The sequence below is a fragment of the Aphelocoma coerulescens genome, chromosome 3 (genome assembly GCF_041296385.1).
Source record: "Aphelocoma coerulescens isolate FSJ_1873_10779 chromosome 3, UR_Acoe_1.0, whole genome shotgun sequence".
In the NCBI taxonomy this organism is placed as follows: domain Eukaryota; kingdom Metazoa; phylum Chordata; class Aves; order Passeriformes; family Corvidae; genus Aphelocoma; species Aphelocoma coerulescens.
In genome coordinates this window covers 19,112,688-19,256,866 of record NC_091016.1, presented here as the reverse complement: position 1 = coordinate 19,256,866, position 144,179 = coordinate 19,112,688, and the positions used below count along the sequence as shown (strand labels likewise).

Here is a 144,179-nt window from a genome sequence, read left to right as displayed (position 1 = left end):
GGCTTGGATCTGCTGAGATAACACCATGGAAGTACAAAGGGCTGGCACACACTAAGAGGGTAGTTGGGGTGTCTTTATGCACCCACTGATTCATATCCCAGCAAATGAAATGATGGCATCAGGTGCTAATTTCCCCCAAACTGACAGTACACTCACTGAAAATAAAGATTGAAGGGAGGCTTTGTGCCATAACTTTCTCTGAATCAGAGTATATTGGAAGGACTGCACTGTTCTCTCTCCTTGTGAAGCCATAATTAAGCAGTTACATCAATATTTGTTCTGAGATCATGGCCTCTGCAATTACAGGACTGTGTCATCTTGAAACGTGTGGACCATGACTATGGGGAATACTAAGCAGTCCTAGATGACATGAGGTTTTAATCAAAGCCCACTGAAGTTTTTGGGACTCTTTATACTGACTTGGATGGGTTTTAGATGGAGCTCTTGAAATTTAGCAAGTTTAGGTAAATAGGCGTGAGTAACAAAATGTTTCTCAAAAGCTCGTTTTGTCATCAACAGAAAAAACACACTGCAGATGCTCAAGATGCACAATTCCAGCAATTAAAGTAGTTGTTGTTTTCTTTCTTTTAAACAGAGAAATTTTTCTTGACATTACTGAAACTTTGAGGGTTCTATCTCTAACTGCAAGCAAAGCTGTCCCCACTTCCCCATCCCTCTTCTGACTGAAAACTATTTCTTTTGTTACTATTTAAGGTGAAACGAGATACACTGTTAGCACAGTTCATGAAGACTTACTCCAAAGGGGATAAAAACCTGAATGTATGGGTTAGACTGGAAGCCAGCATGTCACTGGCGAGCAAGCAGCCTGCTCCTCTAGTGTGGGCTCAAAGTTATCCTGTGCGGTTGGACTTTTATGCTTATTTTTTTTTAAACATCTCCTCAAACAACACTGACGGGCTTGAGAGGAGCCAAAATATCCTGCCTGAACACCTGCAAACTTTGGATCTGGAAGCACACGGGGGAGTTGGTGCCAGCTCTCTGCTGGAGTGATGGATGGGACCGCAGCCGCGGCTGCCCGGTTTTCAGGGCTCGGGGCCGGGCCTGGCGCTGAACTTTGCCTTTTAGGAAAGGTCAGCTCCTTCCTGCCATCCCACCACGCGCCAAGTGGTGGGATGAGCCAGGCGACGGGGACAAAGCGTCACACAGCACAATGAAGAGTGTTAATATGAGTAATTATTGCACTATGTCACTGCACTATTTTAAGGCTGCTCGCTGCATGCCAAAGAGTGCTCTGGGCAGGGTTTTCATTACAAAATCCTGCCAAAACACTTCCTGAGGGGATCGTGATAAATATAGATAGCAGAGAGCCAGTCTGAATCCACTGCAGCGAATAGCAAGAGTGCACATGCCTTAGGGTCCTCAAGGCTCATAAAGCAGAAGATACTTGAGTTGGCTGAGGTCCCTGAATAATTCAGCTGACTCCAGTGAGGGATTTTCAGGTAGCCTTTTGATATGGTATATTAGACATGCTCAGAAATCGGCTCCCAGCTCCCCCTACCAGTGCAGTGGGGGTCACTTTTATTTCTGGCCCTTGATTAATCATGATGGATCCCAGTCAGATGTTTTAGGACAACCGCTTTTCTCTTTTGTTACACAGCTTCATTGTTGACCATCTGTAGAACATTGCTCTTTGCCTCGTGTCATGGCAGAAACAAACAAAGAACAAAGGAAAAATGTCTGGCTGTTTTTAAACTCTCCCTTTATAGCACGACCATTCCCAATTGCACACGCATGCAAGCAGCACTGCTGCTGGTTTTGCAGGCAGCTTTATGTTCTCCCCACTGTCCCCAGGGCTGCCAGAGGTGCTGTATCTATAGTGCTGTCTGAGGACTACTGAGTGACCCTGATTTTCATCTCCCAAGGCTGCCCGACCTTGAATTTCTACTCAGGCAGTGCAAAGCAGTGACTGCATTAAAGCACCTACACACAGGGGTCTGAGCAGGGTCACCTCGCCTGGACCAGCTGGCCCAGGAGCCCCAATGCTGCTGCAGTAGGGACCACTGCAAACCAGTGACCCCATGCAGACAGCAAAGACTGTGATGGCTTTGGCTTCTCTGAGAACAGTGCTAGCATTCTGAAGCAAAATGGCACACTTCGTGGGATGGCCATGCACTTCCTAAAGGCTGATTTTCACCAGCAATCCTGCTGGACAACAGCCAAGGCTGCCAGGCCAGGAGGTGGTTTGTGTCTCAGTGGGTAGCAGGGTTGGGGCACAGAGTGTCCCCACAGTGATGTGGGATTGAAGACATGATGGACTGTACTGCTTCTGCTTGGAAGTCTGTAATCCTTCCTTCAGGCTCTGTCTCTTGGGGACTGGTGTAACTTGTTTCCCATGCTGTTGTTGGCTGGGGGCTGTTGCCAGAGTGTGAGATCGGTGTTCTAGGTGCTTGTCCTGGACTTCTGCTCCTGTTTGGCAGCAGCGTAGCCTCTGCTGGCCCCTCTCCTGCTCCAGACTCACTGACCAAGGCTGTCATGGAGTGTAACTTTTGGAGGTCTTCTGCGCTTCATATGTTGCATATTGATTCGCTTTGAAACTTTCTCATCTCTGTGTCTGACAGGCTACTCCACGGAATGTTACTCTAAGAGAGACCTGTGAGTCCTCTCCTCAGCCTGGCCTCATAAGTTCCTGCAGTTCTTCTCCCAGCAGAAACCAAGGAATTTGCTCAGCTGAGGAAGTCATGAGGAGCAGTGGGGAAAGCTAACAAAGGGGCCCCGTTCCTCCCACCATCCAAAAGCCTGGTCCATTCAGGGACAGCAAAAAGCCCCTTCTGTAGTAATTCCCTGCTGCATTTTCCCTTCTCACCTAATTTTCTCCCATGTCCTGGCTCCTGGAACCACCTGAGAGAGCCCCCGGGCAGGCCATGTGGGCTTCTTTCTGCCATTCACCTTTTCCTATTCCCCTGTTCTGACCAGGCACGTGCACAGAGCTCTTCCTGGAGTACACATAGGGAACAGCAACATCGCAGCAAGTTATTCCCACAGCTTCCAGTGAGTGTGGCCTGTTTCATATGCTTTTCCAGAAAATACCTCTGAGCTTTGAAACTAATTCTGCCATGATGGCTCTAAATGCTTGAGGAGAAGTAAATTCCAGTCAGCCCACTGAGAGGAGTGATGGTTCATAAGCAGTAAATGAACTTTGGTGTCTGTGTCTAATAGACCCCATAGCTCTGAGGGCTGCAGAAAGACAGAAACCTTTTTTTTCTTTTAAGGTGTAAGGCTATCATAAATTCAAAATTGTCTGTTTTAGATAAGGGGCGTATGTGTGTTATGTGGTTACTGATATTTATTTTTTGTTATTCATGACAAGCAATCTGTATCAAAGTCAAAACCCTTTCTCTTATCTCCTGTATAATTACATCTGTAAAACAAACCCCAGACTGCTTTGTTGAAGTATGAGATGCTGATTTGCTTCTCAGTTTGTTTGTTACAGGGCAATGCAGACAAGGCATTCACAATAACTCTGAACATGCAGGAAAGGGTGTTCTAGTAAGGTGATGTCTCTTTGCAGCATCTGCACTGCTTTGGTTGTAAAGCATAACAAGTGACTATACAATAGGGAAAATGTCTACTCCAGCAGTTTTGCTCCTCACAGAGAACTCCCTCTACCTGCTGGGACAGCTGGATCAGTTGACTGCTACCTGCTCTATTTAATAATCTATTTTTGTGAGTTCCAAGAGCTGGAAAACAGGAATAACAACATGTTTAGAGGTCTGATCCTTTCTCACGACCCACAAGGACTGTTTCCACCGCTCATTCCAAAGGGATGGTTGCAGGTAGTGGAAGTGGAAAAAGTTATGAGGAAAGATAGCTGTGAAGGTTTGATTTGGACATGTTGATTTGAGCTAAAAACAACAATTATTTCCACTTCCCACCCTCCCTGTCCCACTCTCATTTTTCCCACCCTCAGCAGACTGACCTGTGGCAGCCTGTGAAGACACACTTTTGACATACTTCTCTGTAATAAGACAAGTCATGTGAGAAGGGAAGATCTGGGATTCCCACCTTTTCTCCACTCTAACCCTCTTCTCTTGGCTCTCTTCTCCTCTGCTCTGTGCTTCAAAGGAGCTGTTTAAAAATTGGTGAGTTATTCCAAGCCCCAGAAGGTACCACCACAGCAATAAAAACAACACCAACTATGGCAGAGAACGTGCACCAAATAAAGTGCTGCCAGAGCAGCTCCCAGGACCTGTCATAACAGTGTCATTTCTACTCCATTTCCATTTTACCCCTTGGTTTCACACAACCAGATTAATGCAGGGGTGGACCAGGTCTCTGGCACAGTGAAATGATTTTGGTAAGAAACCCTGATTGTCACCAAAGGATGGTGGTGACCTTCAGATTTGTGTAGCTGCTCAGGCTGTGGCCATCTGAGACTGAGAAGAAAATCTTCTTGAATAGAAAATTCCAATCATTGACCTCATCAGTACAAAATTCATATTTTGTGGGGGGAAAAAAAAGCCCAACAGTAAAGAGCTGCAATCGGAAAGCACAACCTTGAACTGTGACCAAATGGGAATTGGAAAAACCTGGAAGTTACAAATGAATGTCACATTTTTCCCTTATGCAAAATTTAGTGTTGTCCCTAGAGACTAGTGATTTGTCTTTACTTCACAAAGCTTACAGCAGCAGACCTCAGCGCTGCATTCTTGAGCATTTTGATTTGTGGGGCCTACAGATTTCCCAGCAGCGCCACTCTCATAGTTAATCCAATCCTCCTGCCAGCACACCCAGTTCTCCCTGCCTTGTGCTGCACCCCTGGAGCTCCTCCAAGGCCCTTGGGGACCTGCAAATGACAGGGCAAATGGCTCTGTCCTCCAGCTCTGAAGCAGCATGCCAGTTAAATGTTCTTTTGTAACCTGCAGAGACTGAATGGAACTTTGGATTATGTTAGAGAAGGTGGTGCTCTGCCTCCATCATCACCTGCCTAGGAGAGCAATGTATTGCTTAAGAGCAGCAAGAAGGGAAGCAGCAACTGCTGTCATGGCTCAGCATCCTGAAGACTCCCCAGGGGCAGAGAGCTCCTCCCCAAGCAGAGTACAAACTATGCTTGAAATGTTTTTTTTATTATTATTATTAGTTTTAAAATACTGTTCTGCTCTGCCTTTGCCACAGCACAGATTCCCTACAGGCTGAGGAGATTCTATCCAACTGAAACACATGTTCAACAGCAAGAACATCCCCTGCCAGTTATTTAAGCAAAATGCCTAGAGAATCTGTCTGTGCAGGAGCCGACTTGGTGCAGACAAGCCTGGAGCTCGTCTGAGAGCTCAGGGTCCATTTGCAGAGTCACTGTGACACTGGCTTGGCACAGCCACTCATTTCTCTGCACCATCCTGACACACATCCAAGCACAGCACAGGAGAGTTTCCCCAAAGCCAGGTGGCTCTTGCTGCTGGGAACAACTAGTCTGAAACCCCACACATGTCCAGCTTAACCAAGACCCTTCTTGTCTGAGAGTGCTGGTGACCCAGAACTAGGCTGAGCTCCCAGGGAAATAAAGCCAGTGACCTGCTGCAGTTCTTGGCTGAATGATGTAACTTCTCAGCAATTTGGTTTCCCCAACTGTAAAACTTAAATAAAAACATTGAGGTGTTGTCTGACAAAGAGCTGTAAGAGTCTAGGGAATTTTGACTCCCTCTGCTCCAACAGAATAACCCACTTCAGTTAACTGTATTACATTTTAAGGTTTAGTTAATATTTGTATACCTCCAGGAACGTATTAAACATTGTGTACATGCTAGGAAGTTTTACCTCAATTTTTTTCTTACTTGTGGTTCTTTAGATTTTTTTCTCCCTCTTCTCTCTTTTCTTCTCTCCCCTTTTGCACAGTAGTAAGCATAGAGAAGATACAGGAAGGGCAGAAGGGTAGCAGCAGAGCCTGTGAATAATTTTCACTCTTCATCTGCTGGGGTGATCCATGTGAAATTCACATGCAAGCATGAGTTCCCTAAACCTCAGAGAACTTGAGAGTGCAGGATCACCTAATAAGGAGGCTGGTTCAGGAATTGCTGGTCTTAGAAACATCCTCTTTGCAAGGAACTTTCAGAGCAAAGTCCGCTACTGGTGGGTAATTTTATCCCTTCCTCATCTCACTTCAGTAAATTGTTGTCAAGAGTCCTACCAACAATCAAACCCCAGGTGAACCCACAGCTCCTGCCCTGTACTGTTTGGGGTTTCACTTCTTTTGATCTCTCTGGGGAAGCAGCCTGGCTACAGTCCACGTGTTTTTCTCTACAGCAACAGAAACTGGTGAGCACTTTGTCCAGCACAGTGATAGTAAAGGGCAAAGTCTAAGCAAATCTGGCTTTGTCTGTTGTGGAAACACCAGCCAGGGGTGAGGTTCCTCACAGGGGTGGGTGGGAAGGGCTGCACAAAACAGTGTCGGATCCTGGACGGCTCTGGCAGTTCGGCCAGTGCAGCAATCAGCTCTGTGGGTACTGCAAAGGCCATGCTTCCAGACAGATGGGGATCTGCCCAGTCATTAGGTAACTAACCTTGCTGGCATCCTCTGGAGACTGGGAGAAGGACATGGCCCCATACACATACCCCAACATACACAGCATTGACAGAGCAGAGATGCTGCCAGGAAATTCCTCAGTGACACCGAGTTGCATGCCTGAAGCTAAGTGCCTGCACCTGTATTGAAGGACTGTAGTCAACCAGCAGCCTGCTCATCAGAAACACTGAGTGCCTGCTACTTTTCTTGTCTTAGGTAAGACCTGAATTTTCCTAAAATGAAGCAAAGGAAGTCAGAAAAGGGAAATGATGTAATGCACACATCCATAGAATCACAGAAGATTTGGGGTTGGAAGAGATCTTTAAAGGTCGCTTCCAACCCCCCCACAATAAGCAGGAACGTCTTCAACTAGGCAAGATTCCTCAGAGGCCTGTCCAACCTGTGCTTGAATGCTCTCAAGGATGGGGCCTTTACCACTCCTCTGGACAACCTGTTACCGTGGTTCACCACTCTCATTGTAAAATTCTTCTTCCTTATATCTAAAGGGAATGACTCCCTTTTAATTTAAAACCATTGCCCCACATTCTGATGAGACAGGCCCTGCTAAAAAGCCTGTTCCCATATTTCTTGTAGGCCCTCTTTAGGTACTGGAAGTTGCTATAAGGTCTCCATCGAGCCTTCTCTTCTCCAGGCTGAACAACCCCAGCTCTCTCAGCCTGTCTTCATAGCAGAGGTGCTCCAACCCTCTGAGCATCTTTGTGGCCTCCTCTGGACTGACTCCAACAGGGCCATGCCCTTGTTATGTTGGGGCCCCAGAGCTGGATGCAGCACACCAGGTAGGGTTTCACCAGAGTAGAGAAGACAGGGAGAATCACCCCCTTGAGCTGATGGCCATGCTGCCTCGAATGCAGCCCAGGATGCAGCTGTGACTGCACATTGCTGGTTGAAGTCCAATTTTTCATCCATCAGAAACCACAAGTCCTTCTTAAAAGGGCTGCCTTCAATCCCTTCATCCCCCAGCCTGGACTGATACCGGGCATTGCCCTGACCCAGGTGCAGGAGTTTGCACTTGTTTCAGTGGTCAGCATGCAGGGTAGCATTCCCCCTGCTCAGCCTTGTGTGCAAGCCTTGAGTGCCCCTGCAGCTCATGCAGTTGGAGTGAGGCCAAAGCTCACTGTCCGTGGATGCAAATGGTTGGGATCTCAGTCCAGCATGCTCTCACTGCACCCTGGCAGCCAGATCCAGCTGCAGACAGGTGTTGATTGTGGTGGCCAAAGGCTTTGCCTTTCCTTAAGAGGTTTTGGTAAAAAAGTCTGTGATGGTCTTTCCAGTCACAACGGGTTTTCCTGGTACACTCAACCTGTTCCACTGCCATCCTGCATAGTCACATTCATTGGTTTGAGCTTGGCCTTGAGTGCATTTCAGATTTCTTTTCTATATTTGTGTTTTTCCCTTCCACTGGTAGCTATCACATCCCTTCACCCTCTGCCATGAGCTCTGCCTTCTGCAGTCTGGCCCTTGCCTAATCAAGGGAGACAGCTTTCCTGTTGTTACTGTTGAAGCTGCAATAAATAGCATATCCATTTCTCCATTTATCTGCTTTTTGAAACCCAGCCTGTAATGCCAGCAATAATTACTCTGTTTCTATATTTAGAGATCATCAGCACCTCATGAATATCAAATTGTACTGTTATTATCTCTGTACAATATGGGCGAGTCTCCTATCAGTGTAAACATTTATAACAGTGATTATCAGTAGGACTGCTAGAGATCCCAAAATAGACAAGGCTGAACAGGAGTCTGCCATTATTTGTTTACTGGAGGAGGCAGGGAGAGAGGCAGAAGAGCCAGCTGAAGCACAGAGCCCATCTAGCACCACTGTGGGAAGGCTGGTACGTGGGGAACTGCACCTGGTGGGACCATTAGGAGCAAGTGTGGAAAGTCTGCTGAGCTCAAGCACCATCTTAAATCCTTGGAATTAGGTCGCCATCTGCACAAACATCCTGCCCCACAAGAAAATTCCTCAGAACACTTCCTTAGGGTATGTTTTTAGTATCTTCATTTGTCCAGAAGGTGATGTTTAGAGCTGTAGTCTGACTGGCTTGGTAAATCATAGAGACAATTTCCAAATTATGGATTCAACTAATTTTGCTGTCAGTATCAGCTCACCAAGGGGAAATGGTTGATGTCTCATCTTCTGTGGCAGTGAGCGGCTGCATCTGAAGGTGTCTGCACCCCCCAGGCAGTGCTGCTGTTGGCTTGAAATAAAACTGTGCTCTGAGCTCAGGCAAATGGCAGGATGCACAGACAGGAGGGTGGTGAGAAGCTGCTGGTAAATGTTAAGGGCATGGGTGAATGCCAATGGGGTTTTGCACTTGCTAACTTGTTTGGTTTTTTGTTTTGATGGACGTGCTGCATTACATTGAGAAGGGCTGATCTAAACCTCTGTCAAACAGCTGAAGCTCAGTGATCTGGCTGCCTCCTGAGAGACCTTTCCCCTGCTCTGAATCTCCAGGAGGCTTCCAAGGAACGGTCACTCACCATCATCATCTTTCAGAGCTGTCAAGATGCTTCAGCAGCTCAGCTCTTGGCATGGTTTTCCAGCCCTTGTGAGCTCTGCTGTGGCCCTGGCCATGTGTAGAATTTTCCATGCAGATCCATACCCCCACACCTCAAAGGCTTTACTACCATCAATGACTGCAGTGCTTAATACAATTACCTTTTCCTTTCCCTCGATTTTCCCAAGAGTTACTGCTCCTGAGTGTTTACTTTGCAGCTCCATGGGCCACCTGGGCATGGCTAGGCAGAGCCACCTCCTGGCAGGACAGTAAGGAAAGTTCCCTATCTGCTGGCCCAGCACTTGCCACTGCACAAACATTTGGCCACTATCAATGGCATGTCTGCAGCCTGAGAGAGCAGAGTTACAGCTCAGTACCCAGCTCTTCCTACCCATAGAGGGTATATCTGGGCTTCGTCACAGCTGTTTTCTATTTAAAGTGGGGGTGCTAAAGTGCAGGTAAGAGAAAATTACTGGCACTTGGAAGGAGTTGGGCAGGAAAGTGACTGTATGACTCAAGTCTGGGCAGGTGTGGAGCTTGGAGACAGGCTGGTGGCACTGAGGGACACCAGGAAAGTGGTAAAACTTTGTGAACGCAGTGGATGCTGTGCAACTGCAGGTCCTGCTCTCCCACACTATTTTGCCTCAAGACAACAGTATATCCACACCTAAGCACATCCTTTAGATTCTAGCTGAAAACATTTTAGTGACACTAAAACCAAGCCCTAGAATCATATTTTCTATTCTGAATAGAAAAAGTTAGTGAATAAAGCTGGATTCTTATCAATTCCTCATCCCTGAAAGTGCTGTAATACACCACTCAACAGTTTCTGTCCTAGCTAATTTCTAGAATCAGCTCTCTTTTCAGAGAAACTGCTGCCAGAAGAGGACATGACTAAGCAAGAGAGGAAACTCAACTGTAGCAAAATGTGAGTGAAACAGAAAATAATCACTGAGTAAACTAGTACTTGTCAGTTCAGCAGGGAAACAAATCTAGGTCATTCTCTGCAGCTTTGGAGAGACCTTGCTGGCTCTTGCACAGCTGGCTTGGAGAGGCAAGCAGAATAAAAAACAGGAGCTAAGGGCTCCAGGGCTGTGCACAACACCTCACACTTTCATCTCTTGCACAAGGGGACACGTCCTTCTGACAAGAGAGCTCTTGTACACGTGTTTGTGCTGCGAGAATGCTGTCTATGTTTGGTTTGGAAAAGCTATGCTTGCTTAACAAAACCTGAATTTATCCCTGTAATCCTTCCCTGCATCTCCATGGCCAGATTGGAGCAGCCTGTGGAAAAAATTCCTGTCTATTTTCAGAAATAGATAAAAGCATTCAGATTACAGAGTGCAAATCTCATCTCAAAACGGCTGGAAAAATCCATTCAGTGCCACTGTCACTGACCCTCACAGCCTCTCCAAGTAATGAATTTCAGTTGCCTGTGCCTCTCCCCCATGCTGCCTCCTTCTCCTCCTGCCGCCACTGCTGGAACTGCCTGCTCTCCCAGCATCTGCAAAATGTCAGCCTTGAGTCCCACTGTTTATCCCAGGGGAGCAGGGAGGGAAGTGTTATGTAAAAGAGCTGAGTGTGGAAATTATTATTGATCTCACTGCTTGAAACCGCTGGTGGGATCTTTTCAGTCCAGTGTCCATGCTCACAAATTTTGGCAGAGCACTCATGTGCCAAGGAAGAAGGGCTCTTTACCACAAAGGTAAAAGTGCCAGGAATCTGCCTCATTGCCCACAGTCATCCCAGGGCTCTGCTCTCTGCTGTGCCTGGAGCTGGGTACGGTGTCATTCCCTCCACCACCGGGAGATCCCAGAGCAAAAGAGCCTTTAGCATCACTTATTAGTTCATGAGATGGAAGATTCCATGGAGGAGATTACTACTCATTTAGAGGGATTGTGTGCTTTAGGTAGCCCCTGAGGCTTGATGAACTCCTGCTCATGGTGGATTAGGTGTCCTGTTAGCAATCAAAATATTAAAGACAACGGTAGCAAGCTTACATCTCGCTCATATTTTGCTTATGGATTAGGGTCTTTGTAATTAATACCAAGGAAGAAGGCACCCAGATGGACTGTGGCTTTTGGAAGATTAATCTTGATGGAATTTTTTTTTTAATTTAAAACTTTATTAGTCTTTCTGTGATGTTCAGAGCAGACCTGGGATGCTGATAGCTTTGTGCCTGGCTCATCAGTTGTCCAGCAGGAATCCTGTGGTCCTCCCTTGGGATTCACACAGCTGACAATCACCACACTTGTGTTCCCTCTGACAAAATTAGGCTGAGGTTCTGAACAAACCATTTTCACAGCTGAAGATGCTTCAAATGTCTCTCCTTCTGCTTCAGGATGATGAGCAGGATATGAAAATCTACAAAAGCAGTGTGTGGCAAAAAAGAGATGTTGGAGAGATCACCAGCTCTGATGATGAGTACATGGTTTAGGGCGACAGTGTGGGTGTTGCTCCTAGGACTGCTAACCTTTCAGGACCTGGGGGAATCAGCTCACTTCACTAGAAAATGTATAAATATATCCACTTTGCAACAGTGACAGGAGGCTTAGTTGTTGCCTATCTAGTGTGGACAGAGAGAAGCACAGAAATGAGTGTAACGTGTGAACAGGGGACAAGGTATTTAAATGACTTCAAAATACTTTGAGGTCTTTGATTGCAAGGCAGCAGGTGCAATACAAGCAAAAATTCTGCATTTACTGCATGGATGTTCACAGCTGGATTTATCTCTGTGTGCATGCACATGAATGTGTATTTGCATGCATGTCCTTTGAAGCCCAAACACGGCTCAGAAAACTGGGCAGCGTGTGTGTATCTATAGACACATACCTTGCACATGGAGTACAAGTGCCAAAACACACTGGAAAGCACAGCATGCAGTCTGCCTGAAAGTCTAATGCTAAGATCAGAATTTGTTTTATCCCACTGCCTTATTTTTAAAGCCTAGAGAAATACCCACACTAGCCAAATCAATTTGACTCTTGAGCACGCTTCGGTATTTTCCACAATTTTCAACCAGCTGTCAGGTGAAACTTTCAGCAATTGTAAATGGCTGTTGAAATTCTTAGAAATGCTCTAACTGCACCATTTTAAAGAAATGCTAAATGGCTCTTCTTTTAAGATATTATAAACACTCTCTATCATCTCAGACAAAGCTGATACTGTTTTTGAACATCATATATCTGAAGAAAAGGCTGTCACTTCATTATTTCAGATAATGGTGCAAAACAAGAATACCACAGGAAAGGTCATTATTGCCTATAAAGGTTAATGAATTTAGTACCTCTTAAAGTAGTCATGAAGAGATACATATTGATTCAAGGTTACTGGATCTATATATATGGAATACATAAGCCTGACCTATATTGATACATAAAAATGAAGGTGTTCATGAGAAAGTAGTACCAAATTGCAGGTTATAACAAATTTGTTTTAAATATCTTCAGAAAATCTGGAGGTGTTTCTGTTGTGATCATGAGTCTGAGAACTACAACAATGCCTTCTCCAAGTGAAAATCTAACCTGTTAAGAGAAAATTAATGTGGAAATCCAGTAAAAGATTCAACTCCCACCCATTTGGAAGACAAAGTAAGCCTGTGATATCCTGTTTGTTCACCAGGGAGTCATACTTATCACTGAATTTTTACAGCTACACAGAACACAGGTATTTATATATTCTGTATGATCCAAGCGCTTAAAATTGCTTTCAACTGTTGACTTCACTGGAGATGAATGAAAGACATTAATAGGACCGCTGCAATCCAGCCTCTTCCAGCATTGTGTAATGGCCCCAGGAATATCTCTTGTGTACATCATTCCCATCCGTTCCAGGAGTTCCCATGGCATTGTGCAAACCCCACAGCAGAGAGGTCACCACAGCTCCCGCTGCCAAGCTCCCCCACCAGCTGCTGCCAGCTGATGGCTGCTCTGCAGGAAAACAGCTCTATGGCACAGGCAGCTAGTGGGGCTGCTTGGATGGGTGCCTTCTGGAACAAAGAAAAAGAGGGGAGGGCAAGGAATGGAAAAAAGAAGAGAGAAAAGAAGAGATCCAAAATGAAAATGAGTTCTGTTCCTCGCCGAGGCTTTCCAGGCAGATTCTCTTACCTGTGTCCATGTCACACTATGTGTTTGGCTAGCCAAGAGCACAGCTGGATATGTTATTCAAACACCAAATAATGTTCTTCACTGCTCCATTGGGACACTGACCAGTCAACACAGCTTCCCCATGTGATGGAGGCAGAGACGAGTGAATCTGCCAGGATAACCACCCATGGACAACTCATGTTGCCTCTTTGCTTCTGCTTGGACTATTTCTATCTTTTCCATGTAAGTTTCCTCCTTTATTACCCCTGACTCCTGTTTCTTGCTCTGCATTCAAAGCTATGTATTGTTTCAATGGGGGATTTCACAAAGGAGAAAGTACCTTCCTTTTCTTCCAGGGAAGGTAGGTTTAAAGGGGATCTAAGAGGGATTATAATAATCTCAGAGGGATTATTTTAGGTCTTCTGATTATATTTCTAGGTTTAGAATGGGTGTAATGTATAAATTTGTCAGACAAAAGGTTGAAATACGCAAAACTTGGAAAGCATCCAAATCCCTCACACTTAGCACTTTCCACATACACCTTCCCAATCATTTCTATCTCCACAGCTTCAGCTCTGAGAGTAATGCTTAGTTTTGAACTTAGCTTTAGCTAAATGTGGTGAAGAATCCATCCTAGGCCTCACTGAATTGGTAGCCAGCCCATGAGTATTTCAGTAAACTCCATATTGACCCAGTAAAAGAGAATGGGGAGAGTAGTAGACTCTGTAATTAAAAAGCTGTCAGTCTCCTAAAGCAGACTAAACATGTTAAATCCTCTAGGACTTTCAGACTGAAGACCAGCATTTACAACTTCAGCCCCAAATCATTCATAAGCAGTTGCAAATGATGGCACCCATGTACCTCTCATGGTAAATACTGCCCTGGGCACAACATAGTTAGCATGAAGCAGCAGCCTCCAAACAGTTTGAAATTATAGTACTGGGCAGGGCAGCTTACACAGCCCAACAGACCAGAGAGGAGAGGTTCCCATCTCCAAACCGGCATGATGCAGCCTCCCAGTAAAGCACAGCTGAGAAGATAAAACAGTTCTGGAGACCACAGTGATTCCTTTTTAGCCATCTGAGGATCAAAAGCCTTAAGAACCCTCGTGCTCAGGGCACACTGAAATGAAAACCTGACTTTTATGATAGTGCCTTGGAGGAGGCAGCATCACAGTTGCATGGGAATGTGGTCTGTCCTTTGCATACCTGGACTGCTTTCATGACATGCCATAAAAAGGGCTGGAAGAGTGTTTCTTCCTCTGCCTCTGCCTGTAGGCTTCACAAGGAGGTAGAAGTGTGGGTACACAGCATTCCATCACCAGTTTGTTGATAACTGGAGGACACGAGTTGATGGCACTCTGCTGCCTGAACTCCTGCCTTGCAGCTCTGTGCCACTCTGTGGCCTGATTCACCCTGAGTTGCACCAGTGTGTGTTCTCACCAGGTCTTTGGGTGGTTGTGCAGGCAGCTGAGAGCTCTTCTATCCATAGCACCGGCAGCTGGGCTCCTCCATGACTCTTTGGGTAGGATTGCTCCCTGATCCTGACCCTGGCTGAGGTGCTGGAGCCATGGGGCTCTCTTTGGGGCACCTTTTCACTAAACAGGGGGAAGGGAGGTGGAGCTCTGCCAACAGATTTGAAAAAGTGGGTTCTTTTGCTCATTATCTGGATATATATTGCCATTGCTGGCTTTGCCTGGCTTTATGACTGTGCTCCCTCTTGCCCAATAAAGATCTGGGAATGCAAGTGAGTGGTGGAAATCCATCTCTTTAAGAGCTCCTGGGGAGGGTATGTTTAGTTTTCTCAGGTTTCTAAGTGGAGATTGGAATTTAGTCCTTTATCAAGAGGGGCCATGGGTATATTAAACCCAAACATTTTTCTCTGCTGTTAACCACCTGGCAGAAAGGTTACACTAATTACATCAGATGTGTTTTCTCAGATTTTCCTGCTTCTATTATAAGCATGAGGCTTATGACAGGGGAACCAGCCTGACCTCTGGGAAATGCAACCTTTCTTATTCACATCTTAGTTCCCAGATTAACCACGAGACAGCAACCCTCATGGGAGACAAGGTATGGGGACAGAAGCAGGCAGGTCATGGGAGAACAGCATGGCAGAAATGATCCAATTCTGTCACCACAGAGCTCCAGGTCGATATGTATGGGCAGGGAGTGGACAGGCACTGTGCCAGTAGAAAGTGCACAAGACTATGGTGCTTGGACCTTGGCTTGGTAGGAGCAATGAAAGCAATTTTTATGCTGTGCAAACAGTTCTTTACCTTCCTCCTAACAATCAACAGACATTTTTTTGGGTTGCCATTGTGAGAGTGGTGGGAATGGTGATGCAGATGTTGGCTTGGTCTAGAGAGGGAGAAATAGAAAGGAATGAGAGGTGGGAGAGAGGCCATGTTTATGACACTCAAGCCCTCATCCTCTCCAACAAATCTGTGCCCCTCTGGCAAATGCCACAGCATGGCCAGCCATCATCTCAAGCCCTGCAGTACCACTCATGCAAACTGGAGTGTCTGGCCTTTTATCACTTTTCCCCGTGTGGAATTTTTGCTAAGGGTGTCTCAAAACTTGGATACCTGGGCCAGGCTTTGGTGGAAACTCACGGTGCTAGGCTTTTCCTGGAAAGCAACAGTGTTAATTTTTATCTCCATCCAAAAACAAATGGCTCAGAAGTGACAGTGGTGAAAATAGTATTTAGTAGAAAAACATTGTCCTACTCAAAAAAAGAACCACACACACAAAAAAAGTCACCGTTAAAAAAGTAGAAGAGTAAAATACTACTTGACTTTGTTCTTTCAAATGAGACTCAGGCATTAAAGTGCACTGGGGGCTGAACTTCTTACATTTAGTGACAGATCTTCTGACATGCTCCCACCAGATGCTTCTGTAGATTGGAAATGAGCAACAGGGAAAAAATATGGTAGGTTTTTTTTCAAGATGCAACAAGATGTTGTACTTCCTGGCCACATGTAAAATGAATTTACAACGGAAACATGCCAGAAATGCCTGAGGGTAACACTAGCCATAGCAGAACGCTGAGTCTTTTTTTTTTCCTCCATTGAATAATGGTCCTGAATGTCATTTTTCTTAAAGCAACCCCAGCGTGGGTGACTGGTAAGTGAGATCAAGGTTCCATGCTTCATAGGGCACATCGGGAAAAAGTTATTGTGCAATCTGATCTCAATTGTACATACGTCCTCTGTCACACACACTAAGATAACTCTCAAGGTTATTTATTGCAACAGGCGCCTAAAGCGATGACATTGTGAAATTAATATTATTACTATGAATAATTGCATAATTTTCTCTGACTCTAGTCATTCTTGTTTTCTGCTAACACATGCATGTCAATGCTGTTCATTGCTGAGGTGACTGGAAACATTTCACGTGGTTTGCAGAGAACAGTTTTAACATTTTCCAAGCAAAGGGGAAAAACGCACTTTGACTCTTTTTGGCCTCAAAACTGTGCAAAAGATTTGCAAAATATTTAAGCACTGGGCTACCAGGTCTCTGTCAAGGTCACTGTAACCTTAAAAACACTCCCCCTGATTTCATTAGGTTTTTGATTACGCTGGAGTGACCGGAGCTGCCTCTTAATTCAAAGAAGAGAAAAGAGGGACAGCCAATCTCGTAATGCAGATACAACAGTAAATTACCCTGCACCAAGCCCTCAGAGGGCTGGTGGCAGCTCTGAGCTGTGGGTGATGAAGAGCCAGGGCCGTGCAGCCAGAGGGGCAGATTCAAGCGCTGGTTACAGCACTGCAAATCTCCCTTTCAAGCACAAGCAGTGCTTTACACTTCACATAGGGAACAGGAGAAAATACCACTGGGGAGTAAGTTGTGAGACCTGGAAGATCTCTATGTCTTAGTTAGGGCTCTTAGCGTTGGTGTCAGCTCTTCCACACTGATGCACATATGCTTTCCTAACCACAATGCTATCCAAAGCCTCCATCTTGGTTAGCATTTCATCGTTCACACTCCGGGAATTATCGTTTCCTCTAGACATGCTGACAAAGCTCATTGTTTATTGCTCACAGCATGTCAGAACTGCTGGTTTTGCTTTGGACTGCAAGATGTTTGGAAAGCCACATGCTTCTTCTGAAGCCGGCTCAGTCCCCTCTCTGCCAGCTTCAGCTGCTGCGTTTGCTTTTGCCCAGAATGCCGGATCCTGTCCAGATGAGCCAGAGCAGAGGAGAGCATCAGCTTCAGACTGACCAAACAGCACTGGATTTCATGTAACCATGGCCAAAATCTTCCTGGCAGCCACAGGTACAGACTTTCCAGCAGAGATGGCTGGCACTCTACTACCTTGCTCCGCTCTGGACCCACAGATAAACCTGCTGGATGAGTGAGCCAGCGAGCGTGACCTGGACATGTGCCTGTTGTGCCATTTTCCCAACCCAGGGGAGATTACAGCTCTTCCTGGCAGCAGTATTGCCCATGGAAAGACTATAAAAGGGAAGGACGCCATGCACCACCCCTTCTGGAAAAGAAAGCAATCTTCAGCCATGCTCCTGTGCTCCAGATCTCCCCAACCAGAAATGGGGGCAACACCTGGCTGCTCGCTGACCTGTTACAACACTGAAGTCATGAGCAGTTGCTAAATGTTGCAGAAATGCAGATCATTATTTATTAGTTTACTGCATTTCATATGACAGGACGTGTATTTTTCTGTAAGTTCCTGAAAGCTGAACTAACACAGAAAACACAGGACTGGTCCTACAGATCTGTACAGCATTACCTCTGGCTGCATGGCTGAGCCCTCCTCTCAGTCCAGGAGGGGTGAGAGCTGAGTTTTTGGTGAAGGCTCAATTTCTGTCCGGCAGGAAAAGTCCTGAGCCACATAATCTGACCTCCGCCGCTAAAATGTCTCCTGGAAGATCTGTCCTGCCCACTGCAGTACCACAGGCAGAAGAGAGGACATGGCACAGGATCTTCCTGTCCCAGGAGAAAGGGTGCAGCTGCACCCATGAGTGGAGGCAGAGCGGCAGGAATGGACCGAGAGCTGTAAGACCAGCAAAGCAGCAGTCAGGGGATGTCCTCAGCACACAGCAATTAACAGCCAGGGATCAGCAGGGTGATCTCAGCACTCCTTATTGCATAGGGCAGACATGTTCAAAGGCACAGAACACATCCTCTGCAGAATGGAGGTCCCTCTGCATCCAGCGATTGCTCCCGAGGTTGTTACTCCCCCCACAGTAACCCCAAAGGGACTAGTCCAGCCCAGGGAGGTAGTAAGGAGAGGCGGACAGTCTGTTGTCAGTGGGAAATCAACAAGTGGTTTGAACAGTTTTTTGGGAGAGCAGACAACTCCTAAGGGTCACTGGCATTGATGACAAGGAGCAGCTTTACCACAAAGACCCCAGGCAGATCCGTGTCCCTGGAAGCGCTGCCCTTCCTCGCCACCCACCTGCACCTCACTCTGGCTCACTCTGGTGCTTTGGCCTGACAAGCCCCTGTAGATGTGACCTGCCTCTTGGAGCTTGTTATCCCACATTTTATTTGCATCATGCTGGATCTGTCCAGGTGATTAAACAAAAGACATCTTTTCATTATTGTTGTTGTTTTTACTGCGCCATGTTTTACTGTGCTATGTCCTTTATTACAGCTTTGCTTTTCCTGTGAGGAATAATCTCTGGAAACTTGGATAGAATCCTTTGGCTCACACTAGAAAAGGTAATAAAATCCTGGGAACCCAAAACGTTTCTCTGTTGTTTTCACCAAACATCTTTTCCCATCTTGAAAAATGCATTTCTTGTTTCTGATTTGTTTCCTGATTTAGGGAAAATTTCTTCCCAACATACCAGTTTTTCTCCTGTCCAGCACACCTGGGCATTTGGAAGTCTGTGACCAAGTGCTCAGAGGTCTCCAGAGATCTTTCTCTTGCTCCCCACCACAACTCTTACTCTCCCTACAGTTACAAGGAAGCCACTAATTTCCTCATTGCTCTGCTTTCTCCATCTGCCACCTTGTGATACAATATTTACTTATCTTTTCTAAGCATTTTAAATCTCTGTAGGAATGCATTACAAAAGTGCATTAATGTTATTACTTTACTCCGTTGCGTAACTTTGAGAAATGGCTTACGTAAGGCTGCCTCCTCTATCCCCTCTCTGACCCCCATCCATTGTCCTGCTGCTGCTGCTGCCTTCTCCCATGACAGCAGTAATTAAGCTCTGGTTTCCCAGTACCCCCCTGGGCTCCTACCCAGACTTTGGGGAGTAACCATTCAGTCCCCTCTACACCAGTCCAGAGATTGGCATCTTTGGATTCAAAGGTTCTGCTGCTTCTCTCTCCACACCTCTGTTTCCTGCATTAGGGTCACAATATATATTTTCAGCGGCTCCAGAATGACTTGTATGAACTCAAAGCTTCCTTTCCTGGCATCTCAAAAGTACCCCAACAACAACATGCTTTGAAACTTCCTTATAACTCTGACATGAGTTTTACTGGGAGGACATTTGTAACCTCTGAGCCCTGTACTCCCTGAGGTTCAGCCTTCACAAACCAAGTATAGCAGGACCACAGGAGCAGTACAGCAATAACCTAAAGAAGAATGTGTTCAGATGGTATGGTGAGAGGACTGGAGCTCCTGATCAGAATGACAGCTGACTCCTGATGTGCTACTGCGACCTGCTTTTTTTCCCACAGCATTTTTCTTTCTAGTAGGTAAGTTAAATTTTTTTGTTCCTTGTATGTTCTGTCATGCCGAAACACCTATTTTCAGTGAGATAAAAGGCTGTCAAAAGAGCAGGTGCTTGAACTAACAACACTGTGTAGAAGAGCTTCCACTAAAGGGGCAGATGACAGGAGTAAGAAGAGTGCAAACCAGTGAGACTCCTCCATGCTCTTCCTCCTCTTTCTTCCTCCTTTCCTGAAGGATATTGGTCCACATCCTGACCATTTTATGTGCAACAGCTGCCAGGTTTCATGCCAGAGGTGACTGCATTTCAGAGACAAGCAAATGTGCTGCTGTACTGCTGCCAGAAACTGACCTCATGTGCATTAGCCTTGGCTTTTCAAAGGGCTCCACTGGACTTTGGTGGTGCAGCTCCAGCCTGACCCCAGCATAAAAGAGATCTGAGCCCATTCCACTAATTTTTGGCATTCAAAAAATGTAAAGTGTGTGTCCTGTAACAGTGTGTCCATACACGCTGCCACCCTCCTAACGCCCATCTCACATAGGCTCTGTCTCTCTCATAGTCAATTATTTGGACAAGAACTGGTGACTTAATAGAAGCAATTTGCAGGAAACATGCTGTTCCCAAGTGACCAGCAGCAAATTGCTAATGACTGACATTAGAATGACCATTCTCCAAAGAGGAATATTTGAAAGCCCACTGTGCACAGCACTGATCCCATTTAGCAACAAAACAACCCCTCCTGATTCTGGCATCTGCCATTTATGCTGGCTACTGCTTGCTCCCTTTCCCTGATACATCCGTACGACCACTTATACTGAAATTAAGCAACCACATATTATTTGTTGACATAAACATCAAATGTAATGAAATGTACACTTCACTAATGTGACCTTATAAACTTGATGGACAAAACATTAAAAATACAAATGCACTATAGGGAGAAATTCTGCATTTTTCGGTTGATGGATCATAGGGCTTAATAGATCATTTCCATCTCTGAAATTTCTGAGTTGTGATGAATGGAATTTCTTAGTATTTGGAGCAAGAAAGGGGCATGTTTAAACAGACTGGAGAGGACTGCAGTGTAAAATCTTTGCACTATAAAAAAGGCAGCCTTGGATTTTATTGTCCCTGTGGGGAGTCTCCTGTGAACCAAACAGCAACTAAATCAAATAAACATTTCTGAATTAACTCCATCTTCTCTTCAGCTTTGGAGAGTTTAAAAAACCCTGTGATTTATTGAATCACCTTTTATGGTTGTACCTGCAGATGTCTTTTGAATTCGATAGTAAAAACATTTAAACTCATAATGTTTCCCAAATCAGCTAAATCCATTATATCACCTGTGCCAGTTACTATATTTGTAGGGCAGTAAACAGTGGCCTTTATTGTTTGCTGTTCATGGGGCTGTGCATAAGAATGAGCTTAGTCTGTCTCCAGAGATATACACCTACCTTGCAGGCACCAGAAATATTATACCAGCTTAAATCAGTGCAAGCTTTCCATGCTGTCACTGCCTCCCCTGTTTTGATTTGGTGATGGTAATCTCTATTCACTGCTGTGCTGATACCCTTCGAGTGAAGGTCCCTTCTCTACTTTTGGTGTTTCTGGAAGAAAAATTAACAAGTGCAGCTTAGGCATGTTATGAACAGTTAGCAAATTCCCACACCTAGGAGGGTATGTGGGCTCAGATATCTGATTTTCTTTGCAAGCAGATGGAGAGGTGAAAATCCTTATGCAGACTTGTCATATCCTTATCTCAAACCCTCCTGAAAAGTAGGTAAATGGAGGCGAGACGGTGAATGATCCAGACATCAGGTAACTTAGCTCTTCTCACAGGCAGTGAAATTTGCTTAGAAAACCCAGGAGAGAGCAAAAACCCAGGTGGATGTGGAGTATGGCAGTTTCAGCAAATGAACTACATGAGGGCTGTTAGGGGAGAGCACGGGTGTGAGGGCAGAGCCATCCCAAAGCGTTCTTGGAGTAAAGGCAGTAGAGGATCACATCTGCACTGTGCTCTGGGGTGGAGGGATTTGGGGAATGCATCTCATGACCTCCCACCTCTGGCATTTAATGACCCCTTCTCATCTTTCCCTTTCTATCATGCAATCCTTCCCTCTTCCTCTTCTTCCTTGAATTTACCATTTAACACCATCTCTCCGGCTAATTTTGCAACTGTTTACATGGTACAGGACCATTAGGAAAGTATTTAACACATTCTGATGAGATTTAGGAAGTGGAAATAGCCACTAAACAGCAGATCCCTAAGTAACTTGTGAGTCTCAATTTGGAAACCATTTGATGCAAGCACAGCTCAGGCCATTTCTTGACAAGAGCTCCTAGAAAGTCTCTTTATTCAAGTGACTGAGGCTTTTCCAAGGAACAGGAGAACATGAGTTATCTTTCTGCTGTTCTGTGGCAGTTATAGAGAGGCGTGACTGGCTGCCTAATGATATTTTCCATATTGTTTATCTTTTCTTCCCTTTGAGTGCCACATGGTCTATCATTCCCTCAGCTCAGATATAGGCCCCAAGGGGACTTAGTCTACAAATAAAACACAGAGCTAAGCAATAGTGATTAAAACTCAAAACGTTTTAGGCATACTGCTGTTGTTAGTAACACTGGTTTCAAATGATTTCCCTCCTCTCTGTGTCCCCTCTTGGAGACTTGTTATGAGCTCTGTGATGCCACTTGTCATCCTGCTGAGCTATGCCAACACAAGATGAATGGAGGGGTCCCACTACAAATCACATCACCAAAAAATGTTTCGTAAAGCTAGCCCCAGCTATAATTTAAAAATTCCTTTTTCTTGTGTTCCTATGAAGATCTTAAATTCTTCATACCATATGTTTCAAAGTCCCATCAGTGGACAGACAGTAGTTTGTATCATTTTCTATTTTCACTTTCTATTTCTCAGGTGCTAACACAACTTGAAAGACTCAATCATTTTCAATTTCAACCCCTTGCAAAAAGATTTACTGTTGTGAGGTTTTTTCCCCCACTGTGGGCAACTTTTTAGTTTTTCAATCTGTTTTTTTCATTTGAACTTTGCTTATGTGGCCATGCTGCTTTTCAGTCTGGCTGCAAGTCCCTCTCCAAGAGCTTTTGAACCTTCTTGATGAATTTTGCTCAGATTTGACAGAAGGGCAGAAAGACAGAATTCTCAGAAACAATCATGCTCCTACAAGATCTGTTAATACAGACATTATGATAGAGGAGTGAGAACTAAATTCATGCCCTGACTGAGCAAACATTATTGTTTCTCTTGGCAGCTGGTACTTGCTGGCCCACCCGCACCTACTGCTTCTTGCTTTGCAGGGATGCTGTCCATGGAATGGGAAGGAGACAAAATTAATGCAGTGGGGATGGAGACAGGCTGAGTGGCACAAGGAGCTAGTCTGTTGGGAATCAGGCCTTGCTGCTTCCAGCTCTCCCCACAGGAATTGTTTTGTGGCTAAATTAAATATATATTGTTTTATTTCAAACACGTGGAAAGCCTGACTTCGGCATCAAATGGCATTATTTTGTGGACGTAAAGCCAGTACCTTAATATTATTTTAACAAAGCCTTCTGAAATGCACATACATTTCCAGTCAGCCAGATTCTTCCTTTTTGCTGAATACTGAACATTCTTTTCTTCCCCTCACTGTTGTCTTTGGCTGTAGAAATTGTACTTTCCACTTTCACAAAAACTGTAGGGGCATTATGAATGCCTGTATTTTTCTCGAACAGACTTTTTGCTTTCTAACAAAATGCCTACACTAACTCTCTCCACACAAGTTCAGCTTTCAGTGTATGTGTGTAGAGCACAAGGTGCTTATCTACTTTGCCTCTGTAGTTGCAACTGAAAATTAAATTTGCCTTTGTGTTTTCTACTTGAGTGCTATGGTGAATGCTTGAAAAGATGTCATGTTCTTCTTCAGCTGCCTGAATGCCAATGTCATAGACAAAGAGATTTATCTCCAAACAGTAAGAAATTGCTCTGGGGTTCTTAAGGAAAATAGGAACACAATTACTCATTATTGTTTGTCTTACTAATTTGTTTTCTCCACAGTTTTAAGTAAAATATCTTAACTGAAAGTTTATATAGCGAGGTGTTGGCATTGTAAGGAGTCATGTATAATGTTTCACATTTTCTAATCAAATTACAAACTTTGAGTACCATCTCCTGACAGCACTCTCAGCAAGAAGAAAATGTCATTATTCCTACTACGCTGACAGGGAAGTGAGGTGATTTATCCAGGGTCCCTCTGGAAGTGGAGAGAGGGGGCTGCAGTAAGATTCTGGCCTACATTTTGGTGACCAGAGTGCCAAAGTTCCTCACTTAGCTACTTACTTAACAAAATCTTTCTCAGTATTTTATTAACCTCTTTTAGCATGTGTTTCTTCCATGCAGAGAGCTTCAACCCAAGAGGCAATTAGCCATATGCATTTTTGCTCAGCCTATCAAACTAGTGAAAGAGTCGTGACTGCCCTACAATACAAATATCAAAAGCCACACATAGACATGACTGCAGTTTCAGCCCTCTTGCCTTCCTAGACAACAGCAGTATAATAGTTTGGGGACAGCTTTCCATTTAGCATTACAGGGTTGCACCAGGAATTTTGCAGATATTGCAGATGCCATCACTGCCCTGTTTCTATTCAAATTTTTGAGGCTGCCCAGGAGCCTGGCCACAAGTCTATGGCTGACAGCCCACGGCACATGTTACCCTTGGAGACATTCTGCTGATGTTATGTCTTTCATGCTAAGTTATTGCTACTTAAAATTCAGCAGTTTGCCTTGCTCTTGTCCTTATTTTCAGGAGGCACCAGTGAGGATTCATTTCATCTGGCTTTAACTATGTCATCAGCCAGAATGATCTCCAGGTAAGCCATTTCAGCTCCCCGTGTGCTGAGCTGTTCTAGACGTCCAGTTTGGGATGGAATGGGTCACTTCTTGGAGCTGCCTAGAGGAGGGAATCTTGGTGACTAAGTCTGACTAAATGCTTGTGCTGGTTAGCACAAGTCAGCTGAGGTGAATCACACAAAGAGCCTCCAGACACAAGAGGCAGAGTGCTCCAACGTGGAGTTGCCTTTATCTCTTCAGCTAAGGCATTTTGGAGGATTTGGGATGCTGTTGGTACTTTTACATAAGACCCGGTCCAGGCTGGGTTTGAGACTGCACGAGGTCTTTGGGAAGCCAGTTCCAGTGCTCGACTGCTCTCATTTTGAAGAATTCCTTCCTATTAACTAATTGGGATTTCTCTTGTTGCAGCGTGGGACCAATGCCTGTCATCTGTTTGCTGTGCACCTCGGAGAAGGGTCTGGCTCCACTTCCTCAATTACCTTCCACCAGTTGTAGGCAACAGCTAAAGTACCCCCTTGGCTCCTACTTCTCCAGGCTGAAGGAACAAACGAGACCCCTCAAAAAGTGATGACAGTGGAATTTCCAATGTTTTTATGACTTTTAGGACAAAATTTCCCAAAGGCTCATTCCCTATTTATTTATTTATTTTTAATTTCAAGTATTGACCAAGTTGATGTCTGATTCTCGGGTCTGCAAAGGTACTCTCTAAGGCAATAAATTCTCACTGGATCATTGCAGGCACATCAGAAGAGACAATGTTATCCTCAAAACTAGATGGAGTGGGAAAGAAGGATCCCAGAAGGAGAGTGGCTATTGGGCATGGGTATGGGATCATGTTTTGCCCTGGCATTCGTACTTTGTGGGAGTTTTGCAGAGGGACATGTTCATCTATGCACATGCAGTGGATGTGGAGTCAGCAAGAGAGCCCAAGGTTGCTTTGGTCCCAATCCAGCAGCTCCTGTCAGCCGGGCATGGGCTCACTTTGGTTTCACACAAACGTAAAACTTTATTTAAGACCTCCTGGAGTTTCCCTTCTTGGCCTGGGGATTTTACCAGGTTTGTTTACTTTGTAAAAACATACACGTGGAAAGAGTATAAAGAGGTTAACTCTACCAACAGTGAGCGGCGGCCAAGGCGATGCAATAAAAACTGAAAATATAGCCCGTTTCGGGGAAAGTTAAGAGAAACCATCTCCTCACAGCAGTGGAAATCATGCCGCGGTCTTTTTCCACTACTCTCCCACCCGACAGGCTACTTTATGACAAATTCCACAGCTAACCAGTGGTACGGTTTTCCCCTTCGCGCAGCGCTGTGGGGCCGATGAATCACTGTCCCTTTTCGGCTAATCACGGAATTAGGACGCGTGCTTTGCCTCCCGGCTGCCGCGGCCCCGCCCCGCTGTCCGCCCGCGGGAGCGACCCGGGCCCCGAGCGCGCCCCACCAGGCCCCTCCAGGCCCCTCCGAGCCCCTCTCGCGGGCGGCCCCTTTAAGGGAGGCCGGCCCGGGGCGCTGCCATGGCAACGGCGTGACCGCCGTGACCGGAAGTGAGCGGGGTCAGAGGCCGCGGGAACATGGCGGCGGCCCTGGCGCCCATGGGCGATGGCGGCGGCGCGGCGGCTCCCTGAGCTCCCCCCGCCGCGGCGCTGCCCCGTCCCAGGTGAGGGAGGGAGGGACGGACGGACGGACGGAGGGGGGGGCCGGGCCGCTGCGCTGGCGGTGGCAGCGGCGCCGGGGCTGCGCAGCTGCCTTGGCCTCGCCGGTTCGCTCCCGCCCGCCGGGCTCTCACCCGGCTCCCGTTTCTCTCCAGGCATGGTCGCCGCGCTGTAAGAGGGCCGGGAGCGGCGGCGATGGAGGAGAGCGCTTGAGCCTGTCTGCGGAGGCGTTCCTTGTGTGTGAGACGTGTACGGTACCCGAAACCTCGGTTTCAGTGCTGCTGGTTTTGTTGCACCTGGAGGAATAAATAACCGGAGGCCTGTAGTTATAGTCTCATCCTTAGTATCTTTCCTTTTGGGAAAAAACAGAGTGTCTTGTTTTGACTTGCACATACACGGAAGCCAGTCAGTTTTGTTTGCAGCTGTAGCTGGGTGGTTTTCCCTGGTTATTGTGTCTGCTGTCACTTTTCCCGTTAGTATTGGCGTGAGTGCTGCTGTCTGGGCTGGATGTGCCCTCTGGCAAAGCTAAACTTTGACCTGAATGGTCTCTTGTGCAGTAAGTGCAGGGTGAGTGCTGGAACAAGGCTCGTAGCTTTGCACGACCGGGCTGCTCAGCACATAGCTGTGGCTGCAAGAAGCTGCGGACTAAAAAATAAATCCTGGAGTTAAACTGGGCATGCAGCCTCACACTGGTGCTTGTGAGTATTCATTGCAGTACAGTTCTTGGTCACTGCACTGCTTTAATCTCCACTTTTGCTTGTGCACAGAGTGGACTACACTAATGGGTAGTAGTGTATTTTGCTTGTTGGTTGAAAGCAGCACCATGTTTGCCTTATTTCATAGCAGCTGTCTGTTCTTTTCAAAACACTACCTAGCCTCTGCTTTTGGGCCGTTGGACTTTTCAGTTGTAGGTAGCATGGTAATATTTTAACGTTCCTCAAGCGTAAGATTATTCCACTGTAAAACAGAGAGATTAACAGATGGGTCCCCCTCCATCCTGCTTCTTACTTAACAAATGGGGAAACTAGGTTAAAAAAAAACAAAGCCAAAATATGTCTTAAAATGAACACAGAAATCTAAAATTAGTTGCTTGACTTTGTAATCATGTTTTATAGTATTATCTCATAGTCTGAATGCAAAGCTGCAGTGGAAGCTGTACCTCAAGAGATCAAGGTACCATTAAACAGTGTGAATGCATAGTTTGGTCAGTGTGTGGGCTGCAGCTGAAGAGTGTGGTCTCACTGCTCTCCATCGCTGGCCATGGGTTCTTGTTACTCTCTTTGTAGTGGATTTAGTGGTTGGATGATTTCAGGGACAGTTGATCTAACACTTTTATGGGGATGGAAGTTATTCCACTGAGTGCTTGCTCTGATATGAATGAAAGCTGTTTCTCCTTCTGCACTAATGTAAACCAGCTGTGGGTTGACCATAATGTGAAACTGTACCTTGAGAAACCAAATCTCAAATTGGTCATTCAGAAAATCAGAACTCCACCTCAAACTTCTGAAAAGTTCTGATTTTAAAAAAGAAAAGTCAGCCATGTGTAGGGAATATGTGGTGAGAGCGAAGAGAGTATAAGCCTGTGAAGGAACTTCCATCTTTCCAGAGTTTTTTCTCCATTCACTGCTGGCCAAAGTGTTTCCATGCTGAAAGAGGGAAGTCACTTACAAACCTTTATTTAGACCTCGGGGGCTAGGCCACCATGTGTACTCAGTGAGGCAGAATCTTGAAGGAAAGATAATTTTGTACCCTACTGTGAAAGCTAGACTGAGGTTGTGCAGGGAGACCTTGATTCTGGTCTGGTCCAGCTCCTCAGTCTCAATGAGTTTTGCTTTTGTGGAGTTGCCTGCCCTCCCCACAAAAGCAATCTAGGAAGAAGATTGGACAGAAGTGTAATGAGGTGTTGTCTTCACACTCACGTGGGGTTTTAGGGGTGTTAGGATTTGCTGGATCAAGTAACCCTTTCTCATTCTCATGTGGGAGGCTGTCATGTGTTTTATCTGTTCCTGCAGTCTTTACTCCTTCAGCGGCTATTTTTAGTAAAGCCAGGATTTTAATTCTTAGATTCTTAATCATCTGAACTGCCTCAGGTGCAAATCCTCTTGTCCTTCTGCTGGCTTTCTACCTGATTCTGTCCAAGACTTTTCCCCATAGAATTTCCTTCTCTTAATTTTTGTTTAGACAGTCTCATGTATGTCTTTTCTTTCCTATCACTTGTCCCATCCTTCAGTGTGCTGCTAACCCTTAGTCCTCCCAACTCTGCTTTGCCAAAGCACATTTTTTTACTTTTGCTGGCTGCTTCTTCCAGCTTCTTGGGACATGCAGAGTCTTTGTCTCAATTTATGTTTTCCTCCTCCTTTTCATCATTATTTACAAATGATCAGTGTTTTCCTCTGTCCTTCTTTGATTATTTCATTCTTCGCTTCTCCACTTACGGTCTTGTTCAAGGTTGTCCCTTCCTTGTTCCCTTGTTTCTTCAGGTCACGGTGCTGGGAACACACAGACAAGAGGCACTGAGCTCCAGGGTCTGGTTAAATGTTTCATTAGCACCGGCCTGAGGAGAGCTGGCTTGTTCATGTTATGTGTATGGTGCTTGGTCAGCACTTAGGGCTAAGAGAGGGGGAGATGGAACTTTTGGAGAGCTGCATTTTTGGAATGGGTCCCTTCTGGGTGTGGGCAAAGGCTCACAGTTTGATTTTACTATTTGTTGCCTTGGCCTAACAAGTAAATTGCTCCTGAAAGACAATTCTGCATTGTGAATTGTCCGATTTTTTGCTGTAGCAGGGCACAGTGAGATGTGATAGAGCTATGTTAGCAGAATTCTTCAAACATACCCAAAATGTCTCTTCCTTTTCCTAGCTTTTTTCTCTTAGCTGAGCTAGTTTACTTGTGAACTTGAACTTGTTTGGATACAATAAATTTAATTTACCTAACTAGATTTGTTTGTATTGAGGTTTCTTATATTCTTAGGGGTTAAAAACTGCGAGAGTCTTTACTTGTCAGTGTAAAATTAGTAGCTTCACTATCTATCACACACTCTCTGTTCATGAGTTTGAGAAAATTAATTTGCCTTTAATATGTCAATAGGCTGAGGTGATTTCTGCTTGAGAACAAAACTTTTTTTTCACCTTGCTGCTTTTCAGCATGTTTTTCCAAGATTTTGCATGTGTGATACTAAACCTCCCCTGACTCTTGAGGAGCTTGTTTCGGGCATCCTTGGGTATAAAGCCTGCTGCTGATGTTATTTTAGGTACCAAGGGAGCAGGTATTGCTTTCATTCCAGTGTTTCTGAAAGGTATTGCTTAATCTCAGGTGCTTTTTCATTGAGCTTACGATGGTTTTGTTATTTTTAAGACATCCAACATCTCTTACTGTTGAGAGAAATTTACCTCTATTTGCTCTTCTCCTTTGATGGCAGCTCCAGAGGTGCCACAAAGGCTAAATGAAGACTGCCTCATGAGTCTGTATGAAGCAGTTACGTGGATCACCACACATTGCTTGTAGAAAGAGAATTAATTTTTCCTGAAGAGTTTCTCTGGCTCTTTATAAAATTACTGTTTGAATTATGGTGTGGTCATATGAACTCCTGTGTCCCTAGACATGCTCACTGTTCCTGTGTGCTTTCATATATTAATGACAGATTATTTTGTACTCCTTTCACCAAATCAGTGAAACAACAGACTGGGCTGTAGTCAGAAGAGTCAAAAGATAACTGAACACTCAGTCTTTTAAAGGCAACCAAGCAATAGAACACAACCAAGTCATTAATTTTTCTTCCTAAATCAAAGACAGTAAAAGGCAGTGCAGGTACTGACAAGTACGTGCAATCATGATTTTGAAACAAGAATTAACTTACTTTGATTTCTTGAAATCCTGTTAATTGCAGCAAACTGTTAATGATTGTTGCAGATCAAGATTTAACTTACTTTTCAAAGTAACTGGAATTTACAATGGTTATATGTGGAACAGACAAAGAGATCTGAGGTGAGCCTGTGATTTTGTTTAATTTTTGTTTCTTTTTAACTTTTGCACGGTCAGTATGATAATGATCCCATACATATATGAATGTAAATTGTGAAGTAGCAGAACATTTGTTATATGACCATTCAAATTTATTTGAAGACTTTCTCTGGTGTTTGAAGGTAGAAATGTTGCTGTCTTGCTGCACAGGAGAGCTTGGGTGAAATGCCTCCTGATGCAGTTTTAACAGGGATAAAAGTGCTGAGGATCCTCTGTTCAACTTGAGCAGCTCTAGGAGAGACAGAAGCAACAGATAAAGATTCCAAACCTTTTTTTTTTTTTCTTGAAGAAAATTCTTGAAGTAATTAATTCCACATCACTTAGTAATTCTGCTCTTAGATTTCATTATGGTTACTCTTATCTAGTGCTGGTATTGATGTTTAACATTGATTTCCTCGGTCTTCACACAAGCAGCCTGCATTTGTTCAGATCGAGTATTAGCATTATGTGTTTGAATTCAGAAGATAATTGCATATCTTGCAAATTACCCAATGGCTGTTTCATCTTGAAACATTTAGAAATCCATTTCAGTTTCTCGTAATTATAATGTTTTAGTCAGACAGCAATCTAAACTTAGGACAGCACTTTGGCAGTGATATGCTTGTTTTTCTAAAATGAGCACAGTTTTTGTGGTTAAATTTTCCTTTCATTTAAGTATAGATTTTAATCAGTGTAGGCCAAACTTTTCCAACCATCTTTAAAATTAGCTCAAGCCATAGTTTAAGAAGTGTGTTCTCCTAATGTGATTTTACTTATGTAGAAAAATGTATGCAGAAATTAATGTTTTTAAGCTGATTAATGCTTTTGAAGTGTTTTTACAATTTGGTTGTAGACGGGCTCAAATAGGATACTGGTAGTCTCTTTGTAATAAATACCTCTGAAAGCACTTCATGCTGTATTTCTGAAATTTGAAAGGTAGCTGTTCAGAAAGAAACTGTAAATCCCACTCATGGAGCTAAATTACAACATCAAAACAAAGTAAAATGCCTCTGTTTTTCCAGACTTCTCTGCAAGCTTTGTTTTGGAGATTACTGAAGTTTTCATTGGTTGTTTTGTATGTCCTTGGGCAGGGTGTAGTTCCCCATTTTCAGTTGGTGAGCTAAAGCTGTAAACAGATGTATGGCAAGTGTAAAGCCCTGGGTAGAGGATATTCAGCATTGTATATATTCCCACACACAAGTGGGAAGGAGTCTGAATTGCATCTATCAGGTGACTATTACAACTCTCTGAGTTACTGCTAGACATTTGGTAGTTTCAGTTTCCAGAAAAGTCCTAAAAAACCCCTCAAGTAAGAAGACCCCAAAAACTGTTACCAAACTTGTATCACTGTTTTTTACCCAAATGTAGAAAAAAAAGTCGTGACTATACTGAGAAAGGTTTCTGGTTGGCAGAGTGTTCAGAGATCAAGGGAGTCAATCTGTCAGCAGACGTCTCTTCAGATAGGCCTTTTCTTCTGATCACAGGCAGAGTGACTGCCTTTCCCTAAATGTGAGGACAAATGTAAGAGAATGATGAGTTCTCTGGATTACCATTATGTGTTTTTATATGAGATGTGCAGGTTAGCTTTGATAAACTGTTTCTCTAGTGAAAAGAATGTAAAAAAAAAATCTGTCTTAGTTTGGAATGGAATTGTGAGAAAGCTCACTTAGTTTTTTAGATGCTTTATTTTATTATTCAGATGCTAGAAGGACTAGATCCTTCTGGTTTTTAATACCTAATCATTCATCTGTTCAGCTGATCAATTCCCTTTGCTATCAAGATCATGTTTGTGATCTGCTTGAGTGTAAAGAGCATTGGTTTTGAAAAAGCAGATAATACTTTAGCAAGAATAAACAGTAATAAATTTGTTAATGACTGGTAAAGCTTCCCTTTTTTCTTCTAATTGCTGCAGCCTGTGCTATTACTTTTAAGAAACTTCCATGATGAAACACTTTTAATTTAACTCAATGAGTTTTTCTCATAAACTTGACTAACTCTTCCACAAAATTCTTGTGGTACAGTGGGAATTTCTTGAGCATTCTACTCGCTGAATAGCAGTTACATGTTTTGTCCTCCCTGAAAAACAACTTTTAACACTTCTGGCATGATAACCCAGGAGACAGTGGTGACCACATGCTGATCCACGGAAGATTAACTCTTCCAAGTGAGCCAGGCTGCAGATGGGCTTTCAGGCTGTGGTCAAAACTTGGAGCTTGTTTCTGGTTCTGCTGGGTAAATTTTTGAGATTGTATCAGCTGGAGCTGGTGGCCATGTGCTCCAGGGAAGTCATTGCTTGGTTCTTGACAAAGCCAAGGAGAACTGCAAAAGATTTCTCAAAGGGCAAAACAAGTAAAAGAAATACTTACCTGTTAAGTCTTTATTGGGAACCAGTCCTTTTTTTTTTTTTTTTTTTTTTTTTAAACTCTTCACTCATGGAAATCCTCTTTTCTTGAGTACAGCATTTTAGAAGGTGTAAGGTAATACACTCATGCCAAGGTTATTGAGACAACCTGTAGATTCTGGTAAGGTAAGGCTAATCGTTTCCCTTCAGCCTCCTACACACACAATAGCTTTCTTCTGATCCTCCCTCTTCAGTGTGAAAACACCACTAAATCTGTCAGCTTAACTCATGAATTCCTTCGAAAAGAAAAACAGTTTTAGCAATTTCTTTTAGGATCTCTTGCCCAGGTCAGTAGATTTGTCCTTGGGACAAGTAAAAATGATGGGCTGCCAGTGAGCTATTTATGTGTAATTCATCATCAGATAGTGGAATTCCTAGTTAATGTCCTGGGAATTGGCATGCATTTCACATTTGGAAAGGGGGTGTTTGGTTTGTTTGAATCTCTCTTAAATAATTACAGACTGTCTAGGAAGATGGAATGTAGTGTTCTGGTTGTGTTTGATCTTTCTAGACTTTGGTGATAGACTGTTTCAGAAAAGGATTGGTCTTGCTGCATTTTGTGCTGCTTCCATGAGATGGATAGATTTTGCACTAGAGTTTCCTTAAAAAAATACTCATGTGTCAATGTGATTTACACTAAATGTTTTGCAGACTCATCTATTTCTAACCATTGGAAGTGACAAAGGGTGTGTCTCTCCCAAAATTATGGCTTTGCTCAGAGAAGTATGTTCTTTTATTAGGAACATCAGATTTAAATTTTCTCTTGAATACCAAGTTTTAAATGAAATCCTTGCAGTTATCCATTACTTCCAGTGCTTGCATTGGTCTACCATTCATTACAAAATGAATACTTCATTATTTTGCCATAATTTAGTCTATCTTGAGATCCCAATTTCCAAAATATACTTGGAATAATAATTTCTATTAAAATGTATCTCACAGAATATTCTCACTTGTGTTGTAATAAAGATAGGCATTGTATGTATTGTATCTCAGTCCTACTCTGAAGAAAGAATCTTGATCTTTCCATAAATACTGAGAAGCATTTAGTTTTGCACCTCTGTTGGATACAGGGTTAGATGTTAAACAGTGTCAACTCCACTAAGCAATAAAAACCCCCACAGTTTAAGGCAATGCTTGAAGTGAACAGCACATCTCATTTAGATTATGACAGTGGGTGAAAAAGCTGCATGTTCATATTGTCTGCCACCTTAATAGTTTTTGAAAGACAAATGCCTGCGAAGTTGTCAAAGGTCAAGCAGCTATTTTTTTGTGTGTGTTCTAATTACAGCAGGCCATGAAAGGACCTTGAGAGATGACTGAGCTGCAAAATTGAGACAGTGGCTCTCTAGTTATGGAAGTATGAAAATTAAGTTTAGGCAGAAGCAAATGTAGCTGGAGTAGTCACAACAGGGATATTGCTAAAATGGTTGTTGATAGCACAGGAATACGTATTATCTGTTGTCTGAAGGGAAAAATAGCTGAAATTTTATGGGTTTTGTTGAAGTAATTGCAGTAGGCTGGTCCATTGAAGAACAAATATGATGTGTTACACAGCACCCCTGTGCAGTAGTTCTCTTGGAAAACATACTAATAGCAATTATTTTTAATTGGAGAAAGAACCTTATGAAAAGTTTAGAGGCATTAGCAAATTTCATTATTTCAGTCACATGTTAGCTGGATTTTCTGATGGTCTTCCTTCTCTCTGTGCCTTTGCAGCTTAGCAGACCTTCACCCTCCTGCAAGAGCACCCGGCCCCCAAAGTGGCTGTAGGAAATCCTTCCCCGTTGTAAAGGGAAGCTTTAAGTTTTTCCCATGTTGTCTGTGACTCCAAGTTCATTCAGCTCCTTATTCATTTTATGTGTAGTCAGTGGCAAATAGAGATGCTAAATGCAGCTGCTTTTTTTCTTTTTTAACTTTATGTAAGGCATCCATAAAAATCTTTTAGGCAAACTGGCACTGCACATCTTGTCCAAAGCTTTGTTATCACGAGCTCTGGGCATTCAGCTTGCCTTCAGAACTAAAGGTAGCATTGCTATGAGCAGAAAGCTAAAATGAGTTTGCATATTAGAAGGAAAGATTATATTTTCAATCTCCATGATCTCTCACTGGGTCTTGAAATACAAAAGTAGCTGGAAGAGGCAGATTTAGGACAGGCTTTTGCTGAAGTTTAGAAATACATCATTTTTTCATAAATATAAAATAGGCAAACCTTAACATTTAGGGAAACTGGTAGCTTTGGATTTCAGTGCAAGATATTCTCCATGTACACTGTATTAACATAGATGATAATGTTTACTAGAAGTGTCACAAAATGACATATTGGCTCAGAGATGCCCAAAAAATGGAAAATCGTAATTGCCAAATATTGCACTTATAGTTCCACAGGCTGCAGAATATGTTAGAATAAAAATTTTCAGCAGTACCGAGAATTATTTGATCTGTTAGAAAAGTAATATTTTAATGAATGTTTATAGCAGAACAAGAGGGAAAAGAAATTTCAACTGGTATTCTTTATCACTTAAGGACTACTCTTACTACTGTAGCTCTCCAGCCATTTAGCCAAAAGTTTACAACCTTTACAGGGAGTGTATATTACCAGCTGCAAATCCAATACCTTTGGCCTCAATAGCCTGCAAAGATTCCTTTTCCCCAGGATTTTTGCTTGTGGAACCTTAGTTCTTCTGCCTTCAGCCAGTACAAGTCTCCCTCTTAAGAACTTGTGTTTTGGTGTTAATGTGGGGGAGTGGCCCACCCTTAGGAGCTGCATCTACTTCTTTGCGACCTCAGTGTCTGTCCTCCTTCTGAGAAAGATTGTAGTGTGCTTTTCTACTGATTACACTGTCTTGAATGATTCTGGAGTGAAGTTGTAAGAACTTTCCTTTCTGGTTTTGGAGCTATTTGTTACAGAACTACCAGTCTGTTGCTCTTGAAAACAATCACCCAGTTAACATCTCTCTCCTAAGTTGAACCTTACTAAGATCTGTCAGATTTCCACCAGACGTGGGACTGAGCAGTAGAACATAAAAGAGAGGTTAATGTTGGAGTGGGATCTGGAGAGAAGCTGCATTGTGGGCAAGTATTTTTCCGTTTTCCAAATGTTAAGCTTCAACCACGTTAATAATATTTCTACAAAAACATTACTCGGCTAATTTAAAGCAAAACTCTAGAACTGTTATATCCCACATGGCATGAAACATTCCTGGTTGTTTTTTTTTTCTTGGTGTATTAACTTCTTACACAGAAAGGAAATGAATTTTAGAAAGAATGTTATACATAAACCATTTGAGACATTCTCTGTTAAGGAAATACCATCTGTCAAGAAAGATGCAGCCAATGTTGAGTTATATTAAAAACATTGTAAAGGAAATCTCTCTCAAGGAAAAGTGGTTTAATTAAAACATTTAACTGTTTTTGCTCTGGAAAAAGCTTAGGAAATTTCTATATAAGCATTCTAAATGCAATCATAATAAAAGCTCAGTTAATTTTTTCAGAAGGAAGTTAGCTTGGATAAGTTGTTCCTTAATGTAGAATGAAGAAATTTTCTGACTACAATGTAACTAGTAGGAAAAGAAAATACTTGGAATCATTACTTTATTACCTTCAAATTCTATAAGCCTGCTTTCATTGGTTCTTCTTGATGGACAAAATTTATTTCAAAAGGAAAATAGGTTACATTTTAGGGTTTTTATATTAATGTTTTTATTTGAAAATCGGTTATTTTATGAACATTAAATAGCACTAGAAGACATTGTTTTGCTTCTGTAGAGGAAAATAGTGAAGTACTCATAAAAAGGTAGCTAGATCAGGCATGAGAAGCATTAAATATGATAGGATTTTCTCTTTCTTTAACCCACTCTAGCCTGCTGGTTTAAGGAATTGTACACTGACTATAGAGATTTACTGTAATGGCTTGACATAAAAGCTTTTTCTTTAATTAGCACTTAGCTCTTTCACCCATTAACCTGTTGGTGCTATCAGACCTACCCTGAAATGTAGCAAACACAGAAATAGTTATGTCCAGTACCTTTTATAGATAATGCTCCAATTGTTTTGGTGGTTTTTTTTTTTTTAAATTTAGCTAAAGAATTTGAAGAGAATGCTTGGAAGTTATGGTTTTTGGCCAACTTAAATGCTGAGGTTTTCATTTTTAGGAAAGCATGCATATTATACATGGGAGTGTTGGATCTTCCTCTGTTTAAGATGTTCTGCCATGTCATTGGAGTGTTTTCCTTTCCTTTGTTCCTTGAAAGTACTAAAATGACATTTCTTAAGTTACATGATTGCTATTAGAGATGAGCAGCTGTTATTCTCCCAAATTCTCTTCACAGTAGGCTCATGATCTTAGACTTTATTAAAATACCACCAGAAAAGTAAGTGACAGGTGATATACAGGCTAACTTTTTTAATGTCACCCATATCTCCATATTTGAATTGACAGGATATATTTCCATTAACACATTCTCTTTTTTGTTCCCCTTAAAAAACTTGCTGTTTACCATGGCTTGTATTTTAGAAATGCTTTAAAGTTTTAAAGAATGTGGCCTGTAGAACCCATTTTACTTGTTGCATGTGCTTGATGTTGTATCCTGAACTGAATAAAGGATTGTAGGTGATCATCTGAAGGTTTCTGTAGTTAAATGCCACTGAAGACCTGGATTTTACTTTTTACTTAAAAAGCAAGATATGTAACATTATTAACAGTAACTACTTGTGACCCTTGTATTTGAATAGTAAGATTCCAAATTGGACATCTCTAAAATAAAGAATGCAAAGCTTTCACAGCTGCAACTGAAGCTGATAACAACTGTGAATTGTGCTTGTGATGTACTGCACAGTGACAAATATTCTGAAAAAAATGTAGTATGGAAACATTCCAGATTAAGCAGACACAATTCATATGGTGTGTGCTGTAGGCCTTGAGTTATAAAAATATAAATAGGCTCTTTTGTGAAAATAAATTACTGAAATATAACACTTTCAGATAGCAGTATAATAAACATAAGATGGAGGAAAAAGGGAAAAAAAGAGATGTTTGTCCTAGATTTTAATATCTAAAATATTGATATTATATTATTACTATTATATGAGCACTCTACTATGAGAAGGGGAAAAAGAAGTACAAACTAATTTCTCCTTGTTCACCCTGCTGTCAAGGTCTATGCCTTAGATTAGGGGGTTCCTGTGTGAAAAAAACAAACCAGCCAGGAAGCAACAGCCTTAAATCTGATGGTTTATAATTTCTCTATTTTTCATTGTGTAGCTTCAGTATCCCCAATGTTTTTTAGAGTGGTGCTAAATCCCCTGATCTCTGCTGTGAGTGTAGCAAACTGTACTTATGCTGAGGATGACCCCTTGCTAAAGGTGATGTTCTCCCTCCTGTAAATTCCAATGGTGCTGTATCTGACCAAAACACTCTCAGGCAAAAACTAACTATTGTGTGTTAGACTTCCACAGAATCTCTTTCCATCTGTGGTCTGAAATGATGATTTCCTGGCAGTCTGTTTTATTGTAGGCAAATGATAGATACCCAAGATCAATGCTGACTCCAAAAAGAGGTCACTAGGTTCAGTTCCTGAATATAGGCTCAAGAGCACCAGAAAAAGAAATCTGTCCGTATTCCAAGGTGTTTCTACAAAGCCATTTACAATCCAAATTGTTCTGCAGTTTGACTGAGTTCTGCTTTATGCCTCTCACTTAAATCTTGCTTTGGTCCAGAGTTAAATGGTTCCTTGTCTATTTACATATGCATGATTGAGCACATGGTTATTGTTCCAAGAAGTAAGAGGAAAATAGCCTGTTCTAATTTCTCAACTCACATTCTGAAATTTTCCTCACAGTAACTTGTATTGGCCATCTAGGAGCACTTCTTCCAGTTTCAGGCTGATACCTCTGCAGTCAAGATCAAGGATGTTGATCAGGATGCTTCTCTCCCAAGGAATAAATACTGAACCTCTGTGCTTTGACTTTTGCTGTCTAATTGGTGATAGACGGCTTTGCCTAATCTTTGTTGGCTTTCACAGTGACTTTCAGCCTCCTGAAAATGTACTTGAAGTTACTTGATATAAATGTACCTTAGTCTTTTATGATATTTAGAATGAGACAAAGCTGATTTAATGAACTGGTGGACATCTTTGCAGTTGATAACTTGGAGAGATGCATTTCAGATGAGGTGTGAAGCTTGGAGTTTTAGATTTATTGTAGTTTACCTTATTTGATGATCAGTTAAATCTTTTTCAGCTTTTGATGGAGGACACAGTGATCACCTTGATGGGTATATCTGATAACAAATTACAATTAATGCCTTGAATTCCCTGCTAATAGTAAAAAAAAAAAAAAAAAAAAGTATTCCTCTATGCACCAAATAAACTTTGGTGGGAAAAAGTGTTACCATTTCAAAGTGTATTTCTGTTACCTGGTCTTCATAATAGAAAGTGACTAAATTATACTATCAAAATGTGTAACAGCTTTACAGAAATTGCATGTTGGAGATGTTATTTTATAGGGTATCTTGCAGCTGGCTTGAGGTGGTTCTTAATATATAGGATAACCTACTTTCATCTTAAAAGAGTCAGTTATGATATATCTTACTGTAGTTTCCCATTTACATGCTTGATATTTCTATCTGGCAGTATAGAAGCTAGAGATAGAAAGTTATAAAGAGAAATTATTTGACTAGATAAAGTGTTATGGGAGACTTCATACTGAGTCCCTTTAGCCATGTTGTGTTGAACTGCAGCCAGACATTTTGAAATACTTTAAATCCCTAGCATTCCTGAACAACTGGAGGAGAATCCTTTTCTAATATTCCTTCTAAAAGGGATTATTATTTATTTTTGTTGTAGCTTAGTCAAAGAATTTCAGTGAAGTATCAGGAAATTATCACATTTTTCCTTAGTGACTAATGCAGTCAAACCTGATTTGAAGCTTGAAATCTGTTACTTACAAATATGCTGTTAGAGGTTTTAGATCACTTTCAATTTTTTATTTTCCATAATATACCTAAAATCCCATTTCTTGCTTGCTCTGTTGCCATTAATCTCTTTCTTCTTTGCTACAGTGTTAGTTATTAAAAATTCAGACATCCTAAGAAATGTTAATCACATAACTTGTCATTCTCTTTGTCGCTTATATCCCTTTTTCATACTGCAGATTACTGTAAATTGCTCTGGAAGCACTATGAAAGAATAATGGCTTAATATAAATAAGTGTAAAGGAACTTTCAGTTATTGCTCATGTCTTCTAGTGTGCCTAGGTATTTGGTATTGGGTCCTCTTACCAAAATGTGGAGGGAGAAAAGTTGGAAAATCAGTGAGCTTTTTTGTTTATATATATTTACTGTTTCGTAAAGTAATTTGAACTGTTTTGATAGGTCGTACTATGACACAGAGCTACTGAGACCTTATACATGTTTAAAAAAGCTTTAAAATTGGAAACAGTTTTACCTGTTTCCCTTCTCTCATTTATTTTGGGCAATGATTGGTATGAAAATGTCACCTTTATTAGCTTGATCTTCATGTTTTGTCTTAATCTCATGCAAGTTTAATTCTCAGCCCTGCAATATTTTACAACAACATTATCATCTTTATTATTTGCTTCATGAACTGTTTGAAATGAAGCTGAGGACTGATGAATTTTAAAGTGGCTTTATAGTCTCTTTAATTTTGCAGCTAGCAGGGCGATAGTTTCAGACATAATTCAGTTTCCTGAAAGTTGGCCTTAATCGTTCTGCACTGAGTTAGGACCAGGACCAAAGCTTTTATTTTAGTGGCTAAAGAGGAGACCCCCCTCATGGTGAATTTGGAGGGCAATGAACAAGAAGGTATTCTTGTAAAACCTTGTGGGGCAGCTTAGGTGAAACTTTGAACCCTTCAGGCTTAACTTCCCAGCTAATCAGGATACTCTAGATTCTTCCAGAAATTTTTAGGACTGACACCCTGCACAAACACTTACTGGACATACTGGAGAGAGTTCAGTGAAGCGCCACAAAGATGGTGAAGGGACTGAAGCATCTCTGACATGTGAGGAGAGGGTGGGAGCTGTGACTGTTCAGCCTGGAGGAGAAAAGGTTTGGGGAGGGACATGTTATCATTGTGTAGAAGTACCTGAGAGGAGGGTGCACAGAGGATGGAGCAAGGCTCTTCTCAGTGGTGCCCAGTGGCAGGACCAGGGGCAATGGACACAATCTGAGACACATCAGAGAACACCTTTTTTTTGCTGGGAGGGTCAGCACAGGTTGCCCGAGGCGGTTATGGAGTCTCCCTCAGATACTCACAAGCTCACTGGCTGCAGTTGGTTGTGCCTGAGCAGGACAATTGGACCAGAAGACCTCCCCAGGTCCCTTCCAACCTCAGCCATTGTGTGTGGATCTGTTGTCTGTAATGGTATTGTGTCGGTACTGGTTTGAGATGACTCATGGATGATGCTCTTGAAAAGAAAAAGATGCCTTATTAACTCCTTTAAAATTCTCACAGGAGATAACTACTTAGCTTTAAGTAAGCTGCAGAATAAGGGGTGTTATTTGGGAAACAAATTTCCTTTCCACTTTTAAGTCTTGGGAATCCTGTGAATTGAAAACTGAAGCTGTAGTTTTGTAGCTGCTGTTAGAGCAACTTAAATGTACATTGTAACTAAGCCACCCTAGGAAAATAATACTCTTTCCTGAGGGCTGGGGGGACAGAAGAACTTGCTGTGTAGTCTTGCTATGGGCTGTTTCTCCTCTTGTGTTAATGGTCTTTCCCTTTAAGAAGGGAAAGAAGCACTCTAAAACAGAAAAATGTGGTTATTAAGCCACAAAAAAATAAGTTTCAAGAGTGGTTTTGATACTATTCACAGTCTCTCTCATTCTTGAGTTTTGCTTTCATTTTGATAGTGACAGTTAAAGAAAATTATTTTTAAAAGTGATTTTCCTTAAAGTGATGGAAATCTGCTTTTTAAATCATTTTTGCAATGCTCCCATTTTGAAATGCTGGTTTATTTTCGCTCTAAATTCAGTGACTTCAAAACGTGCCTGTACATTTTAATTGGCCTTCTCAACACATGCTTTGTTGTTAAATGAAACATTTTTATTGGCATAAAAATATTTGCCCCACCTATTTTCATTTGCTAGTGGTGGGAATGGTAACATTAAAGGCTGTTTAAAATATATGAAGTGAGTTCTGGGGTCATTCCCCACCTGTTGTTTATTTTGGTTTATGCAAGAACAGTCAAAAGTAATCATGTTGGTGAAGCTCTCTCATCTAAGTAGTGGTTTTGGAGACTAAGAATTTACACATCAACAGGTTTGGCTTCTTCAAGCAAAACTTGAGACTTTTATGTTAGTGAACAGTGAATGCTGGCAAGAAAGGTCACAGCTTTAAAGTAACCTAGAGTACATTGTACTAAGTTATGGAACAAAAGACTGTAAATACAGAAAGTCTTTGATTAACTTCTCCTTTTCAAAGTGTCTTGACCTTTATTGAGTTCCCCTAGCTGACATTTTTAGAAGGCTTTTAGTACTCCTTTCATTATAAAGGGTTTATTTGTGTATTTGCTCCCACATATTTCATTGTCATCGTCTCTGCCATTTGATTTTTTTTTTTTAGTTACAATGGCATCTACATTTCATATGTGATGTAGAGTGGAGTGATGTAGTCCTCTTTTGTACAAAATTCTAGAAATGCATTTCTGTGGCTAGATGTTATCTTGGTATGCAAAAGAAATATAAAGCAAAATTGAGTGAAAAAGAAAAAAATTACCAAAGGTGAAAGCACCTAGGAAAACATCTGAAAGACAGCATAATATATTAATGTTAGGAGTAAATCACATAGGATTCACATCACGTATCCTTCTATTTTTAGTTTTAAAATTATTAGTTGCCATTTCTATTTAAAGATAATGACATATTTAGTCAGACTTAATGCAAGTGAATCATAGTATTGCATTATTATTGTATTAAACAGTGATTGTTGGTTGTGTTTCTTATACTCCTTATATTTTGGAGGGCAAAAATAACTTCTCAGTGCTCTGGAAGTTGCTCAGACATTTCAGACCGGGGTGGTGATGAATAAATTATACTCTAAATGAGGCAGGCAACAGGAATTCATATTTTTGTTTTCTTAGACTAGACATCTCCAGCTGGCACCTTTCCTTCTCTTTACCCCCGGTGGTTTTAGCCATATAGGCTGTATAAGATTACAAATACTTGTTTTACAAGGAGTCACTGCAGTCTTGGTCTTTTTACATGACTGCTTGTGCTGGTTCTGCTGTCTCAGCTGGTCGCTCCCAGTTGTTCTTCAAAGGGCATTCCAGGGGTGCCTTTTAGTATGGCTGTGTCCTTCCTTTGCCCAGTTCCCCCCCTGGGGTTGCTGCAGGAGGATGGGACCTTCCTCCAACAGTTAAAGGCTGATTAAATCTTAGTAGCTGGCACCTTGGACAGCTGACCAGCCCAGCCAGACCTCCCTAGCATGGAGAGACAGCTTCTCAAGAGCATCCCTTGCTCTGTAATAACTGAACAAATCCCAGATGTCAGATTTAATCTTCTCTTTACTACTTTCTTCCTCTTTAATACGGTGCTCCCTGAAGCCTTTAAGCTGTTTTACAGACTCTGAGCCACCATCCACAGCTAACAATGCCTTCTAATAAGATATTCCATAAAATGGGAACTTTTCCTTACAACAAGATACAGCATTTAGACTTGAAAATAAAGTTACAGGATTTAAAGTATGGGGCTTCTGACTGATTACCTGCTCCTGGTAGCTGAGTGAACCCGAGGGTGTGATTTGTACCTTTGTTGCTTGAATGGGCAGGTTGTCTGTCTGCTGTCAGTCCTTTTCCTTTATGAATTTGGGTAGTCAGCTTGTAGATTCCTTGTAGAACAAAAGGATTAGGTCTTTTTATATAGAAGACAAGATCAGTCTGCTAATGAATGAGTAATATTGAGAAGAATGTAAGCCTGAGTATTTTATGGCATAAGATAAATGTTAACAGAGGCTAAGAATAAACTCACCATCTCTGTCTCTTGCAGGCTTTCTCCCTGCACCTTCTTATCCAAGTGTCTGACAAGACACTGTCAGACAGGATGACTGGGTGCACTACTGCTGGTTGTTTGGCAATTTCTGTGTTTTTTCCACTGGTCATTTCTTTGAACATCATTCAAGATAACAAAGTTTCCTAGGTCAAGACACTGGAAATATTAATTCTCCATGAATGTTGTTCTGTTCAACACAAGTCAGATCTGAGTTTATAGAATACTTTCTTTCTTCAGCCTTGGCAGTTTTCCAGTTTTCTGAGGGCAAGCAGCCCAGCAAACACTGCTTCAGACAAGTCCTCATCTTTCTCCTTTTTCCAGAATGAGAATCCAAGAATATCGGCAATGGGGGCCAAAATAACAAAAGAAAAGTGGGTGTTGCCACTTCTTGCCAAGTTTTTTTGTAAATGTTTCTCTCCTTCACTGTCCCAGCATAATAGCAAAACTTCCCGAAGAATCCACAAAATAAACCAGATTCTTTTTCAGTCTCTGCTCTAATTCAGAATAGATGCTGTAAGACAAATGCTAGAGAACAACTACTGTAAAGTGTATCTGTTTTATCTGACCATTAATGTTTTATTCCTCATCAGTTAAGGTTGCAGAAAACTCCAGGGCAACTGGTAGGTCCTTGATGATGCTCAAGTGTTATTCTTGTTTCTAGGGCATCAGTTGGGTTGGTGCCAGTTGCTTTTTTTTTCACTTGATAGCAAGGAATCTTAACTGGAGTGTGAGTGGATAGATCTCTAGTTTAGGGCAGACAGGAGTGAAATACTGTTGCAAAGAAGTGGAAAACCAGGGGATACAAACTCCAGAGAGTGATCCTAGGCTGGGGGGTCTCTCCTGCTTGCTTGTTCCTCCTCCAGTGTCAGTGAAATGATTAGAAATAGTAGGGAAGGGGAGGGGGTATGGTAGGCAGTGAGATCCAGGAATTAGTGTTAAGCAGACCAGAGGTAGGATTAGAAACCAAGGCTGTGCTGGCAGAATGAGTTAATACAACTGAGGGGGCAAAGAGCACTGCTGGATCAGAACCTAAGACCAAAGGGCAGCAAGCAGGGCAGGAATCAGGTTCTTAGAGCAATAATCAGGATGTTACCTGCAGCTGCAGAATAAACCCTGTTTGGGTTTCTTCTGTACCAGGAGTGTGTGGCAACCTCCACTGTTGGAGTTCACAAGATGAGCTCTTTGGCTCCTGCTATGCTGGTGGCTGACTGCAGCTTTTGTCTTGAGTCACATGTGCTGCTTTTTCTACAGGTTGTTTTTATTTTAATTGAATTTCTTGCAGCTACAATGAATTCATTCTTATGAGAGTTTCAAGAGATTTCCCCCCTCCCCCCCCGAGATGTTTTTTATCAACAAACCACTGAACTTAAACATGTTCATAGTGTGATAGAAAAGAATAATTTTGTCATCAGTGGCTTTACTAGAAGAAATTCTGCTGTGCAAATTTATACATTCAAACTGCTGAGATTGCTGCCTTTTGATGTGTCAGAGCTGCACGATTGATCTGTATAATGAAATGACTGTGTATGAACTGTGCCATGACACATTCAAAGACTAATAATTGATTCCTTGAAACCATCTCTATGTGTGTGAGTCATGGTGGGACTTGTGACCTCCCTAAAATGTTTGTTTTTGACAATCCTAATTCTGACCATTCCCCAAGGGGGTTAAGTATCTATAAAGTATTTCCAGGTCAATGACTGTCAAAGTAGAATTCCAAACCAAAGGGAACAGCCATCCAAACTGAGACATAGTCTGGAATCCGAGTACCAGGTCTGTGTAGGAAAAGAGCTTCTCAGTTCCTGTGCTTTTGCTTCTATTTTGATTGCTAATATAGTTTCTTTTTTTATTTATTTTGGAAAGTGCTAAAGCTAGAAAATTTGATTCACTGAGTCCAGGCAATGTCTCATTGGAAGACTCCTGGAAAACCACACTTGTTCAAGACAAACATGATGTCATTTCAGTAGCAGAATCCCTTTGTGAGCCTCCTGGAAACAAATGTTTTGCATGAGGACTCAATTTTTCTTGTTCTGAATTAATTCAAACAAATTACCCTGCAGACTGTATTTGTGGTGAACTGTTTTTGAGAAAGCCTTTCCTTGGGCTGTGTTTAGAGCCCAGACTGGCTCTGATGTTTAGAAGCTGCAGAGATTGTACGCGTGTGAACAGGTAAATGTATCAAGCAGAGCAATGTGCCTCAGTCTTCTGAGCAGCTGGGAAGAACAGTGTCCTTCAGAGCTTCCAGCAGGTGTTTCCATCTTCTCTCCAAACTATTGTGCTCTCTATAAGAAAAGTACGTTTGCCTGGAAGAGCAAAGCAGTTTGCTTTTCTTTCTTTAATTAGGTGATGACTTAAGATATTTACAGAGGAAAGAAGATAATTTGCTTAAGTAAAGCCAATTTACAATAGGGATGTTGATGACCCATCTTTATCTCTTGGGATCTTTTTTCCCCTTCTGCATCTGAACAATCCCAGGTTTCTGGTTTCTCTAGTGCAGGAGCAAAGACAGAAGGCTGCCTCTGAGTGTCAGGGAGGGACTTAAGATATAAATCCAAATGACCTTACTGGGACTTTGACACATTTGCTTTCCAACTGATTGAGAACATAGCCATGAAAAGAACGTGCTTGAGCATTTTCCACCTGCCCATTTGACGTAGGAGAAGAAAGAAGCCATTCATTTCCTGACAGCATGTCTGAAAACTGGAGATGGAATGGTTATTTAATGTGTTTGGGTTTTGGCAATCTGATTCACAGTTTTTGAATGCTTGTAGTTGCCAGTTCTTGATGCAATGCATTTTTTTATTCCATGAATAAAAAGATGCAGTAGACAAATCTTCAGAGTGTCAGAGCACACTGTGGCCTATACTCTGTTTTGTTCTGCCTCTAATAGCAGGATAAATAAAAGTATTTTGAGGCCTGTCCTCTTCCATCAAGCTTCTGGGAAAGAAAAAAGAAAGGACAGGGGAGAGAGGGTGGACAACAACATGGAAAACTTTATGAAATTGCTTATGGGTTTCCTTTTCATGTGAAATTTCCCTGAAATTTTCCCCATGACTCATTTCCTTTTTATTCCTTTTTAAGTCCATAGTTTGGGCTTTTAAATTTCTTTTTTATTCTTTTCAAAGACAAGTTGGTAGCTTTTTCTGGCCCAGTGTGATGTGGATTTTGCAATGGTGTTTATTCATATGGACATTGCACTCCATTCTCTATATGGGCAGTTGTCCTCTTGTCTCTGATTTCTCTGCACAGCAAGGACAGGAAGCACAGAATACACAGGAAGCAAGGAATACTCTTCCACAGAAAACAGATATTAACCCACATGTATTGTGTGAGGGAAGAGGTGGTGGGAAGCAGGTTTTATTTTAGCAGGTGTGTATTGATCCTTGCAAAGGTCCTGTGCTGAAAGAAGGTCAGTGAGGGAATTTGTAATGGTTTCATAGCTTCTGGCTTGCAGTTTTCAGTTCATGCTGATGTACATTCCCTGCTGGATATAGGATTTTCTAGAGCTCATTCCCTGAAATGTGATCCACCATCTTCTAAGTAATAAAGGCAGCTCTTTTCTGGATTGAAAACTTGTGTAATTAACTCCTTTTCCTTGTCCAGTGTGGGAGATCCAAAAGCTTGATAGAATATCAGTCTTTCACCAACACATGGCTATTGCTATTCAAAAATGGAACCTATAAATACTTGTATTTACTGCGAATCCATCTAGTCTGACCAAACTCCTGCACATGCTTAAAGCTCTACAATCTAATTCTCTTGCAAGGGAAAAAAATCAACACTCTCGGGGTTCTTGTTGTACCGCTAAGATAAGGCTTACTTCTTTTTTAGAAATATCCACAAAAATGTATTCCTCTTGTGCCATTAGGGTTTAGGAAAACAATTCAGTGCATCTGAAAAATTGTAAGCTCTTAAGGATCTTGGCAGCGTTTCTTGGAATATCTGATTCCATAGAAACTTGTGTGATCAGATCACCAAACTGAGTGCTCCTCACAGCGAATTAAGGCTACTCTTCTCCCTGCCCCAATCCAGGGTTCAGATAGATCAGTGTGAGTATTTTAAAAAAACATGTGGTCTTGCTAATGAAGCAAAATTATTGAAATTCCCAGTCATTAATTTACTGGAAAATAAAGCATAAATACTTTAAGTAAAATTGCCTGTAGAGGTTAATTTGATTCTGATCTCTACAGTGGTAGTATGTTTGATTTACACAAACACATACCACTTCTATAACTAACTGTTCCCTTTTTTGAAACCTAAGCAGTCAAATGGAGAACCTTGAAATGAGAATGTCACTTACTCTTTAATTAGAAATATACCCACTCATTAATTAGAAATATACTGCTCTTAAGCAGTACAGTCCTCGCAAATGTTGAAAATTTCATGGTTTAGCATCCTTATCCTTTATGAAAAAAGAGCTTATCTTGTAGAGAAATTAAGCTGACTTCTTATCTAGACCCCTTCAACATCATTAATAGCGTAATTTCTTCTAGTTGGACAAATTGCTACATCTGAAACAAGTTCAGGATACTTAAAAAGAGGTCTCAAGAACAAACTGGAAACTGAAATCCAAAATAAAATTAAAATAAGTTAATAAAAAATATAAAACTACCTCCCCCACCATCCTACCCCAATATACCGAGAAGTATCCTGTGCATTAGCTTAGAACTGCCACATGATAGGATCTTGCAAATACTGAGAGAAAGTGGTATTTTCCTCAGCTGTGGCAGTGCTGTCTTAGTTCCCCTTTCTAAAATAAAGTGAGTTTTCTGTCCAGGAATAAGTAGCTGTGTTGCAGCTCACTTTCAATTGTGCATTTCCACGTGTAAACTGTGAATTCTTAGCTTGTTTTGGGCTATCAATACATCTAAGTATTGATAGATGCTCTCTAACTGTTCCACCAGATAGGAACCCTGAACAAAAGCTTTGCAATCTCATTTCTGTGTTCTTGTCTCTGAACATAAAATAAATGCAAGGAGTAGTTGTTGAAAGGCCAACTTCTTCAAAATACATGCTCAGAAAGTCCCTTGTTAAGGTAGGAAAACTGAATTTTTGATCACTGTTTATTCTTTTGGATTACGAATAATTTGGCTGGAGACAAATGGGGCTATTCTTGAGCCATGAGAAATTATCCACTAAATGGAGCTGTCATGACAGAAGGAAAATTTTTGGAGTCAAAGTTACGTCTTTGATGGCTGTACTAAGTAGTCCATTATTAAGGACTGGCAGAGCCTATTACCGAAACATGATATGTATCTGTATATAAAGAGTGTGTATGGAGCAAGAGGTTGGGGTACTCATGGCATTAGTAACATACTCGATTCTTGGGACTACTGGAGAGTACTGGCTTACCCTCACACCATAGTGAGTACAGAATCTTTGTCTGATGCGTGTTTGATGTCCGTAGGTTACTTACCTTCTTTTATAATTTCTTTTGAAAATAGAACTGTGAAGCTGTCACAGCAGTGTTTGCCCAGTGTGCATCTTGCCTATGATGCTCTTTGAATACAGATGATGATATGCAAAATAAGTTTGGCTGAAAACATTCAGAAGTGTTTGTAATGTGTTTTCCTTGGCTGTTCATGATATAATATCACTTTTGTCCAGTTTATCTAAATGAAGACTGAAGTTTTGTGGTTAGCTTGCAATTCTCTTTATAGATCAAAATTACTATATCAAAATACAGGGAAACCTGTTTGCAGACCAACTATTGTTGAATATTGTTGAATAGCATTCCATAAACATTTGATTAAGTGATCTAATGGTATCTTCTGGCTTTTAACTTTGAGGAGGACAAGTCCATGATAACTAAAATACCACCTCAATCTAACACAGTTTTTCCAAACTTGTGGTGTTGATGGAAGGGTCTTCCTTTATATGTTCAAATCAGCAGGATCAAACTGAAAGAAAACTGAAGAGGGAGCTATTTTGCAGAAGCAATTAATTTTGCAAACAGTTGTTTTTTTCATCACTGAAGTTTGTTGTAATTCTACAGATTTAGTAATTTCTTATATGTAAAGAAAAAAATGGCAATTTTATTGTCACTTCTTATCCTTGATGTATCTCAGTGTTAGTGAATCTGATGACCTGGGTCTTGAACTGATCTCTGAAACAGCTTGAAAGGGCTAAATTTCATTACATTCTGAAATTCAGTTTAGAAATCCAAGCTGTGTGGGTCTACAGGGGTAAGCATGTTCTTGTAGAAAACCTTTCATTCCTAACAGTAAACTCTTCCAGGGCATCTTGTAGCTTTTTCCTTCACTCCCTTTTCTCAGAGGAAGAATTTGAAAAAATATTGCCTGCACAGTAATTTGCATTTGGAGGGTCCTAATGTCACAAAGATGTGAGGCATCCCTGAGGTTAAAGTGTCTCTTTAGCTTTTCCTACTGTGATTGCAAATTTTACCTTAGAGTTCTAAAATATTAACCCCCTGTAGATCAAGCCTCCATGAAAATAAGCTGTATTATATTTGCTGCTTCACAGGGAGAGAAAGTGCAGCTTTCTTTTGTGAAATTAGATTATAGGATGAGCCTACTGGATGGAGTGGGCTGGGATGGGGAATGAGGGAGAATAATTCCTGTGACCCAACTTAAGGTACTTATGTAAATGCCCAAAATGAAATGAGGGAAATCCTTCTTTGATGGATTGGTACTAGGCTTGGCAAATTCAAAATTGCATAAGGTAGTTTTGATCCAGGATTTTAAAGTCTGTACTACATTGCTGGTAGGAAGCAGAAGGCAGCTAATTTCCTTTCAATTTAATCTTTTCTCAAAGATTTTTAAGAAATAGAAACAACCAAACTCTTACTCCAAAAACACAGTAATGTATTGCAATATCCATACAAAAGCGGTGAAAGCTGAGTTAGAAGGGAATTCTTAAAAGTACTTTATTTAAGCTAAAACACTTAAAGAAACGTGCTCCTTTGCATAAGCAGGTCTGGCTGTGGAAGCTGCTTGGGGTTTAATGTTTCATCACAGTAATGGCAGCTTATATGTGCTTGCCAAGAGACCATTACTTTTTCTTCTCCTGCTCAGGCTCTTCCAGTGAAATATCTTTAAGGTGAGAAAATGCATATTTAACAGAACCTGTCATCACTGCCTTTGCAGCGAGAGAGCTTTGTGTGAACTTCTTACCCCATTCCACCAAGCATAATTGCTGATGTTTTCTGTGGAGCAAAGTTTAATTAAAAAAAAAAAAAGAAAAGAAAAAAGGATGAAGTAAAACCAAGTAATAGAATTAGATGTGATTCACAAGGAGAGGTTTTAAAAGTGGCTTATGTAAATAATAAAGATTATTTGATTGTAAGTACTGTAGGATTCCACAAAAAATGTTTTCCTTTCTGTAAGGAAATAATTGGGAATGTTCATCTGATGTTGTTAGAAAATGGGTTGTTCTAGATACTTGAACAACTTGTTCTTGATACTTTGAGTTTTTTATTTTTATCCCATAGTGATATTCCTTTCAAAGAACCAACTGTACCTTTACCTCGACATCCTTTGCCTGATGGAAACAAATCAAAGAGCAGCACACACTGGACTAATGAGGGCTACCCGTGTGCTGTTTGACCTGTCAGCTGCTTCCAAACAGTGTTTATATGGCTATGTTATTTCACTGGGTGTGTATTACATTGGTTATGTATTTCTCTTTGAAAAGGGTGTTAAGTTGTCATACCATTAAACTAGTGAAGGAGGGGGAAGATCTAAAGATGCTGGGTTTGATGACTGTTGCTAGCTTACCTTTCACAACAAAAGTTCTCAAAGGTGTCACTTTTTTTTGTCTGTTCCCAAATCTCTATAGCAAAAACCCCCAAACAAACAAAAGAAAACTTTGATTGCTTAGTAAGTATGCTAGTTATATCATTATTTAAAACTGAATTTACTGTATGCATTGCCCATAAAACTTTTCTAAATATTGATGAAGAAGGTTGTTTGCATTTCTTAATATCTAGATCCAGAGCAGAGGGAAAGTAAAGACTCAAAGAATAGTTTCACGAGCATTTGTCTTCAATTTGTTTTCCTCAATACTCTGAAGTTCTCATCAATACGTCAGAATTAATAATCGGATTTAATTGCCCAGCAATCCTTGACATCACTTAGTCCAATGATTGATTCCTCTTACAGGCATTACTTTAATAATATATCTGTTTGATCCCAAAAGAGGAGAGCTTCTTAAAGTTGTTGTGAAAGCTTCTTTTCTTACTGTAATGGTTCAATGAAATGTTCAGCTGTGGCTGAATTGGAAAGGAAACACACGCTATTGTAGCTTGTATCTATGTGGAAAAAAATTTCAATATAATAAATCTTAGCTGTTGAAAACTCTGTGCTCAGCAGGAATCCATGTTTCCTCAAGTTGTTTTCAAATTTTCTCCTTAGTGCATTTTGAAAATCCTTTTACAAGCAGGTCTACCCCTCCTTCTGCGAGTTAGTCAAGGATTCTTGGGAAATATGGGCGGTGGAAAACTCAGGCTCATCTACGCCTGAGTCAGTACATTAATCTTCTGGGTTGTAATTGGTTTCAAATTGTCTTTGTTAGAAGGCATGTTGTTTTGCCTTGCTTAGCTGGAGTGTACAGGGCTTTCCAATAGCTGTAGGCTTCCCCTTTGACATAGTGTGTTCCTTCATTCCCAATGCTGCATTGTTTTGATTCTTTCTGTCCTCTCTCCCTGGCTGTTCATCCACAACAACAGCAGAAGCAGGTGAAAATTATTTGTGTGAGAAGAAAGTTTTGAATGTTAAGCAACTTTACGTAAAATTTAAAAGTATATGTTTTAGCCTTGAGAAATTATGGCCTTCTAAGTTATTAGTGTTAATCCAAGTATATAACTGATACTGTAACAGCCAGAGATTTTTTTCTCACAGTGTATTTGTAGATACCAGTAGAAGTTGCAAGCCTTATCTTCCATTTAAACTATGAAAAATGCATTATTAATCTTTAAATAAAACAATATAATGCTCTCTGCATTTCTAAGGAGAGCTTTTAAGGCCATCTACATATTAAGAGCAACCCTTATGGGAAGCCAGTGCTTCTGTATTAATTCAGATAAAAGTATATACAAGAAATCATACTCAGTGTTAGGAGTGGAAACATGGAGAAGTATCCACATATGTTCCCCTGTGGAAGTTGGATTTTTTAGTTTAACAACCACAGCTAACTTTTTCAGAGATGTCACTGCCTCAATCACTGTTCAAGGTGGATCTGTCTGAGGGGAGAAGTCAGAACTATGAAGAGCAAGACCTTGCTTGTAACTGGGGCTCATATTTCTGTGCTGTTGTGGAGAATTAGGTGTAGAAGCCTGCTCAGTAGGACTTAAGACACAGGAGTGAGTTATCTTCGTTTGGTGCCTCCACTAGAACAGAAATTCCCATACTATTCATTCTGCCCATGATCTTAGAAAGTGGCATCCCTGCGTGTTATCTTGGGTTTATGCCTCTGGGAAAGACAGCAAGTTGACCCAGCTACCAGTTAATTAATTCATAACATTTTAGTAAAGGGTTGGAACAATTTTCCTGTCCCTTATTTATGATGAAGATTATGTAACTATAGTTTCTCTAGGTAGTTTCTCTGTATCCACTTATGTTAGCATAAATGAATGGCGTTAATAGGCTCCAAGCGATAGTGTGTAATTTCAGGTCTTTGATCTCTGTGTTGCATCATTTGCTATCACTACTCTTGCACTTGTTTATCAAGCTGCTTTTGATGGTCTTGGTGGCACCAAAATATTTCAGACCTGAACATCTCAGTGTGGGAGAATATAGTTGTCTCTTCCTTGCTCTGATGAAAAATGTCACTTAACTCTGGAACATAAGAGTATTTCATAGTCAGTGCTCTTATTTTTAGTGCTGGCATTTCTGTGTTAACTTTGTACCTGTGTTTGTGATGTTTTTTCTTAACTTGAGCATGCCTTGTAGTCATACCTGAGGTGGAATAATTTTCTTGAGGCTGTAGTGTTTGAATGCAAAGTGTCCCAGTAAGTAAAAGCATACTGTCCTTTGATTATTTGAAACAGTGCTGAGAGTTTCAGCATCATGTTTACTTTCAGGTGACACAGGGAGAGAAGCCTCAACCTGATGAGGAAGAGAGGGAAGTGGAATGTCATAAGCAACTGTTTTTGACAAGTGCATAATTTATAATTTCCTCAATAAAAATATCACTTCCTCAATGCCCATTGCAGTGAACTCATTTAAAGCATTTCAAGAGCTATGATTACATTTGAGAATCCATCTACAAATGCAACTAGAAAGATGTGCGTGCTTTCTCTCATGTATCCTTAGTCAGTTGTCCAGTTACTTACTAATGAGCATGTTTCATACCTTGAAGGTGAGTTCTTGCTTCCTTTTCTGTGATATTATTGTGCTAATCAGAAAGAGCAGATTCTTTCCAGGAATTCTGTGGTTTTGTATAATCTTCTTCCTGAAAGGTCAGGGCCCTTGATAAAAGGGGAAGCACACACCAGGGTGTGTTCCCACTTGGAAATAACTGAGACAATACTGGGTCTTCTTGGAAGACATTCTTGTAGCAGAAGAGAAAATGGAAAAAAAAAAAAAAAAAGGAAAAAATATCCTTATAATGAATTGGTGGATCATTAAATCTTTCTGGCCCCAAAGAAAAGTCTAGATATGGCTGATGTTAAACTATATAAAATTACTATTAAAAATGCTGTGAGAAGATTCTTGATTTAGATATTTCTGGTAGCATGACCTGCACAGTCAGATTTGGACAGTATCTTCCTTTTTCAGATAAGATTTATCTAGTGCAAAGATTGACTCATTGCATTTCCTCTTGGATTCCTGTTTTATTGTTATTTATTTTAAGGGAGAGAGGGGATACCAATAAATAACCTTCTCTAGACTATTTCTACCTTGTCACCTGTTTCCTTTGTCTTCCACATGTTAGGTTTGGTTGTAGGTCAGGGTATTATTTATCTTTTGGCCTCTCACTCTCATTTTCTAGGTGTGAACAGCGTAGTTTTCTGAATGATCCAAACAATTTTTTTTTTTCTTCTGTGGTCTTTTAAAAGTTGTTCTTTTTGTTTCTTTCCCCTATTGCTTTTCAGCTCTTAAGGCCCTTTTGTAGCAGCATCAGTGATACTGAGTCAGAGACTGGAAGGGAGGTCACTTGGTCTGTAATGATGCCCCAGATGTTGTTGGGAGGCTCTTAATTTGTAGCTCTTGCAGGCTTTCCTTCTTCTCCCCCCTTTTTCCTAATAGCTCTTGTTAAACCAGAGCATTTGCTCACACGTGCAAAATCTAGTAGTCCCTGAGTAGCTGTAATCGGTTATTTCCCTGACTAGGTCAGTTGCTGTTCTGTAATTATTTCGTGGAAACATTGTTCATGGATTGCCTAGCATCTCTGTGTCTGCCGCAGCATGTCTGCCTAAAGAATCTGCAACGGCCAAATGTGTTTGCAGCTGACTTGAAGCTCACTTATTGTACATTGACTTGGTCTTTGTGGTGGGAAATGCAGCACCTAGTAAACCACTTCTAATTATTTTTATAAGCTCCTTTCTGTTCTGGCAAACTTTATTAGAAACTGAGTTTGTGTTTCAAATGAGCTACTATTTTACATAATAAAAGGCTAAAAAGCAAAAAATCTTAGTCTTAGATGTTGCTTTTTCCCTCGTTTGCCTTTTGGCAGCTTAGTAAAGTATTGCATAAGTGCTGGCAGATAAACTTCCCCGGTTGTCTCAGCATTGAATTACTTTATTTAGTTTCTTATGCTGGTAATTTGTTTTAGGCTGAAATGACCTTGATAAATGTTCACGCAAAACATTTTGTTACTCATTTGTCAATAGCACTGGATCCTTTGCATCTAAATGCCAAAAAATTTACAAGTAAGAATCAAACTGTCGCTCACATTTTTGTAGGTGTTTGAGGGACCAAAGCCATTCAGCTTTAACAAGGAACGAGTTGCTTTATTGTACTATACTGATGAGACATTTTCTGGCTTTGAGAGCATTTAAGTCTGAAGAACAATATCTTATAGAATCAGATTCAGTAGCCCTGGAAGCAGAAGGCAACATGTCTGCATCAGGCTGCTGCCGTGAGAATCCCTGCTGAGCCACAGAGCTTTGTCAGCGCAAGTACAGATGGACCAACTCAGTTGTGCGTCTTCCCAGGCACAGCCTGCCCCCATGCACAGCACAATACCGATGCTTTACACCCTGAATGCTCTGCTAGAAATGGTTTTGAAGACTTCAATCCACCTGAAGCCCTGGGGACGTCCGTTCGGAGTTCTGTCAGGAGAGAAAAGCTTCCCATTGTAGCTGATGGAAAGAGGGAATTACAGAGCTGAAGATGGGGTTAAAGCTACCCTTCTTAGCAGTGGTTTGGAATGTAGTCTTAGAAATATCCAGATATGCTGTTGTCTGATCCTACTGGTGAGCTATGCAAACGAGATGTGAAGGCTGCTGTCTGGAAGACTGAAAAGCACAGCAGATCTTCATCTCTGACTGTAGGGTCCTGAAGCAGAAATATTATTATTAGTTAATAGTGGGACGGTAGCTTGGCAACAATGTGGGTTTGGACTTTGCTTTGGATATTGATCTACATAATGGATTGAAAACAGGATTTCATATCCAGAAATGGAGCAAATGCATATGAGCTCTTTCTGCTGCTTCTAGTGGGAATGAAACGTTTATAAATTTTCTGCAGAACTGCTGCATTTTTCTTCTTTTGCTTCGGAGCCTGCCAGGTAACCCATCTATTGTTTGTTCTATGCTTACCTTGGAAAGCAGCCAGCCTGTAAGCACAGCTCACTAGAAAACTACAATTTATGTGACTTTTAAAGCTGTTATAAACTTGTGATACTTGCTGATGTGTAAGTATGCTTCAGAGTGCTGTGTACTCCTGACACAAAGGCAGCCCTGCAAAATTTCAAGTTCTCAAATGGAATTTTCCAATTAAATGGCTAGAACATTTTTAACATTATTTGCAAACTGTTTTTTTCTTTGATATTTGTCTTGGAAATACATTTTTAAAAGCCTGAGGCAGTTGCACAGACTCAGAGACTTGGCAGAGTTACATTCCATTGATAATAGCAATTTATCTTTATTATTATTTTTAAAAATAGTGACATAAATTTGTCTGTAGGTGCTGTTCTGCATCTCTTGTCTAAGTACTGTTGAGCCAGAATGACTTACATGGTGGGCAAATGAAGACAAATGTCTAGTCTTTCTTTTCAGCCATTTAACAATTATGAGTAGATAAAATCCATAATCTGATCTTGCAACTGATTTTAGGTGGAAACTCACTGACTTCAGTAAGTTTGCTGTTGGGATTTTTAGCATAGGGCCTACTGAACTTGTGTAGCATATTATGTGCTCCTGAGGAAGAGAATAAAGTAGTTTAGCAGTTGTTGCTCTGTAGGTGATGACTGTCACAGTATAAAAGATACTAAAAAAGAACAAAGCTGCACTGGGTAAGAAAAACAAACCACACTGCAGTAATATCCATCCAGAATCACATTCATTTGCAGCATACATTATAGCTGGAGAAGGAAGAATTATTTGGGTTAATATATTCTGTTTTAAAACTGAGATAAGTTTTTGTAAAGGATAGTCACAAATACAGAGCTCTCACTGAAACTTTCTCCAAGTTGGCTACCTTGCTTAAGGCCTCTGAAAGTCTGCTTTTACATCCCCCCCTCTTTATTTTCATAATTGCACTCCCTGAATAATATGAGTTAGCATAAGCTGTTACTGTCCTGGTGATAGTCCCTGGTTTTCCTAGGCTATATGAGTTTTATTCATATGCCTTCCCTGTATTTCTTCTGAGTTGTTAACCTGATGAGAAAATTCTGTCTTGATGAGGGCAAAAAAGCCAGTAGAAGTTCCATGGATGTCTCCTTCTCTAAAAGAGATTTTTAGTTCAGTGCCAGTGGCAGAGATTTAAAGATACTCCTCTGAAAACTACCAATTTTCTATTTGAGTAACTGTTCTTCAGCATGAAGTCCTTTATTTCTGTTCCCCCACTGAGGATTTTATTGTGAAATAGATACTTCTGAAATTATAAATGTCACCTCTTTCCACCAAGAATAGCTCTGAACTAAAGTGTTGGGGTGCTCTTATGCAGGGGAATAAGAAATTGATTTATTGGTTTGTTTGTAACATCTCCAGTTACAAAGTGGAATATTTTATCTGTTTTTCATGATTTTTACTTGGATTTGTTATCCACCAGTGTTGGTCAGCTTTTTGGTCTGCTGTAGACTTTGAAAACCAGAGGACTCAGATTTGCCAGCTGTTGACCACAAGTAACTTTTCTGAAAAGTAGACTGGGCCTCAAGCTGACCTGCAGGTTTTATATGAAGTACTTAATAAACCCCTAAAACTGACACTGCTCCATGTTTGTTGCAAGGTTATGTTGGTTTTTTGTTTGTTTCTTTTATTTAAAGATGAGATGGGAGGAATACAGCAGCTGTTTTTCATCTGCCAAACCTATTCTTGATGACTTGTCAGCCAGAGCACTCTATTTATATTGGTTGTTGTTTAATACAGGCTTGTGGGGCCCCAGCAGCTTGATGGATAATGCAGAGCACAACTCTATGCATGGAAAGCCATGAAGATGTAATTCAAAATTATTTGTGTCTGTGCAATATGCATAACAAAAAAAAATGAGGTAGCTTTTGGGAGTAAAAGCTCTTGTGCAGTTCTTCCTGCAGCAAATTTGTCAATTCATCTAGATTTTCTGATTATAGTAAGGAATAAAAGCAAGCTACTTTTCCATAAATCATTGTTTTGGTTTTGTGTTTGTTTTTTTGTTTTTTTTTTCAGGAAGCAGCTGTAGCTATTGCATGATACCCTCTTACAAATGATTTCAAATACCTTAGCTCAAGCTCTCATTCAAGCTTTATTGGTCTAATGGTTGTCTGGAGCAACAGTGGAAAGAGAACAGGTAAAGGAGGGTAGAAAAGCATCAGACTGATTTGATGTCTGTACCCTGACTGAATTATCTGCTTACAGTGTCTAAAGGCTGTACTGCAAAGAATCTCAGCCAGGATTTTTGCATTTGGAAAGACACAATTACTTGGAAGAGCAAATTCAATATTCTATTAATTTTTTTATTGAATTATAATAGTCAGATTAAGTCTTGGCAAGTAAAAGAGATAATAAATCGTAAGATGCAGCAATAATCATATTTTATTTGTAATATTTACGGAAATTGCTCATTAAGTATTGTACTTTAGTGCATGTGTAAGCTAATATCTGCTATACTGTCAGGGGTGTGGCTTGTTATGATAATTACCTTTATTGCCCTATGCTGTATTGTTTTATGATGCATGTATCTCTCAAAGTTTTTAAGTGCAAGAATTGAATAAAAAGGAAGTAGTTTTGGTGGTCAACTGCCTGTTTCTTCACATATTTTTTCAGTGATAGTGATCTGTGCCATATTTGTATGTTCCTTACAATACTCAAGTGCCTGAGAGAAGGATCAGACATAAAGTGTAGTTCATAAGGACTTCTGTGGAGACTGGTGGAGCTTCTTGCCCGTGTTGCGTGGACTTCTGATTAGAGTGGATATCTCTGCAATTAATAATTCAGCTTCCTCCTGCCATTGCTTCCCCTAGAACCTCTTCTATTTCTGCAGTTCTTTTAACTGAGGCACAAGTGAGAAGTTATGTGATCCAAGAGACGGGGCGAGTTGTGGATCTGGAAATACGACTGAGTCAGTCTACACAAACTTGCTGCGAGCGAGTTTCTTTTTAAATACGCTGCTGCATAGAAACTAGTTTCTTGCTCTGGGTGCAGGAATTGATAAAAATGTCCTTTGAAATGCTGTTATGGAAGAAAACCATAAAATGCTCAAATAGAAAAAGCCTGGTGATTTTGTTGGACTTGAAACGTTCTGCTAGGATGTGTCATTTCCACTCAAACTTTGTTTGCTTGGCTGATGTTTTGTCGATTGGGCACTGTGCTCAGATGTCTCATTATTTGCATCACTAAAGCTGGGAAGGGTTGTCCATCTGCCTGCTCTCTGGTCTAGATGATTTTGTTTAGTAATCTAAAAAAACAGTAAACAAGTGTAAGTTTGGGTCATTCGTTTGCTGGTTTGTTTAATGGACTACTGAGTAGTTGGCGAATTTTGTTCCCCTCTTGCCCACCTCCTGGAACTTCTATTTACATCACCCAGATCAAAGGTTTTAGAAATTGTTTTGAAAATTGTATCTTCTGATTTGGAAATTATGTTTCCGAATGCAAAATTGAGTCTGGGAGCTGGAATTTCCAGCTCACCTGTTTCACTTGCCCTGCTTGGAGGAAATGCAGAAGTTAAGTCAGTTTGTAGTTAAGTGCTGGCTTTGCAGAACTCTTAGAGAAGAGGCATCACTGGCTGTCTGTGTGAGTTTCTGCTGGATTTTAATTGAAGATGTTTACCTTTTCTTCTGGAAGAAGCATTAAATCCACTTCCTAGTGTTCCCCATTCAGTTTTTTAAGAGTAATGAATAGTTTTATTGCCTGTGCTGATTGAATGGAAACGTGCTGACCAGTGATCCTACACTGTTGTTTTATTGGCACTGAAGAGAATTTATTTTTTCAATAGTGTAATAAAACCTGATTTGCTCACTTCATAGTACTAAGTGCTTGAAAATTTCTCTAGATATCAGGCAGCTGGCTCTGTTTGTCAGGTAGTGTTGCTCAATGCTATGGTGAGGCTAAATTACATTGAACCTGGAAGATGAATTAACCTGTTTGTACAAGAACTTCGAATAAGCTCGGACCTGTTAAGGAAAGGTGAATCGTGTGGTGAGTCTTGACAATTCTGAAACTTCTACATCTCTAAGTTTAGAAGTTCTTTGTTTCTTATCAGATAAACTTATTTTGCATCCTTTGCCCACTTACAAACCACAGAAGTAGTTGTGAAGAACAGTTTTTTTGTAGAGAACAGGCTCCTTAAAACCTTTTGAAATCATCATCATCATCATCATCATCACATTAAGCTGTGGTTTGTCTGTCATTTCAACTGTACCTTCAATAAAAGCATTTAGATGTTAAACAAAACAAGCCAAAATCCGATCACAGGAAGGTACCTTTGCTTTATGTTATTATGCAAACATTTTGTTTGCATAGAATATCAAAATAATTTCAAGTAAATATTCTAATAAAAATGACGTTTACAAAAACTGTTTGGGAAAGTATTTTCTCCCCTTGTAGCCAAGAATTTTTCAAATTAACTGAAATAGAAAGCAAAAATTTTATTTAAAGAATTATTGTTTCCAGTTACCTGGAGACAGAGCATGTTTTCCTTCTGCTATGGCAACAAGAACATGTGAAGTACAGTACCCCAATAACTTGGAGTTCTGCCATGAAATAGATGAAGAACTACAAGCCCAGTATGAGGGTGCTGTCTTTATCACTGTTTGCAGCTTTCAGTCTGAATTGTAAAATACTTTTGACTGTCTCCCTGCAACTCTGACCCACACAACTAGTGGAAAGTGGCTTTAAGATACGTAAAGGCCATCCTACATTCTAAATCCAGTGTTGAGGGTGATTGCTGCATTAGAAAGAGGTAGTTGTCAGCAGCAGTAAGAGAATAGTTCTGTACTTTGAAAATGCTTGGGTTCTATTCAGGCTTCCTGTCAAATCCTGTAATTCATTTCTTGGGTGTCTAATCTCTGACATGAGTAAGCTCCAATTTTCTTTGTTTTGAGATTTTTCACATTTGTTTTAGATCATTTTCCAAGTCCTCATTAAGTAATCCTTCTTTGGCTGGTTTTTAATCATGTTTTGAGGTTGCAGGCATGTATTTTGCATTGATTTGTAGCTGTTACTTGTTGAATGCAGATGTTAGATTTGGGATGGCTGACATATCTTAGTTTTTTTCTAAGATAGGTATTTAAAGGCTGAGGAATGCAAAAGGATGAAAATAGAGTCAGTTCCCTCTTGTCTTTGGTGGTAGGGGTGTGGAATGATAAACTGGGTGCAAGAGCCTGGCTGTGCAGAGCCTGGCCTGGCGCAGCTGTGTGCCAACCTTGCATCCTCAACCCTTGCAAACTTGTGCACTGCACTCCCAGTTGGATGTGCTGAAACTTTCTCCCTTTCTCCCCTTCATTGTGGTGGAGGTAATTCAGAGACAAAGTCACAGTCTATTGGTTATCCTAGGTAAATGCATGTGTAAAGATGTAGAGTGTGTTAGATAGAAGCAATAAGCAAAATGCGGTATTTATCACTCTAAAAATGTGGCTTTAAGAGTGATAAATGGCATTGATTGAAAACACACCTGGTATCTTTTGTGTCTAGAAATAAACACCACAGTGTTTAACCCACTGGAATGCACTATAACTTGTAATATATACACTGGAATGTAAAAGTACTGCTGGGTGCCGGTTGAAGAGGAAATTCAGAACTTCCTCAGGTCTTTTCCAAAGCTCAGATACTTTCATCTAAAACAAAGAAACAAAAGAAAGTGTTTATGAGACAGTCTTTCACAGAAAATACAACAAAGTTTTTTTCCTTAAATCTGGTTGTGTGTAATAATTTGAGGGAAGGACCAGTGTAAACTGTGAAAAGGACAGCCCCTAAATAAGTGACCCACATTGCTTTTCAAAGAGTCTAGAAGGATGACAGAGCAATGTCTCCTCCTGTTAGCTCTGGGGGTACCTATGTGCACCTGAGTCAGGTGTTTGGAACTGGAACATGTCCTCCATCCCTGTTGTCTGGCACCCTTTTGGAGCCAGGGTGTCTGTCTGTCTGGCAAATGCCACTGCATCTGACTGATGGCTCTGAGAGCCTCACAGAGGACCAGGCTAAAGCCTAACAAACTCGTGTTCTGTGTCTGCTAGAGGGTTTTACCTGTCTTAAAGCTATTTCCAGTTGTTTAGATGTATTTGTTACTCAAAAAATGCCGGATTAGATCAAGCACATAGAATTTTAATTCTGTCTGCTGCTTTTTGCAGTAGGTCTCAAATCTCGATGTCAAGAGAAGGCTTTTTCTTCTGGTCTTGCTGCAACTAATGCTTCCTCCCACCCTCCCCTTTCTGTTGGTTCCTGGTTTTTTCTGGGTTTTTGGTTTTGGGGTTTTTTTTGTCCTCTTCTGCCTTTATCTTGGACTTTCCCCAGAGAGGTTTGCAGTAACAAATAGAAAAAGTCAGGTGGAACATTTCCTTCAGTGCCTTACTCTTCAAGTTTCCTGTGATGTGTCAGAATTGATCCTACTTAGTGCATGCATATGTGCAGACGTGATTATTTAGTTCCTGCTTTTGGCAGAAAGGAGAGAGCTCTGTACTCCAGCATATAAGTAATATGTATTTGTTTCAAAAAATTCAAGTTTCATTGTGTTAAAATCTTTCTGATACAGCTATCAGCAAACATTTGTATTCAGTGTTGCTGGTTTTACTGTGCTGTAGAAGTCAAGTTAAATACAGCTTCCTATATCCTTCTTACATTAACAAATTTGCATGGCCTCTTGTCTCAGCCTTTTTCCAAATACCATACAGTCTAGGAAATTGTTTAAACCTAGAAGTATCTCAGAGTGGAGCTACTTTCTTGTTACTTGTCAACATGAAGTAGCAGAGGCAAATTTAATCTGCTATCAACCCTAGCGCTGCCATTTCTTGACTCTCAAATACTTTGCTCTGCAAACATCATTGCTATGGACATTGTACAAAACATGCTTGAGATAAATCACGTATGTTACAGTACACAAGGCTTAATGGATTACTTTTCCATTGCTCATTTTAAAATTAAACCCACCAGCTTCCTGTTTTTCTTGTCCTGAAGTCCTGTCTATCTGAGCTCTTAGAATTTCTAAAATAGCCTGTCAAAAAAAGGAATTCAGTAAAGTAACTAAAAAGTGACTTCTGCTTAACCTTTGATTTTATAAACAATTGGCTGAGTCCTAAATAGATGAAAACAGTCTATTTTTAGGCCCTAATTTAGAGAATTGATGTTTCCACATTCGCTTTGTCATAGCTGGTAGTAGTTGCTAAATTGTGAAAGCTTGTAGCTATTACACATGCTTGGAGGATTGCTGAGTGTTCTGCCATAATGCACTAAGTAGCTCAGTGTTCTGTACATTTCAATTTATAATAAGAGTGTGTAGCTGATAGCACACACACTGAAATATTTCAAGTCTAGACTATGCCTTAAAACCCAAAAGCTATTGGCTTTTTGGTTCAGCAAGTTGGAAAATAACTGATAAGGGCAGTTGAAGTACAGCAGACTTCAGAAAGTGATGAGCTCTGAGCCAGGGTGGGTCGGGAGGTTTCAGTCACCACTTGCCAGCCCTGTTGGGATGAGAAGGGAACTGGTGTTTGAAAGGACTGCTCAGTCCTGTCAGGTTTGAGTGGTTTGTGAGGGAGGTGACATGCAGATGGTTGTTAGATGGGGAAGATGAGTTTCTGCCACGCTGTGTGTTTAGCAAGAAGAAAAGTGATGGAGAAATAAAAAAGCAAAGTTTCCTGTCTTTAGAAAATGGCAACATTCGTATTTCAACACAGACAAAGATAATGGCCAAAAAGTTTGATGTAGCTGGTGTTCTGTTATATAGCCCTTTTGTACCTTTGGATAATAAAAATAGCTTGCTGAAGGTTTTTAAGTGGAACTACATATTGTAGTAATGGGAGGAAATTATTATGGAGCTGATACTTTTATGGCCCCTTTAATATCCCAATTCACCTTACAAATCACTGTGTTTATAAGGTTCTTCTCTTACTGCTACTTGGGAAGAAGAACATTTTGGTTGTGTTTACTGTTGTCCTGTGTTGTTAGCCGTGGAAAAAAGGAGGAATTACCTCAAACCGGGCTTGCAGACTTGAAGAATTACGTAATTATTTTCAGTTTGCCTCTCTAACGTAATGCCAACTCTGTTTTTCAGAGCCATGGTGTCATGGAAGGGGATGTACTTTGCACTTGCACTGTTCTTGGGAAGTTTCTTTGGAAGTATATTCATGCTGGGCCCTTTTCTGCCTTTGATGTTTATCTCGCCGGCCTGGTACCGCTGGATCACCGACTGCATTGTGGCCACTTGGCTCACACTCCCTGTGGTAAGTGGCAGCTTGAGCCAAGGGCTGGGCAACTGTCATAATCCCACAATTTAGCTTTCTCACCAACACTTTGGGTTTTATTTTATGGTTTTTAAAGCTATTTACGCTTCTGTCTAAACAGGCTCTAACACACTATCTGTGGAGACTTAGAGTTTAGCTCAGTGTTGTGAACTGTGTGCCTATTTACAGTCCTCCTCTTTCACCGTTTAATTTATATATCAGCTAATGCTGTGTGTTAATTTTATGCTTGAAAAGGCCTTTTTGTGATATCTCCATCCAGTGTCAGATGCAGAGAAGAGTAGGTGAAACACTTCTAAACAGAAGGAGGTTTTTTAAACTGTAAACTTCCTAAATTAGTTGTCTCGTAAGCTCTTTCTTTGGACTCTGCTCCAAGTATTTTATTAGGAAAATTGTCTCGTCTGGTACATTGTTGTCAACCTTCACTGTTCTGTTACTTAATCATTTTAGAATTTAGCCCCTGTAGTTGAATTAGAGATAAATGTTTTCAGATGAAAAAGAAGAGTTTCCCCTAGAAACTAGGTATTCCTCACTTATAATACATGAACTTTACAGCTATATGAGTCTGGAAATCACTAACAAAGCTCTTCCCTGCATAGTTCCAAAGGAAAGGCAATGTGAATGGGATATGTCTCTTCTTCTGTTCTCTAAAAGTGGGGGAACTTTGTTCCTCTAGGCCATTAGAGATCTGTTTAACTTTTTCTGAAGTAAAATACCATATTGGTGTCCAGAAGTATGTGTCTTGTGGCATAAAGGAAAGCTTTATCCTTATTGTATATCAGATAGTTTCTGCTTTTGCTGTTTCTGCCTTGTGTGTTTTAAAGGGGCCTCAGCTGTTTCTTATTCTACAGTTCTTGTTGTTTTTATCATTACTGAATGTAGTGAAATTAGGAGGGCAGATGTAATCACCAGTAAAGGAAATAGATGGTTATTTCTTGTCATGGTGAGATTTAACTGAGTACTGATAGTGTCACAAAAAACTTTCTCTGTTTGTCTTCAAATTTTTCCATAATATCAAACTCCCCAAAATCTAATACCGGTCTTTTCTTTGATTAGTTGCCTGGGCTTCATAATTCTGGGTTATTACAACTAGTTTGTGATAACTTTTGTAGTCTAGAAATTTGGTTTTTTAGCCCACACTAGAGCTAAACCAAAACAATTTTAATATCTTTGTGAAAAGGATTCTGTATTTTAAGAATCTTGGGGATTTATGTTCAGGAAAGGAGTCTCAAAAAGATTTTCCACCCAACCATTTTGAGGCTCAGACCTTGTCTGCCTTAGTTTTCTATTCTTACACTTGCTGCATTCTTAGTCAGGAGAAGCAGGTTCTTGGCTTGTGTCTCCAAACAATAAAATGCTTTTGTACCAGTTGGACTCCAGCAGGGAAACTCTGACCCTGACCTCTGTGATGTAAGAAATTTCCCCCTTCCTCACTCTGCTATCACATTCTATTTCCTTTCTAGGAGAGTCAGCAGGATGGGACAGTGAGGCGGGTCTTAACTGTTCCAGTTTAGTTTGGCTTATGCTAGGCACACACAGAGTTGGCAGAAATATGAACAGAAGTTGTTTTACTTTCTAGAGCTCTGTTTAAATCCCCAGTGTTAGTTCTTTTGAGGAAGAGTGGGGAAGAGAGGGTAAGGCAGTAATTTGAAGCCTTTTTATGTTAAGGCCTATAGAGGTCCTGTGGTATTTTGCTGGTTTCATTTTCTGTGCTGGCTGGGTAGGACAGTGTGCTGCCAGTGACCCTGACCTTAGGGGAAATAGATTTGTGCAGCTGATCTCTCTTTAGATTACCTACCAAGTTATAATCCATACTGTCTCAGTTATATTCCTACATGATAGTATTCCTGGAAAACCAGGGAAAGGTAAGTTTAATGCAGTGGTGCTTTTAAGAAGTGCTACTTAGTTGTTGTTTCCTCTTCCATTAAACACTGCTATTACTGCAGGAAAGCTGGCTGCTTTATTAGAAAACAGAAGTTTGTTTACCAGTTGTAATGTGAGTGAATAAGTGAAATTATATCATTCAAATTAATTTTTATTGCTAATGGGGTGATGCTTTTCTTCTGGGAGTAAAGCCATAATACTGCAATACTATTTCTAGGCCTTGCTGGAAATGGTGTGTGGTGCCAAGGTGGTTGTCACTGGAGATGGATTTGTTCCTGGAGAAAGGAGTGTCATTATCATGAACCATCGCACACGAATGGACTGGATGTTCCTATGGAACTGCCTGCTGCGATACAGCTACCTCAGACTTGAAAAAATCTGTCTCAAATCCAGTCTCAAAAGCATTCCAGGATTTGGTATGTCACTAAACCCTTTAATCTGAAAGGAAAGTATGTTTAAATTATGTCCAGCACAGTTCATAGCCTGCTAAAAGACATAGGTTTAAATTCTGTTTCAGTATTTAAAAAAAACCTTGTGTAAAATATGTGGCATGTGGAGTGATTAAACCATAAATCTCCAGAGGACACCTGGACTACATGCCTAAACATTTCTTTTTTAAGATACTGCATGTGCTGCTGTTGCTTGTAGGTAAAAATATTTCTGCTTTACAGACCAAAAGCATTTTTCAAGATGATGAAAAATGATTTTCAGTTTTTCAAAGTCTCAGCATGTGGTTTGAGTGCCATCTCACCCCACGTTGCAAATGCTCTCATCAAGCTTCTTTCTTCATTATCCAATGTATACTATTGTGAAGATTTAAAAAAAAAGCTCTGTAGGCAATTGCAAAGTTAATGGTTCATTTTAATAACTAATTTAAAATTGAACTTGGATGTGCAATATATGCTGTGCAGGATGTGAAATCATCAGGATTTATAGTGATGTAGGCTGGAAACAGATCTGAGTTGCATGTATTCAGAGAAATTGTTTCAGATAGTCCAAAAATTGTTGCACGAATGGTTTCTGAATAAATAGGCAGACTTATCTGAAATAAAAGCATCTCTGCATTTTATTTATCTCTTAGATTTATTTGCTGTTTTATACAAAACTAGCTTGGGCAGGATATGCGTCAACTTTATGATGTCGAACGAGTAACCTTATTTATGGTTGCCTTTTGTCAGGCCATTTATCTGAACAGATAATTTTGGCAGGATTCCATCCCGAGGAGCTCTCCTGTGGTTGCTTTGTATTGCATTCACTGCTGCATTGTGTTGCATTCAGTCCTCTTAAGTAAGAGCAGCAACAGGGTAATGTGCTTTTTTTTTCCCCTAACAGCCAAATGTTAAGGTCAATTTTGCTTGACAAAAGACAAATCTCTTTTAACGTGACAGGAATTGAGAAAATGCATATTTTGGTATCTTCATTATACAGCAGAAATGCTTTGAAATCTTGGAATCAGCTGCATATGCAACTTTTTAAAGCAATGGTGGAAGATGAAGTCAGGCATATACTGGGGAAGATTCATAGCTTTCTCTCTTCAAAAGTAACATAAGTTTTGTTATTAAAAAAAACATTTGTGTGTGTGCTTTTTGATGCCTCTAATAAAACTGGAAGATCAGCTCCAGGAGCTTGGATGCTAAGCTATGCTTGGTAAAATTTGGTTCCTGAAATAGTGTTAGAAGTTCTTCAGATTGACTGGTTTTTTTTTTAATTCAATTCTCAGTTCTCTGCATAAACTGAGCACATCTAATAGATTTGATCAGTGGGCTCAGGCAGATGGATCTGTGTCAGGTCAATATTGACAGACCATGATGCCATCTTTGTTCTGATGTAGCAGCTTAAGCTGCTAACAAAATTCTGGGCTCATGCTCTACTTTGTGATGTAGAGATGACACAGGCAGACATTTGCTCCTGTTGTTTGCATTACAGGATGACAATTTCTGGTGGTAGAGCTGACACCTGGGTCTGTAGTCTTATAAACCAGTATTTTTATGCCAGATCCCCAAGAATGGTCCACAATACATGGACTTTGAGGACTCTGCAATTTTGTGAATTATAGCTTATTTTTCAGTAAACTGTTATTGTTGGGTTATTAGTCACAGGAAGGAAATTCAGCTAAACTGCATCCTTCACTGAAGCCATAATGTCCTGAAATTCTGAAAGATAAGCTTCTGCTTTATCATAGCGTATCTGAAAAGAGGCCTTAGAAGTGCATGTCTCTGTGTTCAGTCAGGCTGTGGTTTGGGTGACATTTTCTTGCAAAAATAAAGTATTCTGTATAGCTATGTAAATAGGGTATTGTTGGAAAGTGACACTCTTGGATTGAATGAAGATTGATGGGAAAAGATGAATCTGTATGAAGTTTGTTGGGGCAGGATCACTGCAGAGAATAGTGTCTAAAGAGGACAACCCTGAATCTCATCAGTGACAGTAGAATTTCTCCCACTTACTGCTCCCGGCCTTGCTGTGTTATGTGACAGACCCTTAATAAGTGTTTATCAGGTTTTGGGTTTGTTTTTTAAGTTGTGTCCTGTGGTTTTTAACTAAAAGTTCCATTTTATGAGCTTGTAAAAGCCAGAAGATCACTTGGAAATCAACCAGACAATTTCAGTGCACTGCATCTGTTATTGACACTTTAGATGTTGGTCATTTAAGATATAATATTTGTGGGAATTCAAGGAGCTACTCTCATCATGTCTTTCAGTTTTATCTTTTCATATATTTATATGGATTATTTGTACATAGTCAAGTGTATAAGATTAGGGAAGTTTGATACGCTGGATAAATGTAACTTCTAATAAATCTTAACCTAGTGGTAGTCATGCTTGGAGTTTCAGAAGTATTTGAGTGAATATGCCATATTTCTTTCAGTGCAATATTTTGGTGATCTTTCAAAGGCTTTTTTTTTTAATACAAGCATTAAAGTTAAAATTATGTTTAAGATAAGGTTTGTAATGCAAATCTTCCATATCCATATTTCTGAAAGCCTTGCTGTACTCAGCATAGCACGTTTGTTGTCATAAGTAGTTTCCCATTTGGGTGTAAAAATAGGTCTGTGAGAGATTGTGCTCTTTCCAGTGGCATATATGATAGGTGAAGGGCAAAGCTGGGAATGGAAATAGATCCAGAGTTCTTGTGGCCCCTTTTGTAGGTTAAAAGTGTAAAGGTATCAGATTTAATGAGTCTGTATTACAAATAGGCAGTTATTTTCTAGTTAATTATAATTAAAATCAGAGGATTCAGTATTTCAAGGAGACACGTTGAGTCATTTATCTAGTTCTTAAGTTATTAATTCTTTGCATTCCAGTGTATGAAAAAAACCTTAAAATTGATTAAAGGTGAGCTTTAAAAAAAGAAGTCCAAAGAAAAACAGATGGTCCTTTCTTCCTGGAACTGTAGCTTTGACTTGATGAATTGTGTGCAGTAAAGTTTTCAAAAAGAGATATTACATTTCAGTAATCTCAATTTCAGAAACATTCTTGCTGCATTTCAGTACATCTTGCCAAAGCTGGCGTCTCGAGGGAGCACTACTCTGCTCTTGGCTGTTGCTGCAGTTTCTCATCTGACATCATCAGAAGCTACTGACACATTCTGCAGTATCAGTTTTCAAGGAGAATTTCTAATGGCATTGACAGTTTCCTGCATGGTCTGACATGATAGGGCTTCTCTACAGTACTTGTAATGGATAGGAACAATTAATATTCTCATCTATTCTCAATTAATGAGGAGTGGTTTTGGAAGTGATACAGATCATGGTGCAGTCATGTTCAAATTGTGCTATAGAATACTGTTCCAGTAGGTACCAAGGAACATACAAGGCAGTGTTAGATGACAAGATAAGACTAGGAGATAGTTTTGATTTTTTCTTAATAGTTTCATTTGTGAAAGTCTTCTTGTGATAACCAGTAAGACTTCACTGGAAAGAGGTATGTGTTTTAATGATGGACAAAATGTTTTGGATGAGCTTCAACTAATATTTGAATTTTAGTGGTTAAATGTGCCTCAACGTGTATGTGAAAAATAAATTGAAATTTGGGGTTAATTTGAGCACTATCAGATAAATTTATGGAAAAGTGAGAGAGGGTAACCAGAGGGACTAATGTCAGTGCATGGCTGCCACATGAGATAATATTAGTTCTAGTTTTGCTTAGTGCAGATGGAAGAGATAAATACCATCATAATTCAGTGTACAAATGTAAAGTATGCAGGTGTTGCAGGCACCATTGATGGACATATCTTGAAGACTTCCCTGTTTTGCAAAGGCTCACTAAGGCTGCTAAAGGAGGGAATTATAGTTGAAGCACACTGGGACAGGAACAGATAAGGAAAGGACAAGGTGACACAGAGAAAAGAGGAGAATAAGCAAAGCTGACAAGCCTGGAGTAGTTAGGAGCAGAGATAACCGAGTGACTGTCCAGATCTTATCTCTGGATTCAAGTTATTCTGTGGCTAACACTGCTCTCAGAGAAGATTGCAAGATGTAGGAGCTTTTTAGTTGTTTTTCACTCATCTGTTCACTCACATGTTGTAGCTCTCAAAGGCTCAAGTTGAGTGCCAGGGGAAAAAAAAAGGACGTTTGCTCTATTTCAGCACTGGGCTTAGCCCCACCAATCTCTTACTGCACGTCAGTTGATCCATTATAGCTGTCCAAGTGTGCGAGCCTCGCCTGAAGCAAGCTCAAAGTAATTTGAGTCATCTTAGTTTTCAATGAAGCAGGGCAAAACAACTCAAATTATCCTGCCTTTGCCACGGGCTAAGAGCATGCACACCGACAGCTATGATGGATCAGCTACCATGAAGTAAAATATTGTTGTCACTAAGCCTAGAAAATTTTAACACTTAACTCAATTGGAGTATAGCTAAAGCAGCGTGCTGTGGAGGATCTGTGCACATTTATACTGGCATGGAAGTGTTCGTGCTGCCACAGCTACTTCCATAGGTAGGGGTGGAAATGCTGCAGCATAAAGCTTCTTTGTTCAGGCTATAGCTGGATTTACATTAAAGTTCTTACCAACAGAGCATATTAGTTTAAAACATTTAAACTGTAGCCTACTGAGCTTTATAGTGTAGTTCCTGTGTCAAGTATCTTACATTAAAATAGGGTGAGAATTTTGAGCTGTGATGTTTTGTCTTCTAGCAATTCAATTACGAGCTGCCAGACTTAATTACCATAGAGTTGTTATCCTACGTGATTTTGAGAGTAGAAGTTGAAAAGTATGCTCTCTAATGGCAAGCACAATTGTTATTGTACCAGTTTTTCCTGGTGAAGACTCTCTTGAAGAAGTTTTAAGTGTGAATGAAGGATTATTACTTTGCACCAGAAATGCAGCTTAAGTTGGCTGTAACTTTATATGCTATTTTTTTTCTTTTGTAAGGAAGAAAAGCTTAGGGGCCTGTTTCCCAGCTTGTCTTATCCAGCAAAGGCATAGTAGGTTTCTCCCACCCCTGTCAGGGAAGAAAAAAAATCCCACAACCAAAGCCAACTCGCCTGTGTTCCATTAAACTTTCCTTATCCTTTCTATGTAGTAAGGACTCCATTTGCTCTCTACCCCTTTGCCTCTCCAAAATGCACATCAGAAGTGTGAGATCAGATGCTAACTTCTTTCATTCTCCCCATTTTATAAACAATAAGTGATAGAGAGAGAGGTTGTTTTGTCCAAGCTCACGGAACAAATAAGAGCAGAATTAGGTTGGTGCATTTTCCCAACTTGCATTCCTTTGCTGTTATCAGTGGGTTATGCAGCATCTGTACAGCTCAGCTCCTCAGGCTGGGTTACCTGCATGGCCCTCCATGGAGGAGATGGAGCATCTGAAGAGGATGCAGGCCTTTGGAAGAGCTATTTTGTTTGTAGAATCTCTCCCCATTCCTGACTGCCAGTTCAGATGACACATCTGTGGGAGAGTCTCACACTTTGGTAGAGCCTGCTTGTTCTTCCTCACAGTCTCACAACTGGAGGTTGTTTTCTTCATGTCTTTGGAGATTTTAGAGTGACGTGGGGCTTTTCTCCAGATACGTATTGGGCAAGACTCATCTCTTGTAATATTTAGGTTTTCATGCGCTGTTTCACTGTATTGATGTATTTTTTAAATGCATCAGAAAAAGCAACTTTCCAGCCATCCCAGAGCCTTTGCTTTAGTTTGCTTTATTTTTGAGTGATGTTATGTTATGTTGTTCTGATCTTACACAGTGCATCAAATCAAATAAAATTCAAAGTATTATTTTAAGATGGATACTGTAACTGAAGCAGTTTAATAGTCCATGATGACATTTATAGCATTTTGTGAATAGCACTAATATAATGGTAGAGTTAATCATCTAATTGTCCATATTCTATAAAAACGGCATAATTTAGGAAATGCAATGAATTTTTGAATATGAAGTGTCCAAATAACATCCTTCTGAACCACAATTAAGGCACTGAATATTGAAAGAATACTTTCCAAGAAAATGGTCTATCTCTGGGTGCTTTATATACATAAATATCCTGCTACTACTGTAATGAGTTTTTCCCAGATGCTTTCACACACTTTGTGTGTTCCTTGGCTGTGAGATACCAATTCTTCAATGGAATATTCTTTCTAGAAGGTTCCACAGTTGTGTTTTCACAGGTGATACATAGGCCACTGTATCTGACTAGCTCGTTGACAGCATTGTTCTTGTTCTGACAAGGAAATCTTGTACTGCAAACCTTGTTTGAAGAAGCTTCTTATTGTGTTGTAAGTAAACAATAAGCTAAAGCAGGGGTTTGTACTGGCACATCCTATATTCTTCCACAAGAGAATGAAGCAGAGTAAAGGAAATGCAGAAAGTGTTAATATTTGAATGTGACTGAAATGAACATAAAATTTGGAATAATTTGGTACTGAAACAAATGCATGAGAACAAGGAAAAAAAGGTTTAGGCTTCACATACATTGGAAGAGATGATTACCTGTAGGATACATGGTAGACTACATGGGATGTATATATATGAAATATATAATCTGGACATAAACTGGACATGACTGTAAAAATAATTTTAAACTAATGTAGATTAATATTCAGAGTCTGATAGGGCAAGGCAGTAGCAAAAGCATGGTGGTTTTTAAATGGACACCTCACAAATAGATGGAATCAAATTAACAAATAGACTAAATTAGATGATTCACTATAAAACAAGGAACACTACTGTGAATTTATATTGGTGAATTTTATGTCTTATTTTATCTTGTAATTTGCTCAAAAGAATTCACCCAATCAGGTAGTAATCATTCAATTCATTATACTCCTATTAACTAAATTATTGGAAAAGAGCATGGTTAAAGAAAACTTGCCAGGAGCAGAGATTGTACTTTACAAGATTGTTTCAAGAAGCATTTTTTTCTTTATTTTCCTAGTTTGTGCACTCAAACCATTACATTAAACATAAAAAAAGAGGAAAAAAATTGCTTTGGGCTTTTAGACATAAAACTATCTAGGAAATAGGAACAACAGCAAAATGCCCAATTCTAATTGAATTTGCAGAAACGTGCTTATCAGTCTATACTGATTAAAACTCAGCAGTGTATATGCACAGTAACTTTATGCCCTGGCTTCCTGTGTGATTTTCTATGTGCCAGCATCTTTTCAATTCAGAACATTCAGAACTGCCTACTTGTCGCCTTGTGGTAATTTTATGCAGCAAAACACTTGGAGTAACAAATTGTTAGTGGGCCCAATTATTTGTGTACAGTGGGATCATGAGCTTCCAAGTGATTTCCCTTATTAAGCCTGGATGTCTGGTTCCCTGATGCCTCAAAAGCCCTGGTCAGGACCAGAACCCTGTTGAATTCAGGCACACTAAGTAAGGCTTCTATTTTTGACCAAGATAATGCTATGAAAAAACAGTGCAGTGGAAGAAAGGAATAATGCAGTGGAAGAAAAGAGAGGATGAATGGATATAATAGCAAACCCCATAGTTGGGCCTTTTACCTTCCTGCTTGTTTCTGTAGTTTTGAATCATTTGTTGAATTTGTTTGCAGGGGGTTTAGTATTATTAGTTGTTACATTGCTACAGCTAACATACATGGATACTATTTTCTTTAGGGGTGTTTGTGTGTGTTTGCTTTCAATATCAGCCATAATATCCCTCTTAGAGATGTGACATTTTGGGGGATATCTAATTTCTGAGGTTATGTATATAAAATTCTGATACAAAACCCAACAAAGATCTTTTTTTTGGCACAACTCAGCTCTTTCTCTCTTTTGTTCATTGCCGCATCCATCCTTGGTATCTGCTTACTTCCAAAGTACCTTTGCAATGAAAACACACTCAAGAAATTTCAGCTTTGAGTGTTGTTTTCTTCTAAAGGATTTTGGGGTGAGGAAAATAGAAATACAGGGTCTTAGAATTTAAAAAGCTTTAGACTTGGAGCTAGCAGTTTTAATACAATGCTGCAAATTCTCGACCTGCATAAGCTGGAGTTTGCTTTATCCCCAAGGCAGTAAGGGAATTCTGATGAACAGCACATCTCTCTGTTTCAATAGCTGGCTTTTCTTTTTGTGCAAGCACTTTTTTTCTATGTAGAATTATATCCTGATAGGATACATGTCGTTACTGTGTCTGTGTTCCTAGAGATTTTAAGCCTCCTTGTTTATTTTTCAGCTCTGAAAAGTTGATTTAAAGGTTGATGTGGCTAGCTATTCTCTCTGGTAGGTTTTTGCACTGCTGTTTGGCAATTTTGAACAAGAGCTGTGCAGTGTGGTGCTTTTTGTATGCTTTCCCAAGCAATGCTAGTCATCCAAAATGTCGGCTCCTATAAGAAGATTATTTTAGCAAAGAAATAGATGTGCATTGTTATGGTTTCTTTAGTTTTGCTGTTTCTCTGCTGTGTTTTTGTCATCAATGATTTCTTAAGAATCTGCAAATCCAAAGGCAGCGGTTTTTCCCCAGTCAAGTAAATGCTGCTTTTGTTAGGAAAATTCCTGTTGTCCAGGAGCTTTTAGACAACCAGAAAAGCTGTGCAAAAAGAGTAAAATATATTTAATTTTGTCGAACAATATGTTGACCTAAACTGAACAGCAGGTCTCACTGCAGGCTGCACATGAGAAGGGACTGCCTTCTGCTGCTTATTCATAAATCTTACTGATTAGCAAAACCTTTCATTCTACCCATTGATTTACTGAATTCCCCCCATTTCCCCATGCATTCCCATTTGGCTCCCACATCATGTCTTGGACTTGTTACGTGTTGTTTCTGCAGCAGCACAATGCAGACACACTGGAACTGAAATCAAAGCAAGAGCAGCTTTTGCTTTGTTCAAAGGCAGACATCTGTGTGGGGTTTCCTTTCCCACTTCACACTGGTGGGATGGTGAGACACGTGAACAGCAGGCACTGTCCCCACTGCTGCATGAGCCAGGGCTTTACAGAAATCAGAAATTCATGGTTTTGTTGCCTGGAGGCCTTGAAGCATGAGCAAATGTGGAAATTTTTCCACTGTCATAGATTGTAAAATAGCTTGGCCCTGGGTGCTGTGCTGGAGCAAGTCGGGAGGAAACCTGGGTCCTTTACTCTTAGTCATCTATCTGTTAGATAATCTCTTCTTATTTGAATACTCAGGACTGTTTTATCTAATTAGATAAACACTTAAAGATAGACACATTCTTCCAGAACGCTGGATGTTATTTATTGGAAAGGTTAGAAAATCAAACCTGTTGTTTATCTTAAAAACTGGATGCCTCCCAACTCCTTTCCCACTCCTTTTCCCTGACATCGTACTGTCATTACATTACTGCCTCTGTTTAATTATTCATAGCCCATCTATAACACCACCACTTAGAGCAGAAATGGGAAAGTACTGCACTATATCCTCTGCTTTATGCAGTTTGGTCAGGTGAAGTACAAGTCACCCAAGCAACATCTTTTGCTAGCAGCTAAAGGTGTTTATAATTTGATGCTCACAGTGCTATTGAAGAATGATAGCTAGAGTGAATTTATGTGCAAGTTTTGATATAATTTAAAGCCTTGTGCTGCATGAAGAAAGGTAGGAGAAAGGATGGGATCTGGCAATATTTTCTGTATTCCCTTTGTTATGGTCCAAAATCACTCCGAAGGAGCTGCTGACCTGGGAAAGTATCAGCAGGCTTCCTTAAGTAAGCATTTATTTTGCTTTTTGCTTCCATTTTTTCAGCCTACAGACTCTGATGCAATGAGAACACAAGGACTGAATAGTTTAGGCCTGATTTGTGATACCACACAATAAAATGGTACTTGTACTTGGCACAGTACAGGTTTCCATATACTAACTTATGTGTAGTGTCCTGCCTATGTGAAACACATAAAAAGGTCTGGGCTGAGGACTAAGAAGGATTGGAAAACACCAAAACCACAGCAGAACTTTCCTAATCTCTGTGTTTTTCCACTCTGTCCTGTGGAGCATCTGCATTCTCACAGTTGTAAATGCTGTGGTTCAAGACATCTCTGTTTCTGCTCAGAGGGATTTTGTCCTTTGCATTTGTCCATTTTTATGAATTTGATATCAGACGAAGTATCATAGAATATCTTAAGTTGGAAGTGACCCATTGATGCCTTTTCCTGGTCTTAAAATCAAGAGTCATACACGGTTAGAAGGGGAAAAGGGATTTTACCTTGGTGTTTATTTTAAGGATCCTTAGGTGCACACGTCCAGGACATATGCATCAAGATGCACCCCGCCGAGTCTATCTCTGTGTCTCTCTCCCCCCAACATCGGGTACAACATTATAGGTGTTACTAATTAGCATATCTATCAAAGATTCCCCAATGAGAGGCTCAAGTGGGCCCCCCTTCCCCAAGGAACCTTCCCCTGGATGGTTCTATCTTGGTTTACAGAATGTGTTCTGGAGAGGACCTTGGTGTCTGGGGCACACTGATCTGCAGCTACGAAGCTTCTAAAATGTTTAGTCTCTTAGCTTAACAAACAAGTCCAAGAATGTAGGCAAAAAGCACTGGAATACAGAAGCTGTAAAAAGGTATAACAGGAGTATAAAAGAAAAGGCAAAAATCTTCATGGCATCACCATAAGGACCATCAAGTCCAACTCCCTGCTTCTTGCAGGACTACCTAAAACGAAACCATATGATCAGGAGCATCACTCAGGTGCTCTTTGAACTCGGCCAGGTGAGATGCTGTGATGACTTCCCTGGAGAGTCTGTTCCAGTGACTGACCACCCTCTCAGTAAAGAACCTTTTCCTAGTATCCAGTCTGAACTTCCCTGTATGCAGCTTTGTGCAATTTCCATGTATTTTCTAGAGGAACCAAATGCTTGGGCAGCACTTGGTATGTAAAGATGTCCTCTTTATGTAATACTAGTGTGGAAATGAAGCCCTGATTAGTTCAATTTCAGATACTGCTTTGGCACCATTTTCCTGCTGTGTATTGTAGCAGTAGGAAATGATTACATGCCAAAAGATAGCCTAGTTAAATTACATCAGTATTTTAAAGTTACTGTAAAATGTACCTTTATTTTTTTCCTGCAAACAATTTGTTTAAACATGGATAGCCTCCGTTAATAAAGCTGTACTGACACTTCTTGATACTGCAGGTGTGGGAATGTGATATGTACATAAATGCACATAAAATGTTGTGGTCAAAGTTGAGTTTCCTTTACAAAGGGTTTTCACAAATATAGGGAAAAGATTTGAAAAGATTTGAAAAGATTTGCTGAGACTGCATTCTGGGCATTTCTTTTCTTAATTCATATAACCGCTTCTAGTATTCAATTATCTGAATGTCACTGATTATCTGGATATCTGAGATGCATTAGGTCCAGATTGCAGAAGGCATGCAAATTATGCATGTTCCATCTGTTCAACTGATTTAAAAATTAGAAGTATTCACCCCATGATATAGGTCACAAATCTGTAACAATACAATTAATGTTTCTAACCAATACAGAAGAGATTATGCAGCAGGTTAATGTAATGTATCCAGGCTGAGTGACTTACAAAGTTGATTTAAAAATGAGTGACTTTAATAAGTAGTTTTCTAGCATACAGTCCTTGTGAGATACTGCTATGAACAGAATATAAAGGAATCCTGTAAAGAGGAGCTGAAGTAAAGGGCAAGAATAACATGCTGTAAGTCACCAGCAAAGGAAAAACAGGCTTTGAGAATGGTGGTGAGCAAAGAGGAGAATGGGTAGCTGTGATGTTTTCTCTTTGATGTACAGCATCTCTCTGCAGGTCTTCTGATGAGGTGCAAGCTCGCCAAGTACGGTGGCAAGGCAATGTCATGCTCTTCTGAGCCCTGTTTAGCAAGGGAGCATCTGAGGCTGGAGCTGTAGCCCTGATTTTCCATCCTGCTGTCTGAGCTAATGGACAGAACTTGTAATATTGTGTGGTATGCTGCATACTGTATACTTGTGCCAAAAAGAGCCAAGAATACTTACTGAAGATAATGGGGTGTGACCCTGAGCTGCAGGCTCAGCAGCAGTTTCACTTACTTCACTGCATTATGTTGTCAGTTTGATGGCAGGCTGCACATCTTTGTGTTTGTTGATACAAACAAATAGATATACATAATTTTTAAAAACGCTATAATCAAGTGTAAAGAAAAGCTTCGTATTTTCTTCTATGAGGAATGAAAGTTATAAGGAGGTATATGTAATAAAGCCCTCAAAGGAACAGATACTGTCTGGTTTTAAATGCTTCACCTTAGAGAATCATAGCATTGTTTAGGTTAGAAAAGACCTTTAAGATTATCAAGTCTGAGCACATCCCTAAGCACTGCATCCCTAAGCACCACATCTACAAAGCTTTTAAATGTTCCCAAGGATGATGACTCAAACACTTCTCTGGGTAGCTTGTTCCCAGGGCTAGCTTGACAACCCTTTTGGTGAAGAAATTTTTCATAATGTCCAGTCTACACCTGGTGCAACTTAAAGCCATTTCCTCTTGTCCCAGTGCATGTTACCTGGGAGAAGAGATCAACCCCCACCTCGCTACAACCTCCTTTCAGGACAGCATTGACTCTGTTCTTCCTCTGGTAACTTGAGTTTTGCATTTTGAATGCATTTATGCATTCTTTTTTTTACCAATCCAAAACTCTTTTTACAAGGTAACCAAGTGCTCTTAATCAGAGTTGAGGACAGGTGGGCAGCAGTTAAAATGTTGTGTCTAACATAATTTATAAAATTCTTTGGAATAACAGACACTGTGGAAGTATCAGAGTGAAATGTTGCTAAAGGTGTATTTTTTTAAACCTTAGGCTGGGCGATGCAGGTTGCAGCCTTTGTTTTCATTCAGAGAAAGTGGGAAGATGACAAGAGTCACTTTGAAAAAATGCTGGATTATTTCTGTGACATTCGTGAACCACTACAACTCCTCATCTTTCCAGAAGGAACTGATCTCACAGGTAGGCTGCATTTGTCATCTTCTCAGGGAATGTTCAACACAGAAATTCTTTGTTGTTTATGGAAAGAATTTAAGCAAGTCCAAGGCCAGGAGCAAGACTTGGTTCTCATGGGTAGTAGAAATAATAGTAAATGATCAAATGATGTGCTGATTCATGTGAGAGGCACAAACGTAGTTCCACTGAGAGATTTTGCCAGTGTTCCTGAAATAACTTACATTTCAGAGCATCTGATGATTAACAGTGCTTTTTATTGGTCAGTACTGTACATGCACTGCATTAGCAAGAGCAGGTTTCAAGACCTGGAATATATCACTTGCATGCTCCCATTTCCTGAATTACTGTGACAAAATAATTTCATAGCTATGAAAGACTGACTGCAAAGGGTTATGATTCTGTTTGATTTCTTGCCTAATGTTTTAAGAGGGGAACATGGAGATACTTGTTCCTTAGGCTGTGTAAGCAGTCTGTATCTGCCTCTATTATGGAAATAACTCTGTAAAACAAATGTTCAGATTATCATAGGAGTAAATGTAATGAGTTTGATCCTGTATTAATTTTTCATCAGAAATCTACCTTAGTATAGGTATCTTACAGCATCAGTGGCAAGCTGTTAACCAGTGCTGAAGACAACTCAAGTGTCTATAAAAGAAAACACTGTATGAATGTTCTGTAGTGGTTCATGCCTCCAGCATGATGCCTGATTTGATAAGCCTTGTCTTTAAATAGAAAATCAATTGCAATTAAGCTTCTAACTTTTAGCTTATTTAAAAGATTTTTGCTATACTTTCCATTGCATATATTCACAAATCATATTTTATTGCAAGGCCACATCAATAAGTAGTAGACATGGTATAAGAATAACTAGCATATCCTGCTGTTTTTTCTTCTGTATTCCAAATGTCCTTAAAATGGGTATGTATATAGTATTCAGATGCTGTCACACTGTAGGGAATTGTCATCACTTGATCAGCCTTCCTAAAAGAGGATAAATTCATTGAACATTCCCGGACTGCTTCACATGATATCTCTTGTTGAATTGGTTATCTTGTATCTAAAGTTAGGAAGAAGGATGGAGTTTTCTTCACTGAAAAGAGTGGTGAGGCACTGGCACAGGGTGTCCAGAGCAGCTCTGGATGCCCCATCTCTGGAAGTGTTTAAGGCCAGGTTGGATGGGGCTCTGAGCAACCTGGTCTAGTGGAAGGTGTCCCTGCCCATGGCAGGGGGTTGGAACAAAATGATCTTAAAGGTCCCTTCCAACCCAAACCCCATTCTATGAAATTATCTCACTTGGATTTTTTTTTTTTTTTTGAGTTCATGAAGAACTGTCTCCTCTTAGCTCTCAATTATGAGGTGCAATCTTTATCTTACTCATAGAGTCAGGAGACACCTCCTTAGAGCACTCACACACTCTGAACAGGTGTTTCCATCTCAAAATGTCCGAAAGAGTTGGATTGTTTGTAATTTATTCCATGAATTATGTATACCTTTTAATCTCTAGAAGAATCTAATATTCCTGAGAGACAACAGATTATTAAAGAATTGAGGAAGTTTTGTACTGGAGCTTTTAAAAAGATTTGGCTGTGGACTGAGACAGCCACAGTGTGTTAACACTTGTGCTGCAGAGTCCAAAAGACTGGTGGTGAGGATGCTCACACCTCAGTGTAGAGCTGATTAAGGAAACACAGGGTTTTACTCTGTGCTGTAGTTACTGATAGAAATTACATAGACTAAACAGCTATATGCTGTTGATACCATCCACTGAGAAACTCATGGAAATGAATTTCTTCATTTAATATAAAAAAAATTCTAATTAAATTTTTGAACGCAGGTTGTTGACAGTTTTTTTTTCATTTAGTAAGATATTTCTGTTGTTCTGATTACCCTTCTTTATACCTGTACTCTTTAAATTCACAATGCCCAGTGGAAAGCTGCACTAACTGTGCTGTTCTGCTGAGACCACCACAGGTGGGTGTGAGTGGCCCTGCAGGAAGCAGAATGGTGGGAAGGAGGGAGTGGTGGGTAGGGAAGACAGTAGGGCACTGCTGTGCTGACTTCTGACATGATAAACTGGCCTGTGTTTACCACTCTTAACCTGTCATCAAGTATTGAATGCCACTTTGATATTACATTTGTGCATAAAAGGATGAATAGAGACAGGCAAAACCCTGGGACATTTTCTGTGGAAGTAAATAGCTCTCCCTCTCTGATTGTCTTCACAGGAAATATTGCTTCATATATATTTTAAAATATTATAGGAGACAGGGAAAAGTCCCTTGACAAGCTAATCCTGACCAAGCAGTAAATTTATGCCATATGAGAATGCTAGAACATAATATATGTAACATTTTGAAGAAATTATTATCAGAGAACTGTTGCATTATTGACATATTAGGACCTATTGCCAACCTCATGTTCCATCCTTTAGAATAATAAATAAACTGTGGCTTTCTTCTGAACAGTTGCTCAAAATTCTAGGGAACATTTTGCAAAAATAGAGACAGTGACTCTTGTTTTCTGACCAAATGGCAGAACTGCTAATTACTTCTGAAAACAAAATTCTTCTGGTGCTTAAAATGAAAAGTAACATTCTACATCACTGAATAGTAGAATTGCTGTGCAGCTCTGTGCAGCTGCTGTCATTTTTTTATCCTCTCAGTGGCCATGTGACAATGATAGATTTACTCCTCTTTATAATATTTTCAGGTATTTGAGAATGAGATTTCAAAGAAATGTAAAATAAGACTGTATTCATATATGGGCTACTGCCTGACTTTAAGGTGGTGAAGTACTTTGCAGTGGAAGATGCTACATAAATAAATTTTAGAAATAGTAATGCCATGAACTCTGAACACTGTATTTGCAGACGGGATTGTATAGGGGCTGAGGTAATAATTGTATACTTATATACTTATTTCTGATAGGTTGGCCATCTTTTCACTCTGGAATACTTGAAGGTTAAAGCTCAAAGGTATTTTATTGTAATTGCTTAAAAAGAAGCCCTCAGCAAGTAAAAATGTAGCCAGACTTTCTGAAGCCCGGAAGAAAACAAAGCAACCATGAGTTTCATGCTTCCAGAAAGCTGGAATACAACCCACCATACTGCCTGTTCTTTTGTTTTTCTTGGTGTTCCTTACAAGGTTGTTTGTAGTAATTCTTCAGAAAGCAGTGACAGAAAAAAAAAAGTTGCTGTGTTGCTCTGTGCCTGGTAAAGCCTCATTTCCTCTGGATTTGTGTTTGCATCCCTGTACATGGTCCTTTCTTCATGCCACCTGCTCCTTTTTCTGTGTGTTTCCTTCCGTGTGACATTTCCTCACAAAGCTCTTGCCGCTGCCTTGGCAAGAGGCGTCGTGTGCTGTGGCTGCCCCTCGCCAGTCCCTGTGTCACCCAATGGACTCTGCATGCTGTGCTGAGAGCCCTGGCACACCAACAGCCATGGACCCCACCCTGGATTCTCCCTTATTCACATCTGTACTCTCAGAAGCTTCCCTTTGCCCAGTTTTTTCTAAAGCTTCTGCTGAGCTGGATTATCTTTGAATCTCTTGTCCCTGATAAACTCTGTTTGCAGGGGACAATAGCTTCAAAAGTTAAGGGGACCAAACAGGTGGACAGAGTGTGATTGCACAGAGCTTTTTTCCTTGAGGAGCAGCTAAAAATCAAGTAGGAAAGCTTGTTGGAGTTCAGATTTTGGCAGGAGTGTTGTGATGTGAATGATGGAAGGTAACAATCAACTGCAGTTGGATTTTTAACTTTGCTAGTAAATGTGATGTGCTTTGGTAGAACAAAGAAAATATTGATCAGAAGCACTGGTAGGGGTTGCTCTAACATGGAATAGGTTGAAAGTAGCACAAGTAAGAAAAATTGCTTCATTTTTTCTTAAAATACTGACTGTGAGCCAATACAGCTTTCTAATTTCTATGCAAACCTCTAATAGATGAGGATTTTGTTTATTTATTTAGTATGAGAGGCTTTTGGAGTACTCATTTATTCTTTCACTGTCTGGCACGAATATAATTTGGGAGAACTTGAAGTCATAGAAGAACATGCATGTTTTTATCAGTGGGTTTTTACCACCAGTGAAATTAAAGGAAAAGGTCGTACTTAGTATCAAATTTCAGCTCACAAACTAAAAATGTAATTTTACTAAAAAAACCCCGATTTGTTAATATTATGCACAGCTTTTCAGGAGCAAAAGCAATTTAACTTCTTTAAAATATGTAACCCAAAAATTAAGAAAATGTGTTAGCATCATTTCTTCCTCCAGTTACTTTAAATGAAATTTTGAAGTGGGGTGCTTCTAGAAAGTGCTGACTTTCAGCTGTTCCAGTAATTTTACAGTGTGGCAAATGGGATTTGGAGAAAAATGGAAAAAAAATGTAAGCAAATTATTTACCAAAGGTGGCACAGGAGAAAAAAAAAAAAAAAAAATTTGGCCAGAACCCTTAAATTCTTGTATTTTTATGTAGTTTGGTAGTTGCTCTGCAGAAGTATCTAAAGACTCAAATAAACTGAATGGTTGTACCTGTCACCACCCCCCAGAACACGCTCTGAGAGGCTGCATGTATTAGCTGAAGGAGATGGCAGAGGAGAGGCAAGCTGCTGTGAGACCTGAGGAGACAGAGCATGAAGCAGTTCTGGAAATGTCCCACATCACCCTCAACTGATAAACTGGTGGCTTTCCATAAAAATAACTTATTCTCCTTATTCTTTTTTAACAGCAAACAGAACCAAGGTGTTAAAATACTTCTAATAGGAATGATGAGCAAAAACTTGGGGAGTAAATTTGCTTTGACTTAAATACAGTGTAAGAAAGAAAAATACTTGTTCCTAGAAAGCAGCACTTGCTCAACTTTTCAGAGGGTTTGGTGATAGGGGACATTACCTGTAGCCAACCAAATGACATGAGTGGCCTTTTGGGATTGAGGAGACCCAAACCAAGTGCATTTCCAGGTCCTGTTTCAAGAACTGCTTGATGCTATTTCTGTTGGTAGTTTGGAAGAAAAGAACATATGTTTCCTCTTTTTAAGGACGTTTTTAGGCATCTTTCACTTTTTTTTATTATTCCACCTAAGACTGTTATAAACTGGCCTGTGGAACAGTAAGACATCTGCTTAAGTTTTGCAGCATTGACAGTGCAGCCTGGTCTATTGATTAAGGGCTTTTAAAGAGGCGTTTGTTGTGTGAATTCTCCCAAGTTGCAGAGGATATAAAAATGGGTTTCTAATTTCCTGGATTGGTTTTCTAACCTCTGGGTTTCATAAAATGGGGAGTATCACATGTTCTGCCTTTTGTTGAGCAGCAGAATTTGCTCTGAATTTCCCCCCAAAGGTTTGGGCACTGGTGTCTGGCACAAGGATCCCAAACAGCAGTGGGCATGAAGGTCCTTACATTGGATGACATGGCAGTCAGAGCATTTAGTCATAAGTTATAAAAGAGAAAGAAACTGGTTTTTTTCCAATGCCAAGATTACAGGAGGGGGAGGAACGGCATCATTCCTACTTTTTTTGTAGAGTGAAGGCTTACCCTGTCCTTGCTTTCAGTATATTATCAAAGCACATTGACCTTCCTGACTTGCTGTAATAAATAATGTTTAATGCACAAAGACCTGTGGCTTTATAGTTGTTAGGAAGGGGAGAGGGAGATGATTTTTCCAGATGACAATGATCGTTGTATTAGCTGGGAGCATTATTCTAGTTGTAAAATCCCATTACACTAGGGTCATGCAAAAGGGGAGGGGAACAGTCTCTGTTATATAAAACTTACAGTCCAGAGGCAAGACAGGCATACAAATGTCAGGAAATAGCTGAATAGTGTTGGCCAGTGTGCCGATGTCCAGCTGTTCACACATTTCAGAAAGGCAGTGTAGTAAAGGGAAATTTGGAAGATGTTTTGCAGATGTTTACAGTGAGTTCTTTCCAAGTACAGGGAGGTGCACTTAAAGGACGTTTCCATCTTAGAGGAAGATGATTACTTCAAGGCAATGGGCACTGGAGGTCCCAGATCTTTCTTGCAGCATCAATTAGGTCTTACTCAGAGAACGTAAGTGCCCTTTCCCTCCTTGGTTATTCTTTGGTGCAAGTAGGAGTGTTTTGTAAACACCAAGGAGTTCATTTTCATGTTCCCTCTGAAGCAAAGTGCTAGTGAGCAGGCACACAGAGAGAGTTTTTCTGAGTGCTCGTTAACTGGGTGCAGTTTGAGATGCTTAAGACTTAGAATTTTTTTTTCAGACTGCTGAACTTTATGTAGATTTATATGGCACTTGTGTCTCAAAGCTCTGATTGACTTGATATGCAGATTGCAAATTTTCTGAAGTGAAACCCAAACTTGGATATGCAGAAAATGAAGAAGATGCTACTTCTGTCCTGTGGAAACAACAATACATTACATTAGGAACTTTGCAATAAATTAATTTAAATTTTACTTGAATCATCCCAGAATCTGGAAAAGACCCCTTGATTTGGGTATTTTTTTATAGGAACACGCTTGGTCATCAGTGTCACTTCTTAGAAAATAGTTTTAGTTGTTGAGCTAATACTGGTACACCTAAGAGGTAGAACCTGGTTTTTTGGAGGGGCATTTAATAATTACCAGATTACTGTTGCTTCTTCAGCCATTCCAGATCTTGCTCATGGCTCACTTTGCAAGTTTTGCCATTGCAGTGGGAGTCTGCAAGGCAAGTCCCCATTTGCTGATTCAGAATAGTCATTTGCAGTATTGAATGGAGTAGTAGTTGAGCAGGCAAAAATAGATATTCTGACCGTGTGGTTAAAGATGTAATGTATATGTCCAAGGGAAGATAAATTAAAGTTACATAGCCAAGTGTAATTTTAGTATTTCACACATTCTGTAATTTTAGCAATGCTTTTTGAAGTTGTAGTATTTTTCAAGTATCTGTACGTTTTGGCAATTTGGCAAGAATTAAATCTTTGGATCCTCTTTGCTGAATCACTTGCTTGGCTACTGTGCAACAGCTTTCCTTTCCTCCAAATCACATAGTCAGGCAGTCTGTGCAGTGAATCTTAAGGCTTGCACATATGAAAAGCAGCACTCTTAGGCATGGAAACAGTAGGTCACAAGGAAAAAATATTCAGTATACTGATATGTTATAGTATTTATTAATTGGTAGACAAACCTTTAGGAGGGGCACCAGCATTTTTGATAAATAAAGAGGTCATGTAATTTAGGGAAAAAAGAAAGATGGGGGAATGTTGCATTGCAACAAAAAGGAAATCTCTCACTGCTGTTGATTAGTTCACTTGTGCTATTGTGCCTTTACAGGAGAAAATTATGAGGATTTTAAGGGGAGGGATTTATCTCTAAATATCCCTTCTGTTAAATTATTAAACAGCAATATGTTTTCCATTACTTCGTCTCCCATCTCTGTTAAGCTTAACTGTGGACCCTTAAAAAAGATCTTTTTCTGCTTTAAAAAAAAATAGATTACTTCAGCAGTGATTTTATTCCCTAGATCTGTTGCTGGGATTTTGTCTTTTAAACACCTGTAAAACTTCATAAATATGAGTTATTAAGTAAGTTATCTGATCAAGTTGATTTTTGCCATGTTGTCAAGGGAACATTGTATATGTCCATTGCCTTTTGGCCCCAGGGGAGGCACAGCAGGGCCCCACAGTAAAGACCTGAGTGTAGCCAGCAAAGTCCATTTGTCTGCTGGCTGAGGCTGCTTGGAAGAGCCTCCTGCACATCACAGGAGAACAAATTGTCTCCTCTCCACCTGTCTCCAGAAGTTTTTGCTTTGGTGTCCATGTCTTCCTTGCTTAGTGGCCTCTCTTAGCAGCCAGCCCTGGAAGGCCTTTGGTTTTCTCACGAGAGGTTTTTGATTACCAGAGGTTTGAAACACGTTTGTCACAGGGTTTAGCCACGCTGCTTTCCAGCTGCCTTGTGTGTACTCTGTGTAGAGTGGCAGGCATGTGTTGTGACACTAAAGTGCTTGGTCAAAAAATTAAAATGGGGTAGGTATGTGCAGCACAGGTTGATGAATGAAACATGGCGAGTTCAGAACGAAGATGTAAAATACTATTTTAATGTATTAGATTAACTGGTTTCCTCTATTTAATGTTTTCTTTCTGAAATAAGTTTAACATGCCTAAACACTGACTTCAAGGTATTTGTGTCCATAATGTCAAACCTACATCGCTATATGTTGTGCCTTTTGAGTTGAAAAAAGCCCAGAATGCAACTGAGCCAATTAACACATTTTATTGTCAAATGGGTATTGAGGTGTACAGAGAACTATTAACAGACCATTAATTTATAAATTTCAGATTGCATTTGATAAGTATGAAAGGTTTACTGATTATTTGCTAAAATTAAATGAGAGGGTAAAAAGGCTTTTCTTGCAATCCACATGGCTCTTCCTCATACCATGGTATGGCCAACTGAAAGCACACTTGTGTCTGCCTCTACATCTGTACTGTGTGAGCTGCTGTTGTACCGTTCCTGTTGTGTCATCATTCCATTTAATCCATGCTCTGCATGCACAGTGACACAAAGTGCTGCTTCTCCTTCTCTCCTCAGCCAATACCAAAGCCCGCAGTCATGAATTTGCTGAGAAGAATGGACTTAAAAAATACGAGTACGTCTTACACCCGCGAACGACCGGATTCACCTTTGTGGTTGAGCGTCTAAGGGAAGGTAATCCTGCTCTGTCCTTTTTTTTCCTTTAAGGTAACAAATCTTACCCAAGCTGATGTTCAGAAAACTGCTTGAAGTAATTTCAGGAAAACTGATCACGAAGCAAGCCCTTGTTTGCAACCCTCCTTAAAATGATTGTAACATGGAGAGATTTGAGAGAGTTGGTAAGAGACACTAATGTCATCAGAAGGTATGCAGTGAATGAAAGCAACTTTTTGGTTTGTTTTAAATATTTTAGCTTGTTTAGAAGTCTTACCTCAGAAAGCTAGTGGAAAAAATCCCAAGGAAGTTCAACCCATACCATCCTCAACCCCAAGTGGGTGGTTGACACTGAACACACAGGCATGTATGTCACTGCCCTCTCTGAAAAGGCTTCTGGGTTTAAGTCTGAGAGCTGAGTAAACAAGTTGTTATGTTAAATGGGCAAGGGGCATGCTCAGCAGTGTGGAAATGCAGCCAGTTGGCTGCCCAGTGCTGCCAGATGTTTTGGGTGATGGTGACTTGGAGAAGTTGTGTGAAATACAGGGTGGTGGGTAAGAGAAGGAGTGGTTTTTTACCCAGCAGTGGTTTTCCATCCCAGTATTAATGTAGGGTCAGGGTTGAGTCCCTTTTATCAGGAGAACGGAGTATGAGGATGTGATTGTTAGATTGAGATGTCTGGGAGTTGTTTTGGGAATGGGCGTTTTGATGAGGTTTGAGGCCATCAGGATGTAACCTTTAAATTGTACAGATGTGGCAGGGGTTCAAGTACAGATGAGCAAATATTTGCAGGATATATGGTTGAAGAAAATAAACATGTACAGTAGATATGAAGTGACTTTTTTATGGGTTGGCTCTTCAGGGAAAAGCGATTCTAGATGTTTAACACATGCTGGTTATTTTGGCTGCCAAAGGAAGAAGTTCCAGATTATTAAAAAGAATAGGGGTCTGCTGATAGGGTTTTTTTGCTAGCTGGAATCCATGCTTGGATTTTAGAAGCAGACCTGGCTTGCATTTTACCTGCTTCCTACTAAGCATCCTAAAATCACTGCAAGCACTTTGGCATTTTGTCCAGGTGGACAGCCCCAGCTGTACCATATATATGTTTGACCCTATTTGTATTGTACATTCGGAGCTGGACACCTTAGATTTTCATTTCTCTTGAATGTTTATTACTCAATTTGCTGTAGTAAAAAAATTTGCCACATACACAATTTCAAAAGCTTGCTTTACCTAAAACTTCACAGCACTCAGTTAACCTAGTGCCTAACAATATTTCAAACTTGGAACAGATTTTCAGTTAAAGAAATGTTTTCCACTCAACATATTAATAACTTCAAAAAATTTCTGTATTTGCTGCAGGAATAAGTTTTGTGGTTTACAGTAATTTTCTAATTTTATAAAAATGCTTTTCTCTTCCATTGCTCTATGAGCAATCTTTTCAAATTAGGCTCTTGGGTTATAAAAAGGAAAATATTTGAGGCTGATTAACTGATTTTATGCAGTAGAAAGCTGTGGGAAAAACAATAACAGTCCAGCCTTTGAAGTGGTTTTATGTCTCCCTTTTATTTAAGGCAGACAAATATTGTGTGAAATATTAATGTCCCTTTAGTGTTGAATTTATTAGATATTGGGTACTTTGATAGGCATCGTAAGCTATATCTATTATAACTGTATGCTATTATATAGTAAATTATGTGTGAGAAGGTAGTTCAAGCAGCATTTTAAAGTACTTGGTTATTACTTATTAATTTAAGAATGGGTTTTCAACTGCTTCCAAGTGTGCAAAATGGGGACCATTTGTGTTGGAAAGTTTGGGGGTTTTTATATCTATCTATCTATCTATCTATCTACATACATATATATATATATACACGAAACCCAGCTGTAGTTGCTGAACTTTAAAATGCTTCAGTATATTACATACATGTGCACATCTCTATCTCTATCTTTTTATGTGTACAATATAGATGTCAAGGTTGATACTGAGATGCAGATGGCCCAGTTGGTACCTGGTGTTATTGTGCAACTCTGGTTTGAGTTACTACTTAAACTGATAGAATGCCTTTTTAACAATCCTAATTGTTAATGCTAATTTCTGATACTAGCAGTAATAAAAAAACCAGGACTGTCAAGGGCTATGGTGTTAACCTGAGGCCCCATTTCTGAAGTGTCTTAATGCTACAATCATAGTAATAATCATCAAAATAGATTTATTTTCTTTTTTTACTCCTCATAACTGCAGGCACAAAGCAGTGTGTGTGACTTTAACATGCAGGAGGGAGTGGTGGAGATTTTAACATCATGTTTACGTCTTTGAAAGTATTTTTGTGCATAGATGACAACCTTATTGCCCTATAGCTCTCCTGTGATGAATACATTTTGGCTCGTGGCTGTTTTCCATTCCTGAGGCTCAAGTGTCTTTTCTTCAGGCCTGAGTACATTATTTTGCTCCAAAAATAGGTTGATGAAAAGAGGGGGAAAATGTCATTAGAAGTTTAACTGCTTTTTAAATGTTGAAGAAACTAATTTAATTTGGCAAGAACCCCAATGAATATGCATCACAAGCTGTAGCATGGAAGAGTTACCTGTTATTATATAAAAATAACTATTAGTGACCCTTCTGAATAGGAAATGAAGAATCAGGCAAAAATAACCTTCAATAAAATTTTGCCTGTATCTCTGCAAAGGAGTTTATTCCTAGAGGAAGCACTGTCTGCACCCTGCCAGCATAAACTGAGCAGTTATCTGTTCCTTGCTTTCCATAGGTGGCAAAAAGCACTCAGATTCCTCTGGCTGGCTTCTCTCTTATATGGTCATTATTTCAACTGTTTGGTCTCTTTGGCCCATAGATGCTGCTGTGATGGTTTCTAAGTCACTGCTGAAATTATGGGAGCTAAGGAAAAAAGAACTATATAATGTCCACCAAAAAGCAATAAAAGTTGTTTAGGTAATACATCTCGTTGGCTTTTGAGTCATACCCTTTCTTTCCCCATTCTGGTTCTCCATGAGTGGTAGCTCTTCCCCCCTGAGCTGACTCTTCCAAACAGAAACCCACGCAAAAGCTGGCTGGTTTTTCCTTTCATTATGTTTAGGTGCCAAAACAGTGAAAATATTATTTTATTTGTAAATGATCACATTGTTGTTTTCTCATTCATAGAAACCATAGAATCACCCAAGAGTAAACACAGACTATGGACATGCTTTAGATGTATAATTAATAATAAACTCAGGAGAATAAGGACTGCAGCTGTTCTTAGTTTTCAAGCAGGAGATACCGGTTTAATGACTATTGATGGAAAGTTAAGAGAAATAAAATAGGTGATTTGCTTCTTTCTAATTCTGTTCACTTGATCAAGTAATTCATTTGTCTTGTCTGAGTTGTAAGGAATCCTGATTTCAATCAGCACCTGGTAAAAAATTACTGGAGATTTTCACTGTATTTCTTTGGGGAACAAAGGTGAGCATTTTTTGAAAGATGGGGTAAGAATGTGTGAATGAGCAACAGAAGATGAACTCCAGGCACCAAAGAGAACATTGGTCATTGCATTTTTTAATTCATCCCTCTCTTTAACCATCTCCTAAAATAATTTTTAATCCTTTTTTTTTAAGCCTGAAACTTTGAGTAGATGTTATATATGGAGTAATTTTTGGCAGAACTTGGGCTAGGATAACTCATCTCCTTTTACAAAATGTGGGACTTCGAAAAGGGCTGAAATGTGCACGAATACGACTTTTATAAAAGCATGTCTTTAACAATGTTAATTGAAAACATTTGTGGTTTATGTAATGCTCATGAAGATCCAGTTTGTGAGATCCTTCTGTAAATGGTGAGGAGGTTACTCAGAAATGACATATAGGTTTTCAGACCTGTTTGTATTTTATAAAGTTTTTTCTGAAGTGCCAAATGACATTGAAAGTTCAGCTGACTTGAATGCTCAGTTTGAAAGAGATGGAAAATAATACTGGTTTGATTTGATTCAATATTGTCTGGATTCATTGAATTACATATATTATCTTGGCATAGTATCTGTAATTGTAGCCAAATAGTCTGTCAAGAGAAAATAGCTGTTTACGAATGTTTTCTTAAAATTGCTTCATGGCTTTTAAGCATTTTCTCTGGACTAAGTAAACAGTGTTAAGACAGAGCTAAAGCTTTAAAGCATCATTAGAAGATTATTCATGCTTTTGTAGACAATCATTTCTGCCAACATTAAATTTAAACTGACCTCTTTTTGACACTTCCTCTACAGCCATCAGTCTTTAATAGCTGGATACATTGGATGTTCCCATTATGGGGTTTATATTTTACTGGTTGTACAGTATAATGACTAGTCAGAATTAGTTGTTGTATTACAGTATTTCAGCTTTGAATTTATTTCTGGTTCATAATTAGCCAACTGAAAAAAATCTTGCAGATAACATCTGCCAACTACAGCATCCCAAAATAAACAAAGATACAAATTTAACATGCTTGCCTTCATTGCACATCCTTACTGATGGAAAGAAACTGTGATTCTCATCCTTTTCCTATGATTGGTTCAGAATTGATAGTTTTGCCCTAAAATTAATGTTTACACACACAGTCAGAAACTAGTCTGTATCTTCTAATGTTCATACCTGGGTTTTACAGTTGTTTCAGTAATTACATGCAGGTATTCCAATCTGTTTCATTGCTAAGGCAGGAAAGTTTTATTTAGGTGTTCAGTCCAGGTTATCTCTATATCAAGCTATGTAAACGTTTTAATCCTGGGATGCTTAGTGACTATTACGTAGATTCTGTATGCTTTTCTGGGAGTTTGAGTATCCAGATATTTATATTTATATTTATATTTATATTTATATTTATATTTATATTTATATTTATATTTATATTTATATACTGAACTCTTAACGGCATCTATTTGGGTTCTGGTGCAATTTGCTTACACGGCACTTAGGAGCTAATAATGTAAGGAGACAGTTTGTGATTTGCAGATCAATACAGAAGACAGTCAATAGGAGACAATGATTAACAGTTCCTGAAAGCTGCCACAAGGTTTGGCTCCCCTTTGCTGAGGTGTGAAGTAGCCAGGGTTAGGCAGCAGGTCTTTGTGAGCAGTGCCTGGACATCCTTGCTGTGCACCGGGAATATTTATTAATGAAACCCTTCAGCTTGAAGTAGCCAGAGTATATGAGCTCCCAGAGCTTTTTTCATACTCTGACTTTGAAAGAGAGGCAGGAGGTTGGTTGTATGCATTGATGAAATGTCAGTGAGAAATGCTACCGTGATACTGCCAAGGGCTTATCTTCTGGTACAGATGACACTTATGTCCAAAGTACCTACAGCTTACAAGACAGATGCCCTTCATTCTTTCAAACATAAATCAAAGTAATACCAATTTCTAAGTGTGTTACATTTTCTAAAGAGAAAATTGATGCAAGTGTGAAAATCAGGTCTATTTGTTGGCTGAAATGTTCAGGCTGTGGTAGGTGGGGTGTATAAATGAATAGATATACATATTAAATAAACTGCTTTTTATTTTGATTACATAGTTTCTTTCCTCTTCACATAAATACTGGGTGAGGCATGTGGGTCTCGATCACAGAAGTGTCTGCTGAATTACCTGCAGAGTTTTTATGTGCTCAAACAGAACCATGTAGCAGTTTCCAGGTCTGTGCATAATTGTCTTGTTTAACAAATGTACAGGAGATAGAAAGGCCCCACATCAAATGACAGAGAAGGTTAGATTTGTTGTTTCAATGCAATTTAGCCTCCCTCTTTGTGACTGAACAGATTTCTGACTCCTAGAATTATATGTTGGGCTGCTGCCAAGATTTCTGTGGGTTTTGGCGAGGCCAGAGCTTGCACACTGACCAGCACTGCCATCTCTCAGAGGCAGCTCCTGCCTGCTTGTGCTGGTTGCTCGGTTGTGTAAACTAAAATCAGTCTGTTTTCGAAATAGGAAAATGTAAGTGTCCACATTAGCCTTAGCTTTGGGTCCTCAATCAACTAATTTCACCCCTATGTCCATCAGATTTGCAGAGATTAAACAGCAACTCTAAGCCATCATTCCTTAATGCAAGGAATTTCTTTCTTCACGATTTTTTTCCCTCTGTGCATGTGTTCCTCCCAGAGTCATGTTACTAAGTAGACTGATACTCTGAAATTACTGAGCCATTGTGAAAGAGCTTTGAGCAAGTTTTTAGCTGAAAATGCAGTATTAGAGCTTCACTGACTGCTGTCACTGATCTTCTGCTTTTATGAGAATTGGATTCTGTACATTAAATAGAATAGCCTTTGATACAGAAATATCAGTATGTAAATTGAAGCTTGCATGCTTTTTATGCCTTTTGTGTGTCAGTAAAGAATTCACAACATTAGTTATATTTTAAAAAAAGGCAGAGACCTTGTTCAAAAGCACGCTTTTATTGCTGGGCATGTCTGTGAAATTCAGCAATGCAGAAAATCGGGTGCAGGCTGTTGTGCTTTATTGCAAATGCTGACAGTTGTCTCTGTACTCTGGAACATGGGAAAGGGCAGTTCGACTTTTTCCAGAATCATGTTAACCGCTGATGATTACCATGTCTTGCAAACATCTGCGTGTGTTGGCTGTGATGTACTTCTCAGAACGAGCACCAGCTTTCTGTTAGATATTTTCTTGCCTTTGGTACACGTTGAAGTTTCTGTTTCTCTTCTTTCGTGTCTTACTGGAGCAGCATTCTGCACTGCTCACCCCACCTCTGTGGAAAACAGTCCATTGTTTCAGTCCTCCTGGGAAGGATTTGCTTTTTCCAAACCACTCTTTTCTCTCAGCCCCCATCCTTTCCTCTTTCCACCCCCCACTGTTATTGAGAAGGGAGCACAGCCTCTCACTGGAGGGTTTATGGTGTAAGAATCGCTGCCTCTTTAGTGTTTGCAGGGTGACATGTTGCTGTTTGTGTCACCACTCATCTGTGATATACATCGGAAATATTTCAGGTTTTACATTCTCGAGCCTATCAAGATCCGCCTACTGCAGTAATTCCCTTGCAGTCTCTCACGTGTGAGTCATGGCTTGTGACAAGCAGATACACCATGCAGTGGATCATTTTCCATTTACCTCCTCACAGGTTATTAATAGTTGCAGTGGTAACCATACTAAAAAGTTACTATTTGCCAGCAGTTACCCCGCAGTGGTATTAGAGGTTTCCACTGTTTTCCCTTGACTCTGAATACACAGTATCTGTGGTAACGATGTGGTAATGTTTGGCAAGTGTGGACTTTTTTAATTGCTTCAACTGGAGGCCTGGAACGATGTTAGCTCATCAAATTGCATATGTAAAAACGAAGCTTGGCCACAGATGAGTTCAGGAAAAATGATTTTTCAGGAAAACTAGAATTATTTTCTTCAGAATTATGAAAATGTTCCTGCCCTTTGATTTTAATCTAATGTTTATCTCCTCTTGAAGTTTTTTTTAAGAAAGGTTTTTCTGGTAGTTGATGTGCTTTGACTAGGTGGTGGACCACAAGTGTGAGTAACAAGGTGTATCTGCTGGTCCAGACTGGGTCAACATCTCTGGGTGTGTGTTTTGAAAGGTCATTCATCTGATTTGAGTGTTTTGAGTACTGACCTTCATGGTTGTTTTTAAAGACTTACCACAGACAATAGGTGAGCCTCAGGTAAAGTACAAGTTCATTAATTACTGCTCATTCTTGTCAGCCGATGATGCAAGAATTTGCAGGTGATGTTGGTTGGATTGGTAGCATATTTAATGATTGCTAAAGTTGAAATTAATTCCTCTAAACGAACAGTATTGGCATCTGTTTGTTTCACATGCTATTACCAGATGCTTTACACAGCTTACCCATTTCTCAGCTGTTTATTAGCAAGGCAGATAATTACTTCAAGCAGTCTTGACTAGAGAGGAACCTAAACATACTTTTTCCATACTCTTTCTTTTTTTTTGTTAATTGCTTTAGTTTCCGTTAGGAGATGATGTTTCCTGGTGTGTTTTATTAGAAAAATAGCAGCATCTACAGGCTGAATAGACTAATCCCAAATCAAGAGTCTTATTGTACAGGAGATTCTCAGTCATATTTTTTGGATTCTCTACTCTTCCACGTTTTGCAGATGCTAGCTGTTTTTATTTCCAGCTGCATTAAGGTTGCTGCAAATGTGTTTTGTGTATTCCTGATACCACTTTTCTGTATGAGTAATTACTGGCAGGGGAGAGGGTCCATGGAGTATCGTTTCAGTTACTGGAAATGTTGGAATCCTCAAACTGTTCAGATATAGCCTCCAAATCTGTAAGACAGTAATAAAACTTTCAATCTCATCTACTTGCAAAATATGCTGCTTATGTATCATTAAACCTTAAGTAGTTTGTTTCTTTCATTCCTTTCTGCTGTTGCAGCTTCAACTCTCCTTCCCTTTGCCCTCCTCCCAGTCCCCTGCCACTATTTTCAGGATATAAAAAAATGAGCCCAGCAGCCCAGTCAGACTTTTCCGAGCTGACTCAGATCCCTGAGTTTAGCAATCATTTGCAAGGCTCCGCTCCAGAGATGTTGTGAGCAGTGCCACAGCCATGAATCCTGGATGTTGCTATGGGACTGATACTGAAAAACCAAAAACATCAGAGGGCAGAGGAGCTTGGGAAAAATTGTAGTAGAGCATAAATGCTTTTTAAAATAGATTTTTATCAAAACATAAACTTCAGCATAAATTCAACTCTACACCTCATTCATCACTTTATATGTAATCTGAAATACTCCTGTCTTTGGGACTTATTTTGTCAACCTTTTTCTGAACTGCAGGATTTTGGGGCAGGAAGTAAGGTCTTGGCTCTCTGTGTTCTCACTAAACATTGGTGGGGTATAGGAAGGGTTTCCCTTTACTGCCTGTGTGCCATGCCAGTTATTTGAAGTGCAACATGCATTAAGTGTTGTAATGAAGTATATTACAGCTATAGGGTGTGAATATATTTTCCCATAAATTCATTTATTTGTAGAATGGGTACCAGTTAAGAGTTGGAGAACTCTTTTAGTATACATTAAAGTCAGTAGTGTCTCTCCCTAACTCTATTTCATACCATTAAAAACGAATATCTTAAAATAAGCATCTCTGAAATGCCTATTATCTAGTTTCAGACTTATGCAAAACTGTCATTTTGTTTGCATAGATAGTCATTGTTGCCCTTGCAGCCTAACAATAAAAATAAATGCTCTCGATGATTATAAAAGAATTCCAGAAGCAGGGACCTGAGCAGGGCATCTCCTGATCACCAGTCCTTCACTGCACTGCTCTGAAAGGAGCCAGCCTGACCTGATGGATTCTGGCATGGCACTGTCAGTAAGGACATCTATTAGGAGAAAAGAAGAGCATGCACAATAAATAAAGAGAGGCGTTCTCAAAATGCTTCAGAGACTTTGGAATCTGTGAGCAATGGCACATTTACGTTGCCTGGAAGTTGCTACGGGTACTGGCATTTAAAAGCCAAACACAGAGGGCAGACCTTAGGGACATAAGTCCCATTTAAAATCCTGTAAGAATTAGTGTTCTTTTAAATCTGCTTGGATGCTTTTGAAAAATCATCCCTCAAAAGGATTCTTTGTCTAAGTGCTCTGCAGGTTCATCCTGTCAGCAGCACCATTGTGATTTAACCAGTTGACTTCTGCCTTCACTTAGCCAAAAAGCATTCCTTCCAACAGACCTGAAAGCTCCCTGCCTTCCTCTCTCAGCCCTTTGCTTGGTTACTCTTGTAGCATGTATCAGAGAATTAAATGAAACATATGCTCAACAGCTCTGTGGCTTCTTCTTTCCTCCCTGTTGTTCACACCCTGTCTGTGAGGCCTGTGTCTTTTTGAGGCAGGTATTTTGTTTTGGTGCCTCTGAAACACCCCTCTCACTGGTGTGTAAGCTTAGTTGGAGCAGGTAGCAGTTAAGCCACAGCTGTCTCAAACAGTGCACTCTCCATGCCCACAGCATTACAAATATTTAATAAACCTCTTAATAATACATTCCAAACCACAGAGGCTCTGGAGATTCATCAGGATTTCTTCTACCTGTGGTGCTGACAAATTCAGTTGATATTACACACTGAGACACACACGTAAGCATGCACTCAATGTTCAAATATATACATAATTTCTAATTTATAATAGCAGTGTTGTACATTAGGGTAGAATGTTTTCAAAGGATTATTCTCCTCCTTGAAGGGATAAATTCTCTTGATTTTCAGTCTTGTGCCTTTCTGTATTCTGGCACATGTAATCAACCAGCAGCATATTCTTTTTCATGTCCTCTTCTTTGGATAGCAGTGGACAGCACAGAATTCATTAAAACTGAACAGCCAAAATGCTGGTAGAATATAATTTGAGCCTGTGACTCAAATGGTGGGTTTTTTCCTGTAAGGTCTGGTATATTGTGCACATACAGAACTGTGTGTATGTGTATAGAGGAGTTTTGGTGGTTGATTTCCATCTTTCTTGGCAAACTGTCTCGGATGAGGATTATAGTCTAAAAACCCCATTAACACAGTTACAGAAAGCAAATCTTACTTAGCCTTTGTGAATTTATGCATAAGGGTATTTGCCCCATGATTTTTTACAAGCAAAATGGTTTTCCTTTGCCACTCCCTCTAAGCTGACTGAAAGCACCATGAGCAAACCAGGGCTGCTTTACACCCAAACTAAAGATATGGTTGTTCAGAATGAGTTTCATGGGCCTCTTGCTGAAGGCCCATTGCTGCCTCTTAGCTGGCTGAGAGGAGGAACTCAATTGAGTAGGTACACATTGCTTGGAAACTGTTCAAGCATCTGCTATCAGGATGCCTTGTCTTGATCTACAAGTGAAACAGCCTCATAGGGCACTGCCTCTTTTCAAAATGACGCAGGAGGAAAGTGTCAAGCATTCAGATTGCATAACTAAATACTGAGAAGTGGGAATTTCAAAAAGGGAGATTGAATGCAGCCCTCTTGTGGTGTTCGCTTTGGAACAAGAGAACAAACGTGTTTTGCTAGTTTGGTATTTTCTTTGCTTAGAATGACAAGCTTCTAACCGTGTATTTCATGCTTTTTCATTTCAAACAACAGTAAAAAAAAAAAGTCAGAATGGAGAGCTTTTGCTGGCAGGGCTTTGAAGTTGATCTGCTGTGTGAGAAGCTGTGAAAGAATAAAGCAAATTCCATAATCTGTAATGTTCTCTGGAAGAGCCCGAGAGGTGTGAACCTGAGGAAATGAACAGTTTCTTCCTAGGAGAAAGGTGGAATTCGAGAGTATCTGGTTATGACTCCAGAAATGTTGCCTTCATTTTCAAATATTCTATAGTAACTCTTTTACAGCTGTTATTTCAGCATTGTTTTCTCAAAATATTTTGCTATCCAGAAACACATTCCTAAGATATTTTCATTATTTTAGTAGAAGCATTGTGGCAAATACAACAGGATGGAAGTAGTGGAGATAGATGAAAGAAATTAGAGGCTTGAAGATTTATACTTTGACAGGAGTGCATACATCCACATCTTGTAAATACAGTGATGGGGTTTATGTCCATGAGTAGTCCAGACTACACGTTAGGAAACAGTAGTCTGTCAAAGGGATCCTTGCACATGGTTACATAATAGGCATCTAGCTCTCAGATTTTCTCTTAAAAAAAAAATAAGGACCCCCGCCCCCCCCCAAACAAGCAAAGAAATAAAAGACCACACAAAAGTTTTTCTAGTTTTCAAGTGATGTTTCTTTGTTGGCCTTCATTACTAAATTTTACTTCTGCTTTATGGAGCAGAAGTGTCATGTTGTTTTTTCCTCCCTGGAATCTGCTATGTATACCTGATGTAGAAAAAAATCAAGAGCTATCTTGAAAAGAAGCACCAGCATAGTTTTCATCCCAGAAGTATGACACTTCACAAAAATCGTTCTCTGAAAAATATTAAACACACTAAGAAAGCAATTATAAACAAATAGGAACATGAGCAGTATGCTGGTCAGGCTTTTGTCACAAAATAAACAAAGACGGTTGAAACCTGCATGTAAAATATATTTTGTCTGCTACTTAGCACACACTGTAGCTAAAATGGAAAATTCTGTAGAGCCGAATGATAGCACTAAGTGAATTGGCATTTGCAATTAGTTTTCCAGTGGTTTGGCAGTATTAATAATGCAGCAGAAGGACAGGATATCCTTCAACTAAGGCAGTATGAAAAAAGGTTTTCATTAGCATTACAATGAACTCCGAGAACCAGGTATTCTTACTCACAGGAAATAAGGTTTGGGGAAATAAATTTTGTGTTTGAAAATGCTGGGTGAATTTTGAAGCATATCTAAATATGACTATTATCAGGAGCTGGTTTTAGAATAGTGTAAGGATAGAGTGTCTTTCTCAGGCTGTTATTGTAATTCATAAGATATTATTTTCAGCAGTGTTTATTATACAAAAGAATGTTCAGAACCAGATAAATACACTAGGAAGCCTGGTTAAATAGGAATAAACCAAAGGAGTTACTTAAAGATACAAGAGAAGCAAAATGCTGACATAGATGAGATAAATTATTCTTTCTGTTGTTTTTCCATAATAGTCTACTTTGGTCAAAAACAAAGAGCAGTAACTAATATATTTGCATACTTGTGGTTCAAATTTACATGAGGATCACAAACGTTCTGATTTATCAACCAAGGTAAAATGAGATTGAAGCAATCCAGTCCAGAGGAGCAGATTCTTATCAGCAGAACCTTGGCGCTGAAATAGATTAATTGGAAGCCATCAGATGCAAATTGCTGACAAGGAAGGGGTAGATGAGGAAGCAGAGTGCCTTTTTGTAACTGTTGTCACCTCAGGGCAGTTGAGTTTGTCTCAATGGTCAAATTAGTTCAGCCTTAATACCATAGTGTGCAATTCTTCTAAAATGGAGCTGACCTTCTGGCAGCCTATAGCAGCTTTGGAATTTGGTGCCTTTGCCAGTGTACCCCATTGAGCCTGATGGCCAGCTACCTCTTCATCAGCCAGTAAGATCTTTTAGGTCAATTACAATGTGAGCTATTACACAAGAGCTCAGGGTCATCCAAATTCTCAGTCTTTTCCACATACCTGGTTAGAACACTAGCAGGATTTTTATGAAGGCTCTCTCCTACACTTGCCTGCTCTAAACACTCCAAATACACTTTCATGTAATACTTTTAAGTCATTGTGGGTCTGTCCTCTGTGGGTCTGTCCTCTGTGTGTCCTGATGCCCCTGCCTCAGATAGGCCTGAAGAGTGTCCTAAGTGGCATCACAGTTCTGCAGAAGACAGTTCATTCTTCAGTGTTCTTTTTCTCTTACACCACCTGATTTTTTTCTGTCTTCATCTGAGAACAGAGGCAGGAAACTCTCAAGTTCAAGAGAATTAAGAAATCTCAAGCCTTCCCGATTTTGTCTATTGGACATTTCTTCTTTCTTCTTTGTTCACTCACCACCACATTCTTGCTCTGGAACCAACTACAGTGCAATTAAGTGCTGGTAATTCCTGTGTGTTTTGCTCAGCTTGTTCCCTTGAAAGAAGCCATAACTTGGATAGTCCCCTCTCTGAGGCATGAAAAACATGATGCTTTGCTAATTTTCTTCAACAAAGGCACTCCAGATCAGGTGTTTGTCAGAAGGACCCTTCTGTAGCCCCTGTGAGACTTCTGCTCTGCCTACTTCCATCCGAGGCAGCCCTGGTTGTGCTGATGCCTAGAAGTTGCCCAGTACAATAATGTTTTAATCCAGCATGTAATTGATTGAATTTCTTGCCACACAACAGGCACTTGTGATAGTAAAATTTCCAACTCAGCACTGCTGAGATATTTGGTTCCATTTTTTTTGTTCAGTATAAGTAATGCACCCCATAGATGACATTTGGAGTGAAATTCAATTAGCTGTGTTTTATAAACAGTCATGAACAATCGAGTCTCCCAAACTTGTGTTTTAGATGACAGACAGCCAGCTGGTCACTCTCAAAGGAATTTGCTTCCAGCAGATGATGTGCTTGAATGATCTTATCTATCAGATTGGAAGGCAGTTCCATGTTGAGAAAAGCTCCCAGAGGATGTGTGAGTAAGGCTCCATGAGGGAGGGACTGGAAGGTCTGTACCAGCACCTCAATGGTGCCCTGGGCAGAAGGGAGGGACTTGAGGGCAGGTGTCCAGCTGTAGCTTTGCCATGAATTTTTGACTGGGTTTGAAAATAAATGCCTGGAGCACCAAGTCTGGAAAGGAAAAGAGATTAAGCCTCTGCTAGCAAACAAACAGCAGGTAGCCACCTTGGTAAGTGTAGGCAAAATTTGGTCCAAAGTGTCTAGCCCAGGAATAGCAGATGTGAGTGGAACCTAATGTCAGAACTGCAAACTGCCTTAAGTACCTTAAGACGGAGGGAAATGGCAAAGTTGTTTTTGTCAAACCTGTGCCCCAGCTACTGCAATACCTCAGTATTGATCAGTCTTAGTGTACTGTGAAAATACAAACGTTTTTAATGTTTTGGGGCTTTTTTTGTTTAATATAGCAGTTCTGTCTTATCTAGTCATAAGGTAGAAATTCCTTTCCAGAAATTTCAGTGGTAAGATTGCGGCAAGATAATTTTAGGTGTCTGTTTTGGCCAGCAGATCGTTGCAGAATCCCTCACTTGGTGAAGTTAGCAGAAAATTTCATATTGACTGTACTAGAAAGGTGGTTGCATGTGTTCTTGCATGTGACAAAAGAAATGTATAATGTCGATAAACAGCATTTTTTTAAAATCCCAGTGTGTCAAACGGGTATTGATGTGTTTATTCTAAATTTCAGTGAAGCTTTCTCTGCATATCTTGTATGTCAGTATGTTGGGATAGGTGGAATGACTTTGAGAAAAGGCAATACAGAGGAGGGGAGAACTTAGATGTGTGTTTGAACTCAGTTGAGTGAAACTGAAATGCGCATCCCCTTTAAGTGTAAAACATCAGAAAAAAAGAATCAAAACACAGAAGAGGTGAAGATGAGTGGGAAATTGCTACTCATCTGTTGAATGGAAACTTGATGTTAAATAAGATCTTCTTATGTTTCACCGTTTGAAACACAGTAAGAGTTCCAGGAACTAATTACCTAGCAATGGATGATGACATGGAAATATATTAAATATACATAGATAGCTAACCATGAATACTTGATGCATGCAAAAGAAGAGTCTAGTTAATTTTTATGTAAATTAAGCAACATTGAAAGTGGCAATATAATAAGCAACAACACTGTTTTGCATTTGAATAGAACAAAGCAGCAAATTCACACTTGAAATAGAGCCTTTCTTCTTAAACTGTCTTTTCCTGGGTAGATACTTTAATGTCTGCTTTATTCCCTGTAAAAATGTGGTCTTCATAGGTGACATCTTGTGCAGAAACAATCAGACAGTTTAGGCTTTTAAAAGCTAATTTAATTTTTTGGTGGGTTTCATGTCTTTTTTCTCTCTTTTAATGATTAAAGGGGCTCGTGTTGAATCAGTGTGATAAGAAGGCATAGTTAATGCCAAGATTGTGTAAGGATTGCTTATTTCCAAAACTTTGTGGAAGTAATGAAAAAGGGTGCTCCCTCCAAAGGGAGTGTGTTGTGGGTAGACTGTTGTGGCAGAGGTGGAGATGCTCTAAGGTGGGCTCAGCTGCACCACACTGCTTCCTTGGGGAACAGCTCCAGCAGAAATTCAGCTCAAGCCTGTTATCTGACAGATAGAAAACTCACTTGTGGTGACTGAGTGGAGAATAAAAACTGAGAAGGGTTAAGGAGGAGGAAAAAGTTGAAAAAGAGGGTGCATTTGTCTTTAGCCTTCTACTGGAGATTGCTTGATAGATGGCAATGTTTATCATGACTTTATGCATGGTTTATTTATGCTGCTCATATGACTTCATTTCAGAATTGTCCATGGGTACTCAAAAGGTTCAGATTAGATGTATATACCTTTTAAAACTCTCTTGGAGCTGTTAGTCTTTGAGGGTCAGGGAGGAGGGTATTAAAGCCATTATGAAATATGTTGGAATTAATACGTACTGGTAAACAAACTTCAAGGCCTGTGAAAGAACAGCTGCCTTTGGCACGTTTCAGTGGTAAGCATATGGCTATTCAAGTTTGCAGTACAAATCCCAAGGCATTTAGATCAGTGCCTGTCAAACAGCTTGTCATGACAGAGAGTTCAGTTTGAAGCTGCAAATTTGGTGCTGTTCCTTCTTTCTAATCTACTGTTGGATTTGATTAGTTGAGCCACCACTTAGCTTCCTGTAAGACAGCAGTCCTTCAGCAGCAGTAAATAAACTGCCAGAGGCAGGCAGGGCACAGTTTTACCTCTGTGTTACACAGTGCTGTGTATTACAAAGGTTTGAATCACTCTGGAAGGGCTGAGGACTAGTGTTTGTATTCGGGATGATTAACAAAAATGAAAAGCATCATCTGAGTTCATGTTCTAATGGCCAAAATAAAAATAGGCCCTTATTGCAAACAGTTTACATGTGTAAAGTTTGTAGATGAGGCTTTAACAAGTTAGCTGAAAATCAAAATTACGAGATTCTAATTTTTTTCCTTAGCTTGTTTCCAAATCTACAACTTTCACATGGAGTTGAAGTTTAAAATAAATGAATAATTTTATTTATAAATGTTTGAGAAACAAAATCAGAAATATCATAGTGAATTAGCTTTATAGTTGCTAATGAGCTTAGTTGCTAATGGTTTTATACATGGAAAGTGCTAAGACTTGGTCATTGACATTATAAAATTTGAGTTTTCCTTCAGAGGTCAGGTTTGGGCTTTGAATTTAAAAGCTGGGGCAAAACTGAATATTTGAAGATCTAAACATATTCTTTAGGACTGAGGCCAGATTTCTTTTACACATTTCTGCATCCAGTATCATTAAATCTTACAGGATTATTTTATTCCATTAGTTGTAGAACCGGTAGTTTTGATTGGCTGAAACCAACAATGAAAGCAAAATAAAAAGAGAGAGAAAGAGAAAAAAATTTGACACTCAGAAGTTGACGAACATCATAAAGCTATTTGTGGAATCTTAATTTGGCTTTCTTACATGTATATGTGAGATGATTTGGTCTTTAGCTAAATGATTGCATGCCATTGTCTCCACACACACATCCTCTGCCTCATTGAGCACTCACTGAAGGAGCAACTTTTAAATATTTTGTTTTCCTCTCATCTTCAGTGTGTGGCCCTGGGGTTTATGTGCTGCATTATTCAAACCCTTCTCTGAAAACAGATTTTCTGTATAAGCATCTCTGCTGCTTGCTGCTCTAGTACTAGAGTGCCTCCTGATTTTGAAAGAATTTATTTTCACAATGCCTGTATTTCTCATGTGTGTGGGAAATGGAAGTGTGCAGCAAGACTGAGGTCAGGTCTGCCGTGTGGTTTCAGCCACCTGTGGGCTTGTTCTCCAGTCGTGGTGCTTTCCGTGCCCCTTGCAGCTCAGCCTGCTCAGCAGTGCTGTAAAACTGACCCCAGAAACGTCCACTCGGCCCAGCCAGAAGCTGAGAAATTCAAGTCTGTTTATGAAAAAGGCAGAAATAGCGTTCAGTTCTCTTGGGTTTTATCTAGCATGAAGATTGGTTTGAGACTCAGCTGCCTAAAGTTGAACTTGTCCTGTTTGCTTCCCCTTTTCTCTGTTTTGTTTGCTGCAGACCTTTATGCAGCAGATGAAGCAAAGCTCCTGCATTCAGTTGTTAGACAGCCCTGATTTACTGCAGGTTCACGTCCTGGGGCAAAGTAGTGTATCATCACAGAACTAAAGATAATATCCATTATACAGGCAGGGGCAACCTTAGATCTGGCATTTCCCTACATCTGAGAATTGAACTTTACAACCTAATGTTCTTCACTACTGATGTTTTCAAACACTAAATCAGCTGCTGATCACCAAACAGATACTGCCACCATCCCTCCACAGGCTGGGTCTCTGCTTTGGTTGCCAAATTCCCTTCCAGAGTTGTTAAATAGTTGTCCCTTTGCATTTGAATCAGATGGCTTCCTTCCCCATGCTGCATGGGTGGTCGCATGCAGGAGCCACAGGGGGATGGGGATGTAGTCCTTTACTCAGAGGGAATGGTGCATGAATGAGGACTAGAAGTTGAGAATACTCAGTAAGGACAGATTCTTTTTAAATTTCAGCTGTAAACTCTACAAAATGTTTGCTGAGCATGTGCAAAATTAGGATTCTTCAAAGGCTTGTAGTTGTTGGCCAAATTTGGGATGTTTTCTTGAAAGTTGGCAAAAGGCATATTACTGACACAAATACCATCTCCTGCCAAACTTCAAGTCCGAGTTCCAAGGCTTGGGGATGTTATTCCTTTCCAAAGAAAAAACCATCTGAAATTCTTTGTGACTTTTTAAGTAACAAAAACATTTTTTCCATAGCCTCAGTCTTTGATATAGCTGAATTGCTTTAACTGAGATTGTGGTGCTCCTTCTTCCCTTCAAAAAAAATAAAAGAAAGAATCTGAGTCTGAAAGAGCCTGGAAATTTAAACCACTTCAGTCGGAGAGGTTTAAACTTGTTGTTGCACATAGCAATTACAGGAGGTTCTTGTAATGAAAGAGTTGGGAAATTGTAATGTGGAGGTACTAAGCCTGCTTTATAGTAAAAGAAATTGGCTGTTGTCATCTGAGTTGTTTCATACTAGCATAAAATTGGTGCTCAGGAACTTTTATTTTTAGATGAAATAGCCCTATCTGGACTGGACAATCTGTCCTGCTTCAATTTTTGCTTGGTCGGGAGAACGTGTGCTATGTTGGCATTGCCGCTGTGCAGACTCAGTCCAGCCATCTAAGGCTGGTTTGTTAGGAGATCGTCTTGCAATAGGAAACATCTTTTTGCAACAAGAATGTGAAGAATTTTGTTACTAATAGCATCTTTCCCTTTATGGGTAAAGTTATTTTGCTGCCTTCCAAGTTGAATCCAGCTTTGCCGACTTTAGTGCAGATCTGCTGCTTTTCTGCCTTAGTTTTGTAAATGTGAGTCTTTAGCTGGGGTGAATTAGTTCAGCTCTCATGAAATACCTACAGATTTGTCACTGTACATCCAGTCAAGTATTTGCACTTCTTTTAGCTAGAATGTATGGATTTGCACTTGGAAGCTCAGGTTTTTATTTCCCAGCTAAACTTTAGTAAAGATTAACCAGGAAGCTGTTCGTAACTTGCTTTGGTTCTCAACAAGTTATACAACTGGGGTGGAAGGGATGGGGGGATTATTAGTCCACCCAAAAGCTTTGTAACCAACTGTGAAGTTTTATGTGCATGTAAACCAGTGACTGGCACTGGGGAAAAATAAAGGAAAAGGATTGTTTTACAACAGGAGAATTTTTCTTATATGATTCACCATCTGGCCTGCAAGTCCTGATGTCGTAGCACTGGTTGTAGGGGGAAGGAGCAAACCTACAGTGCCACAGCCAGAAAGCAAGGGAGGTGGATGAAGCTGCTTCATTTTGATGACAGTGGAGAATGCCACCTGAAGTGCTGCGGCTTCATCTAAAGCAGCAGGGCAATCAGACCAAGTGGCAAAATGAAATCATTCTTATATATATATATATATCTCCTTTCATGTATGAACAGGCACATGACTCAGTCTGATACATCTGAAAAGACCACGGGGTATTGAACTGTTTTACTTTCATGGGGGGTGGGCACATGAAGAGTCCAGGTTTCCTCTTCACTCTCATGTGTTCACTGTGCTACAGAAGAAATTGGTAAATCTGGCACACTGGCCATTTTCAGGAATACTGTTCTTTTTTTTCTCCAGTTGACTGTCATCCTCTAAAAATTTAGTATTTGCTGTCTCCTCTTGTATATGAGCAGAGGTTGCTGAGAATTCAATGCTTTATTTCTATTGATTGAGGATAAAACATGAATTCATTGGAAGTCGGCTTGATATTAGGTGTCAGCATTGCTGTTTTTAAATTGCTTGTGTCTTGTAGATACAGATGAATCAAAAACATGACCCACAGCTATTAACAAGTGTAAATGCCTTCTAATACTCCCTGATCAATCTTTTATTATCTCAAGCTCTTCGAGCCCCATGTTGGGTTCCAAAAAGTAGGAATCACAAATACATAGAAAGGTTTGGGTTGGAAGGGACCTTTAAGATCATCTTTTTCCATCCCCTGCTATGGGCGGGGCCACTTTTCACTAGACCAGCTTCCTCAAAGCCCCATCCAACCTGGCAAAGCAATTCATTACAAATATTTAACAAGGAACAGTTAAACATTTTTGTTTTCTAGAATATCTTTTAGGTTGTGGGATTCTTTTGCTTTTTAATTTTTTTTTAAACTTAACAAAAACACTGTGCTTGGTATAAAATAATTCAGTAAAATACTGGTAGTCTCCATTTTCAGATTAGTCTCTCTTTGAAAAAGAATGTTCTAGAAATACCAAAAGACAAAAGATACTTACCAGAATTTATAGAGCTTCATCACTTGTTTTTGTTTAATATATGCTCTTTCTTTTACAAATACTACAGATATTGTTTGCTCTAATTCCTGTTTTGCTTTTTAAACAACAGGAGTCATAACAAAAGAAACTAAATGTTCCCCTAAATGTGGCTATTATCCGGTATTTAAAGCTACTTAACTTGAAATTAGTAAGACAGAAGTGGCTTGTGTGTTGTAATGACCATAATAAAGAAACGTGGCCTGCTGTACTTCATATGAGACAGGATGGTTCTAAAATGAGCAAATATCCTCCTCACTCCAGACAAACAAAGAAACAAAAACCCTTAGACAGAAGCAAAATAATTTCTTGTACTTTATGAGAATGTTTGGTAGCCTTACCAGCAGCTGCAATTTTAGTGGTTTTGCAAGAGATCGCATAATTTAAATTTAACACGTGAGTACTTCAGGATGAGCTGTAAAAGCTGAACCTCTGGGTGCTGCCAACTTTAGGGTAACAATGAGAGCAAGCACGGCCTGAGGAGCAAGCACCTTTCTTCTTGACCATCCTGAGAGTTTAAACTAAGCAGGACTATTTTCAGAAGATTGTTTTGGAGATTTGAAGAGTAATTACATGTATCTGTAATACAAAATCTGTCACCTGTGGTGACTGTAGTTCTGGCAGTTTAAGAAATTGTTCATTTTGTGCTGACCACTGTAGCTTCTCTGAGAACATCTGATGAATTGAAACTCCTAAGGAAACATGCAGTCAGTTGCAATAAGTGAATATAAAAACAAATGTATTTTTTGAAAGATGCCAAAATACAGGATAAGTCATGCTTGTAAAACAGTGATAACCTATTTTCTCCTCTGAATTTCCAAGAATAAGAGACACTTTCTTGTTTCTATTTCTTGGCTGGACCTTGAAATTCGAAGCCTCAGCCATGGAAGGGTTTCCTTAAAACAGTGTCTTTAAAGGTCCATTAATCTGTGGTTTTGATATAGTTTCTTACAAGAAGATTTGTTTGGGAACCTGACTTTTTGCCAGTTTCAGTTCTATTTAGCCTCCTGTCCTCTTTTCTCTCTCTTGTTTTCCTGAAAAGGGAACATATAAGTGTTGGTTGAGTTAAAGCTTCCATTTGGTGGTTTCTTGAATTAGGCCTTGCTTCCCCTGCCCTCCCACTCCACCCAGCGTTTTCTTCATGACTCATGCTAATTTGTAGGTAGTAAAAGTACTGGGATCTACAGATTGTCCCTTTGCCACTACTGACTTTCTTCCAGGAATTATTTAAAACTCTAACCGAGCATATCTGTGAGGCCTTCTGCAAATTGTGCCTGAGTCTCCACCTCTTAGTAACTCATGTAAAGTCTGCCTTGTTTGGGGCACGTTGCTCTGAGATTTTTTTTTTTTTACTGTAGCAATAGTTCTTCCTTCATTCTACTGTAATTTTAAATGCTGAACCAAGGAACTCACAGTCAAAATAAAAAGGCAGAATATCAGGCAGAACACTGCAAAGGGATGGGGTAGCAGCAAGTCTCCCATGCTCCCTTTGAAGACTTTAGGAAACAGAGCCCCTGTCCACTGAAACTGTGGTTGAGAGGATGGGGTTTGAGAAGGCATTGCAGAGCAGTGGCAAAGGTCTTTTAAAGGAAAGGAAGATAAACTAATGAGTATCCAAACTCCTTCAGCAGCTGCTTCGGGAAGAGATACATGAAACAAAGAAATTGCATAATAACCAGTCTGTCTAGGAATCACCTGAAGATGTAAATGCTCTGAGTCTGCCACCTAGATCATTGCTGGTTTACTACAGAGAGGAACATGGGTTTGGACATGCTCTAAATCTGTGTCTAGCAGAATTTACTTTTGTGAGCTGTGGCAGTGAGGTCATGGGCAGACAGACTGGAGAGAGGCATTCTGCAGCTCTGTAGGGTTATTTACCAGGTATGTGAGGAAATGGCTTAGCTTAAAAATTGAGGTTTTCAGTAAAAGAGCTGCAAAACATCTGTCAGAGACTAGCAAAACTATTCATGAGATTCTGATCCTTCAGCTATGGGAGCCTTGTGAAATGTTGGTTCTCCCATCACTAATTACAACCCTGTAGCAAAAACAACATATCTGGTCTTCTTGTGTTCGTGTCTGTAGTTTTTACCCTGTTGTTTTGTAACCTTAAATGGGACTTAAGTTTTCATGTATTGTCTGGTTTTGTTCAGTCTTAATTCCTTTGAGTTTAGTTTTTTTGGAGGGTTCCAGTTATTGATGCATTGAAGAATATCATGGACAGAGGTTACCAAAAAAGGGTGTGACTTGGGAGTGGAGTAAATTTAGCACATCCACATTTTATTAAATTTATGACTCATAAAATGCTCAATATTTCATAGAATAGCCAACTGACCCTCATTTTGCTTGTGCTGATGGATGTCCTGAAGTTTTGCCAAATAGTTTTGGAATTATATCCTCCAGAAAATGTTTTTGCCTATTAAAAGCTTGAATGTGACCTTTTCTCCTTTCTCTTCTCTCTGACCTCTTTCTCTGGACGGATCCCGTATTGAAATTCTTTTTATCCTCTGTCCATTTGGCAAAGGGATTCCACCTCCTGCACACCCTCAGTTGTGTTTTAGTAGATGTAAAAATGGACATTTTTGCATGCAGCACCATCTTCAGAGTGACATCTGTCTTTGTATATTATCTTTGTTTCTGCATCTGGACAGTCTGAAACTTTTAGGCAGGATATTTGTAATAAGCTTCAGCTCTTCAATGAAAAACTGCTTAATTGTTAAAAGGGGGTTTTTTGTTTAATCTTGTTATGAAATGTTCCTTTTTGTTTTCTGTGTGTTTTTTTCCATACAGCTGTTGATATTGTAAACTGCACATTTGCAGGGACACATGTGTCTGCAGCATATGATGCTGTCGGCTTCTTAGTAGTTTTTCCTGTTTATGGACTGGAGAACATTTCAGATGGAGAAGAGCAGCTGGAGGGAGAGCAATGTCAGCATACCCTACTGGGATTTTGATCACACTAAATTCTGTTAATAAAATTCAGGGTCTATATATCAACATAGAATAACTTGGAAATGTTATATAAACATTTTCCAGTGAGGACTAAGGGTCTGTGAGATGCAACTTAAAAGGTATTATCTTTCTTTAAATCTTTTCAATTCAAAGCTGTAAAAAAGCCAAGGTTTCCCTAGCTTCGCTGGCAGATTTTAAAAAACAAAGATTTAGGAGTCTTTTTTGGTAAATGTTAGAGGTAATACTTTTAATCATGAGCTAAGTCAAATCTATGAAAATAACCTTTAGTGCCGGTTTCAAAAATTATAGCAGTAAAGATAGGTGGGCTTACAGCAAACTCTGTAGGTCGAAGTATGCAGATGTACTTTCCAAAATGACTGTGTGTACTCACCTGACCTGTGTCCTGTTACAGCAACTGCATGTGCAAACAGAGTGACCTGGGGTCTGTGTTCCTCATCTTAAAATCGTGTGTCCGAGAAAATCAAATAACGTACGTGAGGAGAGAACAACACGTTATATAATGCTCTGCTGCTCTTACTTACTGCCTCAGCAAGCGCAGTTGGCCACTTCAGGGCTTCCTCTGCCTGCACGGAATGTGGTTTGTGGATTGCAGGAAATAAGGAGAAATGAAAGAGCTGGCACAGGGAAAATTAATAAGCGTACGCAGAGGGGTTGTAAACTGTTCAAGGCACTGGTGGCCGTGCATATGAATAAACAGGTGCAAGAGGTGAAAGGGGGTTCTTCACATTTTAGATCCTAATGTAGCAATTTCATTTGTGGTCAAGGGACTGCACAAATACACAGGGCAAGTTATGCACATCTGATTTCAGGACTGTTAGTACATTAGGTTTCTGAAAATAAAAATAAAGCAATTTATATGAAACCCAAACAGCATTCCTTATGTAACTCATCTTCTGCAGGCATCTTCTTTCTTTCAAACATGTTGAAACACAATGTATTTTTATTAGTTACCCTGTCAACTAAAAAAACCAGGCCTGATTTCTGTTTTATTGTGTTTTTCCTCCAAATGTATTTTGCACATTTTATTAAATGCTGTCAGTAGTCACTTTCTGTCCAATTTGAATAATGTTTTACTCTAAAACCACAGGAATAAAAACCTTCTACTTGTTTTTTAAGACATGTAGATAAACAGATACAGCTGCATATATATATATATATACATATAAAAATATGTAGTTTTCCAGATGAGCAGTTGATATTTTTAATAGTAAATTTTTAAAACTCTAATTGCATTGCTTTTTAGGCAAATTGAGTGGGGTTTGATATATGAAAACACATTTACAGAATGCTAAAGTAGATTGTAATTGTCTTTGCATTTCTCTCAAAACCAAAATTGGCCATCTTTTTGTGTAGTACCTGGGTTGGGGTCTTTTTCACACACAGGATATCCAGTGCTATAATGTGGTGAAGGGATGCAGATTTTGACCTCATCAAATGCAATGCAATCATCCTCAATTCAGAACAGCTGCATTATTTTTCCAAATAGCCCCTTTCCTTTCTATTTTGGAGTGTAATATAAAAATATCTTTTCTGAAACCTTGGTTGATCTCTTCTCTGAAGGTATGAGGTTAACATTTAATTGCAATTCTGTGCATGAAACAAGAAGAGAACACGGCATTTAGTGCTGTGATGTTGTTTCCACTTGAGAAATGGAAAAGTACAAGCTCAAGTTCTGTTTGAGCGAGGCATCCTTAAACTGTCGAGTACTTGAGTTAAGCAACAGAAGAAAGTGGATCTACTACACTTAGAAGCTAATTTTCAGAAACAGGCAGTGAAACATCATAGAAACCATTTAAAAACCTGAACCAAGCTTTTCAGCAACCAGTCTGGGTAATTTTAAAGATAAATTATGTGTTCTGTCCTAGTAAGAGCCTCCTTGGAACCCACAGGATTGTTTTGAAATTCATCCATAAAGCTGAAAGTTGTTGTGATGTACTGCATTTTAATAATGTTCTGCAGGTACCAACCAGGACCCAAAGGTTTGAATCATATCTGCCAAGCACAGAGAATACATGATAAACAGACAAAAAGATACAGATTCCTCCCTGGAAGAAAATTGTTTCCGTGCAGAAATTTGGTCATTTTGCATGTGGTGGGAGCATTCCCAAAAAGCAGCATGAAGCATCTTTGAACTTGAACACTTTGGAGGTCACTTTTTGGTGGGTGGGAGAGCAGGGACTGAGGTAATTCATGTGCAGGGGTGCCAGTAATGTGCCTGCCATGCAGTTCTTGGCAGATTACCTATACAGGGGTGAGTCACGTCATTTGCAATGAAGAATCCAAGGTGTAATTGAGGATGGAAATTCTAGATGCATTTCATAAAGGCAGAAAATATAATTAGACGGGTTTAAGCATGCATGTTTCTTGTATGCATTGTGTGTGGATAAAATATTCCTGTCTCCTAAAGCATTGTAAATTCCAGGTATTAGGCATACAGACTACAACCTGGTTTTGAGAAAATGCATTAACCGTCCTGCTTTTTCATAGCTGTAACAAAAGTCATGGTGGAGAATGCCTGTGTCTAGTTCAGGCTTGTCTTTTCCATGCTCCTTTGATGGCAAATCTCTTTTTCTTTGTCTGAACCAGGTTTTTTGCAGATGTTTACTCAGAGTTTTATTACTGAATAGGTGCGTTTGGGCCTCACATGGTTTCTTATAAACAATCCTAGGTGGGTTTTGGTTGCTGTTTCTGTGTCTGCAGTTAATTCTTTGGTCAAGCACTTTGTCATTTGGAAAGCAGTAGAAAGTCGAGGAAGCAAGACTGAAGGACTGGGCAAAGCAGGGGTTGTTTTCTTTCTTTTTTTTTTTTAAGCATGCTTACTCATTTTCAACAGGGCTTTCTGTAGCAGAAGTAATTATGTTGCATCAAGCGTTAGCGCTGTTTCATCTGTCAGTTTACAAGTGTATGCATTAAGCCTTCAGTAGGAATTCTTATGGTGAAACTGAAAAGCACTGAAAGGCAGAAATGCACTGTTTGCTAAGACAATATCAGCTCAGTATGTCACAGAGGGAGCTTTGAGCATCTTGCAGTGTAATAAGGAATGTATGTGTCTTGTCACTTCTCCATCAGTTAAGATCAAGAGCTGGGTGACTGATGGAAGGCAGGAAACATCTTGTAAAAATTGCTGTATTGAAACACAGACCCTCAGTTTGGAAACGAAAAGAAACAACCCTCAAACCTAAAATTATAAATTGAAATCAGTTCTGGCTTTTTTTTTTTTTTTTTTTTTTTTTTTTGCTGGTGGGGGAGAAAAAAAAAAACAGCCTAAGGAACTATTCCACTTGTTTTTCTGTTTGTGCTTTTGTTTTGCTCTTTAGATGGAATCTGCAAAATTCCAATATCCAGGAGTTCAGGGCTCTGCACCTCGAGGCAGTGGCATAGCCCAGTCTTCATTCTGCTCTTCTCTTGAGGCACTGCTGTTTTGAGTATCTCCTATTGACAACAGCAACCTTTTTGTTAGTGTGAAGGTGTCAGAGCTGAGCACTGACTGATGGCACAGGGTGATATTTAATATGAGTTTCTTCCTCCCTGAAAGTTTTTAACTTCAGGAATATGCGGCAACTTCTGCTGTTCTAGATAAATGAATGCATAAGGATACTGGGGGAGGGTTAAAAAGTACTAAACCCCACATAAAGTTTTTTGACAACTTGAGTTCATCATTGCTGTTTTCTTCTCACCTAGTTTGGGGATGTTTGTGATAAGGCACATGAGGCAGGTAGACTGTTCTGTAATCCAGTCTCTTGTGTTTTGTTGGTGGTGAAGAGATTTGGTTCTGAGCAGCAGTGACTTGTGTAGCTAGTGGGCAGGGCGTGTCTGTCTGCAGGGATGGAGTGAGTGCCTACACCTCTGGAGGGAGGAGGGAGGGTGTGCCCCTCACTTTTGCTGGAGTTTGTAGCTCGGAGGTCCTCCTGGGCCCTTCACCATTTCAGAAAAGCAACAGCTGTGGTTCCATGCCTTTGTTTTTTCCATCCGTTGCTAGCCAGGAATTTGTGAACATCCTTCTCGGATGTGGATCTTGCTGAGGTTATTCATGTCTTTGTCACCTCCCAGGCTGAAATACTGCAATCCATACTTGGAGCAAATCTTCCTAAGTCTCCTGAGCATTTAGCTGCTGTGTACAAAGCAGTGGCATACTTCCCAAGAGGGTTTAATCAGCATGGGCTTGATTTTCTCAGATAGCTTTGAGCCCTTTAGCTCTGTGATGAATTTGCTGAAAGCTGCAGGTGTGTTGTATCTCTGAAAATCAGGTCTTGGGAACGCACTGAGCTCATGTCTGTTACTCTCCTCTGGCTACCTAACTTGTTCCAGATGCTGTTCTAGGCAATAGCAACTAATAGAGGAAAATGCTAGTCTAGGCAGTGGGAGAATAATGAAGAAAAAATGTTCCAACCCTTGGCCCAGAATTCATATGAATTGCAGGAGGACGCTGTGTTCTGTGTAATCTTGTTTTTGCATCTTACCAACACAACAGATGTCAGCTGCAGGTTGGGTCTTCTGCTGTGAGGAGACAAGCCTGGACCTACATCTTGGGTGGTGGGGGAAACAGCACTTACCCTCTTTGGTGGATGAAGGAAGGGGTTTCTCATAGGAAAACATACTGTGCCTGTAGCATCCAGCCTGATGAACTTCCCTGTCTCTGCAGGCTAGCAGTGGGAATACCTGTGTCCCACTTCCATCCATAGTCAGGGGCTCAGATTCCACAGCAGCCCCAGTACAGCTCTTTGGCAGGCCTGGCTTCTGCTGATTCCGTGTGCTGAAAGGACTCAGTACAGGATCTGGAGAAGCAAAGGGAGCATCCAGTGTGGGGCAGGAGACAGGAAGATAATTCCTTTCAGAGATGGGATATTAGTGGATTGGTTTTGCTGTATCACCTGCATCCCAAGAATAAAAGAGGCTTAAAACCTCCTTTTGGAGGGAGAAGTGTTTGCTGTCAGACTGAACAAGCTACACTGTGGTAGCCTGTGGTACAACATGGTAGCATGCTGAACATCCACGTTCTTATCTAGCCCTCTGTCCAGGACAGTTGTCTCCACAATTAAAGGAGTGCAAGCAGCGGATCAGAAGATCCATATTCAAGGTATTCCCAGGAGCCAGAGAGCGGTCCTGAGCTCAGATGTGTTTATTTGCCTGTGAGAACATGGGTCATTGTGCTGATGATGCATGAGCATCCCCAGTATGTGTCTGCCAGCTGTACCTCCTGCTCCCAGCAGTCCCTATTCCCTTTGTTGGAGTTCCTGTTGCAGGGCATGGAGAACATTCCATGAAGTCCTTCCAAACAATCTCTCTGTGCCTCATACCTAGTAAGATCCCAGAATCATAGAATGGTTTGGGTTGGAAGGGATCTCAAAGATCATCTACTTCCAACCCCCTGCCAGGGACAGGGACACCTCCCACTAGACCAGGTTGCTCAGAGTCCCATCCAACCTGGCCTTGAACACTTCCAGGGATGTGGCAGCCACAGCTTCTCTGGGCAGCCTGTGCCAGTGCCTCACCACCCTCGCAGTAAAGAATTTTTTCCTAGTACCTAACTTAAACCTACCCTCTTTCAGTTTAAAACATTCTTCCTTGTGTCACTACATGACCTTATAAAAAGACCCTCACCAGCTTTCTTGGAGATCTTGAGATCTCAAGATCTCAAACAGGAAGAAATTTCTGGAAATCTCCACCTTCACAGGCAGGAAGATTATGTGGCCATGCTGTATAGTGGTTAGGAGTAGCTTAGGCATGGTATGAGTGTTACATTACCAGTGGAGCCATTTTTTAAACCTAGTTACAGAGTCCTTAGATGTAATCCAAGTACAACAGTCCTTGCTCCCATGGGGAAGAGAAAAAAAGGAAGAAAAAAAGAAGGGGAAGAAAATTGAAGGGAAAGGAAAAAGGAATGTAAATATACATATTGTATCCAGAGATGCATCTTGCCTGGAAAGCTGATGTCTATAAAAGGCTTACAGGCAGTCTGCTAAAAGTAGTAAATATTAGTGGCCCCATCTTGCAGAGGAACAGGGGGCTTTCCTGTGAGGTTTTTAGATTTTAAAAAGAGCAAGGAGCTGTTGATGGGCTACCTTTATTCTTACTATGAATGTAAAACTATGTATATTATAATGGACAAAATAGAGAATATCTAAAATAAATCCCCTCATAGCTCTTCTTTAGCTCTAGATTACAGAGAAGAGCTGAGTTGGAAGGCCAGTCAATTTATTTTCTGGGTTTCTCTAGCCCTGCTCCAGCCTTTGCTGCTGATCAGTTATAACAGCAATAGCAGATTGCATGTCATGACATCTTTGGAAGTGAGAAATTAAAACTGTTGAAAACTACTTCACAGATGTGTCAACCCAGGAATTAAGTGAGAATTAGACATAAATAATATGTGTAGTCTTAAGAATTGAGCCTGGCTTTTGGGTTTTATTTATTTTTTGATATGGTGTCAAGGGGTCAAAAGTGAAACAGTACTAACTATTCACAGGATTTCACAGAAATTGTGAGGGTATGTCCCCAGCACGATGATTGTCTTGTTCTCTAGGTAGAAATACTGTATTTAAAGCAAAACCTGTCTCAATTCATTCCTCTAATAAAAAACAATGAAAAATGTTTATACACATCTATTCACTATGGATAGTGAAGACAGAAAATGAAACGCAGCACTCTCAGTGGCATTTAGGAACATGGAATTTATGATGTGCTGCAGTCCTTGTTTATTGTGTTTCACAATATATGGTGGTCTCCCATTTCCATCAGTGTGCCTTAATGCCTGACATGCCTCTGGTGCCAAAACATCTCATTCTGGGTTATCCACAGGCTACACTGGATTTACAATTTCCTATTTCACCTTCGTAAGCAGAATGTATTCTGTGCCTGGATAGATAAACAAGCACATCTTGCAGTAAAAATTTTATATGGGAATTCCTGGAGCGACCAGCACAAAACCTGGGGCGTGCTATACAATTAATGATAAGACTTGGGCTTTGCATTTGTGTTAAATTGTGAAAGGAAGACTGAAATCCCCTTTCTTAACATAAAATATTTAAAATCAAGCATTTATTATGCCTAGATTTGATAAGGCTACTTACCAGCCTAGACATGTTTGCACACAGCAGTATCTTCTCATTTAAATTCAATCACAGTCACAAAACAAGCCTGGCTTAGACTAGCTGAAGATATAAACTTCATTTTCATCTCATTAGGCCACCTGGAAGCAACAATCAGTGAGTAGTCCTGACGTCAATGGTCTCTCTACTTCATTAAAATGTTAATTTCATGGCTTTAATTCCCTTTGTAAAACGTGCTGCTGCAGGACACTATATGCAGATTTATTCTGAAGCAGGCAAATCTGCATGCCGTATTCCTTTTTAGTGTCTTAGGTTCCTTTGGATTTTTATTTTTAGCCATTCCTATTTTTATAAACTGCTGTGAAAAGATGATCACCATAACAACGAAAAAGTAAATATTTTCTTAAAACAGCCCTTTGAGAATGTATACTTAAGAGTAAGGAATTCAAGGCATCATGCATTTACTGGTATTTTGTTCTGCTGTTCCCTTTTCCAGTATTTAAAAATGAGACAGGTATTGTTACTGGCTAACATTTTCAGACAGTGGATCATGAAAGGAAAGCAATGTGTGGTAAATCAGAAGCAGCTATATAGTAGCTATAGCATCTGCATTTTTAGCTGAGGTCCTGCTTATGTCAGGACAAAATGATGGTCTTCTCAATTTTGGAGTCCTTCCTTGATAATATGTACTTCCTCAGCATTTAGTCATCTTCATCTTTAGGGGATACATTTCTGGTTGTGTACTTCAAAACTGTATGTCATAGTTCGAGTTCAACTGTTGGCAGTAGAAGTGTGTCTTCAGTGCAGGAAAACAAGGGAAGGTAATTGTTCATCTGGTCTTTTCCCTTTTTATTGCATGCAGTTCTTTTTTAAGAGTACAAACGCTCTTGGGTATATTTCCAAGTGCTGTACAAATGATTATTGTGTGTTAGTGTGCCTGTGGCATCTGTAGATGGATGAGCTTTTCACTCCTGTTGCAGATGGTAAATCCAAAGCTCAGGGTCTGGGCTTCTCAGGACCCACTGTTGGTGGAGCTGCCTGGCTCAGGAGAACTGTGCTCAGCCAGAGGGCTCTGATGGCACACTTGGGTCTGGGCTGGTGACAACACTCAGCAACATGGTCCTCCTGCTCCCCCCCCGGCAGATCCTGACACTTTAGGCATTGTACAAATCCCACTGAGGCCCTGCTGGCATGTGGTGCTAAGGCCCTTCTTGAAGGACCTTGGACAATGCATGGGGTCTGCCTGGTGTTAACCAGGTGTTAACCTGGCTGGAGAGAACAAAGATCACCAAATCACAATACAGTAAATAGAGGAGGGTTTCCTTGCTAAGCACTGGACACATCCAAAGTTTTCCATCTGGGAGTCTCAGTGGGATTTCCCTGCGGCTGGCCCCAGGAGAGTGCTCCAGGTAAGTAACTAGGAACAGGTAGTTAATCTGGCCTCTTGCCTTCCCTGAGACTGCCAGGGGAGCAGTGGAGATGTAACTCTATCAGTCTACTACCGTGTACATCTCTGCTACTTCTCTGCTCTCACAGGGAGCAATAGAGAAATGTGCCCTGTAATTGTAACTGAGAAGTAGCCAAAATAGCTTAAAAGGTGTGAATAAAGTTAGTGTTCCAGACTTTGGTAAGTTTCCTATTTCAGATTAAGTAAGATAATTTACCAATGAGTCTAAAAACATGTTGCTACCTAATTTTTCACTCTTAGTGTCGAGGGAGAAGTTTTTTGAAAGTCAGTGAAGACAGATGGACAGTAGCCAATTCATTTCCATCTTGGGTCTCTTGCCTACAATGTTATTTCATCACAGGCAGTGCCATAACTCAATGTACTAGTCAATTTAAAATGCCAAAGTGTGCCAGGGTTTTACTCTATGGATAGAATTATTCATTCATGTCTGCAGTTGGTGAGTGGAGTGATACTATGACGACTTCTCAGATCACACACTGATCTAGAAAAATATTCCATTTGTAACCTGAGACGTTAGCTGTTATTGCAGCAGCATACTCACTCTTCTAACACTGCGTTTTGATTTGTCTTTCAAAATGTCTTATAAGCTAATCAAAGAATTTATCACTTTGGTGTGCAGGCCACCTAAACATAAGTTACTACAGGTGTTTGGACAGTTGTCATCAGATGGCCAAATGAATATTGTTGTAGCCTGGACATTTGAAAGGCCATTTCTGTGGTAAAGCAACACAGTTAAAGCTGCTGTCATCACCTAATGAACTCGTGACTGTGGGTTGACATGGCTTTGGGAGAATAAAAATAAGAGGTCTTACTGTTTGGTTTGCATTTCTTTTGTCTCAGTCACTAAGTGTGTGTAGTTCCAGAGATATTCATGCTATAATTGCTTATTGTTTGGTGTGTTTATTTGTTTTAGTGCTCTTGGAAGCAGGGCAGATGGAAGAGTTGGTGGGAGGTAGTTTGTGTCACCATTGCTTAGGCAGCAGATATACTGAGTGGTGGACTGTAGGTTTCAGCACTCCGTGCATTTCAAAAAGTATATCAAAGCTACTGAAGTTCTCCTTGGCTTGTGTTTGCCCACAGAGAGAAAGGTTTCAACCAGAATTACCTCGTAGAGCTAAACTGTCTTTGCCCAGCCAAGCTACACTGGATTTTTCATCACCCACCCCACTGTTTATTTTTGGAAGACTAACTGACAGTTCATCATTCAGCAGCTCTTGAAAAGCCTAACTGTTTCTCAGAAACGAGATTATGCTCTTCAGATAAACTTTCACTCTCTCACCACCTTTGTTGACCTGCTGTGTGACCCAATGGCAACTTCTTTGTTCCCATTTGTAAGGACAGCCTTTTCCCTTCCCACTGGGATGGAACATGAGAGACATCCATTTGCACCTGGCTGGTGAAGACATCGTGCTGTACCATGGCAAAGTCCTCCTGCAGGCAGTAGAGAGTTTTACCTCAGCCCTGGGCTGGGTCTCTTCCTTGGCTCTCGTTCCTCCAGAGCAGAGGTATTGGTGTGTTTAGTGGTGTTCAGGAGGGCTCTTCTCCTTTCCCTCCTGCCTGAAGCCCTCCACAGCTGTTTGTGTCCATAGGCCAAATAGGAGTGGGAATAGCAGTCTTTCCCTAAAGGCTGTGCAGATGGTGTGTAGCTTATCCGTGGGCACTGAGGCAGAATTTAGCAAGGCTAAATGTTGTTTGTAGTGCACAGGGTTATGTTCAGGAGCACTTGAGGGAAAATAGCAACGTTCTGCTGAGGAACATGGAATTTTCTGGGATGTCCTCCCAATGTGTTTCTCATCTGTTTGCTGTTCCTGTACACCTTGGGATCTCCCAGTGGAGGAAGCTGTGGAGCGAGGATTTTTATGATGCCTTTTGTGCAGTCAGTGGTAAGCCTTAGGGGATCAACATGCAGATAGATTGATTGTTCAGGTAGTTTTGAGAGAAGGTGTTTCTGAACTCAAATGTCTTAGGGATAGCAAAGTATATTTGTGGAAAACATAGCTCAGAAGGATTTTCTGTTGTGACACATAGTTTCTCCCCTTAATTAAGCATTGTCCTCTCCATGCACTGTGTGAAATTTAGGAGGCTACATTTTTCCTTGAGTTAAAATATTGAAGGAAAACAATTGTGTACTGACAACAATGGGCTTTTTAAATTTCAGGCCATTTGTTTCTGTAATTCCTATGAAATAAATTCAACTGCCTAAGTTGATCCTATTCATTGTGGTTTAGTTATGTACATACTCATATTTGTGTTAAAAAACAATGTTAAAAACATTAGTGATGAGTGCTTTCAGAGCTTTCTAGCATGCAGTGCCAATGGAGTTAAACGTTCCACTGGAGTTCAGAAATGGAAGTTTATAGCAGATGTTTTCAGGAAACCAATTTTAGACTTCTGTTCAAAGATGCCTGTACAAGAAGGATTTACAACATTTCTCATCTGTATCTTCAGCTGCCAGCATGGGTTTGCCTTCTGATCAGTATAAAAACCAGCACACCACTGCTGTACACATCTTTAATATGAAGAAGGTACAAAGCATAGAGGATGACCCTAAGCCTTGAGCAACACATTGCCTCAGTGTTGGGCCATTGCATACTGGGGTAAATGGTCTCTCTCAGCTTTGTTCTTGCAACATTAAGACCAGATCTGAAGATGAACCACTGTCCTGTATCTGACTCTTTTGCTGTCCTTGCAAAAGGAATTTGGTTTTTACTTCTCTGCTGGCAGACTGACAGCATCACACTCGTGGAAGTACAAGATGGGTGCCCAAAATTCATCTTCTGTCTGGGCACAGGAATGACTGTCCAGGCACTCACAGCATTCCTTGTTCATTTTCATTCAAGGGATTGACTTTAGTGTAATTTTTTGAAGCATCTCTATGAATAGCAGTAGTTGGGGAAAAACATTAGCGAATCATTTTATCACTGGAGACAGATCTTTGTTGTGCTGTGCATTTAAAATGGCCGCATTCCCTCACGCATCTGTAAGGCCATGGTACTGTGTTTTCACACATCCCGTGGTATGGAGCATCCCTTTCTCTTTTCTGTGGCATTGTTGTCATGACAGCTTCCGTTGGTACAGCCATTCTCACATCACCAGTTAAACATAACCGAGCTGGAGCTCAGGGAATTGTTCTGTGCTTCCAGCAGTCACTGTCGGAGGAAGCTCATCTGTTCCTGGACCTCCCCATGTCTATTTTCTGCAGGGCACTGCAGGACAGAGGAGCACCTCCTTCAGTTTTCCTACCATTTTACTAGTGAAGGGAAGAAACACTGTTTGCTCTGACACTCTAGAAATGTGATGCAGGATAAACAGTGCATGTCCTTAACTTGGCTTGAGTGAAGGGAGGGGTAACAACTAGCCCAGTATTCTGTGGGGACAACCATGCCAGTGCCACCAGGATGCCATCACGAGGATGTTTGGTTTTTCAATAAGAATGGATTGGGCAGCTTTTTATTTAGGGGGGAAAAAAAAAAGGGAGACATTCAGTTATGTGCCATGGGTACCTGTAGGGCCATCCCTTCCTAAAGAAGTGCATCCTGATCAGGAACAGTCAGTCCTGCAGTCAGGTCCTGCAGGTGGGAAGGACTGGAGGGGTCTGCACTGGTTATCCTCACTCCTTCCGTCGCAGCTGGGAGGGTGCATGTGTGCGTGTGAGGTTTCTACCCGTGAGGAGGATCCAAAGGCCGTCAGACCCTTCAGCTTTATGTCTCATTTCCATCAGAGGAGCTCCACCACGTAGCTGCAGTAGGGTTTGGGTCTCATTCTGTGTCATTAGGAAGGAAAGAAACTATATAATCATTATCCTTTTTAGAAAGTTTAATCACAGCCTGCAGAGGGATGGTGGTGTTTTATCTGACAAATATGTCACTGTCTTTCATCAGTTGATTATAATCATCTTGGAAGTTCCAGTGTGTCTGTTTTTCCCTCTTCTTTTTTACTATTGTGTTTTGTTTAACTTTCCCTAATGAGCCCAGTGAAAAGCAATTGTTCTAAATAAATCATGTGCGCTACAAAGCAGTATATCACAATTAGGTTTCCATTATACTTTAATTAGGCATTCCATTATTAAATTGATGTCGTTGGCTTCTTCCAGGTCTCAGACTAATCCTGAAACAAATTCCTCTTTGTGGATAAATATTAGTCAGTCGTAATTAAAGAGTATTCATTGGCGTTGCGGCTTTTCATTAAATCCCTTTCTGATTAAGATGGCTCCCCCAAGTACTGGTCTGATTAAATTTAATAAGATTTGTTCACTTGTGTGTATCGTGGTCTGGTGGAAACTGTTTTAGCACCAGGGGATTGGGAGCTATAAGTTCATATCTTGGTGCAGGCAGCTATGGGTCTAAATGCCTGTTTTGCTCAGTGCTGTACACTCATGTTTCAGGGGGCTCTATGGTTTGTGTGGTCAGTCAGCAGTGGAAAAAAACCATGAGAATTGAATTAGCAGTGTTAGAGTTGAATTTCAAACGGCTAAGTTACATCTAGAGAGTTACAATAAAGAAGGGAAGATTAAAGTATGTTAGAGGTTCTGTTTCCTTGACTCTTTCATGACTACGGCTTTGCTGCTGAGTTCAGACTTGAGTGCTTTTCTACCCCAAACCATTTTCTCTCCTGGAGATATATAGATGAGCTCATTTCTATGTAAATATGCCTCAGCTGAAAACTCAGATAATAAAACAGATGTTCCTGACAGAAGTTCTTCTAACAGCAGAGAATGAAATGTTTTCAGAGCAAAACCCTTGTCCTGGGTTTAAAAATCAAGGTGAAACTAAAGCGTGATATGGCTTTAGTGTCTATATCCATTGGAGAGAGCTCGTAAGCATCACTGTTTTCTGTGTGCTGAAATTATGCCTTCTTGTGGGGCTGCTGGTGGTGTTCTGCATTCCTCCTGCTTTGTACACAGAAATGAAAACAAACCACTGTGACCAAGAATGGCAATAGCACAAATCGGTGAGGCGTGCAAGAGATCGGCTCAGGACATCTGCAGAAGCACTCCATCCAAATATTTGAGGTGGCAGCTAGCAGGTGTTTTTTTCAATATCCAGTTCATACTCTATTTTTGGTGCAGGGTACGTTTTCATCTAGTGTTTTGGTTTGGGATGGGCCGTATTTGTAATATCAAATATCTCAAAATGCGTTTTCAGTGTCAGGTATCCCAAATGTAATGGTACTGGGTATATCATCTAGCCAATCCGTCATATTTCATGGAATCAGAGTTGCCCCCTGATTCCAGGTTGCTTTTCCTGGGGCTGTTGAAGGCCCCTGAGTGATGCCTGGGACAGTCTGAAGGGGCAGGGCTGGAGGCGGTGTTAGGTCAGTGCACAGCTGAAGAGTTCTCTCTAGCGGTTGGTTGTGGGTAGTGAGGACAGATAGCAAAGTGCACTGAATTAAGGGAAGGGTACTCATCAGTAGCTACTGAAAAAAGGGAGAAACAGAGTAAAGTGAGGAAAGGAAGCTGACCTTTATATCTGAATTACGAAAAAGAATAGTTGTAATGCACTAGAAGCCAAGAATAAAATGTCTTTTCTCTAATAGTCATCATTTATTTACTAATTGCTACTGTTGCAATACAGCAGTGGATGGTGTTATGCTATTCATAGCACCATCTTTTCACTGGCCTGAAGTGAGGGCTGATGGACAGCAAGAATCCATGGCATTTCCAAGGAGGTGGGGTGCACTTTGAGCTGTTGATTACCAAGCAAGAACTGCCACAACTGCTTCCTTCTGAGTATCTGTGGTGAATTAGTTTCCTCTGCTAACAGTGACTCACACTAGTTTTGTAGTGACTTTACCAAAGACAAGGCTCAAAATAAGTTGCATGCTCAGTCTGCAGGTTTGGCAATTTGAGGCAATGGGAAAGTGTTTAAAAATGATGAGAAAATTATGAGAAAATTCCTACCTTATATCCTGACAAGTCCTTGAAGTACAGAAAAGAGATAGAAGCATTTGAAAAGAGTATGAGCAGGGGTTTTGGAAGAATTGAGGGAAATAAATAGCACCTAATAAGAAGACCAGGGAGACTGGGAAGTATAACCTCTTTAATGCTTGTGTTTTAATTGGGATCCCAAAAGCCTACATATGCTGTTGTACTACAGCATGGCAATTCATACCTACTGCTACTGCTTGCATCGTTAAAAATGTACCACTTTTCTTCTCCAAAAATTCCAGGGTTTAAGCCAGCTCCATTGTTTACCTAGCAGTAACATCCTGCAATGTTGAGCATCATTGGTATGACAGTTGTGTATGTAAACTGCTCCAGAGTGTTTTGCTTTACTGTTAACTCAGTGAGGCCAGTCAGAAATGGCAGTGGAAATTGCAGATACAACAGCTGGATTCTGGTAGAACTGCATTACCTCAAATAGGAATGTGTTTTCTGTTGTAGAGATTGATGCTTAATTTCATCTGCATTGGAGAGAGATTGTTCATTCAAGCAGACAGCAAAGAAATAAGCGTACAGGGGTGGATTACTTCTTTCTCAGACTCACAGGGATTTGAAATGCCCAACAAATAACAGAAGAATTAGGTGGATAGTCTGTTATGTTAAAGATAAGAATAAGCTCTATATGTTTGTGTATGGTTTATTTTAAGGGTAGTTGGTGTCTTATTTTTGCTTAATTGTAATGATGCTTAGCTTTCCAGAAATACCTGAATGAGTAGTTTAGCATTTTTTTAAAAAATAAAAATAACTCAGCCATTTCCTAATTTAGGTAAATTTGCCTGCCTGGCAAGACATCTTATCGTGACAAGGTAGAGTACACATGATGTTTTTTGAAAAGATTTCACTGAAGTGTAGTAAATTATCTTCATTTCAAGCGTAATTGTGATTCTTGTCTGAGCTGGTAGGCAGTTTGCCAGGAAATGCATGTTCGAGCTCAGAGGAGTTGGAAAGTTGCATACCAGAGTGTCAGTGTCTCTCTGTTACATGAAACATCATTTTTCTATTTGAAAAGCTAGTGGTGTCCTATAATCCTAGAAACAGCATGTCTTCTTCTACCTAACTTGTAACATACCTTTGAAAACCAAATCCCACACATGTGTGTAGAGAAGACTTGTAGTATGGGAGGCTGGGAGAGAGCAGATATGCAGGCAAAGGAATAAACATGGCATTTTTGTTATCTGGATTTGATAAATATAGTTTGGGAATGATAGAGTAAAGAGTGGTGAGTCAGTTTTGCCTGGTCATCTCTAGTGACTGAAATAACTTGTTATTCCAACCCCTTTATCCCTTCATTCCCTTCTCTCCACATATTTTTGTGTTTTATTTATAGCTCGACCAGCTTTTGCTTTGCAATTTGTAAAATAACCCTTCAGAGTCAGGGAGGGAAGACTGAGGAGCAGCAGCTCCTGGGCAGTCTTGTGGATGGAGCCACTGGATCATTTCCTGTTGCCAAGGCCGGATCCCCACTTTCCCGTGCACATCCTTCCCTCATCTGCACAGAGATTTCTTTTTTAAACAAGCAGCCTCGGTTCCTGAAGTCATTAATGGGTTTGTGTTGACAGGAGCCACGTGAGATGTTTCAGACCAGCTGGCTGTGACTTTGACAGCAGCAGGGTCAAGAGGCCCTGTGTCTGGAGAGGTGGCAAGGCTGAGTTTTATCTGGGAAACCTTGGTGGAGGTTGTAAGCTGTCCTGAAATGCATGAAATCCACCACCACGACACATACTTGTATTTATCCTGTAAAGCACAGCTGTGTAAACAATGCCTGCAATAATTCTGAGCTGAATCTTCTGTGTTTGGCTTCAACTCCCATGCCCAGTATTTTCGTCCAGATTAATCCACAAACTAAGGATCAGTTTAGCACTTGATACATCTTAACTTGCAGATCAGGATAAGATACTTCTTGGTCTGCTCCTAGGTTTCCCACAGTACTGACTTCTTATAACATAACTGGACTACTCCATATTAAACCATCTGATTCAGTTTGGAGAGCTGCAAGGGATCTGTCAGGCTTAATGGCGGTCCCTCTTATTAATTGACTGATGGAGAGGGCAAGGGGAGAGATGTGTTCAAGCAATAAATGTGAATCAAAAATCATAGAATGGCTTGGGTTGGAAGGGACCTTAAAGATCATCTTGTTCCAAGCCCTCTGCCATGGGCAGGAACACCTTCCACTAGATCAGGTTCCTCCAAGCCCCATGCAAACCTGGCCTTGAACACTTCAAGTGGTGGGGCATCCACAACTTCTTTGGGCAGCCTGTGCCAGCACCTCACCACTCTCACAGTGAGGAATTTCTTCTTACTATCTGATCTAACCCTACCCTCCTTCACTTTAAAGCCATTCCCATTTGTCTTGTCACTACATGCTTTATAAAAAGTCCCTCTCCAGCTCTCTTGTAGCCCCCTTCAGGTACTTGAAGGTGTTCTGAGGTCTCTATGGGGCTCTTCTCCAGGCTGAACAACTCCAGCTCTTTCAGCCTATCTGTAGCGGAGATGCTCCAGCACTCTGAGCATCTGCATGGCCTCCTCTGGCCTTACTCCAACAGGTCCGTGTCTTTCTTATGCTGGGAACCCCAGAGCTGGATGCAGCACTCCAGGTGGGGTCTCACTAGAGCAGAGCAGAGGGAGAGAATCCCTTCCCTAGACCTGCTGGCCAAGCTGCTTTCGATGCAGCCCAGAATGCAGCTGGTGGAGCCAATTAGCAGACACCAGCCTGGGGTGAGAGAATCTCAGGCTCTATCACAGGTAAGACTGGAAAAACAAGAAGCAAGTAGGAATGTTAGTACTAGATGCCTGTGTATGGACTTAATGAGGCCATTTTTTGAAAATTCTTCTGTTTCCAGCACACAGGCTTTGAAAAGTATATTGAAATATTAGAAGATATTCAAAAAGCTATTAAAGGGATTTGAGCTTTAAAAGCCACGTTTCGTATTGAGATTTCAGAAACTGAGTAGGTTGAGTTTGTTCAGGAGCAACTTACGAAGTTGACAGATCATACCACCACTTACCTCTGTGAGCAGACAGCTCTCTAATTTAGCCAAGTTACGTGGTCAGGAAGTAGAAGTACAAAAATAATGTACAGACACATACACGCCCCCCTGATTAGTTAGGGGAATTGCTTATCTCATGGTAAAAGCTTTAGGGCAGTGCGGATGTCTGTCTCACCACATCCCATGGCAAAACCAAAAGCATTCCACATAAGCTCCCATGTCATTCGGGAGATCAGATTAGATGATGATAACATTCTGTCTGGTCTTAAAGTAATTAAATGAGGTATTTACAGAGATTTCAAAGTCAAAGCTGATCTCCCTCCCCACCACCACTCTCTCAGCAACTTCAGTTAGTGGTATTGTTTACACATTAATGAGATGTAGCATCAGGCTGCAAAACGATGTGATTTAAATGTATTTAGGGGAAGAATTACGCACATGTAATGGTTGTAATGGTTGCTGATAGCTGTGAGCATATCCTTGTATCTCTAGATCTTTGTACTATCTAGGCTGGAGGTTCCTGGGGTCGGATCCCAGTAGTCCTCTACTCCTCTATGCAGCACCCAGAGCACATTTCCTTCCTACTGGGGAGCAGAAAGCAGACAGGGCTGTCCTTTCCCCTGGCTCCCACCCTCAGGGACTAAAGGTGCAGTGTCCTTAACTCCTTTGTGTCAGCAGGTGGAAGGTCTCCCTCTCCCCTTGTATCACAATGCCAGTGGAAAATCAGATAGGTATAGAAAGAATTGGTATGCAGGATCACTCTTCTTCTCTGTTAATCAAAGCCAGCATTATCATTCTGTCTTTTTTTTGTTTGCTTATTTGATTGCTACACTTAGCTAAAAAAGATTTCCAATAACTACTGAGTTGAAAGTGATTTAGATTAACCCCAGCTGACACCGCTGCTTTAAGGAGGGCTGCCTGAAGTTTTAAATCCTCACAAGCATGATACTTCCCAGGAGGGGCTGTAAATCCTTGAAGCTGCTCCCTCGTGATACTGTGTTCTCAGAGAAAAATCACTTAAATCTCGTGAGCCAAGACAGTAATATTTCCCACTAAGCAGTTTTAGATGGCTTTTGTTTTAATGTCTAAAAGTGTATCTAAGGCTGACATACAATACTCACATATTAGATAACCTGACAAGTTTTCTTCTACTTGTTTCTATCTTTTCTTTGATGACCTTGCTGATCAGTTTATTTATAGAAGTGCCAAGCCTCCTCCTGTCGAGTTTCCTAAGGAAATATGTGTAGGGTGGAGGATATTAAGGCATAGGTGGGCGAGTGACTGCCAGTGTTTTATGGAAGCCTGGAAGTGTATGAAATATCTGGAGCTGTGAAGTGAAGGGACTTTGCAGCAGAAAGCAGTTACATTGAGCTGGGAGATGGAATGAATGGATAAGGGCCTCACATAGAGGTCCCACTTTCAACAGAGCAGCTTAATTGAAGAATGAATATTCTGTTGTGAGAGCATCTCCGTGGGCCTCTCTCCTGGTGGCTCAGCAGCTCATCAGCTGCTGCTCTGTGATGTACCCTGGTTAAGAATAGCATCCTCTCTGCTGGATCAGAGCAGGGGAAGAGATGGTATAATCCTTGTAAGGTTTAAAGGAACATCAATGATAACTAAAGTAGGACAAATTAGGGCTGCTGAGATCCTTGCTAGGGATGGAAGTGGGTAACAGCCACCCTTGTTAATGCCAAGGAGACTCGAATTCACCTTTGAGGCTGCTGAGAGTCTGAGCAGTTCATTGCATGGATTTGCCTTGGGGCCATCATCTTTTTTAGCTCACTGGTGGTCATTTTGGCTTTCAGAGCTCCTGTTCTGAATCATTATTTTGGCCCTCGAGTCCCTGTTTGTACAGATCCCATTGTCTCACAGTGAGCTTGCTCAGTGTTGCTGGATAGGAGCAAGCAAGTGTCCTTGTAGTTGGTGTGAGTCAGAACTGAGAAGCAGGCTGTGCTTGAGCTCCCAAGCAATGCTTTAGCACAGGGAATGGGCCCATCCATCCAGGACCAGGGGCTTATTCCACTTATTTGGGATCATGCTGTAGGGCTGAGCTTCACCCCTGTCAGTTGTCTGCAATTGTAGCTGCACTGCAATATTCTCTTTGTGAATGTATTTGAAGGAAGCTGAAAATAATGTAATCCTGCCTTTTATATTCAGGCTGGGTTTTTCCCCCTAGAATTAAAATATTGTGTTGGCATGGTATTATTGAACACACAATTAAAAGTAATTTTCAGTTTACCTGTAACATCTTTATTTTGAACCTAGTAAGAGGCTCTTGGTTGTAAAGTTTATAATAGGTAATGAGATAAAAGGTTTGTCTGGACCCATCCAAGGGAGCACAGAGGCAGAAGGGCAGGCAGGGAAAGCCCCAAAGCTCAGATGGAGGAACAGAACCCTTAGCCCAGCTCCTCCAAGGGCTGTCACGGGAGGGCCATCAGCCCATGGGCCAGGAGTGACACCTGTCACAGCGAGAGAGGGCCTTGTCCATCACCTTACAGACTGAGGCAGGGCTCTGGGAGTCACTACAGGATGCCAAAGAGGAGCATTTGGGGTTTGGACAAGGCTTATGATGGGATGTTTAGGGAAGGAACAGGCAGCTGAAAAAGAGAGGATCCAAAGACCAGCTACTGGGTGGCCCTCAGTGTGCAAAGCCAGTTACTGGAGAGGTCAGCAGTGCATGCAAGGAGTCTGGACAACCACTGGAGAAGGACTGTGGCCCTGGGGGCTCGTGTGTCCAGGTGTACTAGCACCTGGGAGAACCAAGGATCCGGGCCAGCTGCAGCATAGACTGGCTACAGGCAGTAGTGGAGGCATCCTCAGCCTATGTCTAATTCCCTCTGACAGGTCTTTATCCTAATGAGCCAGGGAGGGGAACACCATGGGGCCATTTTGTTTGCTTGAGAGCTGTTTTCTGTCCATGTTGGCCCGTGGCTGGCTGGCTGTGCCCGTGTATAGTACACCTGTGTTGTGTGTGAGCATATTGGGATTGTGTGCTCAGGTTTGCTGGGGCAGGGGGCTTCAGAAACTGAGCTGTACTGGGCTACCACATACTGCAGGGTAAAATTCTGATGGAACAACTGGTGTAGTGAAGGAAAACGTCCTCATTTTTCCTGGGAGGTGTTTCTTTAAAAAACGTGTCTTTCTCTGATGCTGGTATTTTCATCCTGAGCCTGGTCAAGTTCTCCCTGTGCCACCTCTGAGCACAGTGCCCAAAGCAACCAGCTGTGCATTGTAATCGCCTGAAGTAACGTCGTGTATCAACGGAGCTGAAATATAAATAACTTTGATTAGGGCACAGAAAGTTCAGTAAGTTAAAGAATAGTGCTTTTGAGGCATTTTGTCATCCCAAAATGGAGACTGCCACATGGATTAATCATCGTCTGCATGTTGTGCAGTTTACAGCCACTTAACAATAATTTGAAACAGACTTTGTATTCACTCCTGAGCACTGCAGTAAGCTTTCCTTTTCTGAGGTGTTTTAATAAAGCATAGGACAAAATATTATTCATGGGTATGAAGGATACATAGTTCTACTGCAGGAGGAGAGTCTTGAGACTGTGAAGCTACTGAAATTGGTGTTTCTGTTTGTCCTGAGGAGCTGGGCTACCTGCCTGACATTTTAGCCTAAATGGCAGTTTCTTAGTTTAATTAGATTTCAGATGCAAATCTCTGAACATTATTTGATTTCCTTTGTCCTTCATTCCTTCCTCAAGGGGTCATGGATACACACAGGACAAAGATGATCCTCAGATGTCACTAAAAATATTGCAAGAAGTGTTTTGTCCTCCAACAGCTTCTCTGAGCTATGAACAGATATTTAAGTATCTGAGTTAGCTTATTTCTTTTTTGACCTACTAGAGAAGTAGGATGATGCAGTTTCCCTTAGGGAAACTTTTTCTTAAAATGAGCAGAAACAGGTTTTTGAAGCAGGTCTTTAAATTCAGGTGGAAAAAACATCTTTAAGTCAGTGACTGCCCTGTGTCTTCACTTAGGATCACTTGATTTTCTGGTTGACTGGCACTTTGCTATTGACCTGAAACACGTGCTGTTAGATATCTCCAGATTGCAGAGACAACAGCCTAACTTCACAGGGGAAGAGACAGTAAAGATGCTCCAAGGATGCAGGTTCAGAGCTGCCTGATTAAACCTAGCCTAAGGGAATTTTGTCCCTTCTCATGAATGGTCTACCTTCATCTGCTGTGGTGACTTTTCTTCTTCTTAGCAGATTGTCTTGTAACTTGCCTTGCCAGGGAATTAAAGCTTCAGGCTGCCATTTGTGTGGAGTTCTTAAATATGTATGACCCAAGCAAGGGTTCTGTTGCATATGAAACCCAGTATTCTGGTCTTCTCTCTTTCTGATATTTCTGCTCTTTCAGATATGCTAAATTTGCCTTTGAAGTTTCTTTTCTTCTTGTGTAAAATACACTTTCATAGATGAGCCTTGCAGCTGGAATTAGGAGATACTGGTTCCAGCTGGACACACAGAGCAGGCCAGGTAAACCTCCTTTGCCTCAATTTCCCCACATGTGGAAAAAGTAACTTTCACCCTCCTGTGTGCAGCTCTGAACTTTGTTCTGGCTGACTAAGAAGCCATATTGTAGTCTAGACCTTCTAGAGTCTGGTGGGAAGCCCCACTGGAAGGTATCTTGTCTGGGGATGCTATGGCTCCATAGACAAGGAGTAGAGGCTTTCCTGTTTCTGATCAGGAATTCATGGAGAGAAATACACCTGCATACCAAAGAGATCAGACCAGCTGTGTGAGTGCAGGGAGTCCTGCCAGTGCTGCTTGCACAGAGTCAGAAAATCTGTGTCTTAAGCATATCTGATGATTTGTTATCTGTGATCTGTATGCCAGTGGCCCTTAAATGTCAAGCCTTGATTTTTCAAGTAGTTCATGTAGTTGGCAGACTGATAGTTCAGCTGCCCAGACATGAATGACTGCAAGATGTGCAAGAAACTCACCTAGCCAAAAACTCTTCTCATAAAAGGCTTTTTTGATGCAAGGATATCAGGAAGACTGGACCTTTCTGGCCTCCCTCTTGGGGTAAAGTGTGTAGGTTTTATGTTCCACTAGAGCTGGGAAGCTGTGGAGGATTGGGTGGAAGGAGATTGTAAGACACAGAAATCTCTTGGAGTTTTATGTAGCAGCCCTTCCCCTGGTTGGGCCAGGAACTAAGGGCTGGATGTCTGTCCTGTAGGATGACTGTAATTCTGATGGTAGAAGTGTTTGGAATAGGGGAGGAAAAGTGCAAGCTGTTCTCAAAACTAAAACGTTTTGTGCTAAGGTGCAACAGGCTGACCATTATTTCCCTTTGTTAGGGCTGGGTGTCTAAGTCATGTTCAGTTTTGGCATCTCTTGGAAGGAGATCTGAAAGGTTTTACCTGTGCAGAACACAGGGATTCTCTGCTCAGTTCAGAGGTGATCCCAGAGCTAGACAAAAGATGGAATATTGAGTTTTTCTCTCATAGACCTCCAAGGAGCCATATAAATCTCTTTAAAACCCCAAGTAACCTGCCACAAAACTGTCCAAGAGATCATTTCAAAACAGCACAATCATAAAATACTCTGAAAGGCTGAATAGGGTTTTTCCCCCTCTTGTGATATTTGGAGTTGAACTTTAGATACATCATTTTGAACATGGCCTTTTAAAGTAACTTTCTATTCTGGCCCTGTCATTTTTAGGGCTGTAAAGGAAAACCAAAATGCCAGGGAAGGGGAAGAAATGAAAACGAAGAGTGAGGCTAAAGAGTAGGTTTTGATCATCTTTGCAAGAAGTGGCATCATCTGTGAGAACAAAGGTCTTCAATTGCTGCAACTGGAGACAGCTTTTAGTCTCCAGTTCTATTTTGCCCTGAGCCAGCCAGCCAAATAAAAACAGCAACATAAATCACTGCTGGCAGAACTTAACAGTTATGCAACGTCCAGTGCACCACATGCCTATTTTTAGATCAGTTTTACACTAGCAGAATTTACTTTATGAAATCTAAAAAGAATGTCTGTTCAGAGGCCGGGGGATAAAGATGGTATTTAGAAAGTGCAAAATGTAAAAACACTTAGTACAAGGGATGCTCTAGCAAGCCCTGCTTTGGCAATACTGATACCCTTTCAAAAATGTTGGCTCAATCAGGCATGCTAATGAAGAGTAGGGTTTTTTTCATCAATATCCCCTTGAATTTCTACTCTGCAATTGCTGTTTGAATAGTTAGCTATGCTCCCTTTACCCAAACAGCTGAATGTCAGACTCACGTACAGCACTCGTTATCCAAGACCAGATGTGCATCTTCTCTCCTTTACATTTGACTTAATTCTCTTACTATTGTAATTCTGCATTAGTGTGTGCTGTGTATAATCTTGTTCCCAAAGCTTTTTGTTCAGATTCAGAACGTGCAGTGATTGGGAAAAGTTTGACCTTTCAGCCTCTAGATATTCTAGTGGGTGAAACACAGTCTGCATAGTTAATGTGTCTCTGGGATTTCTGCCATAATTCGGACAGTTTTCACTCATGTCTTGAAGCAGATTAATGTTCTGAGTGTTGCATGATCTGTATTCATCTTTTTCCCCCCAAACCTTTCTTCTAGGTGACAATCTCGATGCCATCCATGACATCACTGTGGCATACCCCCAAAACATTCCTCAGACAGAGAAGCACCTTTTGAAAGGAAACTTCCCAAAGGAGATTCACTTCCACGTGCAGAGATACCCCATAGAGACAGTGCCCACTTCTAAGGAGGAGCTGCAGCTTTGGTGCCAGAAGCGCTGGGAAGAGAAAGAGGAGAGACTGCGACACTTCTACGAAGGTGGAAAACGCTTCAGTGCAACGGGGCAAAGCATTGTCCCGCCCTGTAAATCCGAGCTCAGGGTCCTGGCGGTGAAGTGCGCCTCGCTGCTCTACTGGACGGTGTTCCCGCTGGGAATGCTCGTGCTGCTGTACCTGTACAGCTTTGCACAGTGGTACTTTGCAGCCATGGTCGTCTTTTTCGTTGTGCAGCAAAAGATATTTGGTGGGTTGGAACTCATTGAACTCGCTTGCCATCGGTATTTTAAAAAGCAACAGAAATTTCACGACACGAAAGTAAAAATCAATTAGTTCTGGGGTCAAGGAAGGGTGGTTTTGAGATGCCCTGAAAATTTGATGCACAGGGAACAATTTTTGCATGAGAATTGTCTTTTACTATCGCCATTGTTAGACATTTGCACATGATTCTGTGAAGAGAAAGAAAAATGTTAGTTATTGCTACACGTGAAAATGGTAGGTTTTAATCTCTGAATGTAATTTCGACATTGCTCTCACAAGCAGCTAGCAACTGCATTCTGCTGTCATTAGGAAACAAACTGCTGGATTATTGAACAATCATAAGGACATTAATAAATGTGACATGCACTGAAGTTTCATGTAGAAACTCAAACAGTTTGGCTAAGAGAGGCAGATGTATGATTTCTTTGTAGTCACATTGGCATGAAGTAAGCACCGGATTTGGAAAACTGGTAAGTTTTGATGGTAGGTGAAAGTTGAAGGAGAAGTTGTTCTGTTTCTTTTTTCTATTTCAAATACTCAAACTTATTTTGAAGTAATATTTTTGCATAAGCTTTTCCAAACACTACTGAACCTACCAGCTATTCAACTATTCTGGCTTGGTCACTCAGGAGGATTTTCAAGCCTTGCAGTCTTATGTCATAGTACAGAAAACAGTACAGTGCTTGCTCTGTCTCCATTTAAGTGTTTGCTGATTATTTAATAGACCTGTGCAGCTAAGTTTTTCTCTCTCACTGTTTCTTTCTGTTTTAGTCTCCCTGTTAGCTGTGGGAGACTTGTTCCTACTGTAGTATGCAGAGCTGCAGGATAGGGGAGCTGGTTTTCATTGGTTTAATGGTATTTTTTTCTCACAGAGGCAAAAATAGCTGTTCCTCTCTGAGTAACTGGAAAATGTTTTTCTGAAAGGTTTCCTTGTATCTTTGTAGACATTCTTTGGCTGAAAGCATTTTATTTCATTTTTAGAGTAGGCAAGATACCTTTTTTTTTTGTATTAATTTTGGTTTTCACATTGCTTCCTTTGGCATTTCACGTGTCCATGTAGATAAGCAGGAAGACTGCTTGTTCAGTGCACGTCAGACAGACCTGTTGAAATGCAAAAGTTCTCTCCTTGGTGGTACAAGAGATGGGTGTGGGTTTTAGACTTAGCACAGGGAAGAGCTGCATCTTCCCTTTGCACACTGGCTTTGTTTGCCTGATGACATCACTTTTTCAGCCTCCTTCGCAATTTTTGGGGGATTCTTCTGGGGCTCATGTTATGGTACTCTCCCTTATTTTCATGACATTCAGAAAACCTGAAGTCTTAAACTCAGACAAGGCACTTTCAAGTGTATCCCTTGTCATATATAATAAAAGTAATATTCATGCTCACACAGAAAAAGACAAAAACATTGCCAGCACTTTGGAGACACTTCATGTCTTCAGGTTAGATTGTTTTGCAACCTCAAAAATTTTAGGCAACTTGACAATTGTATTGCTGCAAAACCTTCCTCACTTACTAAGTGTTTGTTCTTTATTGCATGAGGGCTTGTTTGAGCTGGACCCAGATGGCCTGGCTCTGTTTGTTGACTGGCATTGCTGTGAAATGTGCGAGTCCAGAGTGCAAAATGTATCTCGTACTGTGCTGCATATCTCAAGTGTTGGGTCAGCGTGGTGGACACACCTATTTGCTTCTAAATTACAACACTAAGCATGTTGTCTAATGTGTTTGTTTCAAAGACCATTTTTTGAACAAATCACCAGCCTGTATTCAGCTGTCCCTTGCAAGGTGACAAGTCTTTTTTAATCTATGCTTATAAAAACTAATCGTTTATTATGCGGAAAGTACTTGAAGCCATCTGTTTTACTCCAATTTTTTTAATCCCTTTTTTCTTAAAAATAAATAAAACTAGGTTTCTATTTAGGGTTATGTTTCTTAATGATTTTTTCGTGTTTGTATTTGTGTACCTGACAACTGGTGTTGCATTGTCATGAGGGGAAGGAGGTCATTTCTGCGCCTTGAGGTCTTTTTTTAAAGCAGTTCTGTGATATCCCAGGCATGGTTGCAGCTTAAACCTCCATAGCCTGATTTTTCTTCAGCTAATACCCTGCACATTCAGGTAACCCACTGCAAGGGAAAACCTAAAAGCCTCATTTGTGGTTAATGCAGAGGAGACCTAAAAGGCTTCTTCCAGTCTGCCCTGAGCCACAGCTGTGCTTTCATACCAGGAGTAACCATAGGCAGCCTACTCCAATAGCCTTAACCTCATCTTCAGGAATGACTTCAGAGGACAGGTTCATGTGTTGGTGACATAAAATACCAGCTATGCTTTTCTCAGTCATTCAGAGAACTTTGTGGTGTCATCAAATGTATCAGGAACATCAGTGTGAGTCTTGGTCATGGCACAGTACAGGATTTATGTCTCTGTGTAGTTAAAGTTGAGCTCTGAAAATGAAGTCAATGCAATCCATCGTTGACCCTTACAAGGGGTTTTCTCCCAGCTGGAGCCAAAAATGTGACCTACTGTAATGTGGTAAAAACATCCTGCAAAATCTGTAACTTGTCTTCCTCTCTCATGTGTTTGGATCAAAGAGAAAGAATAATCTGTTTGTCAGCTGGTAATGTCACGTTTGCAATGCCCAACTCATGATGCAGAGTGAGTGGTGAGTGAAGAATCCTCCTCTCACAGGGAAGGGTGTTGGGTTTATGTCTGATGTAAGTGTTTAGATTATGTGCATCGTTTTCCAGGTCAATTAGAAATGCAAGATGGGAAAAATGTTGAACAAAAACTAAAAACTTTGTGGATAGAGAAGATTCTTTTTATAAAAAGTGATTAAGGAACTGGGGGAAGATTTTTCTGTGAATGATTTTTTTTCCTTTGGTGAAAATGTAGCTTTTTACTCAAAAGGTTCTAATATACAGATTTCTTAGAGAGTACTTTGTTCCTACCCTGTCTCCCTTTTCAAAGATCACCAAGATGGCATTTAGGGACATGGTTTAGTGATGGACTTGGCAGTGCTGGGTTTACAGTTGGACTCAGTGATCTTTTCTCACCTAAATCATTCTGTGATTCTGTGCTGGGTAAATCGCTTTGAAATTTTTTCAATGCTATTGGGCTAAAGCTGCTAGTACTCCAGGAATCACATCACCCTCTTCCATGAGACATGGATTGGCACTGGGACTCATCTCAGTAGCTGGTTTGTCCCAGTTCACCTTCTCTCGTAGCCCAGCAGCTGCACCTCTGAGCTCTGTCTGCAGGACCTACAGATCTTGCTGGGTCTTGTATATATTGTTTGGGATCAAGGCTGTGTTTTAAGGATGCTGCTCCCTTTTGCTCAATCAGATGTTTCCTTATCAGCATCAGGGGGTTTCTTTCTCTCTGCTCGGAACAGAAGGTTGAAATCCTGCCATCTGTGTGTGTCATTAGGCTCATCTGGGTAGCAGGATGTCAGGCCAAGACATTTTTATCTTGACTTCAAAGCTGCAAGGCCCAAAGTTGCTCTGTAAGGTGGTGTCTTGATCATAGGAGATGTAGTTCCTAGTTTTGTGCATTGCATCAATCGGTGTTGTTTAAAAATGATCCATGTTTTTATAACTTGATTTTATATGTGCACTGTGTGAAAGGAAACACCAGGAGAAAGCCTTAGTTTTCAGATTTCACTGATAATATTATTAGAATGTTTTAACCATGTACCAGTTACTCTACAGCAACAATAAAGACCTGAAGCATTGCATGTGTTTAATTTTGCTCTTTTCTTTTTACTGCACTTGTCTTCAGTCATATGGCTGACTGGCTCAGGCAGACTGGTGTCCATTTCGATGCTCGACTCGTGGTTTGTGGCTGTTGAGGGAAGAAGAATCCCCCATCACTCCATGGGAGGCTGGGAAGGGGCATCTGGCTCTACCCTCCCTTCCAGCTTCTTCATGTGAAGGTGTCGCTGTTGTCCGCAGGGACAGTGCGAAGAACGACACAGAAGTCCAGGATAAATGGGGTTATTTAATTAATTATCACCTCGTTTGTATAACTTGGTTTGCAATAGAGAAATTACATTTTTGGGTACTGACCATGTTGACACGTATTGACCATACACCTCCCAGAGTGATTGGCTGAATGCTACGACCCCTATTTCAAAATATTTTCTTCAGTGTGGAGAACAAGACTGTGCATAACAAGTTTGCACCTGTGAGATAAAAGTCTTGGTTTACAAAAACCCCCTACACTGTTTACAGCTAGCTTGCATGAGAAAGGAGACTCTCACAACTAGCTGTAAAATATAGGAGAATTTCTCTGCCAGCCTTTTCAGCATCTACATAAAGGGGCACAGAAACCTTTGAGTGTAGAAGAACCACAGCTCAGCTTCAGCCTTGCTGTGCTGCTTAACCAGGATTGTTAAAGAGTAGCTTGTCTTAGGTAGTGGTAGGTGGGTAAGTCCTCCATTTTAGCCATATCCTGTTACCTCCCATGTAATTACTGACACGAGAAATGATCTACGGCAAGGTTCATGTTCTTAGAGGACCTTTTTTTCATGTAACTTCAGGTCACAGGCCCCTTGGTTTCTCTCTCCATTGCTTGAGTGCTAATCCAGTGTGGAGGCACAAGGACTGTGTTTCTCAGCTCCTCATTACCCAGTTGGGAATAGCCTTGCCATAATGGCCCTAGGGAAAGACCCACATCTCCAGCAGGTATCCTGTGTCAGAAAAAAGAAACGGAGACCCTGGTAGCAGATAGCGCAGCTGGAGATGATATTGGCCATGTCTGTGGATTCTCAGAGCATTCAAATGAGTTCCCGAAGTCAAAATGAATGGCTTGGCACTTTGGAAATGTGGCTGTCCCTTCCTCTTGGTTTCCTCACAAATATGCAATTAAAAAATGTATTTCTCTGTTTTGCCTGTCCTTACAGAAAGCATTAGTAATGGAGGCCAAAGCTTTCACTTTCCAGCTGCCCCAAACCCCTCCTTTGCAGTTCAGTACTGTGGAGAAAAGGTGGTCTTACTTCCTGAGAACTTTGAATCACACAGAATCTCAACCAGAAATTGCTCCTGGGAGCAGGGAGCATGGCCTGTGCTTATAACATTAAAGGTGACTTTCACCCTAGAGGGCTTGGGCTGAGGCACGTTGAGGGGGAGAGAGTTTGCCTCTGTCCTTGCTCTGCCTCTGGGCAAGCAGTTTTATCAGGAGTGGCTATCAGGCCCCAAGTTTTTAAGTAGATGTCTTTGTTCTATTACAGTAGGGCCTCCAGATGGTTTGTCATCCCCTTTTCTGGAGGTCTTCATCTGGGAGGACTGTTTCTCTGGTGGTGGGACATGCAGGAGACTGACAGGAAGAGTTTGAACAGAACTGTGTGCATTTCTCAGGTGGGCATTGCTGCTCTCAGTAGAAGATGGGAGAGTGTTTGCTGCATCTAAGATGCTTTGTGCTGGGCTGCATGAGAGATGCAGAGGTGCAGGTGCAGGTAAGTTAATGGTTTTGGTGGTCAGCAGCCTCTTCCCTAGATTTCTCTCTCCACCTTGCTTGTCTGAGGGAGGAGGTGAGGACCCCTTCACCCACAGCTGCAGGGAGCCAAGAAGCACCTTCAGCCTTACCAGAGAGAAGAGCTAAAGGGGCTCAGGCCTCAGCATTGCTTGTGCACCCCCAGGACACAGAGGAGGATAAGCTGCTGTAGGGTATGAGAGCACAAGGAGATGCTGTGGGAGGAGCAGGAGGCACTGCTTTCTGTGGAGCCGTAACCTGACAATAACACCGCTGCTGGGTCTTGCCCTCTGCCCCCCTGCACTATTTCTTTCCCTGCCTTTAAGGCTCGCTCTGCTCTCTGAACTGCTGGGTGGCCAGTGAGCCAGAGGAATGGATGTAGATAACACTGAACCCAAGGGGGAGGGAAATGTAAGGGATAACAGGATAGAGGTGCTAGAGAAAGTGTTGGCTCCTCCCGGTGCTGGGTACAGCTGTTGGGGTGTCATCCTGTCTTAGAGGCTGGAGGAAAAGGTCTGTGCTAAAACACTTCTTTACTTACGCAGCCTTTGAGAAAGTGAGCAGAGAAAGAACATCCTCCATAGGGTGGCTCCCAGCAGGATGGTTGGACTGCCCCAGGAGGAGCCTCTCTGTTCTTACCTGACAGGTTGCCCACCAGTGCTGGCATTGCCCGGGTGTCCCTGTAGCTACTCGGGGTGCTGTCTCCTCTGTGCTCAAGTTGCTCACTTGATGTCCTGGGTTTAAAGACATGCAAATGGCTCCTCTTGCTTCTTTTCCTGGCAGTTGTGCAAGACCCTGGGTTCTTTAAGGATAGAATAATTCCTCACTGTCAGTAAGATTCCCACTGGCAGGCTGGGAAGCTACTCACCTTTCCAGGGAAGCTTGCAACATCACTTGTAACAGGGTTGCCTTATACAATCCATGTTTTGCCTGGCAGCCACGTGCTCCCTCACCTTCCTGGCAAGGAGCTGCCTCATCATCCCCCTCCCCACCAGCACAGTTTCCCTTCCTGGTTATCCACTGAAATTATTCAAGCGAAGATATTCTGCCTGCTGGTAGGTCCCCACATTTTCCTCCTACAGCTTTGCACTCCCTGCCAGTGCTGTTCAAAGAGTTCTCTGAAACTCAGCTCTGAATTCACTTCACTCAAGTGCCCTTTACATAGCTACCTAAGCAAAGGTCCCCACTTTCCCAGGGTTTTCCTTGGTGCTTTGTGACAGGCACAAATCATCAGAGTCAGCGGGTCAGTCTCAAGGTCACAGCAGGGAAACCTTCCAGCACCTGTGGATCAGACAACCATGCACAGTCCTGGACATGGGCAGGTCAGGATCTGAACTTGTGCTACTTCTTACACGCCTTAACACCAATCCCTGCAGGAGCAGAAGCAGCATTTAAAGGGAATGTTCTAAACAACCTCTTTTGGCAGCAAACAAAGCTTCTCTGATTCCTTTATTGCTCTATGCCTTCCTTCTCCTCTCTCCCTCCAAGGACCCTCAGTTGCTTAAAGCGGGAGAACAGTGATCCTGGAGCCACTGTCCTACATGGATCGGGCTGTGCTGGCCAGGTTCACGAGGCAGGAGTTGAGGGCTGCTTGACACTGCAGGCTCCTTGCACTTGTCTGTCCCTGGAGAGACGCACAAGGAGAGGGACTGGATCCAGTTCCTCACCCACACTGGGCTCCTGTGTGGCCATCTGCCAGCTGCTTCATCTGCACGAACAGTGTGAGATCCTCACGGCCAACACAAAGGGACACTGAGCATCATCCCACAGGATCCCAGAGCTTCAGCCAGCAGCTGGGAAGCCAGAGAGGAGCACTTGGGAAAGGTGCAGCTGCTTGGGAAAGGACGTGCTGACCGACAGCCCTCAGGTGGCCTTGGTGGTCTTATCAGAGGTGCTGTGAGTGGTGTGGGCCAAGGGTGGGGGCAGACAGGCAGCACTTACTGCAAGCCAGGGCTGTCTGGTATCAGGCTCTAGCACTCACCTGTGGGTTTGATGCTGCATGTCCGTCTGGGACAGGGATTATTCCTGGCTCCCAAGGCCTCGGCTGGGAGTAAGTCCCCCCTATCGTGGGCAGGACAGTGCAGGATGCAGCAGGATAATATCTGCAGTGAGGGCTGGCACAGATATTCCGGCTACAGTAACCCAGCTGCCTGCCTGGGCCTGTCCCTACCATGTCCCCAGCACACCCACCCCCAGAGGCTTCATCCTACTGATTTGGTGGGGCTTTGTCTGACGCGACGGGGAGCAGGGCTGATGTTCTGTGATCTCTGCTCTCTCACAGTTCCGGCTCCTGCACCACGTGAGGGATGTTGTGGTCTCAGAACACGGGGTGCCTCAGCCTTC

The 144,179-nt window shown here is 40.8% G+C and overlaps 1 protein-coding gene across 7 annotated transcripts; it reads left to right on the top strand.

Annotated features, from left to right (window-relative positions):
• Window positions 1–26,179: 26,179 nt before the first annotated feature.
• Window positions 26,180–140,109, top strand: LCLAT1 (lysocardiolipin acyltransferase 1). Of its 7 annotated transcripts, XM_069009317.1 has the most exons (8): window positions 26,180–26,282; window positions 26,433–26,526; window positions 58,453–58,573; window positions 64,490–64,658; window positions 66,778–66,976; window positions 79,765–79,911; window positions 88,444–88,560; window positions 135,935–140,109. In XM_069009317.1, exons 4-8 carry the CDS (start codon window positions 64,494–64,496, stop codon window positions 136,441–136,443), a joined length of 1,137 nt encoding a protein of 378 aa, XP_068865418.1. In that variant the 5' UTR covers window positions 26,180–26,282; window positions 26,433–26,526; window positions 58,453–58,573; window positions 64,490–64,493; the 3' UTR covers window positions 136,444–140,109. The 7 variants fall into 7 exon arrangements, with proteins under 7 accessions (XP_068865418.1, XP_068865417.1, XP_068865420.1 ...); XM_069009316.1 differs by lacking the exon at window positions 58,453–58,573; XM_069009318.1 differs by lacking the exons at window positions 26,180–26,282; window positions 26,433–26,526 and adding an exon at window positions 56,283–56,375.
• The last annotated feature ends 4,070 nt before the right edge of the window (window positions 140,110–144,179 follow it).

Coding starts and splice junctions, on each gene's coding strand:
- LCLAT1 (XM_069009319.1), top strand. CDS start 64,494: ATGGTGTCATGGAAGGGGATGTACTTTGCACTTGCACTGTTCTTGGGA. Junction 79,912..88,443: donor AGAAGGAACTGATCTCACAG/GTAGGCTGCATT, acceptor TTCTCTCCTCAG/CCAATACCAAAGCCCGCAGT. Junction 88,561..135,934: donor GGTTGAGCGTCTAAGGGAAG/GTAATCCTGCTC, acceptor CCTTTCTTCTAG/GTGACAATCTCGATGCCATC.